Source organism: Myxocyprinus asiaticus, chromosome 25 (assembly GCF_019703515.2).
Source record: "Myxocyprinus asiaticus isolate MX2 ecotype Aquarium Trade chromosome 25, UBuf_Myxa_2, whole genome shotgun sequence".
Taxonomy (NCBI): domain Eukaryota; kingdom Metazoa; phylum Chordata; class Actinopteri; order Cypriniformes; family Catostomidae; genus Myxocyprinus; species Myxocyprinus asiaticus.
Window position 1 is genome coordinate 12684520 of NC_059368.1, and position 121896 is coordinate 12806415.

General features: G+C 39.0%; 2 protein-coding genes across 2 annotated transcripts; one reads left to right on the top strand and one right to left on the bottom strand.

The window, feature by feature from the left end:
• The first annotated feature begins 50654 nt into the window (after positions 1-50654).
• Positions 50655-81505, top strand: LOC127416289 (patched domain-containing protein 1). Its single transcript, XM_051655550.1, has 3 exons — positions 50655-51086; positions 53039-53519; positions 79842-81505. Exons 1-3 carry the CDS (start codon positions 50655-50657, stop codon positions 81503-81505), a joined length of 2577 nt encoding a protein of 858 aa, XP_051511510.1.
• A 12873-nt stretch (positions 81506-94378) lies between these two features.
• LOC127416145 (opsin-5-like) lies at positions 94379-121433 on the bottom strand. The gene is made up of 7 exons (XM_051655312.1): positions 121150-121433; positions 115669-115823; positions 108415-108534; positions 101785-101955; positions 101213-101547; positions 100474-100718; positions 94379-97253 (listed from the first exon to the last, which is right to left on the bottom strand). Exons 2-7 carry the CDS (start codon positions 115790-115792, stop codon positions 97190-97192), a joined length of 1059 nt encoding a protein of 352 aa, XP_051511272.1. The 5' UTR covers positions 115793-115823; positions 121150-121433; the 3' UTR covers positions 94379-97189.
• Between the last annotated feature and the right edge of the window lie 463 nt (positions 121434-121896).

The following is a 121896-nucleotide window of genomic DNA, read 5'->3' on the forward strand; positions in this document are numbered from 1 at the left end:
TAATTAAATGCATAAATTCTCTTTTCTGAAAGTGTGAAAAAACTGTTATTAAGGAAATTTTGGTAAATGTTTAAAATAAAAATAAAAAATTGACTGAAAACTTGGCCCATCCATTTTTATTAATGCCCTCCCTAAAGTAATTTCCTGGCTATGCCCTTGCTCTAAATGTGAGGAAATTTATGAAACATGTCTTTGTAAGCCCTGTGTCTCTGTAAGCCAGATGGTTATATGACTTGACAGGTGCCTTGAAAAAAAATGTTATGGCTAAGATTCAGATGTACTGCAATTTTCTTCCAATTTAGACCCATTTCTTTCATTTGTATACTTTTTTTTCTTCAAGTGAGCAAGCCAAAGGTGACTGCGGCACAGAACACAAAACTCCATAGGATGTAGATAATGGAGAAAAATAACCCTAGTTCCCCTCTGGCTAAACAGCATGAACATAACACCAATATTAGTAATCTATGTGTAATACAACTCTTGTTTTAAGTAGGTAAACTGAGTTGATGTTGGTGGCCAATGTTTCAACTAAAAGAATTTTGTATGAACTATAAGATTAATGATTAAGTGTCTCCAACCCAATTTGTTTGCAGAAGTGCACATACTGTAGAATGTGTCCATTTTTTAAAGTAAACCTTTCACCCAAATGGTTATGCTAATAAGAGATTTCATAATTTTTAATACAAAATAAAGCATTTTCACCAGTGGTCTCAGACTTTTGGACCCCACTGTATGTAAACATTTCAATATGCACACACTGTATCCATATGACAAAAAGGAGCTTTTTTTTATTTTATTTTTTATTCTTTTATTATTATTATTATTATTATTATTAGGTGAACAGTCAGTAACAAATTATCCAAAGAATCCCCCACAGAAAAGAGCAAATGTAAGGTTTTTGATAAACTACATCAAAACTTGAAATGTACTGTAACTACATCACATTTCAATATAAAGTCCCATTGCAAGTAGTGTGCAGCCTGACTATCTTCCTTGAACATAATGTGAAATTATAGGTGTTTGGTTATGATGTCAGTCAAGATTCGTGTTCTTCTCAGGGTTTGAGTGTCTTGACATCGAAAGTCAGGCAGATTTTATAAAAAGCCCTCACTTGACAATTGTTAAAAATCTTATCTTTTATATTGTTTTTGTGATTAACATTTCTTATTGATTCAACCATTAAATATAAATAGCAGAACACACATATACAGAATCAATATCCAACGTTTACGTTTTTTAGAATCCCAGCCCACTCTCCCTCCTCCAATACCAAATTTAGATCTTTCTCCCATAATCTCTTAAGAGAAGTTGAAGTTCCGTCCCCCAGACTCTGAATTAGTAGGGAGTAATACACCGATGCCTCATGACCTTTTCCAAAAGCAGTAATCACCACTCCCAGAGTATCTGCCGCTTTATGGGGGTGTAAACCACTCCCAAAAACAGTACAGAGCAGGTGGCGCAGCTGTAAATACTTATAGAATTGAGATCTAGGAATCCCAAATAGTTTAACCAAATTTTGAAAGGATCTCAACACTCCATTCTCATATAGGTCACTGAGTGTAGTAACCCCCCACCCAATCCACTCAGACCAGCAAAAAGAGGACTTGCTGATGCATAATTTGGGGTTCAGCCATATGCTCGAGGCATTTAAAAAAATGTCTGAATTAAACAGTCTGGACACTTTTGTCCATACCGAGTTCAAGTGCGAGATAACAGGATGTAACTTAGATTCTCTGATTAATTTGATAGAAAGGCTCTGCAGTGGCGAAATAGGGGCAAGAAATTCCTGTTCTATACAGAACCAGGGAGGGGCTCTCTCAGGTGGAAGCGACCAATGAGCCAAATGTCTGAGACCGAATGCACAATAATAAAATAAAATCTTGGGTAGGCCTAGTCCACCTTTGTCAATCGGCCTATGTAACTGTTGAAATGTAATTTAGGACGCTTACCATTCCAAATGAAGGACTTCGCTATGTTATCAATTTGCTTGAAATAAGAGAGGGGACATCTACAGGGAGAGACTGCAGCAAGTAATTGAATTTTGGAATACAATTCATTTTAATAACATTAACCTTCCCAATCATAGATAAATGTAATGAAGCCCACCTGCCCACATCGCTCAAAAAACGTTTTATTAAGGGGTCAAAATTAACTCTAACTAAATCACACAAATTTGCTGGAAATAAAATACCCAAATACTTAATGCCCTGTTAGGGCCACTGGAAAGCGCCTGGCTGGAAAGCCGTTTCTGGGCAGTATGCTGTAATATCTTTATTTCAAATGAGTGAATTCTCTGAGGCCATCAGATGACATTCGCCGCTTCAGCTTTGCCTTGGCACTTTTAATATTCTCTTCCAATTCCACGAGTTCTCGTGCTTTGGATTTTTTTGGTGAATGAGGCATACTGTATGATCCGACCCTTAAGAACAGCCTTAAGTGCCTCCCAAGCCACGCCCACAGAGGATACTGAGGACCAGTTGGTCTCCATATAAACATTGATTTCAGTCTTTAACATTTGTTAAAATCAGAATTTTGCAAAAGGGATACATTAAAGCGGCAACTATATGATGTGGCAAAATCTCTAAACTCACCAGGGCGTGATCTGAGACTAAGATATTTCCAATTGAGCAATCAACAACAGATGAAATGAGGGACTTAGATATATAAAAAAAAAAAATCTATTCTAGAATAAATATTATGAACTGATGAAAAAAATGTATAGTCCCTACCAGATGGGCTCAAAAGTCGCCAGATATCTGCAAGTCCAAGATTTTTACACATCCTGTGAAGTGTCACTGTTGCTCTAGGGGGCTCACACCCTTTTGCTTCACTATGATCAAGGACTGAGTCCATCAAAAGATTAAAGTCTCCTCCCAAAATTATATCATGAGGGATGCCAGCGGCATGCAACATCCCTTCAAGATCTATAAAAAAGCCCTGATCATCAGCGTTAGGTGCGTAAATATTAGCCAAAATCAACCTTTGCCCCTGAATTTCAGCTAAAACAATAATGACTCTCCCTAATTTATCTTTAGTCTGTTTGAGACATTTGAATTGTAGATGTTTATTAATCAATATAATGACTCCCTTGCTCTTACTTGAGCCAGCACTAGAGAAAACATGTCCACCCCATATCTTCCCAAATTTTTCAGCTTCCTGCGGGGAGAGATGTGTTTCTTGAAGAAACACTATATCATATATCTTACGTTTAAGAAAAGTAATAACCTTCCTTCTTTTTATGGGGTGCCCCAACCCATTTACATTCCATGTGGAAAGAGACAATCCACTCATATTAACATTTTACATTTTGATATAGTAGAAAAATAAATTGTGTGTCAAAAACAAAATTATACAGACCACATTGCCCATTAGTGCAACATTCAAACCCCGAAGATCCCCCGAACAAAACAAACAGAAAAAAGAAAAATGTGCGCATTAACCCCATGCACGAAAGCACCAACCGGCGACAATCCCTCTAAACTCAAAAGGTCCATGAACGCCCACGAGCCCCCACGACAACTTTGCCATCGGATTGCTCAATTTTGCCTCACAAATTTGTTAGCAAAATTACATAACAGAAAATACTTTGTAAAATAAACCCCAGCCAATAGGAAGAATGAACACAAAGAACATGTAGGTTCATTCACAAAACCATCTCAAAGGTGTGATCTCCACAAAACAAATTCCAGCTGATATAAAACCGTTCAGATTCCTCAGACAGACAAACGAATGTTCAGTGAGCCAGCTGATATGAGTTCAGCGGATGACGTAATCATTCCAATGTCCCGTAAAAATACTCAACAAAACAAACTCCAGCCAGCAGGAGGAATAAGCACGAAGAACGAACAGATTAATCCACAGCTGTTCCAAAGGAGTGTTATTCAACAGAACAAGCTCCAGCCGCTAGGCGGAACCAATACAAAAAGAAACAAAACCGGCATCCCGGTTCCCCGGATGGTCCAGTCAAATCACTCGGTGGCCGCATAAAAGTATATACCATGACTTATTCAAACCGTCAACTTTATGAAAGATATCCTTTGTGTGAGCATGTAGATATTTTGCAGTCATCCGTAGTGTCCACTCTCAACTGGCCAGGAACTTCAATGCAAATGTAATCTTCTGTCAATGCAAAAAGTTTCTTTAAGGAAAAGTGTTATTCACAAAACAAACTCCAGCCGCTCGGCGGAGCCAACGCAAAAAGCAAAAAGAAACCAAAATGACGCCAGCTTCCTCAAAAGCCAGAGTAAGTACAGCGAGTCGACCCACTCATACGAGAAACACCCAATGGTTTACTCACCCATTGATTCTGTAAAAGACATTGCCTGATTGGGACATGTAAATACTTTGCGACTGTCCTTCGTTTCTATTCTCAGTTTGGTCAGATACATCAGAGCAAAAGTGATCTTTCGCTGATATAAGAGTTTCTTACATTCCATGAACCGATCGCGTTTCTCTCTTGTCAAACTCGCAAAGTCCGGGAACAATAAAATATGATGGTTCTTCCAAGAAAGCTTCCCTTTGCTCTTCGCCTGGCGCAACACAAGATATTTATTGGATGATCTCAGAAATTTGGCCAGGATTGATCGAGGCCTTTCTCCCTCAGCAAATCTGTGAGCTGGGACTCTGTGAGCTCGCTCGATTTCCAGTTTATGGCCTGTTATGTCGAGTAGACTCGGGAAAAGCTCGTCTAGGAATTTCACCATATCTCTGCCCTCCTCATGCTCAGGAATTCCAACAATTCGAACATTATTCCTGCAGCTTCTATTCTCAAGATCTACAAGCTTTTCAAGGAGATGTTCCAAATCAACTTTGGTCGCGGGCGGATTAGCAGTTAATTCCCTCTCCGAAGACTCCAGACAATCAATTCGTCTCTCAACATCAGTCACTCTTGTAACTAACTCCTCCGAGTCAGCAAGAACCTTCGTCAGCATCACCGACATGTTGGACAACTGACGCTGGATCTCCTCTCCTGCCGCGCCATCCAAATCGAGTCTCTGGTCTGTAGGCCTGTCAGGGCTTTCATCCTGAACACGTAAGTGTCTTTTAATGTCTCCAGAGCCCGAAGATTTTGACTTCTATGCCATGTTTTGCCACAAAGAGCAAATGTGTAACTGGGTGTATCAGATTTCACCAGATTATAACATGAAAATAATAAAAAATTTAGCAAAGTGCGCAGAGCTCGTCGCTCACACATCTGCTTCTTGCATGGCGTCACATGACCTCCCTCCAATCTTACTGCATTTTGATATTCTCTGCAGGGAGCTATTGGGAGCATGCCCAAGATCACTCCAAAAGGTCATTTGCATAAGAGAGTCATTTAGGCTCTTAGCAGCAGTCTTGCTTTTTATGGTATTGATTTAGTAACTAACATGCAACCGGGTCAGTGGTTTTGGCCTGTAAAGCTGAATGGCTGATTTTATTGCACCCACGAATGTTCTACAAAACAGAGTATGAATACTGACATATTGTGGCACAGCTCAGAGAAGCAGCTGTGGAACATTTAGTCATACTCTTAATTGTGGAATTTCGTTCAGCTGGCATAAAGAATTTATAATGGTTGCATAAATTATAATTGACAACTGCATAAGGCAAATATTTGAAGTAGAGAACCTGTGCCATCATGCACATAAAGCCGTTTGAGTTTAGAGCTTAGAAGTGCAGAATTTTAAAAGTTTATGAAATTTTCTTCAGCTCATAATGCAGGCAAGCCTGTCGAAAGCAATAACTAACTCCCTGACCTAGAAAGAGGGATGCAACTGCGTCTCACTGTGGATGACATAGTTTCATATTTCAGTCAGTTGAGCTTTTATATTTAGAAGCAAAGATGCATTGCAATAAAACGTGGGAGTTGTTTTTTTATTTTTTTTTTTTTCATATCTACCACTTGCCCTTGTTAATACAATTAGAAGTAGCGTCATAGACCTCTCTGGGTAATTTGACTTACAGCTTCCATGCTGCTAAAATGCAAATTATATCACTGCTGTGTAGCATAAATTAAAGCCTTTCACAACAATATTAGCCCCAAAAGAATGCACCAATGTAACATTTTTGCTTTATAAAGGGTTATAGATGCACTGAAGAAAGTGAAAATGTGTGATTATTACCTTAGCAACACAGCAACAATTTCCACCTGATCTGACCCTTAAAAAGAATTCATTTGGTGTTACCTAATGTAGTGCGATTGATTCAGTCATATTAAATTTTTTTTTTAACTTTATGCCACATGAAGTACATTTCTTAGGTTTGTAAAAAGTGTGTTGCGTAACCTTAAATTTTTTTTTGTTTATTTAAATCTAATATATTATTTAACAAGACTCAATCAACCTGACTACGTTGAACTACAACAATGAAAAGACTGATCTCATTTGACCTATTATTATTATTTTTTTTTTTTTGTATGTCAAATTTAAATTTTCCAAATTGCCCCCACTGGCCGAAGCTGGAACTACAGTTGAATGCCTGCGCACAAAACATAATCACACAGGAATTCGGCATGTTGTTTCCGAGAGTTCCTGTACCCTAGGATCGACCACATTGTGCTGAACCACTGACAAGCCTCATCTCCTATCAGACATTTTTGCATCGGCTCCCATGTGTTTACCTTCCTTTGTGGGGTGACCGGAAGCATGTTGTGCCAGCAGAGTGGGAGACCCGGGTTTGGATCTTATGTTGAATCCAAGATGTAATCACATTTGCATAATTAGTGACGAGCATGATTCGGAGGTTGCATTTTTCACCTCTAACATTAAATCTTTACTCCACTGATGGTTCTGTTTAGGTTTGGACTGGAGTTTGGGTGGGGGGTTACAGTTTATAAAATATGTATTCCTCTTCACTGTATTAGGCCTACATTCTGTACACTGAAAAGAACCGTTTTCACTATGAGATCAGTCTGGCACACACCTTTGTGTAAAACTGAATGCAAACTGAATGAAAACATTTGAGTAGTATTTACATCAGCACTCCTATCACAAACCCTAAACCTAAACCTAACAGTACTGAGACTAAAACAGGGTTATTTCACTTCTTTGCAAATGTCATATCTCGTTAGCCAGAGATCAAAAGGAATGTGATGTCAAAGGCACAGCACGGCTGATTTTCAGGCCATGAACATTTGCAGCAGTGTGGTGTTTGTCTAGAATTCGGCACGTCAGGTCTGAATTTTGGTGGAAAATTTTTTGGAACAACACATCAATAACCTGAAAGATCATGTTGTAATAAACATACTTTTTAAGGTAACAAACTGTACATAAACAGTGTACAAAGTGTATATTTTGCAGGGTTTGAAAAACAAGATGTTTAGCATAGGTGAATTTACTATGATTTAATAAAGGGAATTTGTAAAACCTGGTATGCCATTCATATGCCTGTATTAGCAGCAGGATGTAATATCCCTTCACCTGGGGCTGATATTATTTCCTGCTTTTCCAGAACATTTTGTTTTGGTTCCTTCTTCACTGCTTGGGAGCAGTCAGTTGCCCTCCACAGTGCTTTGGTGCTCACGGGTATATCCTTGCACTTGCCAAATGTCATTTAATTAAAAAAAATAATGAGGGGACTCTGAATGGAAATGAAGAGTCTATGCTGTGTTAGGGGATTGGATGCTACAAGTCCCTCAAGGAAAGGTGCATTGTTTTAAAATCATCAGTGAGTGAACTGGGAAATGCATATTAGATCACGTACATGTGGATTAAGATTAGCTTTAATCATGGCCTCTGTGATTATTATTATTTTTTTCAATTACTTATGACAGTTTTAGAGTTGGCAGTTTCAATCACCCCACTGAGGAGTGAGGACTGTAGAAATAATAACAATCTTTCTCTCTCTCTCTCTCTCTCTCTCTCTCTCTCTCTCTCTCTCTCTCTCTCTCTCTCTCTCTCTCTGCTTTGCATGTTGGGAGTTTGGGGTTTGGAAGCAGCAAACGGGTGAGGAACAATCTGGGCTTAGTTTTTTTTCTTTTTCAACTATCCTAATTTTTCCTGTTTTTTTCTTTTTTCATTAACTTTATTTATTGCTTTTTGTATATTAATTAAGTTAGATGGGTATAGCGTGCTAAATTGCCTAACTTTTTTTTTTTTTTTTGATTTACCAACTTCGTGGCGGAGGCCCGAAATGGAGGTCCACCTGAGCGGGGGTGTTTCCTCTCTCTCCTTCCACCATGGAGCCAGGTGTGTGCCTGATGCCGGTTCCAATGTGGAGGATGTTCTTGTTGCTATTGGCGAGCAAACTGGATATGAAAACATAGTGTCTGCATCAAGGATGAACAAAGCCGTGGTATTTTTTCTCAGACAGCAAAGTTTGGTGAAAAAGCTGATTGAGAGCGGCGTTTGGGTGAGTGGAATGTATACTGTTATTTCACCGCTAGTATCACAGTCTGTTAGAGCCACGATCTCCAATGTGCCTCCTTTCATACCCAACAGTGATGTTAAAAAAGAATTATTGAGATATGAGAAAATGGACAGCGGAGTAAAAGCGGTTCCGTTGAGGTGTAAGAATGAAGCATTAAAACATGTGTTGTCGTTCAGATGTCAGGTTTTTATGTTTCTAGATCAACCATCATTAGACATCTCTTTCCAAATCCAACATGAAAGCAAGTCGTACATGGTATGTGCAAGCACTGGTAACTTGAACTGTTTTGAGTGCGGAGATATTGGGCATAATAGACTGCATGCCCGCACAATAAAACGCACGCGGAAGATAATGGAACGGCGCTGAAGGGATTTCTGGTGTATCTGCAGAGAAAAGTACAGAGATTAGTGGGGAGTCAAATCAGATTAATGAGGATGAAAATGAGAATGAGAATAACAAAGGTGATCATGTAAGTAAAGAAATGAGAAACCAAGAGCAAATAACTCTTTTGAAAATGCTGTTGGATCTTGTGCTGAAAATGAAAAATCGTGAAGATGAGGCCAATGCAAGTACTTTAGCGAGAGCTAAAAGTAGTGATGATGAACATTTTTGGTCAGATTTCTCTGTCACATTTAACTGATACAACTGATGGACAGGATGAGTTGGGTGATGATGACACTTTCTCTGAAATGTCAGACATTCCTTCTCAAAATGTTGAAGACCCTTTATACACTGTAAGTGAGATTAATGATTTCTTGAATTCGACGATTGGCAGAACGGTTGTAGTCAAAGACTTTTTCCCTGATGCTAAGAAGTTTTTGCTGTCAGTGGTTAAATTGCAACAGACAGTGAGTTTTGATGAATTAAGTAGAAGAAAAAGATTTAGACTGAAAAAAAATCATAACAAATTTGAGAAAAGAAATGACGCTTGAAAAAAGCTTAACTAAACACTAATGTTGAAATCACTTAATGTGTGTTCTCTGTCATGCTCTTTGCTGTCCTTTTTCTTTTTCCTCCTTGGTCTTTCCTTTTTTCTTACGTGGAGCCTTAAAATAGGAACTATAAACTATAAATATTAATGGAGGAAGGGACTGCAGAAAAAGAGCAGTGTTGATGGATTATATTCATAACAAAGACATTGATATAATTTTTTTAAAAGAGATACATAGTGATACTAATGAGATGGAAATGTGGTGGGAAGTCATGGCTCTAATATTAGCAGTGGTGTTGCTATTTTATTTTATTTTGCTCTTGTATCTATTAATGAAATAGAGAAAGGGCATATATTGGCTGTTCAGGTAAAAATTGTGTTCTCTTTTTGTTTTTGTCAATGTTTATGCACCTACTAACGGTGCAGAAAGAATAAGGGTGTTTAAAAAATTACACAATGGTTTAGGAAACTATGATAAGAATGCCTGTCTATTGTTAGGAGGTGACTGGAATTGTACATTAGATTTTTATATTAGACAGAAATGGAGAAGAACCCTGTCCTCCTTCTGCTAATTGTTTAAACAATGTTATCAGACAACATGATTTGTGTGATGTGTGGAGATTACAACATCCTACTGATAAACAGTATACATGGGTTAAGGCTTCCAATGATCGTATCAGTTCTGCCAGGATAGATAGGTTTTATATTAATAGAGACTGGTCTAACAGAATTTTGAATGTCAATATTTACCCAAATGGCTTTTCAGATCATCATCTATGTATGGTTGGGATTTGGTTAAAGAAGTTACAATGCCATAGTTATTATGGCATTTCAATGTTAAATAATTTTATTAAAAAAATAATAGTAATTTATTTTGGGTTAAGTGGAGAGAACATAAAACCAATTATGATGATATTGTGCACTGGTGGGATGTAGGAAAGGCACACATTAGAATTTTTTGTCAGAATTATACTTCACATGCAAACAGTGTAAAAAAAGAACCTGTTATGGAGCTGGAGAATGAAATCAAACAAATTGAAAAAGGTCTGATTGACAGAAATGGTGAAAATGTAGAAAGACTGAATGAAAAAAGGAAAGCTTTGGCCTCACTTTTCCATGAGCAGGCAAAGGAAGCCTTAATAAGAGCTCGGTTCTCTACCTTAAGAGAAATGGATGCACCAAGTTCTTTCTTCTTCAATCTTGAATGGAAGGAAGGGGAGCGGAAGTCGATGCAACTCTTAAAAAAGCCAGATGGAAAAGTGACAACAAATTCTAAAGAAATTAGAAAAATGGCTTTTGACTTTTATACGGAGTTGTTTGCAGAAGGACAATGTGATGTTGGTTGAATGGAAGACCTCCTGAAAGTTTTTCCAAAGTTGACATAAACAGAAGAAACAACTAGACTGATATTTTTTTAGAGGAAATTACTGAAACAGTTAAGCAGCTTGCCACATGCAAAGCACCAGGAATCGATGGACATCTCGCGGAATTCTATAAACAGTTCTGGGACTTACTAAAAGAAGATTTACTCAAAGTGTATAACTCTTCTTATAAAAAACATGAACTACCAACAAGCTGTAAAAGAGCTGTTTTATCTCTCTTACCAAAAATGGAGCATCTTAGTCATCAAAAGAATTGGAGACCTGTCACGATTTATGCACAGACTATAAAATTCTGGCAAAATGCTTTTCAAATAGAGTGAAATTGTTTTTAGAATATATTGTTAAGAACGTCCAATTTATGTCTAGAGTTAAATTTCATGAAATTTCTCCACTTGGCTACATTCTCCCCTGTTAAATGTCATTGTCCCCGATGACTTAATACATATTTTTCACTTCTACCCAGGCTTAACACCTGTGAGAAGACTTCAGGACTGAGTGAAACAGTATTGTATGCTAATTTTGGCTCATTAAATGGGGTTGAGTGTATGCCAGCATTTGTTCTTAAAGTACTTCTTGGTGCTGGTGCTGGTGCTGGTTCAGGCTTTTTCATCTCTGGTTCTGACACCTTAGGAGCCGTGCCAGTGTCAGGCTCATACCTCTCTGGACCAGACACTCTAGGAGCTGCATCATTGCTAGACTCAACTTTCTCTGGTACCAAACCTTGTTGTTCAGTTTCACTGAAATCAGTACAGGTTCACCTATAAGGGCTTCAGCGGCTGACACAGGGTTTTCAGGGTTCACATTCTCTGTCTCTTGCAGACAAGGATATGTGACCTCTTCTAAGACAACAAAATCAGGATCAGAATGCACAACCTCAATCTGCTCAGAAACAGATTCTCCCCTAGATTGTGGTGTTATGGGAGAACAGATTTCAGTCACCTCTGGCTCAGGAACAGAGTTAACACAAGGGTGCAAGTCAACTCTATGGGCTCTATTTATAGGACCACCCTCAAGGGGCTCAATAGTATGTGTGTTACCCTGCACATCTATTACCCTGTATACAGTAGGACCCCATGAATCCTGTATTTTGTTCCTACCCAAAGGTCTACCTGCTGACCTGCTGACCCACATCAATCACAGGGCAATATACCTTGTTGTTCAAAGGGGCAAGTCTCTCAGCAGCCTTGTGTTTAGCATATTCCCTGGCTTTTTCTTGAACTTCTTTCAATCTGTCTTGGTGAATCACTAACCAATCATGTTTTCTGTCTACAGTTTGCTCTTGACCTAGCAGTGCATGTACTGGAAGATGCGGGTTGACTCCAAACAGCAAGAAATGTGGTGAGTATCCAGTGGTTGCATGTGGTGTTACATTATAAGCATAAGTCAACTCAGGAAGGTGTTCTGGCCAACGCTTTTTCCTTTAGGGGGAAGTGTACGTAATAGATCATGAAGCGTTCTGTTATAGCACTCACACTGAGCATTACCCAGAGGCTGATAGGGTGTGGTGAGGGTTTTCTTTACACCATATATTTTACACAGCTCAGCAATCACATTGCTTTCAAAATTTCTGCCCTGATCAGAATGTAATCGTTCAGGCAAACCATACTTCATGAAGCACTCTTTTAGAAGGATCTTGGCAGTGGAATCAGCCCTCTGATCCTTGGTTGGAAACGCCTGTGTGAAATTTGTGAAAACATCAGTCACAATTGACACATTCTCACAGCCATCAGAGGTATGTTCAAACACAGTAAAATCTACTGCCACAACTTCAAGGGGCCTTGAAAACAGAAATGGCTTCATAGGAGGATGTATCCTTGGCTGTGGCATCTTGGTTAAGATGCACCTTTGACACTTTTCGATCCACCGCTCCACATCATTATATATGCCACCCCAGAAGCATTGTTGCCTCAACAGGTTTAGCTTGCGCTCAATGCCCAGATGTCATGAATACTTTCAAGGACCTGTTCTTTTAGACATGAGGGTAAGAGCAGCTATTGACATTCATCACGATGTTGGTCATTCACAATTTCAAAATTTTTCCTTTTGTTTATTATATTGCAGATTGCAATACAGTCATCATATTCTGCATCCTCAGGAGTGGCAGGTTCCCCTGCTGATGGCTGCCTAGAGAGGGCATTATGCCGTCCTGGGTGGTATTTCACCTCAAAATCAAAGACGTTGACAGCTGTAATCTTCAGCCAACCTGCTGTGGACAGCACATCTTCATCCTCCCCAGACAGGTGTTCTTTGAAGAAACTCTCAGAAATAGTACTGACTTGGCTTCCTATATCAAGTAAACAAGAGGCCATTACCCCACTAATCTTTAGATTAGCAACAGGACATTTTCCCACAGCACACTTGAGTAGGTCGGTCACGACAAGTATCGATATTGGCTGAGCCTATGGACTGCCCTCACACTGCCTGGCTCACAGCAAGCAAGGGTGCAATTTTCCCTGCTGCTCTGACAATTAAGCATTCTCTGTGACAATCTGTTTGTTTTTCTTCACACACCTCTTAGCTATGTGTCCTACACCATTAAACCGAAAACATATTGGCTGGTCATCATCTGTAAACCTTGGCTGCATCTCAGGTTTACTATGAGCCATAAGTTCTGACGTAGTGCACTGCAAAGTGAGTTTCTCGACAGATTGTGTTAGCTCTCCTATAGCTTTTCCTTGTCCTGCTACAATTTTTTAAACTTCTTCAAGTGTAGCAGGGTTTTTCTCAGGTATACAAACAGCAGCACACTGAGCCTCTGCTGTCTCAGACACAGCACGTCTGTTGCTGATTAATTTTGTGACACGAGATTTAGCATCTTCTAGAGACCACATAAGGGCTTCATCTCGCACTTCAATCAGTGTTAACTTTGGCTTGTCTCTCACAAGCTTATGAAGCTCCCATCTGACAGCTGTGTAAAAAAAAAAAAAAAACTGTGGTCGAATTAAAAAACATAATTCCTAAGCATTTCAGGTCCTTTTTCATACCCTATTCATGGAAAATGCCATTTTATATATTATCACTGTTCTGACAGACAGGATTTAAAAGCTATTTTCTGAGTCTGTGCATATACAGTATGGTGTTCTGTTAGACACCGCTTATCCAACTCTCAAAAGACTCTAAGCTCTCAACAGCTCAACAGCATTTGTGGCATAATGTTAATTACCATAAAAAAAAAAATAATAATAATAATAATAAAAAAAAATAATAATAATAAAAAAAAAAAATATATATATATATATATATATATATATATATATATATATATATATATATATATATATATATATATATATATACACACATACACACACACACACACACACACACACACACACACACTACCGGTCAAAACTTTTGAAACTCTTGACTGAAATGTTTCTCATGATCTTAAAAATCTTTTGATCTGAAGGCGTATGCTTAAATGTTTGAAATTAGTTTTGTAGACGAAAATATAATTGTGTCACCATATTAATTTATTTCATTATAAAACTAAAATTTAATAATAAAAAAAAAAGTTTTTGAAATTGATGACTTGGACCAAATAATAAAGAAAAGCAGCCACTCCTTCAATACTGTTTAAAAAGCATCCCAGGGTGATACCTCAAGAAGTTGGTTGAGAAAATGTCAAGAGTACATGTCTGCAAATTCTAGGCAAAGGGTGACTACTTTGAAGATGCTAAAATATAACACAGTTTTGATTTATTTTGGATTTTGTTTAGTCACAACATAATTCCCATAGCTCCATTTATGTTATTCTATAGTTTTGATGACTTTACTATTATTCTATGTGAAAAAAAGAAGAAAAAAAAAAAAAGGAAAAAATTATGAGTAAGTGTTTCAAAACTTTTGACCGGTAGTGTGTGTGTGTGTGTGTATATATATATATATATATATATATATATATATATATATATATACACTACCAGTCAAAAGTTTTGAAACATTCAAAACACTCTCATTCTTTTTTTTTTTTTCACATTGTAGAATAATAGTAAAGTCATCAAAACTATGGAATAACATTTATTTTTTTGTCTACAAAACTTGAAAAAAATTTCAAACATTTAAGCATATGCCTTCAGATCAAAAGATTTTTAAGATCATGAGAAACATTTCAGTCGTGTTTCAAAAATTTTGATGGTACAATGAAATACGGAAGAGGCCAGTTATCGCATGTGCACAAAACAAAACTCTACACATGCAATCTATATGCATCCCAAGAATTCTCAACAAATGAACAAAATGTCATTTTAGGCATGCACTAGCATATAGATATCCTCAAAACTAACAGACATGGACAAAAAGGAAACTTTAATTTTGATTCCATGGGAATCCATTTAATGATTCCATTTAATTTTGATTCCTTTTAGGTCTGAGTCTGACCCATTTGCCCTTTAGTAATATTATCTTAATGTGGCTTTTTGGGGCAGTGATTTTGCTTTTGCATTTACTCCCTGAAATGAACATTAGTGACCTATGCATGCAGAATGGCTTGAACACTTAGTCCTGAAATTGACCTTTTGTTATTGTTATTTCAGTCTGTCTGCAAAAGCCCTATAAAATAGTATTAACCTAAATATACCTTCAATATATTCAACTGGCCAGGGCTGCGTTTCCCAAAAGCATCGTAAGCCTAAGTAGACTGTGGAAACCATTGGCTCCAGTGGTCTCTACACTCAACTTAAGCTTGCGATGCTTTTGGGAAATGCAGTCCAGGTGAATCCAATAAAGCCATGCCACCTATGATCCAAAGCATGCCCTTTTAGTTCAAGGAAGTCAGCAGGTTTAAAAGTGCTCATTAGCAATTAAGTACTGTCTAAGCCCTGTTTAAGCCCTATCAACGCCAGTATGACATTAAACCCCAGCTTTGGAAATGGGAGTGCAGGAGTCTGTACTGAATAAGAACAGGTCTATATTTGGTTGGGTCATTTAGAACTTTTTAGAGGTTATGAATTGATATGATACAGTCATTTGAGAAATCTAGAAGAGGGACAGTTCCCATTATTGCACAATTATAATAAATTAGAAAATGATTGTCTCAATGCAACTTTTTTTAAACTGGCTTTTACTTACAATGCTGCAGAACAGGAATTGATATAGGAGTTCCTTATTGAAACAGTTAAAGTTTTGTCTGCAAGGGAAATTGTGGTTCTTGTGAGAAAAAACACCTATGAAATATGTGATAAATCTCGCTTTAAAGAGTTAGATCACACACAAATGAAAATGTTGTCATTTACTCAACCTCATGTTTTTCCAAACCCCCATGCCTTACTTTCATCTGCAGAACACAAAAAGAGATATGCAGAATGCCTCAGAAAACATCATTCATTTGAAAGTCTGTCAGTTCCTACCATTCTGCCTTTTGTGTTCTAAGGAAGAAAGAAAGAGTTTGGAATGAGATAAACAGTAAATAAATGATGACAAAATTTTCATTTTTAGGTGAATCTCTTTAAAGTTTTTGAACAGACATGTTAGGCTTAGTTCTTCAGAAATGACAAACACAAAACAACCAAAACCAAGGCCAAAAAAAAAAAAAAAAGGCAGTGGTGTTGAATGGCAAATATTTGAGACAAAGCAAGATATCAAGTCAACATTGAAGAAGAGCTTTCATTTTTTCTGTAATCATTTGATTTGAGTGGCAGGACAAATCCAGCCTTTTTTCTTTCTTTTCTTTGTGTTTAGCTAAAAATATCCTTTTTTATGCACACGATTGCTCTCAAAGGACTTTGAAAGGGTATTTTTTTGTTGTTGCTATTTTTGGTCAGAGTACAGAAATATTCCTGTACTGAAAATGGTCCCGTTTGTTCCATCACTTTCAATGAAACAACAGCAAAACAACTCACAACTCACTGACATTTTATTTATTTGTCATTTATAAGCACAGTCACTTATATGTCAGTTGCCTCAATTTGCTTCTTACCAGGCATTTTCAGAGCGTGAATGTAAGCATAATGTTTTAGCATATGCTGGCTTGACCATGTGGCCAAAACTATTAATATGACAGTTATTAAAGAGTTAGTGATGGAAATATTTACATTGTAACTGCCCCTATACAGTATATGTTAAAAGGTGAAGTGTAAATTGTTTGGATGTTAAAATACTTTCTTCTATCCCAGTTTAATATGCAGAGACAACTGTAAGTAAACCATTCATAGGCTGATTTACTTAAAATTGGAAACACAGTGGGTGTGGTTATGGAGACCAGTCTTGCCAAGCTACTTTGAAAGAACAAACTCAGAAGGACGTAGAACGCACAAGCTGTCACACTTTTGCGAGCTTACAGCAGAAAGCTCTTGAGGGAAAACACAATGATAAATGTCCTTGTCTGCCACCACCATAGTACCACTATGACCTCTAGGATTTCAAATGGGTTCTTGCCCACAAGTCACCACCCAATGCATCCTTGATATTTGGCTTGATCAAGAACTAATCCAGGTATAAGCATTCTTTGTACTTGCATTCTTGAGTATAGGAATTGAACTTCAGCAGTGGATGATGACATCAAAAAAGTTCACGAGAACATAAGAACACATATGAACACACATTAAAAACGTCCAGTGACTCTGTAACGCTGTCAAAACATTGCTCTATTTATTCATAGCATCCTGACACAGAAACATTTGCTCAACTATTAGTGCAAGAGCAGAGCTACCTGTTTGTTTGACCAATGGCATTTCGGGGGTGTACAGTAAACCTGTTTGAAAATAGTTTTTGATATAGTGTTGCAGAAATTACACAAAATTCAGCATTTAAGTGCAAACAACAGCAAAAATGGATCTTCACACAAGTGAAATGGTAATCACTCTTTTTATATTTAATATTTCAGAATATCAACCTGTTCTGCCTCTGTGAAATGCTTTAAAATGACCTTTCATTGTCATTCTGATACTAATCAACTTTGATATGCCTTTGTCCCAAGTGACCTCCAATGAGATCCAGTTTATTTAACTGTTCACAAACCATGAAATTGGTTTAATTTCCAACCATGAAGCATGGTATGATTTACACCGTGGAGCCGATAAATCATTCCATCCCTTGTCCTGTTTTGTGGAGTGGATGTTCTCTCTTGTCCTATGGCTCTCTATTTTTAGATGGATGAAGCCCTGACTTACAAATGTCAGCTTATTGGCCAGTTCTACCTTTCCAGATCCGAAGAGGCCATCAATATATTTGCCATTTTACAAGCTACATTACCCTAACTAATCTGCTCCCTCCCAGCATGTGCCTTTTTTTAGGCAAGTGCCAGATCAAACCAAGTATTACCCAAAGGCATTTAAAAGAATGTACTTAGTAAAAACTCTGTATTTATTTTTATTTTATTGTAAAACTAAACCATGTCCTCTAAACTACAGCATCTAAACTAAGTTTATTGACTCTCTTTTCAATACCACCTGCCAAAGGCAGGAGAAAATTGCAAACACATGATGAGCACATTTAATGTTTTTACCTGTTGTTTTTTGGAATAATGATTCGACAACTTTTTAATCACTTAATGTGATTTCTTCTCTTTTAAGTTGGTCTTCCATCCATATTTCTTGAATTATATTAACTCTATGAAACTGAGCTGAACTCATGACCCTCTATTTTGGAGTTCAGATGTGCAACAAATAATGCACAAGTACTCCAAGTTACATGTAAATTTGTAAAATACATGTGAATATTTCTACTATTACTGTCCTTATAGTGCATTTAGTCAGTATATGCTTTTGTTGCTACAGTATTCAACAGTAACAAAAAAAAGCATTCGTTTTTTTTTTTTTTTTGTATTATTTATGCACATGTACTTAAATAGTTATGTATACAGTTATTAATAATGTAAATAGTTATGCACACTAATTAAGTATCGGTCCAGACTTCTTTAAGGAATGTGCTTATTGTGATTACTACTAAAAGAATAATTTCTTGTCCCTAGTTTATTTAAAGCAACAAACAAAAAAACAATTGCTGTTGTAAGGCATTAATAACAGACCATAAATCTTAAAATACAAACTTTTTCGAAAGCATAGCCACAACGTAAACATTGCACATGTTAAAATTATTTTTGTGTGATAAAAATCACTTACTAACTATCTGTGTAAGTTATATCCAATATTACCACTTTGTTGTCACGTCAACATAATTCCATTAAACCCTTGAGACAGGTCTCTAGCTTTCTTTCTCATGGAGGAGGCGGGGACCGGATAAACATCCAGCGAAACTTTTAATGACAACACTTTTCAGTCTAACATCATACAGATTTGCTTTTCAGCTTTACTACACATACACCCTGTTGGCTTTTCAGCTCAACACTACACACAGTCAGCTCCATTTGTCTCACTCTCCCCGTCTGCCGCTATCTCCTCTACTTAAATACTCCTACTGCTCACTGGCGCGTGAGACCGGTGTGGTGCACACGTAGACTTCGCTCACCATTTATCTCCCTGGCCTTGCTCTGCCCATATGCAGCTTGGCCATGCCCTGCTCGCCACATACCCTCATCTCCAAACTCAGGCCGGGGAATCATCCAGCCAGCGACTTACTGGCTTCTGGGAATAAGAACAGGACAAGGGGAAGGAGGGGTGAGGGATGAGAGGGAGAAATTGAGTGGAGAGAGGGGAGAGAGAGGAGAGAGAGACGGGCTCGCTGGCCCCCAAACACGCTGCCAAATGGTCCTCAGCCAGCTGCACTGCCATCCCTTTCGGTCGCCAGCTGACGTACTGCTCCAGCACCACCGGATCGGGATTCTCTTCGGCACCGTGATCTTCAGCCAGCGGCAAGGACTCCATGACAGCGCCTTCCTCCACCAGATCCTGGGTTTCAGCACCACTGTGACAGGTCTCTAGCTTTCTTTCTCATGGAGGAGGCGGGGACCGGAAACATCCAACAAAACTTTTAATGACAACTCTTTTCAGTCTAACATCATACAGATTTGCTTTTCAGCTTCACTACACATACACTCTGTTGGCTTTTTAGCTCAACACTACGCATACACCCTGTTGGCTTTTCAGTTCAACACTACACACAGTCAGCTCCGTTCGTCTCTCTCTCCCTGTCTGCCGCTGTCTCCTCTCCTTAAATACTCCCGCTGTTCCTCACTGGAACGCGAGACCAGTGTGGCACACAGGTGGACCTCGTTCACCACTTATCTCTCTGGCCTCACTCTGCCCAGACGTCGCTCGGCCACGTCCTGCTCACCACATGCCCCCATCGCCAAACTCAGGGCGGGGCACCATCCGGACTAGCTTACTCCCCCCCCCACCTCTGGAGGGGAGACACTGCCCTTCCGGCCGTTCCGCCACCCGATGGTCCTCCTTGCCTCCTGAGAATCTGAGAGAGATGAGGGGAGGGGGAGGGGAGAGGGAAAGAAAGAGCGGGAGAGCCTGAGAGAGAGAGTGAAAGAGAAAGAGAAAGAGAAAGAGAAAGAGGAGAGAGAGAGAGAAAAGAAAAAGAAAAGCGGATGGCACCAGGCTTCTCCACCCCCAGGCGAATGGCAGCGGGCTTGTTCTCCCAGACAGCATGCTCTTCCTCTCTTCCTGTGTTTCAGCACCAATGTAAAGCATCTCTGCTCATCTGGGAAAGGAGGAAGCGGGAACATTCAACAAGACTTTAATTAACACAAATGCTGAACTGAAAGCATAACATCACAACATAAACACACATTGAACACTGCTGCGTCTCTCTCTCTCTCTCTCTCTCTCTCTCTCTCTCTCTCTCTCTCTCTCTCTCTCTGGCATCCCCGGCTCCTCCTTTATCTCTCTCCCACTGATTGGGCAACTCAGTGCTGGGCATGCATCCTCATGGCCTGGCCACGCCTTCCTCCTTTTCACAACCCTGTAATCTGGTAAATGCTGTAACATCATTAAATCCCTAAAAACATCATGTTAACATATATAATGTTTACGTCTTGTTGCTATATGTTTGAAACGGTGTATATTTTAAAGGGATAGTTCACAGTTTCACATCTGAAAGTGAATGTAAAAGTGAAGATTTTCAGTAAAAAAGCACTTAAAGGTATAGTTCACCCAAAAGTGAAAATTTTCTCATCATTTACTCACCCTCATGCCATCCCAGATGTGTATGACTTTCTTTCTTTAGCAGAACACAAACGGAAATGTTTAGAAGAATATTTCAGCTCTGTAGGTCCATACAATACAAGTGAATGGTGATCAGACCTTTGTAGCTCCAAAAATTACATAAAGTAAACATAGAAGTAATCCATAAGACTCCAGTTGTTAATCCATGTCTTCAGAAGCGATATACAGTAATCGGTGTGGGTGAGAAACAGATCAAAATTTAAGTCCTTTTTTTACTCTAAATCTCCACTTTCACTTTCAAATCTGAAAGTCACATATGGTGCCTGTTTAGTTTCCTTTCACATCTGAAAGTGAAAGTTAAAGTGGAGATTTAGGGTAAAAAAGGACTTAAATATTGTTCTGTTTTTCACCCACACCAATTATATTGCTTCTGAAGATATGGATATAAACACTGGTGTCTTATAGATTACTTTTATGTTTTCTTATGTGATTTTTGGAGCTACAAAAGTCTAATTACCATTCACTTGCATTGTATGGACCTACAGAGCTGAGATATTTTTCTAAAAGGTATAGTTCTCCCAGATCCTATGCGGACTGGGAGATGTTCTGGTCCGCCTCTGATGACGACATCGAGATTTACGCTGATAGCGTAACGTGTTTCATCAGAAAGTGCGTAGAGGATGTTGTTCTGACCAAAACAATACGGATCTACCTAACCAGAAGCCATGGACAAATAGCAATGTTCGCGTGGCACTTGATGTGAGGACCTCTGCTTTTAATTCTGGGAATGCGGAGGAGAATAAACAAGCCAGTTATGCACTCCGCAAAACTATCAAATCAAATCAAATCAAATCAAATCAAATCAAATCAAATCACTTTATTGTCACACAGCCATATACACAAGTGCAATGGTGTGTGAAATTCTTGGGTGCAGTTCCGATCAACATAGCAGTCGTGACAGTGATGAGACATATACCAATTTACAATAACATCAAATTAACACAACACAATTTAAACATCTGTTATACATAATTACACTCAACTTAAAACATCACATTAACACAACACAATTTAAGCATCTGTTATACACATAATTACACTCAACTTAAAACATCAAATTAACACAACACAATTTAAACATCTGTTATACATAATTACACAACTTAAAACATCAAATTAACACAACACAATTTAAACATTTGTTATACACATAATTACACTCAACAATATACAAATAATAACATACACTGTACAGTATACAATATGCTGTTTTTGTTTTTTTTTTGTTTTTTACTATATAGATACTATATAGATACACATTATTCAATAAAAATTAAAAAATAAAAATATATAAAAAAGTTTATATATATATATATATATATATATATATATATATATATATATATATATATATATATATATATAGAATGTACAGTATTGTACTGTATTGACATTCAGGCTGTCGGTTGATAGTCAGTTGTTAAGAGAGACATAATATAATAACAGTAATATAATTTATGACAGTCCGGTGTGAGATAAAAGAGTAATAAAGTGCAGGGCTGATGTATTTTGATCGTGGGAGATCAAGAGTTCAGAAGTCTGATTGCTTGGGGGAAGAAGCTGTCATGGAGTCGGCTGGTGCGGGTCCTGATGCTGCGATACCGCCTACCTGATGGTAGCAGTGAGAACAGCCCATGGCTCGGGTGGCTGGAGTCTCTGATGATCCTCCGAGCTTTTTTCACACACCGCCTTGTATATATTTCCTGGAGGGAGGGAAGCTCACCTCCGATGATGTGTTTGGCAGTTCGCACCACCCTTTGCAGTGCTTTGCGGTTGTGGGCGGTGCTATTGCCATACCAGGCGGAGATACAGCCAGTCTGGATGCTCTCCACAGTGCAGGTGTAGAACCGTGTGAGGATGTGGCGGTTCATTCCAAACTTCCTCAGCCGTCTCAGGAAGAAGAGGCGCTGATGAGCCTTCTTCACAACGACTTCAGTGTGGATGGACCATGTGAGTTCCTCAGTGATGTGGACACCCAGGAACTTGAAGCTGCTGACTCTCTCCACTGGTGCTCCATTGATGGTGATTGGACTGTGTTCTCTGTCTTTTCTTCTGAAGTCCACCACAAGCTCCTTTGTCTTACTGACGTTGAGGGAGAGGTTGTGCTCCTGACACCAGTGTGTCAGAGTGTGCACCTCCTCTCTGTAGGCTGTTTCATCATTGTCAGTGATCAGACCTACCACCGTCGTGTCATCAGCAAACTTAATGATGGCATTGGAGTTATGTGTTGCCACACAGTCATGTGTGTACAGGGAATACAGTAGTGGGCTGAGAACACAGCCCTGCGGGGCTCCAGTGTTGAGGGTCAGTGATGAGGAGATGTTGCTGCCTATTCTAACCACCTGGCGTCTGCTTGACAGGAAGTCCAGGATCCAGCTGCACAGCGAGCTGTTTAAGCCCAGAGCCCGGAGTTTCTCATCTAGCTTGGAGGGCACTATGGTGTTGAATGCTGAGCTGTAGTCTACAAACAACATTCTCACATAAGTGTTCTTTTTTTCCAGGTGGGAGAGAGCAGTGTGTATTGTAGATGCAATGGCATCATCAGTGGAGCGGTTGTTGTGGTATGCAAACTGCAGCGGGTCAAGAGAGAGTGGTAATACAGAGCAGATGTAATCTCTGATTAGTCTCTCAAAACATTTGCTGATGATGGGGGTCAGAGCAACAGGACGCCAGTCATTTAAGCAAGTTGTTTTTGATTGCTTTGGAACAGGCACAATGGTGGATGTTTTAAAGCATGTGGGGACTACAGACAAAGAGAGGGAAAGGTTGAAAATGTCCGTAAAAACACCAGCCAGCTGGTTCGCGCACGCTCTGATGACGCGGCCCGGAATGCCGTCTGGACCCGCGGCTTTGCGGATATTCACCCGTCGGAAGGATCGTGTTACATCCGCTACAGAGACGGAGAGTGAACTAACCTCTGTAGCTTCAGCCGCGAGAGCTCTCTCCGCGAGGGCGGTGTTATTTCCCTCGAAACGAGCATAAAAAGTATTTAGCTCATCCGGTAGAGAGGCAGCGGTGTTCATGGCGGAGTTTTTATTCCCTTTAAAGTCCGTGATGATGTTAATTCCCTGCCACATGCTTCTAGAGTTGGTGGTGTTAAACTGTCCTTCAATCTTGCTCCTGTACTGACGTTTTGCTGTTTTGATAGTTTTTCGGAGGGCATAACTGGCTTGTTTATGCTCCTCCGCGTTCCCGGAATTAAAAGCGGAGGTCCGCACATTAAGTGTCGCGCGAACATCGCTATTGATCCACGGCTTCTGATTCGGATAGATTCGCACAGTTCTGGTTGGAATCACTTCCTCTACACACGTTCTGATGAAACACATTACGCTATCAGCGTAAAGCTCGATGTCGTCATCAGAGGCGGACCGGAACATCTCCCAGTCCGTGCGATCAAAACAGTCTTGTAGCGTAGAGTCTGATTGGTCCGACCAGCACTGGATCGTTCTGAGTGTGGGTGCTTCCTGTTTCAATTTCTGCCTGTAAGCGGGCAGAAGCAGAATGGAAGAGTGGTCCGATTTGCCAAATGGTGGGCGGGGGAGGGATTTGTAGCCATCCTGGAATGGAGAGAAGCAATGGTCCAAAACCCGGTCCCCTCGTGTGTTGAAACTAATGTGCTGGTGATATTTTGGTGCGACTGATTTTAAACTGGCTTTATTAAAGTCCCCGGTCACAATGAACACGGCCTCAGGGCTCACTTATACTCCCATACAGTTCCTTGAGTGCCCGGTCTGTGTCGGCTTGTGGGGGAATGTACACAGCAGTGATAATGACCGCTGTGAATTCCCTCGGTAGCCAGAATGGTCGACACAGAAGCATAAGAAATTCCAGATCAGGAGAACAGAAAGACTTGATGGAATGTACGTTCCTCTGATCACACCAGGATTTGTTGATCATAAAACATACACCACCTCCTCTAGTTTTACCTGAGATGTCTTTCGCTCTGTCCGCTCGGAGCATGGAGAACCCCGCGGGTTCAATGGCTGTGTCTGGAATCTCCGCAGACATCCAAGTTTCCGTAAGGCAGATAATGCAGCAGTCCCTCGTCTCTCGTTGGAAAGAGATCCGCGCTTTCAGCTCGCAGAGCTTGTTATCCAGAGACTGAACATTTGCCAGTAGAATAGTGGGTAGCGGGGGTCTATTTGCGCGGCGTCTTACTCTGATGAGAACGCCGGCTCTGTTTCCCCTTTTCCTCCTGCGTTTCCGCGGCCGTGCTGCCCAGACAAAGGGCTCCGCTTGCGTGTTTGTAAACAGCGGGTCGGCATTGAGGAATGTGAAGTCCGGTTTTCGGTGTGAGATCGCTGAACCAATGTCCAAAAGTGTTTGTCTGTCGTAGACAATAAGGCAGACAACATCCAAGACAAAAAACATAAGAATTGTAAACAAAACAAACAAACCATTGCTATGTTGTGTCGGAGCTCGCAACGCAGCAGCCATACTCGGCGCCATCTTGAGTCCGTAATGAGCAGCCAAACGCCAGTACAGGGACAAGATTGAAGGACAGTTTAACACCACCAACTCTAGAAGCATGTGGCAGGGAATTAATATCATCACGGACTTTAAAGCGAATAAAAACTCAGCCGTGAACACCGCTGCCTCTCTTCCGGATGAGCTTAATACATTTTATGCTCGTTTCGAGGGAAATAACACCGCCCTCGTGGAGAGAGCTCTAGCGGCCGAAGCTACAGAGGTTAGTTCACTCTCCATCTCTGTAGCAGATGAATATCCGTAAAGCCGTGGGTCCAGACGGCATTCCGGGCTGCGTCATCAGAGCGTGTGCAAACCAACTGGCTAGTGTTTTTATGGACATTTTCAACCTTTCCCTCTCCTTGTCTGTGGTCCCCACATGCTTTAAAACGTCCACCATTGTGTCTGTTCCAAAGCAATCCAAAATCACTTGCTTAAATTATTGGCATCCTGTTGCTCTGACCCCCATCATCAGCAAATGCTTTGAGAGACTAATCAGAGATTACATCTGCTCTGTGCTGCCTCCCTCACTGGACCCATTGCAGTTTGCTTCACAACTGCTCCACTTATGATGCCATTGCATCTACACTACACACTACTCCCTCCCACCTGGAAAAAAGGAACACTTATGTGAGAATGCTGTTTGTAGACTACAGCTCAGCATTCAACACCATAGTGCCCTCCAAGCTTGATGTGAAACTCCGGGCTCTGGGCTTAAACAGCTCGCTGTGCAGCTGGATCCTGGACTTCCTGTCAAGCAGATGCCAGGTGGTAAGAATGGGCAGCAACATCTCCTCATCACTGACCCTCAACACTGGAGCCCCACAAGGCTGTGTTCTCAGCCCACTCCTGTATTCCCTGTACACACATGACTGTGTGGCAACACATAGCTCCAATGCCATCATTAAGTTTGCTGATGATACGACGGTGGTAGGTCTGATCTCTGACAATTATGAAACAGCCTACAGAGAGGAGGTGCACACTCTGACACGTTGGTGTCAGGAGCACAACCTCTCCCTCAACATCAGCAAGACAAAGGAGCTTGTGGTGGACTTCAGGAGAAAAGACAGAGAACACAGTCCCATCACCATCAATGGAGCACCAGTTGGAGAGAGTCAGCAGTTTCAAGTTCCTCGGTGTCCACATCACTGAGGAACTCACATGGTCCGTCCACACTAAGGCCGTTGTGAAGAAGGCTCATCAGCGCCTCTTCTTCCTGAGACGGCTGAGGAATTTTGGAATGAACCGCCACATCCTCACACGGTTCTACACCAGCACTGTAGAGAGCATCCTGACTGGCTGCATCACTGCCTGGTATGGCAATAGCACCGCCCACAACCGCAAAGCCCTGCAAAGGGTGGTGCGAACTGCCAGACACATCATCGGAGGTGAGCTTCCCTCCCTCCAGGACATATATACCAGGCGGTGTGTGAAAAAAGATTGGAGGATCATCAGAGACTCCAGCCACCCAAGCCATGGGCTGCTCTCACTGCTACCATCAGGCAGGCGGTATCGCAGCATCAGGACACACAACAGCCAACTCCATGACAGCATCTTCTCCCAAGCAATCAGACTTATGAACTCTTGATCTCTCAAGATCAATATACACTGCACTTTATTAATCTTATTATCTCACACTGGACTGTCATAAATTATATTCTCTCTTAACAACACACTGGCAACTGACTATCAACCGACAGCCTGAATGTCAATACAGTACAATACAACCTACTGTATATTTTATATATACTATATATACTATTTTTATTGTATAATGTGTATTCTATATTGTGTGTATTGTATACTGTACATTGTATATTATTATTCGTATATAGTGTTGTGTGTAATTATGTGTATATTAGATATGTAAATTGTGTTGTGTAAATCTGATATTTATTGTAAATTGGTATATGTCTCATCACTTACATGACTGCTCTGTTGCTCAGAACTGCACCCAAGACTTTCACCCACTATTGCACTTGTGTATATGGTTGTGTGACATTAAAAGTGATTTGATTGACTTGATTTGAAAAATCTTTTGTAATATATATATATATATATATATATATATATATATATATATATATATATATATATATATATATATATATATATATATATATCTTTTTTTTTTTTTTTTTTTTTTTTTTTGGGGGGGGGTAATTAACATTATGCTACAAATGCTGTTGAGCTGTTGAGAGCTTAGAGTCTTTTGAGAGTTGGATAAGTGGTGTCTAACAGAACACCATACTGTATATGCACAGACTCAGAAAATAGCTTTTAAATCCTGTCTGTCAGAACAGTGATAATATATAAAATGGCATTTTCCATGAATAGGGTATGAAAAAGGACCTGAAATGCTTAGGAATTATGCTTTTTAATTTTTTTAGTTTAAATATTATTATTATTATTATTATTATTATTATATATATATATTTTTTTTTTTTTTTTTAATCAGTCAATGGTCAGTGAATAGAGGTGCCCAAACAAAAAAATGTTGATTGTCAATTTCAGTAGATCAAACTATATATTATATGAGATGTATTATTTTCTATTAATTTTGTATAATGTTTTTAACCCTGATACCAAAATTTGAGACATAAACACTGTTAAAACCCTGATTTATGGGAATTAGTTATTTTCTAGTGATAAACATTAAATTAACATATGAATGAAATAGACTAGTGATGTCCCAATAATGTCACTTCTTTTAGGAATGTAAAATTTTTTGGTATTGGTGGAAAATCATTCAGTAACAGAGTTATGCAAATCACGTGGGACACAGCTAAATATTATGTTTTTGGTTAATAAAATAAAATGTATTATCAAATTTAAACCCACAGTTTTCGTCTTGGGCACAATTTTGTAAGTCTGTTTACACCAACAACCACCACCTCGCTGATGATGTGAGCCACGGATTGATGGCTGGACCCAGCCCGGCCACCCCTGTGAATAACTCCTGGCTCCGCCCCTGCTTGAAAGGACACATTAATTCATACATCCTTCTACATGTGACTGAATATCTTTGTCTTTTTGGAGAAAACAGTGATTTTTGATTTTGCCTTAACTGATACAGTAGGTCATTGCTTTATTAAATCTCTTTTTAAAGTGTCTTTTGTTAGTACTATGAGTTTTAGATGTGTACTGTAGTAAGCATGTATGCATGTCTTTGTTAAGCAAGACCTGCTTGCCATCTTCTTTCATTCTTGCCATGGCTATGAAATGATCTGTGTCTTCTGACTGAGAGACATAAGATCCTCCCGTGCCCCATCATATCGCAGAATCAGTCCGTTAAAGAATTATAAAAATGCCCTGTAATGAAATACATTCCTTATCTCAAGGGCAAAAGATCAATTTGATGGGGCCCAACATCCTTATCAGAAGGAGATTACATGGAAAACGCTGTTTTCTATTGGAGTCTTCCCTCAGACAAGCCACTATCTACCACCTAATTAAAAATCACAAGAAAGGGCGAGCTCAATATGGCTTACACATTGAATTAAAGCCCAGCATGGACTAAACAGTGCATAAATCTATATGATTAAGTTCTATATCTGCCAAATTAATGGTGAGTTACTGAATGACTCCATTCATCCATGTAATACATGGTATCTGTGTATGAAAGAAAATTAATTAATTATTCAACATGCTTTAGTGATTATGACACATCATTTCATTTACAAAGAATGTGTAAATGGAATGTGCATGGAGATTTTAGTCAGGCCAGCACATTTTAAACACCTCATTCATAACTATGAGATATTTGAGATATATTCTGGCGACAAGGTAAAGCTGTGTATTTAGACTTATTGGACAGTTCGATCCAGAGGGAATAGAGTAAGAGGCTCAGATCTCCTTTATGATAGCCAGCATGAATTGCAGCATGTTGACTCATCCTTATCAATATTGTAAAAAGGGATAATTTTCTATCCGTTCCGGAGTGGAACTTCAATAAATTGCCTCTTTGAAGGTCTCTGCGTTGTTCTGTCTTTTCTGAGCGCTGAAGTAAAGCAATTATTGTTAATTTACACTTTACAGATTGATTCTGTTATTCATTTTATCTGACTCCAATTTTATATTAATCTGACTCCAATTTTAAGTTGACCTTTAATTTATATTTAAGCTCTAATTAATTTCTGATCATTCTTTTAATTTAACATTTTTAGGTTATTGATTACTCTAAATCCTCTTCTATCCATTGTCCTTTCGATCTTTGGAGACTTACACCGGCCGTTATTAAATTACGTAAACCTACCGAAAATGGATAGCCAGTTCCGTTCTTAGTCAGCGGTTGTAGGGTTAATTAATATCGTCTGGTTTGGCTTGTCTCCTAACCAGACGATATTGCCGCTTAGTCACGTACATACAACTTACGAAGACGGGCGGTGAGCAGTGACTGAGAGTCTTTAAATGGCTTTCTCCTACCCAGTTGTCCTAGGTGGTTGTCCTACCTAGTTGTCCTGAGTGGTTTCTCTTATATTAAAGCTCCAGTATGGTCTACCCTGGTCTAATGAAATTCAAATCCTACCCGGTTGTCCTAGGTGGTTGTCCTACATGGTTGTGCTGAGTGGTTTAAATTCAAACTGAGAGTCTTTAAATGGCTTCCTCCTATATTAAAGCTCCAGTAATGATATAAATGATTTCAGAGGAATTCAGAATAAATCAAATAATAACAATTTATTTGTCAGGTAGGATATAAAACATTGTTGCAGAAATTCAAATCAAAGCCAATTTCACTTGATCAGAATAAACAAGCATTACTAAAAATAAAAGACAAGTCAAAGAAACATACCTGACAAAACTACATGCAGAGGTACAGCATGGGAGATCTGCTTACAGATTCCCCGAGCTTCATGCCAACTTTCCTTAAATACCTAGACAGAATAAACACTGTGTACCAAATGGTATTATCCTTTGAACAATGAGAATTTGGGGGTGAATGTGTTCTTGACTTCCTGGGATTTAACCTTGTTAACATACAGGAGATCATTTAAATTGTAGGTCAAGGAGGGGGATAGACCTCCAGAATTATGCAATATTTGGCAAAGACCTTATAACTTTGTTACCATTAGTTTTATCAACATGGGAGAGAGACCATTATACCAGTCGCACAGAGACCTCTTAAATGATATCAAACACATACAGTTGCATTCTTTGTTTTCATGGCATTTGTTATATTTTTACATATAAATCTTGTGTCTTTGTGTTGGTCCAGAGCTGTTGAAGGGGAGAAGGGGGAGAGAGAATAGAGGGCAGCAAGGTGATTTGCAATTTTCACACTGTGGTGATATTCAGGTGAAGATTTCAGCTTTGTAAAACAATGCAAAGGTGATTTGCAATTTATCACATGTGGTGATATTCAGGTGTAGATTTCAGGTTTTGTGAGAGAGTTCTATGACGTTGATTCTCGCAGAGTTCTTTGACTTTTACCGGAAATGGCGCCTTTTGGTTGTAGACATCTTGGTGCCAGCCTTACAATATGCATGACATCGTTTTTGGCCTTGTAAGTGTGCTGATTAAGGTGGGTTAAATCCTCTGTTGACATTGTCATAATTCTGTATTTAAAACAATAAAATATACACTATACAGTACAAAGTACCATAAAGACAAAGTACACTATAAAGTACAAAATACAATACCAAAAACAGTACATAAATTGCTGTATAGTGAAGACAGATTGTAAATATAAATTATAGCTCTGAAAATACAGCACATTTACATGGATGTAAGTATTTGATGAGTATTTGGTAAAAATTTTTTTTTTTTTTTTTGTAAATTAAACAATTAACGTGAAAGGTTGGCTCTTTGCAGTGTCATATAATACTACAAAAAGCCCCATGTAAATGGGTTTAATGAGCATTTGAGGCTCAAGCACTTTTTTGTGCCTCTTTTAATGGTCAGGCTCCCTTCCACCTGCTATTGAGATTCACCTGCAATTGTGCTGCTACTTTAATGTACAACAAAGTGCTTGTGCCCTTCTTAAACATTAAAAATGTAATTAATTCCAGCAGTCGCCAGCTCAGTTTTCAACATTCAGTGCTATGCCATGCTGATTAAACTTTGTAAATTACTGGATACTAAAATTAATCGCCATGGTAGAGAGTGTTATGATGAAAAAAATAATTGGCATGAGGCATACGAAAATGCAAAACCTGTCCAGTACCATACTTTACAGTCACTTTCAGTTAACCAGGAAAGAAAACAAATTATCCTAGACATAAATATAACGTTCACTTTGCAGGATAAATTGAGGAGACAAGAAACATGATCCATCATATAACTGAACAGTTAACTCACACACTGATTCCATCGGGAGCCCTGTGCAAATGTGTGCTTATCAGTGGTATGAATATAGGTGGTGCTGCAGTTGAAAAGTGAATTATGGAAACAAACAAATAATTTATGCTGTGTTTTAAATGTGCTGCAAGGCCTGATTTTGTAAAAGAAATATCATTATATCTTAATTCCCCGCATTCATCTGGTTGCTAATAAAATGTGTTTTCCACAGCACCTTGCTCTTGATTTTGAACATCTAAAGAAGCTAGAATGATTAACTGTTGGGTGGTGCTGAATTTTGAAGAAGGCACTTTCCATGAATAATGTACAAACTAATTTTAATGAGCAAAAACGTGATATTTAGCTGTGTCCCACTTTGTGCATCATCCTGTTACCACACAATTTCCCCACCCTTACAAAAATAGCAAGAAAGACAAGTATATCATCAGATTAAATCTTATTTATCAGTTTTAACACAAATTGTAGTGTCAACGCCATTCAGCAAGCTCTATTATTCCACCCTGTTATCCAATTTATTGTGAGAAAAAAAAAAGATCAAAGGTTTTTAAGTACTTTTGGAGGAAAAAAAATTATCAGCAAAGAAATCAACAAACAAACTTGTTGTAGCTTTTATTTTGTGGCAACGGGGTTGTAAAAATTGCAAACGTTATAGACAATGACTAGAAAATAAAACAGCTCGTGTAATATTAAGTCATGAGGATGACGACCGACATTTTCTGAAATTTAAGCACCTTTTTTTCACTAACCATTTAAAAAAAAAAATAAATAAATAAATAAATAAAAACATTTTTACTTTTGTTTTTTAAGAGTTGCAGGACCTATTTTGTACCCTATTCATGGGACGTGCCAGAAAAAAAAAAAATTCAGTTGGGAAACATAAGCTTTTCTGCAAGCATGACAAATCAACAAGAAGACAAGCCAAAAAACTTTCTTTTTTGCATGCACAAGAAGAAAGTCAAAGAAAAGCACACAGAACTCTTAATGTCCTGTAAAAATAGGTCAGGCATCAAAGCCGCATATAGGAAAAACTGAAAACAGTGATGCTCAGTTGCAACCTTGAAATGAATTTTTGTGATCAGCAAAACTACCATTTATACATTTTTGAAAGAGAACACAATGATCAAATAATACCTGTGTCCTCACTGAAAGTACATTATTTTGTGTAACTAAGCAGTGAGTAGTGCACACGCACACACTCACATAGCACATGGTGTTTCAGAAAAAAAACTGAGAGAGACCTTGCAGTATCTGCCGTGCCATATCATCAGTGGCGGTTCTGGCTTGTATGGTGCCCTTCAGCTTGTCATCAGCTTTTTTTATAAAGGTGTAGTTCACCCAAAAATTAAAATTGTCTCATTTACTCACCCTCATGCCATCCCAGGTGTGTATGACTTTTTTTCTGCAGAACACAAACAAAGATTTTTATTAGAATATCTCAACTCTGTTGGTCTTCACAATGCAAGTGAATGGTGACCAGAACTCAGAAGGTCCAAAAAGCACATAAAGGCAACGCCTAAAAGTAATCCATAAGACTCCAGTGGTTAAACCCATGTCTTCTAAAGCAATATGATAGGTCTGGGTGATAAGTAGATCAATATTTAAGTCCTTTTTGTTATAAATCTCCACCTTTGACCAGCTCCAACTAGTAGGTGGTTGAATGTGAAAGTGAAAGTCACTTCCACACTAGAATGTTGAAGTGAAAGTGAAAGTGAAGATTTACACTATAAAAGGATTTAAACATTGATCTGTTTCACACCCACACCTATCATATCTCTTCAGAAGACCTGGATTTAACCACTGGAGTTGTATGGATTATTTTTATGCTGACTTTATGTGCTTTTTGGACCTTCTGAGTTTTGGTCACTATTCACTTGCATTGTGAGGACCTACAGAGCTGAGATATTCTTCTAAAAATCATTGTTTATGTTCTGCAGAAGAAAAAAAGTCATACACATCTGGGATGGCATGAGGGTGAGTAAATGATAAGAGAATTTTATTTTTTGGTGAACTATCCCTTTCACTGATCATTCGTCCATCCTGTCATGGTCCTGTCACTCTGTCAGTCTGGGTTTTTGTCTGACAGGACTGTGGTATTATCGTCCCATGTCTGTCTTGTGTTTCGTTGTCTGTCTTTGTGTGATCGCATGGTTTCGGTTGTATTCCGTACCGTGCGCTCTTCGGTCTGTCTTGTTTCATGTCGGGAGCATGGTGTCTGGATCCTGACTTTCTGTCTGGTTCGGTTTCAGTCTGTGTCTGGATCCGGACATTCGTGCTCCATGTCTGTCTGTTATTGACGTGGGTGCATCTCGCTTATGTCATCTTGGCAGCATGCACTCATATCAATAGTTTGTCTCTTGAGAACACGGGTGCGCCTCGTGTCACGCTTGCGTTTCGTTGTGCACCCAGGTCGCGAGCTGTTTTCATGTTGTGCTGAGGTTCGGTCTTTTTGGTCGAAGGTGTCGGGTGTGTGTGTGTGTGGTCAAACTCTCGCACAGGTGTCCTGTCTTGTTTTTTCGCCTATTGCGTGCATTGCATGGTGTTTGCCTCGCAATGTACACGCAATGTTGCAACACATTCTCTCATCTTGGTTGTCAGTTAGCATGGGCGTATATTGCCTCATTGTCTTGGCGATGTATGATCATGCCATTCGGGTGTTTTGTTGTCTTGTGAGAGCACGTGGCTTTGTTTTGTTTCTTTATTGCCGAGTGTCTCTCTGTCTTACTTCATACCTCTCCTCCTTGTTTGCCCATTATTAGTTTATTAGTTACACCTGCCCTGTCTTGTTAACCTGTTGATTTCTCTCCATATTTTAGTCTCCTCTTGTTTGCTGTCCAGTGCCAGTTATCTTGTTTCCAGTCTGTTTGTTCCGCTCATGTCGGTCCTGTCAGTCGGTCTGTTTCCTCCTACCCTGGTTCCCATAGCCCAGTCTGGTCGGTCCTGTTCCCTGTTTCCCCTCCCTGGATTATTTACTTTGTGTTTTTCGGGATAGTTTATGTTTGTTTTTCCCCCTTGTGTGAGTTTTAGTTTGTTTTTGCTCTTTTTGTTGCATTTAATAAATCCCTGTTTTTGAACTCTGTGACTGGGTCCTGTCTCTCTGCTATCTGTGACACATCCATCTACTATCAACATTAAATGATATTTGTTAAAGAGGCCCTGTACTTTTTCTCAAGACTTTGCCATCAGTATTCTTGGGTTACTGCAGATAGAAAAATGATGCCCTATTTAGAACCCCAAGTGAAGAAGCCTCATTACAGAGATCAAATGTAATTCATTCCTCATTCCATATGTGGACTAAATTCAGATATTTCTATAGGAGGACTCTACAATACACAGCATTTTTAAGTATTGCTCCCAATGTAGTCAGAAACCCTTCGGCATTCAGAGTTTTCCAATGTTTTGTCAGTGCTTATGTATCACAGACAATGGCCGCTATAAACAAATGAAATAGTATTTACATTTGAAAGCCTTTCTTGTTCTTATAATTAGATTTGGTCTACATGTTTGTTTTTTTTTGTTCCCTATCTGTCACTCACTCGACATTGTGTCGATGTAGTGACACTAGGGGTCACTCTTGGGAGCCCCAAACACCTCTGCTTTTTTGAAAAAAGGCCAATGAGAATTGGCGAGTGGAATTTGCATGCAACTCCCCCGGACATACGGGTATAAAAGGAGCTGGTATGCAACCACTCATTCAGATTTTCTCTTCGGAGCCGAGCGGTTCTATTCATTGAAGCTGAATTCATCCGCAAATTTCATTCACCTCATCTGCTGGATTCTACGGTGCATTTCAGTGGCTCTCCCCCACTGCACCCGTGGAGTGCAGAGAACGCCCCTGGGCGCTTCGGCAGAAACAACTAAAAGAGTATATTCTAAAAAGAGTATATTTTCTTTCTAAAAGAGTGGCACACATGGAACGTCTTTTTAAAGATGGCTTTCCGTTTGTGTGTTATTCCTGGTTGTGGTCGTTATCTCTCCGCTTCTGACGGCCACGATCACTGTCTTACGTGTCTGGGCGCTGCCCACGCGGAGACATCGTTCGTGGATGGGTCTTGTCCTCATTGCGAGAATATGACCATGGCAACGTTGCGGTCGCGGCTTGCATTCGTAAGAAAGCAAGCCACCCCAGCGGCTCCCCGCCTCGGTCCTTCTACCTATGGGTATGAGGCCGTGCCGGTTAGCACTGGGGACGATTTGGGGAGCTCAATGGGACCACCTCTCGGGCAGGCGATGTCCACTCTGGTGGTCCAGGAGCGCCACCTTTGGCTCAACTTGGTTGAGATGCGAGAGGCTGACAAGGCACGGTTTCTTGATGCCCCCATCTCCCAGGTTGGCCTATTCGGTGACACCATCGAGGACTTTGCCCAGCAGTTCTCGGCGGTGAAGCAGCAGACGGAGGCCATACAGCACATCCTGCCCCGGCACAGCTCAAGACCCCGCACCCTGTCTGCTCGTCGCCAAGGGCGTCCTCGTGCAACTACAACACCGGCTCTACCGCAGGCCGCCCCCGTGGCCCGGCCCCGGCGTGGAGCCCAGCGCAGGAAGCAGGTGCCACCTGTCTCACGGTCGTTCACCAAGAACCTGAGGAAGGCTTCGAAGTGCCCCTGAGATGGGCGACCTAGGGGCAAGGAGACCCACTTCACTGGAGCTGGTGAGCAGACCACTCCATCCCCCAGTGGAGGGCCGGGAGGAGAATCTTTTGTTTCATTTTCATTTAATTTCGCCGCATGTCCAAGAGGCTGCGGTACCCAAAAATTCAACAAAAGAGCAGTTTTCTTGTTCCCTGGGTCACATGTCCGGTGCGCACGGCCGTTGTCACGACCACCGTCCACCGTTCCATCTTTGCAGGTATGGTGCTCCAGCGGCAGTCCCCCCACCCCTGTGCACCCAGCTGTGGCACAAACACGCCCACACGGGATTGGGTCCAGTGGACTACGGGGACGAGACTCCTCCTCCCCCCTCCTTGGCCAATCTTATGGTGGGCGACAGGAGCCAGGTAAGTTCTTCGATGTCTCTGGACTCAGCATGGCCACGGGGCTCGAATCACCTTGACGTGGCACCTCGAGCTCCGCCCCACCACGAGGCCCCACCCGCTGGTATGTCCGATGTGATCATTCCCTTGGTCCCCCTCGCCCGGAGTTTGAGCACTTGGCTCGTGCTTTCCAACCCATCGCGATGGCTGACCCGGACCATCCGACTCGGCTATGTGATTCAGTTCACCAGGCACCCGCCCAGGTTCTGCGGCATCCGCAGATCGCTATCCTTCTGCGCAAGGGCGTGATAGAACCTGTCCCTCCAGCTGAGATGAAGAAAGGTTCTACAGCCCTTACTTCATCGTACCAAAGAAAGGCGCTGGGTTGCGACCAATCTTGGACCTGCGAGTACTGAACCGGGCTTTGCACAAACTCCCTTTCAAGATGCTGACGCAAAAACGTATTCTAACGAGCGTCCGTCATCAAGATTGGTTCGCAGCAGTAGACCTGAAGGATGCATACTTCCACGTCTCGATTTTACCTCGACACAGACCCTTCATGCGGTTTGCCTTCGAAGGCCAGTCATACCAGTACAAGGTCCTCCAGCCTGTCCTTGTCCCCTCGCGTCTTCATGAAGGTCGCAGAGGTAGCCCTTGCCCCGCTAAGGGAAGTGGGCATCTGCATCCTCAACTATCTCGACAACTGGCTAATCCTAGCTCACTCTCGAGAGTTGCTGTGCGCACACAGGGACCTCGTGCTCCGGCACTTCAGCTGACTGGGGCTTCGGGTCAACTGGGAAAAGAGCAAACTCTCCCCGGTTCAGAGCATCTCTTTTCTCAGTTTGGAGTTGGACTCAGTCTCGATGACAGCGCGCCTCACAAACGAGCACGCACAGTCGGTGCTGAACTGTCTGAAGGCATTCAGATGGAGAACAGCGGTTCCACTGAAACTTTTTCAGAGGCTCCTGGGGCATATGGCATCCTCAGCGGCGGCCACACCGCTCGGGTTGATGCATATGAGACCACTTCAGCACTGGTTTCAGACTCGAGTCCCGAGATGGGCATGGCACCGTGGGACACATCGCGTGGCCATCACACCGATCTGTCGCCACCTCTTCAGTCCTTGGACCGACCTTGCATTTCTACAGGCTGGGGTTCCCCTAGAGCAGGTCTCCAGGTGCATCGTGGTTACAACAGATGCCTCCAAGACAGGCTGGGGCACCGTATGCAACGGGCACACAGCCGCCGGCTCCTGGACTGGCCTGCGTCTGCATTGGCACATCAACTGCCTAGAGTTGTTGGCAGTTCTGCTCGCCCTGCGGAGGTTTCGGATGTTGATCCAGGGTAAGCACGTGTTGGTCCAGATGGACAACACAGCGACAGTAGCGTACATCAACCGCCAAGGCGGTCTACGATCCCATTGCATGTCACAACTCGCCTGCCGTCTCCTCCTCTGGAGTCAGCAGCGCCTCAAGTCACTACGAGCCTCTCACATCCTGGGCGACCTCAACACCGCAGTGGTCATGTCAGGTTACCCTCAGGGGAGAGTGGAGACTCCACTCACAGGTGGTCCAGCTGATTTGGAGTCGATTTGGTGGTGAACCTGCAAGCGCTGCCCCAGGAGGAGGCGGACCCAGCCTTGGCGTTGCTGTGTCCGGTGCGAGCTTTATGCATCTATTTGAATTGCACGCAGAGCCTTAGAAGCTCCGAGCAGCTCTTTGTTTGCTTTGGTGGACAGCAGAAAGAAGCGCTGTCTCCAAACAGAGGATCGCCCACTGGGTCATTGACGCCATCGCGATGACATATCAGGCTCAGGACGTGCCACCCCCTGCGGGGTTACGAGCCCACTCCACCAGGAGTGTGGCGGCCTCCTGGGCCCTGGCCAGTGGCGCCTCTTTGGCAGACATCTGCAGAGCAGTGGGCTGGGCAACACCCAACACCTTTGCGAGGTTCTACAATCTCCGGGTTGAGCCGGTCTAATCCCATGTATTGGCAGGCATGAGCAGGTAAGTTCTGGGACAAACTGGCCGGGTGTACCGCTTGCGCATAGCGCCTTTCCCCTCCCTTGAGGTGAAAACATGTGCTCTTGACTCCCAGTCGTGTTCACAGACTGTGATCCCTGGATGACTTTCCTCCTTAGACCTCTGGCAGTAAAGTTTGCGGAGAAACTCGCTGACTGGCCCAGAACATGCGCTAATGAGCCCCTGTACTGAGGTAGGACGGCCTGGTGCACTGGCTACGAGGCACACAGCAGTCTGCCTGTCACACACCGCCAGTTCACGTAATACAGTTCAGCTAGTTGTGGCGTTTTGTATAGGGACCCCTAGTGTCACTACATCTACACAACGTCGAGTGAGTGACAGATAGGGAACGTCCTGGTTACTTTCGTAACCTCTGTTCCCTGATGGAGGGAACGAGACATTGTGTCCCTCTTGCCACAACGCTGAACTACCCGCTGAAATGGCCGGGACCTGGTCTCGGCTCCTCAGCACAAAACCTGAATGAGTGGTTGCATACCAGCTCCTTTTATACCCGTATGTCCGGGGAGTGGCCGGCTGGCATGCAAATTCCACTCGCCAATTCTCATTGGCCTTTTTTAAAAAAAGCAGAGGTGTTTGGGGCTCCCAAAAGTGACCCCTAGTGTCACTACATCAACACAACATCTCGTTCCCTCCATCAGGGAACGGAGGTTACGAAAGTAACCAGGACATTTTTTATTATTCTCTAAGTGAGCAGTGGTTTGTCCTGACCTTAGAGTCCCTATTCTCACAACAGAAGAAGACAATTAGTGTTGGGACACAAAAAGACAAAAAATATAGTCACTGATTGGTGCAGTTGCAGTAGTTTTTGTTGGGAGTCTTAAACAATGTAACACTCCTGTGCTGAATGTATCTGGTTTAATACCTTTAAACTAATAATGAGACATACAAATGTTACTGTTCTGTCCCCCCAAAAAATAAAAAATAAATGATATGGTAAGATTTAACAGTTTTAATTGATCAAATCTGTTAGGACTGGTTATTCAATATATTTTAAGATGTGAGTGGAATATACTGTACAGTATATACACTGTAAATTTTTCAGATGAGTTTGTTTGACCTGACTTTTTTGGGGTCGAAACGTTGTCAATAAATCGGAACGGTCAGCAGTGTGCCAGCATGGATGGCATGGATAACAATAGTTAAACTAATTTGATGTGAACTATTTTTGAGTGGGCATGTATAATCTTCTGGGATTTTTTAGTTGCTAAACTGTCATCATTATTTACTTCTATGTTTTTCTTAATGATCTCATGAAATTGCTTGGTGAAAAGTTTTCTTTGCTGTGATGTATGTATTTCCTACTAAAACAGGAAGTTGGGACAGGACATACAGGCCTTTTTTTTTGCTTCACAAACTTCAGCTTTGTCTCTCTATCACATTTTTGCTAACACAGCCCATTTTTCCACAAGAGTAACACATTCCAATTTTCACACAACTTTATCGCCACCAGATTTTCCCCTTGAGTTCAGAAGCCAATCTGTCACACTGATGTGCGAAGATCTTCTGCTGTGGAGACTTTCAGATCGTTAAAGGCTGGAACACATGCCCTTAAGGCTTTGTGTGACCTTCATCTAAAATGATTGTTTCAGCAGTATTACAAAAGATGGCCAGTCAGATGAGTCACCATCGAAGAGGAGAGCTCACTTATGGGGATGGGCCAAGTGCACCAACCTTTAACAGGTGGTGCTCGCTAACGTTAGTTACGGGGAAATAAAATATGAAACCCTTGCCAATGAATTCTATTCAGCCTCACATGAGGAAGTGTGGCGAGGCGGGGAGGAGCTGTGGGTGAAGTCTCTTGGCTGGAGGTAATATATTCCCAGAAAAGCAATATCAGCATGGTGGCAAACACACTACAACAAGTGAAATGATTAATGAGCTTTGAAAGACTGCTGCAGATATTTAACGAGGGGTAATATTTTTGTTGAGGGTGCTTTGGCATGAATTTACTTAATAGTAAAAAATAAAAAGTGATTGCATTTTCAAATTCACACCAGAATGCACTTAAAGTTCTGTTGATTCATGTGACTAGTGACTTCAAATCCAAATACAAAAAATTGTAGAAAATCATAAAAAATAATTAGAAAACAGGCAGTTCCTGTTCTGGGTGCTGATTGGTCAATACAGCATTCCAGCCTTGCACAAATACACGTTATAGTAACAGATATGATGCGAAACACCTGTTTATTTACAGTAGCTACTATTTATATAACTGTGCATCACCCATAGAATAACATTCTGTTATAATTTACATATCAGTGAACAAATTTGATTAATAAAATAGCATTTAAATGAAAATGTATTTACTTAATATTTTTATTATAAAAGTGTTTTGAGCACTCTACGCTGCACTGAAACTAACTTTGAAAAGAAACACGTCAATAAGGAGGAGAAGGATGAAGAAGATGACGATAGTGCAGCGTATCAGAAAAAACCCCATCAGGTTTGTTTATATTTATATATATACTGTATATGTTTGTGTTTCTGCCATCTGTATCACAGTCATTCTTCTTATTTCATCAAGGCTTTTTTATATTGTTTTTTGAATAACCTCAAATTCTCTGACTGAACTAAAAAAAAAGAAGCATCCAGTCAAATTAACAAGTTGGCAAGTTGTAAATGTGTATGTAAATGTAAGTTAAAGGCAGTAAATGTCATAATCATGTAAATAGCATGTTTTAAACCATGTATTTTTTTTCAAAGGCAATAAATGGCCAGTAAGATTGAAGAGGATTTGTTTTTGTACTGGTAAGTATTACGGCCTGGTGCCTGCAGCCGAATCACAGCAGTGCTGATTTAGGGCCATATAGCACGATTGCGAGTGTGATATTGCTTATATACAACAGTTCAAAGAACAAGTAAATTTTAAAAAATTAGGAAAAACTGAGTACGGTCATAAAAAACACATTTGTGCAGGGAACTACTTTCTTACGTGACGGATCAGAATCTGCCGTTGCTGGTTCAGACCAAATGATGCGTCTAAGCCTTCGTTAGTAGTTCAAAATATGTCACTTCAGAAATAGTATCACAGCTTGTGCTGTTTCTAACAAGTTATTGGATAAACAAGGATGTGTGTGTGTGTGTGTGTGTGTGTGAGAGAGAGAGAGAGAGAGAGAGACAGAGAGATGGAGCGTGTGCCATCACCTGTTGCCACACCCAAGCAGATATGCTGTCATCTTTCTGAAGATCAGCTTTCTCAGTGGAAAAATAGCCATCCAAGCGGGGGTATTTCTCCCTATTTCGCGGTAGCCGGTGCACAAGAGTCATTCACTATAGAAACCACAATCTTCTCCACCATTTTGAACAGTACTTTCTCTCCAATGTGGAAACTCCAGTAAGAGGTAAGCTCCTTGAGTTCTGTAATTAATCAGTCTGTTGTGTCTCTCAGCTGTGATGAGCCGTAATGGTGAAGTTGTTCGTTTAAAGCCATTTAAAGCTATTTCCTAGCTTTAGTAGTGTAGTAGTAATACAAGTGAACACGGAGTGCTGTTGTATGTAAACACTGGCTGATGCGGATTCATCTCACATCACTTAACTGGCTCATATTACCCACAACAATGTTCTTTTGCCACCACCTGATGGCTAACATATGTAATGTAAAAAATAAAAAAAAAATAAATAAATAAAAAAAAGAGACACATATAGTAGCTCTTAACACATATGCATTGCTCTTACACTTTAGTTTAGAACAGCAGGAACACAAGCGGAGTGATACAAACAGTGAAACGTCTGAGTGCTGATGGTGTGAGACCATCAGTGCTCATGGAACGTCTCTCGTCCAAACAGATTTGAGGACCGGAACTAACTGTTGTGTGTATATATATATATATATAAAACCTCAGATTTAACTTATTTAAAAGCTTTTTTCAGTAGTTCCAGTATATTCTTATCAAAAATAATGACAATCAAATTAGTATGTATCAGTACATGACTGATCCTCTACAATAGCTCTGATCTGCTTACAAGTGTGACAGATTCGCCTAAAACACTATCAGTATCACATTTAGTCACTTTATTCTGTTGCTTTTCACTCTACATGTAGAGACATAAATTACTGCTACTATTTCTGTTAACATGCTTCAAAATGATAAACACAACAGGCTCATGTCATGGCTGATGTTGTGTGTTCGTTTACAAAAGTCAAGAAGTCATCGCTGAAGACCCTGAAGAAATGGCAGATGTTAATCTTCGGATTTTCTCCAGACCCTGAAGAAATAAGATTGAACTTCATCCTCAGTCTACTTTTACTGAACTAGTAAGTTGTGGACTTGTATGTAAATGTAACTTAAAGGTAGTAAATGACCGCATGATTTTACCATTTTAATGCCATTTTGTTTACCATGTTTTTGTTTCAGGAAGTATAATATGGAATAATGGGAGGAATCTCAACAGAGGCAGCTGTGAAGCGGATCATGGGGAGGATTTTGCAGCTCCTTGGCTAAAGATGAACTGGTCTGAAGGATTTTTGCACTCCGTAAGTTAATGCATTATACATTTACATGTTTGTTTAGTATATGAGACAGCAGTTAGTGTAACGCTAGTTTACTTACATTTTACGTTTACATCCAAAGCGACTTACAAATGAGGAATACAGCAACAGCAATTCATCCTAAGGCAATAACATGAGCTGCAATACAAAGTTTCAAATTGCTCAGAGAAGTACAAGTAGGGAAGAAGGTGAAAGACAGTAGTGAAAGAATGGACTATGAATGGATGGAATAATGTTTACTTGGATATAGGTTGAAAGTGTATTTTTGCTGCTAACACAAGCCTTGTTTTACTGTTTCAGTAACACTGTACAATAAGGTTCCATTTGTTAACATTAGTTAACAACATTAACAATTAATAATATATTTTTTACAGCATTTATTCATCTTTATTAATGTTAGTTAATACAAATTCAATTGTTTATAGTTAGTTCATGTTATTTCATAGTAAATTAATGCTCACAAATGTATTAGTATATGTTTTATTTTACAGTAACTAAGATGAATAAATGCTGTAAAAGTATTGTTCATTGATAGTTCATGTTAACTAATGTTGTTAACTAATGTTAACAAATGGAACCTTATTGTAAAGTGTTACCACTGTTAAACTGTTGTTGTTCTGAACCATGATGATCATGGGGAAAAGTGTATATATTAGTTTTACTTGATGTTACACACATTTCAATATTACTTATGCTTAGTACAGCCACTTACTGTTAAATCATTGTACTTTGAATTGTGAATAGTCAATCAAACAACATTGAGGTGTTGGCAACACATGGAAAATGGGCATGCCTTTAAATATATTTGATTTCATTAAGTCTGCATTCAGTTAGGCCATGTTGCTTTTATTAATAATTTCTTGTACTTTATTATTTACTGTTTACAGGTACAGTAAAGAGAAACTCCCAAACCAAGAATTCATGGGATGAAGATGTGGAAAGTCATGTTGCATAATGACCATGAAAAGCTCCCGATAGAGGTGGTGGAAAAAGAAAATGAGCCAAAGCACAGTAATTTACATTAAAAAAGTATTCCTCATCAGTTTAATTCAAACAACCAAACTGTATTTTTTTTTTAGACCTACTAAATTTTTTAAGTTCATACTCCTCATTAAAGTTTAATTAGATACTTATATTCTGTCATAATATGTACTTTATAAGATTACTCAATTCAGTTAATTGATTTAATTATTACTCAAATTAGAGATTATTAAATTAAAACAATGTGAGTTGAAAAATTGTCCCTCATGCAAATGTATATGGGCATAATTGATGTTTGTAACATTTTTTTATTTTTCATGCACATGTAAAAACCCTTATATGTTTGTAAAATGTTGTCAATAAATGTTCTTCATGCATTCAAGTGAGTTCTTGTACATTTATTATAATGAGACGGTTATATAGATTTGTAAAAAATGATTATTTATGTATTATAAACTATAATTAAAATGCAAGAGAACTTTTAGGCTGAATATCAATTTTAAAATGTAAAACTGATTAACCATACTTAATTACATATCTCGGGCCAGCTCTGGTGCGCTGTCACTTATAGCTTCGGGCCGATTCCATCTTAACTCTGGCAGCGTCAGCGTGTCATCGGCTGCCACATCTGGGCCGATTTACTCGGGCCGGAATCGGGGAGAGAGTAAACAGGCATCTGGCCTGAGTACAGGAGACAGAGGCGGGCCAAAGGGATAGGCTCCAGCAGGTGAGATTCTAAACGGAACTAGCCCGAGTGTATTTTGCTACCTGGGTAGTATGGCATGGAATGGTATAGTATAGCAAAGCATAGCACAGTATAGTACTGTGTAGTATAGGATGGCATATAGAATAGCATAGTATAGCAGAGCAGAGCAAAGTACAGTAAAGGTATGGTGTGGTATGGTATGGTATGGTATGGCAGGACGTGGTATGGCATGGCATAGCATAGTGTAGCATAGTATAGTATAGTACAGTAGAGTGAAGTGCAAGATACTCTCTTCATCCCACAAGTTCTTTTCACCTCACTCTTTAAATAGCCCTACTTTGTTATACAGTGTGTGAGATTTTAATTTAATGGTATTCCTGTAGATAACAAAGAGCAGCAATGACACAAAGGATGCCCATACTGTCTTTCACTATTAGAGCCAGTTACCGCCTCTCCTCCTCAATGAAGTCTTACTCAGGGAAATTAACATCAGATTTTAACAGAAGGTGGTGCTTCCTGTTTTCCTGAGTGGGAGCCAAAGCGATTCATGACTCAAGGTTGCACGGACTATGCTGGGCACGAGGCGCATTCTGCAGCAGGACCATATGAGGGCCATTCATAATACTGACAACAATAGCAAAGCACACTGTCACCTCAGAGAGAAGCCCTGTTTCTTTCAGCAATCATTCAAAATTTGATTCATTTATCAGAGCACACAACTTGAACCACAGGACCAGGAAGGGACTTCACATTCTATGATGTCAGCTGCAGCATGATACTGATCTGATAAGAGATACTCTATCTGAATGCAGGTGGTCTGTTCATCAAATCTGTGTTTTCACAGGATATGAGGGAAACCTTTAGCAAAGGACATGAATTTGATTCTTTTAGCAACTAATATTGTAGATGTAAACATGATGGCAGACACAGTTGTGACTTGTTTATCACTGAGTAACATATGAAAGCTTTGTTGAGTGTGAAAAAAATGAAATGGCAGCTGTTCTCCCAGCCTGGTCTGGTTTGCTGGTTTTAAGGGGGGTTGGGGTACTTGTAAGTTGGTCAGGCTGGGAGATTAACTAAGACCAGAAATCAGTTTATGCTGGTGTGGCGAGCATGGCATGGCCAAGCGATAAGGATGGGCGGCTGGGGGAGAATAATCGCAATCAGAATCAGATAAAGAGGAGCCAGAGTCGTAGTTTGATACCGAGAGGGAGACGCACGAAACCGTCTGTGTGTGTGTGTGTGTGTGTCTATGTTGAGGGGGTGCTGAAAAGCACACCGTTATGTGTGTTAATAAATGTCTTACGTTTGGATGTTTACCCAGCTCCCGATTCCTCTTCATAAGAAAGGAAGAGGTCTGTCACAGCTGGGTTAGGATGCCTTTTTCAGCAGGGTAAGCATTTTATCCAAAAGCACCTTACAGTGCATCCAAGGTGTTCATTTTATCAAAATGTGTGTTCCCTGGGAATCATACCCTTGACTTTGGCATTACTAGCACCATGCTCTACTAATTGAGAAAGGCCCTCGGGGCTTCTTTAAAACTACACTGAGCCAGTCAGCTATTTATAATGCATGGGATTACTTATTCTCATGAAATGGATGTATTGACAGTAGCCAGAAACATGAGGGCTCCTCTTTCTAATGCAAGGAAGAAGCAGTCTAAATTAAGCCGGCTCTTTTATTTTCTTTTGGACGCTAGACTGAGCCCTGTGTCAACTTATATACATTAGTGGCTGCTCTGGTCAATGGTCAGAGCTTTGCAGAGAGAATGTTTGTGAATGAAAAAAAATCAGTGAGCCAAAAACAGAGGAACAGTAATGAGCTTATTTTATCAGCTCTGTTTTGCTGGTCATAACCCTTGGAAGAAACACAGGTGTCAAATGGAAATGAGTCTGTGCGCCTCAATAAGAATCACAATTTCATGTTAAACTTGTAGTAATAGAAGATGAGTTCAAAAGGCTGAATTAAGCTAAATATGTCACAGAGTAAACAAAAAGATTAGCCTAAAAGTGGTGACCGATCTACCTGCTGAATGAAAATGTTAAAATTAAGCCCATGGTGCAAGATAAATGATCTAAGGATCAAAACAATAGGGTGATGTATTGTTCAGATCTCTGTTTAGGTTTGAAAGAATGGGCCTAAATCTATGACATTAACTCATGAGGCATGTTATTCACAATCTGTTACCTGTTTCAACCGCACTTCTGACTTAACGTGGCAGTATCACACTATTCATTGCGTTTATAATGTGCCATCTAGCATTATCCAAAACATGTGAGCTACATATAAAATATAGGGCTTATTTTTGACAAATAATTGCATCTTGTATCTGACTTCACTGGCAATCCAGACTGTAATTCATCAAACATGCGAGATGATGCGACACAAAGTGTGTCTTCAATATGGTAATTTTTCACACCATTTCTTATTTCAGCTGTTTCTGGCCATATGGCAAAGAGGAGTACTTCAGAAATCTTTTGTTGCCATATTTTTAGTGCTTGCCTGTGAATTAAATTAAAATCCAGTGTCAGTTTTTCACTTGTGTATTTTTTGTGGCAAATTCAGAACGGATTCTCTGCAGCTGTGCATTGAGATTGTGTGTGTGTGTGTGTGTGTGTGTGTGTATACTACTCTTTCTGGAACCCACCACATGGCAACAGCGGCTGGCAGGAAGTGCACATTAAGCTTTGACTGCAGGCCCACATTCACTGAGACTGCAAAAATTCCTCACAACACCCTGTCCCACTTTCTTCCAGTTTCTTCTCCAACTCTAGCTCTCTCTCTTATCATCTCCGTAGCCTTTACATTCTCCTTATTCTGTATTAGCAGAGCCTAAATTCATGTTCTTCAGTGCTAAAATGGAATAGAAGTGTAAAGAAGAACTTACATATCCCATAAACGTAAATGCAACTGTTACTCATACACTACATGGCCAAAAGTATGTGGACACCCCCTTCTGAAAAGCAGGTTTATCTAGGGCCAGTGAAGGCAAATCTAAATGCTGTGCATTCAATGCCATTCTAGAGAATTTAGTTCTTCCAACTTTTTGTCATCAGTTTGGGGAATGCCCTTTTCCATTCCAGTATGATTTTGCCTATTGGCACAAAGCAAGGTCCATAATCAAGCAGTGATTCACTGAGTCTAGTGGATAAGAACTTGAATGGCCTGCACAAAGCCTCATGTTCCAATACCTAGTAGAAAATCTTCCCAGATGGATGGAAGCTCTTAGGGAGGACCAATTATTAGAGGAATATTCTGGGTTCAATACAAGTTAAGCTCAATCAAAAGTATTTTTGGCATGGTGTTGGTTAGCAACAAAAAAATATTTCGACTTGTCTCTCCTTATCTTTTTTTTAAAAAAAAAAGCAAAAATCTGGGTTGCAGTAAGGCAATTACAATGGAAGTAAATGGGGCCAATCAGTAAGCGTTAATATACTCACTGTTTCAAAAGTATAGCCACATAATGTAAACATTGTACATGGTTTTAGTATGAAAAAAAATTACTTACTATACTTTTCTATGTAAAGTTAGATCCAATTTTACAACTTTATTACCATGACGACATGACGCTGTGAAACGACGATTTAAATGACTTTACAGCTTAAATAATACATGTTTAAATGTAAGTGCTTTTACAAAACTATAAGCATTGATGTCTGCCTTTAAACTATTGCTTAACTGAAAGAAAAGGAGGGGCTAAAAATGCTGTCAACTGAGTTTAACTGGTCTTGACCTGGACATTTAATGACCATGATTTTGTAATTAAATGCTCTACAAAAAAGAACATATGGGTGTCCACATACTTTTGGCCATATAGTGTACAGTGCTACTGTAAGCACTAATTTCTGAGTGCAAAGATATGATAACTGCAGTGCTTAGATACTATCTCAAGTGTTAGAAAAGGAAATTGTGCTGATAGTGAATTAATGACTCTCAATTTAGGTTAAATAGTTTTACTAAGAAAAGGAGAGAGCTCATTTGGTAATGGTCTGGGGAATAAACTAGGACAAGTCATATTAATCAGTCACGGTACTCTCATTATGGGGCAGCATGCTGTTTTCTGCCATGTCACCTTTACATAGGGATTGAGCAGGGAGGTAGGTGTGGTCTGCACCATTCATATTTCTAAAAGTGTTCCATCAATGAGTGTACCATCACGTAGTAATCCACTCAAAATGCAGCATTTATAATATATACATTTCATATTCTTGTAAAAATGAACATTTTCAGCAAATCTGTTATGTTACAGTTATGCTCAAAGGGACAGTCCTTGCTATTCTTAAGGCATCAAAAAAGCTACAAGAGAGTCATTTTGTTGTGTGTTGATGTCAGAGTCCATTCAATGGTTGTAAACACACCATCATCCTTACATAAGTAATGAAGAAGGCTGTAACCGAACAGGATTATAGGTCATCACTGCAGTTTCACATGATCAGCGGTGCAGAAATTTTTTTATGAGGGGCTTCTGAAGTAATGCACAAAGTATGCTACCTAATAGCAATGTGTAGAGAGTAAGTATTATGGCCTTGTGTTAGGTTATTTAAACTATATTGGTAGCCTTGTAGCTCTATGGATTCCTTGAACTCATAAGTTATCAATTAAATTTAAACAATGGGATTGATTCTGCTCTGAATTCACTGTGAATTTATTTTCCAATATTTTCAAGGTCAAATATTTTGGTTAAATACATTTTTGGCCTCATGCATCCTTTTGACAAAGAAACTAAAAACTTTATCACATTGTGCTATTTATTTAAAGGGTATGAATTCATATAAATGAGTTATGGGCTGCTCCAGGTTTGTTACAGGTTGTATTTCACGCTTGACTCTGGAAATTATATTCTAAATTAATATTTAGAATAAATATTTTATAATCTTCAGGCTGATATTGTGTTCCATTTTATGCAGTGCAGAAGCTCAGAGTTGAAGGCTACATTATGAGAGAATGTTTTTTTTTTTTTTTTTTAATTATAGCAGATTTAGATTATATTAGGAAGCTTTTTAAGAGCTGTCTTTCTCTTTGAATCATTATAAAATAAAGAACAGGACAGAATTTAATCGTAACAATTGCAGGCATGTGCGGGTCTAATGGGTGGCAGGCTGGGGGCATTACCATTACCCCCCCCCCCCCCCCCATCAGTATTGTGTAAATCATTATTCCTGAATGGCCATGAAAGTAAACTTTCCTTGTTGTAGCCTAATTATAGATTTTTTTGTTCTACTTAAAATTAACATATTTTGGGACATGTTAGGACGTAAGGTCACTGAGAAGATTAGGCAAACATGCAAGGTGATCAGCGGGGGACAGGTGCAGCACTGTGTTACAACTGTACCCGTGCCATAAGAAACCTGGTTTCCAATTATCCTTCTAGAGTTTTGTTAGCTCTTATTCAGTCAAAAAGCTTAAATAAGTAAGCAAGGCAAATACTGCTCATGAGTTGGTAGAAATTGGTAGAAAGCCAGACAGACAGATATACTGTATATTATATACATCGATGTCCGTCAAGCGCATGTTTACATAGAAAAACTATTGAAAAACTGTGCACGGACGGACACAAAAAACGCCTTCGGTGTGAACGGCCCCTAAGGGTTCAGAAGCGCACAGTCGCGCGTGTTCTTAAAATGAGCCCCCACCCACCCAGCATTTCCTCGTCGTGCCTCCTTCCATCCACACAGCAGCACATGGTTACAATGAAGCCCATAAATCAGGCGCCTCCGATCGAATAGTCAGAATTAAGCACACATGCACATTAGACCGGGGCCGGCTGCTGTTGCAGCAGAAGAAGACGCGAGCGAAACAGTCACCGATCAGTGCTTTAAAATGGGGGAGGGATGGACGGCTCGAGATGAAACCGAAAAGGCTGTATAGTGATCAATATCTGACTGTCTTGTTGCAAATCGCTGCAGTGCTTCACACAGGTGGTAGACTCGACTGTTCTCATACGGATTGACTTAACGGGAGCCACATGCACATGTGCTTCGTGGGAAGAAACGGGGCATCATCTGCTGCAAGCTGGATCTGGAGGAGGATGCTGCGGCAAGTGATACACAGAGGGCTGAAAGGTTCTTTCTACTGGCTGGGTTTGTTCGTGAGCAGGCATCCGGTTTTCTTCCTCACCGTCCCCGCGGTCCTCACCATCATTTTTGGATCCACGGTGGTGAACAGGTTTAAGCCCGAAACGGACCTGGAGATCCTGGTCGCGCCGACGCACAGCCTCGCGAAGATCGAGCGGAGTCTCGCCAATAGCCTCTTCCCCATCGACCAGTCCAAACACAAGCTGTACTCGGACCTGCACACCCCCGGCAGATATGGCAGACTCGTTCTGCTGGCTAAATCCGGGGGAAACATCCTGGAACTGGCCGAGCAGGTGCTGCAGGTGCACAAGAAGGTCCTGGACATGCGTGTCAATTATAAAGGCTTCAATTACACTTTCGCGCATCTCTGTGTCCTGAGCCACCGGGACAAGAGATGCCTTCTGGATGATATCATCACAATATTTGAAGATATTCGGTTAGCTATTCTCTCTAACAGCACTTTTTCCAAGGTCCCTGTCAGCTATCCGAATACAACATTAAAGGTAAGAGGCATTTATGCATATTTATTACCTTTATTTATACAGTGGCTGCTGCTGTTGGAGTACAGCGGCTATTTCCAATCTAGTGAGCTGCCTAACAAGACAGCATTTTGGATCGAGCTTTTGAGACAAACTGGGTGGTGGAACTTTAGAGTGAACGTTGCAACTACAATAGGATCTAAGCATATTGCGACAGTTCCCCGTCAATAGTTGTGACGTTCTCGTCGCGGCATACATCGCCCGTCCATACCGGGTAAGCCCTCATAATTATGAATAGACACCAGCGCTGCTGTATTCTTAGCCGGTCTGTGCAGGTTTTGAATCAGCTGCATATCAATCACTGCACTCTAAGGATACAGGAGATGCAATGTAAACCTTTTCAATAGAAGACACCTACAGAATCTGTGAGACTGCCACAATCTCTTATAAATGACTCAGATGTATTTTTATTCTTTTATTTATTAAAGGACACTGTACCTTGTGTGTGGTTCATTGCATAATTGTCGAACTTCAAGTTTCTGCCACACAAAAAGCACTGATATTCTCTGCATAGCCTGTATCTTGTTGTATGAGACCTATAACACAGTCTTTATGAAAATGCTGCAATTCTCAGACAGAAAAGACTAAATATAACACAGCTGTAAACCAAGCCTATGTCTGTCAATAAGTAGGAAGATGTGTGTGAATGAGGCACTTTTTGTGGCCTCTGAAAAATGAAGCCAGAGCTCATTCATATTGTGCCAGTCCCTTTTCAGAACATCTTGAGGCTGTATTGTTGCATTACAGCCAGTCCAGCTCGTTAGATGCCCCTGCAATACTGAACCTATTGGGACACTTCCATTTATGGGGGTGGGAAAAACACCCAATCTGTATTCTCTGGATTTTATTCATTCTGCCATTGTTTTGGTGCAAAACCAATGTCATTTGACTGTGGAGCTTGTCCTAACACATTTACCAAGCTTCATGATATCAGCTTGTGTTTGCTACTTTTGTGTTTTGCTTGTCTGACATTTAGCTTAATGACACTAAGTACTGAAGTGCCAATACTTCAATACTTGCTGCATTCTTATCTGGCATGCTTAAATTTAGCCTACCTGGCTAAGAAGCCTTTTTTGTTGTTGTTATGAATGACCATTTTAATGCACTGTTGATGTGTGTTAAATACATTCAAATACTAGAACAAATCCAAAATAAACAAAGCTGCTCATTTACTCATTTGCTCATTTGCTCATTTGCTCATTTGCTGACTCTCCAAGTCACACATTATAATAATTTGGTATTAATATTAAAATGTGGTCAGGAATCCACAACAGGATCATTGTATTAGTCTCCAACTAACAAGTCTCTGAATGGTGCATTTTACAAATGTATAGGGTAGAAATATACAGTAGGCCTGTATTGAAGCCTGTACATTTGAGTAGCCTATTAAATGAACAAAGACTTGATTTTATAAGATTGTTGATTTTATAGCTAAAATAGGACAGAAGTTTGAGCTATTTGTTTTACATTTTTGAGTGGTGCATGGCTTTTGTAGGCAGACATCTATTTCAACTGCTAGTCATATTTTTGCCAGCAGCTTGTAACACAATTTTTGTTAATCAACCAGCATTTTTCAGGTGTTCCAAATGTATCAATTATTAAACATATTTTTAGATGACAGTTGATTTTCCCTAATTGCAAAATACACTTGTCAGATTACATTCACGTTGAATACAATTTCACTCATAACAGTCTGCGCTTATCAATAGAGCAAGTTAATAACTGATTTGTTTTGCCTCTAGGATGGTCGTGTGTCTTTTATTGGCCATCAGCTGGGTGGCGTGGCCTTGTCGGCAAATAGCCGCGATCAACATGTCAAATTTGCCCGCGCCATCCAAATCACCTACTACCTTCGTAACCTTGGCCCAGTGGTGCAGGACATCATTGCTGAGAAGTGGGAGAGTGAATTCTGTAAGCTGGTGCACCAGCTGGCCACAGACAGCCAGGAGCTGCTCATCCAATCGCTTACATCCTTCAGCTTATGGCAGGACTTCCACAAAACTGGTGTGCTGGCCAAGAGCGAGGTGCTGGTCAGCTTGGTGCTGGTGCTCCTGGCAGCCATCATCTCTAGCTCCATGCGGGACTGCTTGCGAGGAAAGCCCTTCCTGGGCCTGTTGGGCGTCCTTACCATCTGCATCGCCAACGTGACGGCAGCTGGGATTTTTTTCATCTCAGATGGGAAGTTTAACTCGACGTTGCTGGGGATCCCCTTTTTCGCCATGGGTAAGTGCAGCTTTGTTCGCAGAGAGACTGCGGGTGATTGTATGCAGGATTATGATAATTGCTGTGTGACTCCTCAAAGGGGTGGGGGGTGTAATTGTTTTTCGCGGCAGTCATCAGGGTCAGTGCTTGTGCGACAATGGGCTTTGTCATTACAAAAGATGAATCTGGGACACTACAAATAGAAATGGAAGATAATTAAAGGCAAACATTTTTGTAATACAATGGAAAAATCTCTGAATGTTTGCCTGGAGATTCCATGATGACGTTGAGAAATGTCAGATTAATATGACTATAAATTGCTGCTGCATTAATATAATAAGTTACAGTGGGGCACTTGGATGTGGGCCACTTTTTGGAGGGCTTAGTTGACTGGAATCTCTGTTCTCTTTCTCAATCTTGATCTAGAACACGTATGTAAATCCAAGGAGTGACTTAAAATAGCAAACATCTGCCATTGCACTGATATTTATAGTGTAAAGCTGAAATACAGTGTGATGGAACATTTCAGTCTATTAATTTTGTCTTTTTATCAGAACTAGTTCTCTTTCTTTCTATTGTTCATGCATTTTGGGCGAATAATGAGGGACAGTCATTAATTTCCGACAGTGCTGTGTTCTTTCTAGCTTGTTATTTTTGTGGACTCCTGGGTATACAGAATCTTGCAAGCTAAAACAAGCTCTGAAATTTAACGAACTCCGATTTAGCATATCTCACAGGTGTGAAAAACACCCATAGATTTTACACCTGTCTAGGTTGCATTAGATGCCCTTAGGTGACGAGTGTCACAACCTTCAACTGAGTGGAACTAATTAGCTTCGAATTTAAAGTGCGTAAATTTGTGTGCTCCTGTGGAGGTAGATTCATGATTTTCTCAAAACAAGGATATACCGGGTGCAAAAACACAATCAAAACCTGCAGAGAATAACTGCACAAAGTAGTCTTATTCTCAGTCTGTCATTGCAATGTTCCTAAGATGGCAATAATACAAGAAGTGCTGTTGTATAAAGTTTCAAGTTTCTCAGAGAAGTGAGACAGTGGTGAAAGGATGGATAAGAGTTTTTTTTTTTTTTTTTTTTTACATTAATAAAAGAAGAAAGAAGACAGTGCTCACGGAAGAGATGTGTCTTTAGATGTTTCTTGAAACATCTAAACATACAAACTAAATGTAAATGTGTAAAATAATAATAATACTAAAAAAAATAAATAAAAAAAATGGGTAACAAGTTGCAAATTTAGCCTAAATCTCTTAGTAGGGTTTAGTATTTGGGACTAAATGTTGGTTTGCTATTTTTGATAAAAACAGAAAAATTTGTTTGATTATTTTTTCGTACAAAAATTTGGATAACAGGGTTGAATGGTTAAGCTTACCAAATACTGTGTCAACACAAAATTTGTGTAAAAATTAAGAAAACGGAATGAAATAATTTACTTGTCTTTCCACCATGCTGTGGAAAGGGTTCAAATTATGTTACTCCTTGGCTGTCACAATTTTAAGGAATGTAATTTTTTTTATAATGGGGAAAAATTGTTCGTTAACAGGGTTGCACACAAAATGTATAAATATTATGTTTTGAATATTACATTTGTTAATTAAAATGTGTCACAAATACTGTAGTTTTTACAACAATTAATTTAATATAAATTCAAAAGATTTTTAAAATTATGTTGTTCTTGTATCATTTTAGTTGTTGTATACAGTTACAGAAGGTCTTGACCTCTGAGGTAGGTCTGGCCAACATTTAATGTGTTGAAAACTAGATAATTTTCATGCTAGGTTTATTTCCTGGTAGATAATTGAACATATCAACTAGTTGTCACAACATTAAACATGGGATTTGGGCAGCTAATGGTTTTTAAAAAAAAAAAATAGTAATATGGTCATTAATGAGAATAAAGTAATGTAACTGTTTGATTTAATGGTCATGAATGTTCTTGTGTGGCGTGTGGATCAAAGATAATAATGCTTGGCTTGGTACAGTCACTTCTTAAGCTTCAGCCAGCCATTTATGGTGCCTCTGATGGTGTAGACCCCACAGATGCTCAGTCTTATTGCACAGCTAGCCCAGTGTGGAAGATGAATTGCTCTTTGACCAGTGGATTTTTAGCCCTTAGCAGAATACCAGAGGACATGTGATTTACTGTGCTTTGCATGTGGACTGCACAGGAAGGACAATCTGGAGAAATAGATTTTGTCCCGCCAGCGAAGATGAATGGTGACACTCTACACTGCATATCACAATGAGCTGAGGTGCCACTGGGGACACAGGGTGGTTTTGTTGGAATGGCAAATTGACATGGGACTCTGCAAAAGTTTTTTTTTTTTTTTTTTTGTTTTGTAAAAGTGAACATGGATTGATAGAATTAGAATAAACACTAGTAAGAGATTGAAGTTATTGAACCAACACTAAATATGTTAATGTTCAGTGGCCCCAAAAAGTATTTGGACACCTAAACCAAACTTATAATGGACTGTATGAATTCCATTGCGTTAGATAACAAAATATTAAACCAAGTGGCATTTAATTTTCGAGAAAGACAGTACACTTTTCAAGCAAAGAATTTCATGGAAAGAAGTTTATTAGGATTGAAATTATGTTTGAATTATTTTTACTGTTCAAAATGAAGACAAAAAGTATTTGAACATTTTCCGGTTGTCACACTTAGTGGAACATAGTTAATTTGATGAACTACACTTGTGGTTTCTCTGCTAGGGCACCTGTGTGAACTTGAGAGGAACTGATTCACACATAGACTGTGCGAATATCAAGTACTGTAGAGTTCTGCAGAAAACAATGACTGATCCTGGCCCTGTCAACAAACTTGGCAGAAGATGGATGCCCTGCAGAAAACAATGTGGGACACTTGTCTGAGACAATGAATGGAGAGCATGCTATAACTTCAATTCAAGTTCTAAGGTTATTTTTTTTAGACACATACAGCACATGGCCTATTTATAGAAAGACTTGATTCCTGCAGCATACATGAGCAGCATAATGGCGAATGATTTGTACTTCTGGGACAAATAACTGGAAATGAAATCAATGTCAGATTGCCCACTCACATCTTGATCCCAGAGTACATCAGGCTGTTTTGGTCACTATTTACTTATAATGAGCCCTGATCATTGAAATCATGGCAATTATAAGGCTAGTGACTTTGTTTTAAATTTATTTACTTATAATGAGCCCTGATCATTGAAATCATGGCAATTATAAGGCTAGTGCCCTTTTTTTTTTTTTTTCTTTTTTTTTTGTGGAACATAAAAGTAGAAACTTTGAAAAATCTTCTTACTGAACATCTCTTTTCCATATAACAACAGTTCATAGTTTGTCAAGACCATGTCTGTCAAACTCTTAAAAGGACAAGACAAACCACACCAAAAAAGTATCCAACCTGGTCTCAGATAGTCACGTTACTAAACCAACATTTTTGCAAAATGGTTTTTACTTGGCTCTTTGTACGTATCATGGCAGTTTTGTAGTGAAGTGAACACTAGAGGTGCTAAAACATGAATTACTTTTATTCCCTTTCACACAAATCATGAGTAAAATGGCTGATTATCAGTTTATGAGCATTTACTTGCCCTGTCCCTTACACGATGCTATGTTATGACATCTAAACACTTTTACTATACTGCATGACTGTAAGACAATACGGGCCCTATTTTAAGAGAGAAGTTATCCAAAATGTGATAAGTCATACGCACACTCTGTTGACGCAAGTCAATGGGCATGACCATGAAGTTTTGGAATTTTCATGGAAGCATTTGCTAAATCTATGCGCAAGTGGGTTTGGCAAAACTGTGCGCACAAAGCACTAATAGGCTGGGTCAAGTGCAATTTAATTCTTAGGTTCTTCTCTGGTTATTACACCGTCAGCGTCCTATTATACAGTCCGTTTCCTATCAAGCACCAGCAATATAAACAAGGACAGCACATTCATAAGAAATTGGTAGAGTAAATGGGCTGTATGCAATGAATTAGAAGAATAGAAATATGGATTTATGCTCTTTTATGCATTAACTGTGTCCTTGTTAAATGTCAGTCATATTTATATGACAAATGTGGTTCTCGACAGAATTGGATGTGGACTCCATTAAACTATAGAGAATTTAGGGATTATTAATCATATTGATCAAGTGACACACAATTCATGGCTAGTATTAACAGTGATTGTATCGGCCTTTCAGGTTAGGCTGTGGATTTCTGCACTCACTTCACTTCTACCGGTCGATTTTGCTTTAAAAATTTCATTAATTTATTGAAAAACATAGATTATATATACTGTATATATACTGTATTTCTACATTGAAATTACACTTCAAACAAAACAAAAACATAATCAAAATAACAAAGGGGTCAAAAAATCCTACATAACCAACCACTGTAAAATCCATTCCAAACATTTTACCCTCTCCAACTTCTTTCACCGTACTCTTTTGCAGTTACGTAAAAATTACTCTATGCCAACAGGTGTAAAAAATATGAATACCAGTTAGATAAAAAAAATACAATTGTAAATATAAACATAATAATAATAATTGAAAAATAAACCATGACTTCTAGAAGGTTTTACATGAATCTCATAAAGTTTCATTAATGGCTACAACAGTGATTGTCAGGGATATAATTTTGTTTCACTATATTTTCAGAGTTAAGACATGAACATTGTGCTTGTGAAATCTCCAAACTGCTAATGCAGGAACTGATTTTAGACTTATTCTGCAATGAGAATAGAGGTGCTTCTCAAACGTCTTAGCGCAAAATAGGTCATGAAAATAGAGCCCTACATTGTATTATATAACTACTACATTATAACTACATTGTACTACATTTACAAGTCTGTTTACATGTGGTTAAATTGCATGGTATCTCAACTAATAGAGCTTTGCACTTGCTAAGCAATGGACCTGAAGAGCATGCGAGTCGACACTTAAGTTGAAAGTTTTCATCAGGTTTTCATCTTGCATTTGCTTTTTAGCACACTATTGGTTAGGTTTAGGTTTGAGGTTTAGGTTTGGGAGGTAGGTTTTGTTGATTTAAAACTCAGTAGAGCATTAAAAAACGTCATCTGTTTGGGAGAGAATGTAAACTCGCTTTCAGCACCACACAGTGGACATTCCAGATTGAAACTGATTCAGATTGAATCCCTTAGATGTTTCGCTATTGGAGGGAGAAAAACCTTGAGAGGAACTAGACTGAGCTCGGGGAGCCCATCCTCCTTTGGTAAGGAACAATAATTGTACATATGCCAGATATTAAATAGTTACAATATGAGTATAATTTTACCCATATGTTTATTGAAATTATTTATTTATATAATAATATGTTCGAATAGCAAGACAATGTCTAAAATGTAAAGATTATGGTTTTATTACAAGAAACCACTTGAGCTAGTAAATTTCTTTGTATCACATTATACATAGTGCATGCACTGATATCTGTTGTGAGCCATAGTATAAGTGTATGTGTGTGTGTGCAGTGGCGCAGTCACTCCCCAGCACGTCAGTCCTATTGATCGTGCTCATTTAGGGCCACAGACTGTGGAACAGCATGTGCTTTGGGATGCAGCTTGCAATTCTCTCCATGCAGGCATGATTGTGCCTGGTCATGGCTAACACACTCACAGTGCCTGGGAACCCAGATCCCATCTCAATCACCATTCCACAAGCGAACACATAGACCACTAGCATTTACAGTAGACCCAACAACTTAAAATATAGTGGATGGGGTGATTGCAGATTGAAAACTAGGCATGTTGAATGTCATTGATTTCCCTCTGTGCTAGAAGGCAAATGCAAGTCCTGGGGAAGAGATTAGGGGTCTTACCAATTAACTACTTATCACAAATGTCTTCAAGCGTCACATATTACATGCTGTTAAGCCCATGGCTGGACAATTTGCTATTGTCAGGAGGAAGAATCATGAAGAGAAAGGTTTCAAGAGGTGTGTTAATTTGCATAGATTGGTCAGGCATGATAAGTGACCACTGAAACGGTGCCTGAACGGAAAGAAATAGCAACGGACATACAGCCATTCTTCACTTCACTTAGTTATTAATATTCCAGTCCTTATTTCAGTTTCGTGATTTATGTTTCACATGGTTTTCTGATTGAAAATCATGCAAGGTTGGAAATTAGGGGAACAGACTTTATCATTTAATGGTTTACTTTTTGCATCTTGGATTGAAGCTGTTTGAACTTTACTATAATTTCTATGTGAATAAAAATGCTTCTAGACCACAAAAAGGAAAAGTGCCATTTTTTAGTGTTTCAGCAGTACAATTGTTAGGAGAAATAGATCTTCCAGTGAAGGCCTTGAAGTCAGTCGTATGCTGACAGTGGCATGTTTTACACTTGAATGAAATACTGTCATAGGTTGTAAGGTACATTCTCCCATATGTTTATGTGAATGAAGCCACAGCATATAGGCTAGAAAGTGAGTGACAGCAAGGGAGATCAAGAGCTATTCAACTATTTTCAAGGAAACTGACATGCTGCTTTCCATTTTAGACTGATATATTGTTCAAAAACATTGATATTACATGAAAAATTTAATTGAATTAGGATTACCTTATATGATTATTGTTATCTTTTTTATTTCAAAATAGCCTCTTTACTCTGCAGCGAAACTTATAATAAACAGTCAAATTGTCCTCCAAGTGGGTTTGAGGTCAGGAGAGCTTGATAGTCCAGAGTGTTGTTTACAGACTTAAGCATGTGGCCCACAGTGAATGCAGGACATTTTGTTCAGCCCATTTTTAATGGAAAAGAAGGCCAAAAGAAGGATCTGAATGTTTTAACTATTCATTCGAGACAGACTGAAAGCCTAGACTCTTTTATTAGTCTAAGTTTATGGACTGCCTTTTTCATTTGTGAATAGTTTGTACTTCCTCTTGACTATTTTTAGTTTTGTTCTTTATGTTGAATCAACTTTAAAAATACAAGGATAAGAGATGAGCTTAATACATTTAAGACTAGTTCTTTTGATTATGTCCTATTTATCATTTGGTGAAAAGAATGAAATATAATAATAGTTTTCCTCATGGCATTATTAATGTAAAGTTCATAATGGAACACGTTAATTGCCACTGTTTTATATGCATTCGAATATTCTAACATTAACTTGAATTTGATAATCTTCTGATTATATAAACAAACATGTTAACCTAATTGCCATTATTAAGACTCTTGAAATTTAAATAAGACAGCTGGCTTAAATGTAAAATCCCCTTTTAATTAACAGAATGTGTTAATTTTTCACTGTTTGAGTTTACATGTATAAGAATATTCCTATATTAATCTGAATTTGGTCATCTTCTGATTATGTGTGTTTCATAAAAACACATTAAACTGATTGCCATAATTAAGTTTCCTAAAATTTTAAAAGGACAGCTGGCATAAATGTAAATTTCCCTTATAATTAACAGAATATGTTAATGATTCACTCTCTGTGTTTACATGCATAACAGTTTTCCTATGTTAATCGGAATTTGGTCATCTTTTGACTGTCATATAAATACATTAAAGGGACAATTCACCCAATAATGAAAATTCTCTCATCATTTACTCACCCTCATGCCATCCAGAACACAAATTATGATTTTTAGAAGAATATTTGAGCTCTGTAGGTCTATACAATGCAAGTGAATGGTGACCAGAACTTAGAATGTCCAAATGCACATAAAGGCACCATTAAAGTAATCCATATGACTCCAGTGGTTAAATCCATATCTTCAGAAGCGATATGATAGGTAAGGGTGAGAAACAGATCAATATTTAAGTCCTTTTTTACTATAAATCTCAACCTTTGACCAGCCCAGACCAGTAAGTGGCTGAATATGAAAGTGAAAGTCACTTTCACACTAGAATGTAAAAAAAGAACTTAAATTTTGATCTGTTTCTCACCCACACCTATCATATCACTTCAGAAGTTATTGGTTTAACCACTGTAGTCATATGGATTACTTTAATGTGCATTTTGGACCTTATGAGTTCTGGTCACCATTCACTTGCATTGTATGGCCCTACAGAGCTGGAATATTCTTCTAAATATCTTCGTTTGTGTTCTGCAGAAGAAATAAAGTCATAAATATCTGGGATGGCATGAGGGTGAGTAAATGATGGGACAATTGTCATTTTTGGGTGAAGTATCCCTTTAACCTGATTGCCATAATTGTGTTTCCTGAAATTTGAATAAGATAGCTCATTATAGTTAAGAGAATATGTCCTTTTTTCCACCATCTGTCTTTAAATGCATAAGAATATTTTTATTTTTTCTCCCCAATTTGGAATGCCCAATTCCCAATGCGCTCTAAGTCCTCATGGTGGCGTAGTGAGTCGCCTCAATCTGGGTGGCGGAGGACGAATCTCAGTTGCCTCCGCGTCTGAGACCATCAATTCACGCATCTTATCACGTGGCTTGTTGAGCGCGTTACCGCAGAGACATAGCACATGTGGAGGCCCACGCTATTCTCCACGGCATCCATGCACAACTCACCACGCGCCCCACCGAGAGCGAGAACCACACATTATAGTGACCACAAGGAGGTTACCCCATGTGACCCTACCCTCCCTAGCAACCGGGCCAGTTTGGTTGCTTAGGAGACCTGGCTGGAGTCACTCAGCATGCCCTGGATTCGAACTCGCGGCTCCAGGGGTGGTAGTCAGCATCAATACTCCCTGAGCTACCCAGGTCCCCGCATAAAAATATTCTTATATTAATCTGAATTTTGTCATCTTCTGATTATGTGTCATATAAACATGTTAACTGATAATTAAGTTTCTTGACATTTGAAAAGACAGCTGACAAATGGCTCTAATAATCTAACTTCTTTGTCAAGATAACAATATAATATAATAAATATAAATAAATATTTATTCAGAATATGTATTTGTTTATTATAATGGAATATTTGTTTATATTTGCGCATGTCCACAAAGTAATTCTGGGTGCTATTTGGTACAGGCAGTTGAAGAAAAAAAAATCAAGCAATAGAAGAAAAACATTTTGTGAGCGAAGAGGGAGACAGATTTTTCACAGACACTAAAAAATGAACATAAATCAATGTACAGACAGATGAAATCACTGTTACATTTTCATGGCCTACATTTAGCTATTTGTTGCACTCTACTCTAGTGAGCACTGTTGTCAATAGCATAAAGGGGAATCATCAAGTTGATTAAATTACTGTGCAGCATTATTAAAAATGCAGCATAATAAATGGCCAGAGCGAGAATCTTTAATATCTCCAGTTGAGAATAGCAGGAAATAGCATGTGTCTTGTTTATTTAGATTACACTGTGAAAAAGTGGTAACCTGCAATTCTTTAAAATTTGTTTTGGTGTAACCTAATGTATTCAGTTTGATTCAGTGATGTCAAATAATATTTTTTACTTGAATCAAACCAGTTATTTTATGTTACCCCACAAAGCATTTTTTTCAAAATACAGGCTTAACCAGAATATAGACCTTAATTAGAAAATTATCATGATCCTGTAAAAATGCTATGCTGTTGTTGCAATCAAATGTGATCACTCTCTATAAACGGGTTGAAAACTTAGATTTTACAACAAACACCTCTCAACAATTGCTGTAGAGTCACCAGCTGAATTAATGGGGTCCACTCCAATGAAATTACACACGAGTAACTCAAGCCCTTTACTGAGATGAGATTTACATATGGTGCTTTTGCAGGAGCTTTTTCATTAGCACTTGCAGATGCAGCAGATGTGTGGTGCTACATGAAGCAGCAGCCATTCAATTCGACGATTCTCACTATGCCAGAAGTGTCACTCCAATCTCCATCTTCTGACACCCATAATTTGACTGGCTCTGCAAAGCACTCAGTTTTCTACATATGCACAGTTTTATGCACATTGCACACCTTATCCTTTGCAATGGGATTAACGGTGTGTTGTGATGTGTGCCGTGTTAAGATAAGGCATGTTCACTGTAAAAGGAGATGCTAGTTTTGGGTACTTTTGTAACACGGTGTTTTTATGCTTATACTATCATGCAACAAAATAAGGGGTTAAAACTCTTTATTCTGAAAGGTGTGTTTTCTTTTTCTTTAAAAGATTATGTATAAATACAAAATTAAAATATTCTGAAGTAAATTGTCATGACATTTGCAAAAAGGAAAACAGTTATTTTATGCATGCAAAGTCTCGATCATTATTGCCATCATTCAAAAGAACGGTGGTGGTACCACTTAACATCGATGGTATCACATTAAAATACCATGTGATGGTTCTAAAAGATTAGTGTATTCATGTACTATAGTATGTGTCTTCAACCTTTTTCAAGTGAAGTACCCCTTGGTGGAGAGAGAGACAGAGCAGAGACCCTCTTTTACATATTGTATAAAAATTGCGGTGAAAGAGTGTTGTGTTTTAAATCTGGGCTTTAAAAACATGCACATGCATATTGGCATACTTTGCCATTAAAATATGCAAGATTTACATAATTAATGTGGTCATATACTTGAACATTAGATTATTATTTTACTCAATACATATACAATAATATATAGGAGGAGGGATAATGGAACATTTTGCTAAAATGAGGTAAGCTTTGGTTGAAGTAACTTATTGCATTTTTAATGCATAATTTTTTTTTTTATATATATATAATAATCATCATCATTTATTTTTACTATATGAAATTACAATAATAATGATATTTTTTTTCCTACACAAATTTGTAAAAGATCAAACTATAATGGACAGACCCCCTGCAATATCACCACAGACACCCTACGAAAAACCCTGTACCATGGTGTTAATATATTTCAAAGGATACCATTGTATTATCATAGTACATGATATTGCTATGCAATATTTTTATGATCTTCTGTTACAACTGGACGTGCTTCATGAGAGTTGTACAAAGGGTCCGTCCACAGGGTGTTTTCTTGCAGGTGATGGATGTGTTTGCAGCTGCACATTACTGAAGTTTTAAAGCAGTAATTTTGTTTAATGACTCACTGCACTGCAGAGAGAGAGGTGATGCAGCGCTCAATATTGAAACTACGGCCTCACAGTAGCTTTCCTCTAGCCGGTGCCGGCTGGAACTGTCCACGGGAGGCCTGTGACAAACTGTCCTCTTAAGCTATGTGGAGTGTTGTACCTGTCCAGCAGCACCTAGAGACATGAAGTACTGCCCTTTATTTGCCGCCTTAGCCCTTGTGAGACTTGCAGTGAACATTGCTGTTCAGCTCCCTGAGAGTTCCTTGAAAAGCTACGTGCACACAGCAGAAAAAAATGATGTTCAGCCCTGTTTTAGAGTGCTACACTGCATCATTTTCTTAATTAGTATTTTTGTTTTATTTTTCAGTAAACATTCTTAAAACAAGACTCATTTACTTTCAGGAATAGTTCACCCAAAATGTATAATTCTCTCTTTATTTACTCACCCCCATGCTGTCTTAAATTCGTATTATTTTCTTTCTTCTGCAGAACTCAAATGACGATACTTTCAATGACGTATTATGTTTGTTACATACAATGTAAGCCAGTGGGGTCCAAAACTTTAAAATGCCAATGAGGACATAAAGGAAGCATAATACGATTTGAGTGGTTTAATCCATGTCTCCTGAAGTGATATAACCGCTTTAGGTGAAAAACAGACCAAAGTTAAGTGACAAAATCCTTCAAAAGGATTACTTTTATGCTCATTTATGTATTTTTCAGAGCATAAAAGCTTTAGACCCCATTGACTTACATTACATGGACAGAAACACATCAAACATCCTTCAAAACACATCACATCATTATAGATAGTGTGAGTAAATTTGAGAGAATTATCCTTTTGTGGGTGAATTATACCTTTAAGAAGAGAAACTAAAATTTTGAGAGGTTTATGCTTAAAAAAAAAAAATTGCCTATGGGGTAAGAAAAATATTAAAAATGAAAACAACTTTTACTCTAGAGCTGCTCCCATCAGTTTTGTGGTCTGGACCTGACCCAAATGATACACTCTATGCTAATCTAAAAATGTTTAAAAAGGCAATTAAAGCTACTGTCGGTTAATTAAGATTTGATGAATGAGTTTGCATCTTGAGTGGACTTGTTTATTGAATAATATTGTGTCAGATGCAACTCTCTGGTATTATGGAAGGTGGCATTTTTGATAAAGTATTTACTTTGTTTTTCTTTTATTTCTTTCATCTCTTTTAATGTTGTTATTTGTGGCTATCACAGGAATAGAAAAGGGGCTTGACTTTGGTTATTTGTTCATACAGACCTCGTTTAAGCCACTTCAGTTAGCTGTTGTGTGAACTGGACAATTTAAGATTCATATATTTTAGTAAATACAGTTGTCAAACACTGATTGTGTTCAAGTAACCAAAGAAGCTTCAGAAACATACTCGAGATGTTCTTGCTGTTATAATGCATTCAGTTAATGTTTGCATTTGACGGTGCAAAGTGGTTCCCCCAGTGCAGTAAATGTGTACACTGTGTGTTTGTCCTCCTCCTTACTTGGAGTGTCATTGGTCAGCCATGGGTCACCCCCCCTCTGTGTGTTCAGGGGCATTCAGGGTCCCTGTGGCCCTTTAGACAAGCATCTGGTCCAGTAAAATGATCTTAGATGTTGTTGAAGGGGTTTTATTTTAAATGCTCAATAATCACTGTCCTAGCCTGTGATTTATAACCAGTAGGAGGAGGCCTCCCTAGTGCCAGCTCACAGCTTTGTGCTTTCAGTTTAAATGCACTCAGTTTGTTGCTGCACTCCTTAACATGTCAATCTTGTTTCAAGATGTCAGTTTTCCAGTTTTCTTGCATTAATAAAAACACGCACTCCTCCAGTGGTCCTGATTTAATTTACACCCTTGAATGGATGGAACCCTTTGACAGAGCTTGTTTGAAACAAAATCATACAGTAGAATATATGACATTTTGAGAGAAAGCTTTCTTAAGGATTTGCATACTTTCACCAGATAGACAAAAATTACTTTTGGGGAACAAAAATGGGGAATTAAACAACCTAGTCTCATAGAATGAACATTACTATAATGACATTTAGCATTTAACTCACTTTTACGTGCTGAATTCTGCGTTTCGTTGCAGTTTCCTTGTGAAATTAACACTAGAGCGCTACAACAAGCTGTGCGTTTTATTCACTTTTACACAAATCACGACTACAACGGCTGATGATTATGACTTTATAACCACTTAATTTTCACACTATTACTCACACACTGCTACTGTCTGTTATGATATCGTCTCGGTTACTGTTGTAACCTCCGTTCCCTGATGAAGGAAATGAGATGTTGTGTCGATGTAGTGACACTAGGGCCCAATGAGAATTGGCGAGTGGAATTTGTATGCCACTCCCCCGGACATACGGGTATAAAAGGAGCTGGCTCGCAACCACTCATTCAGGTTTTGTACTGAGGAGCTGAGACAAGGTCCCGGCCATTTCAGCGGATAGTACCGTGTTGTGGCAAGAGGGACACAATGTCTCGTTCCCTCCATCAGGGAACGGAGGATACAGCAGTAACCGAGACATTCGCCTTCTGTCACTCACTCGACGTTGTGTCAATGTAGTGACACTAGGGGTCCCTATAGAAAAACGGCACAACAGCTGGACCATGTTACGTGAACTGCCGATGCAGGTGCAAGCAAGCTGCTGCGTGCGTAATAGCAGGTGCATCAGTCCACACGTAACCTCCCCCAACACCCCACAAGACATCATGTAGTTCCCCTTATCCCAGAGGGGGGGAAGCGACATAACTAGCATGGGAGCAGGCCACACCAGCCGCGGCCTTTTCTCTCTATGTTTTCTCTCCACAGATGTATTAGATTCGGCTGGGGCCATCAAACACTATTACACGCACCAGGGAAGGTGTTCTCTTCCTTTCCTATTCTTTCAGGGGGAAAAGACCCCGCAGAGACCACATCCTGCCCGGAGGGGAGGTAACGTGGCAATACGTAACGTGGGCTCACTAGCCGAACATGGAAGAGGCACGGTGGTAGGTCCTGCCTGGAAGGGGAGGAGCTCTACAAATACAGCGGCTGGGGGCAGAGAGGGAAAATACATCACAGGGGGTTACCGGAGTAACCAGCACCTGTGGAGCACCTATCCCAGTACAGGGCATATTAGTACCCATAGTGGGTCCGGCTGTGAATTCCTCCACCGAATTCATGAGCCACAGGGCTAGGAGGAAGGACATCCAGTGTTCACGGTTCGTGAACTCGCATGGGAGAAGAAGCACACGTCTTTGCCTCACGGAGGGGAAAGGCGCTATACGCAAGTGATACACCTGGCCAGCGTTTCCGTATTACCAAACTTACCTGTTCGTACCTGACAAAACACGGGAAGAAACCAGCTCAACCCGGAGATTGTAAGATCTCGCAAAGGTATTGGGTGTCGCCCAACCCGCTGCTCAGCAGATGTCTGCTAGAGAGGCGCCATTGGCCAGTGCCCACAAGGATGCCAGACTCCTTGTAGAGTGTGCTCGTATTGCCAAAAGGGTGGGCACGGCCTGGGTTTGGTATGCCAGACCGATGGCATCCACGATCCAGTGGGCAAGCCTCTGTTTGGAGACAGCTCAGATGCGCAAAGCACGAACCGGACACAGCAACGACAGGGCTGGGTCTGCCTCCTCCCGGGGCAGTGCTTGCAGGCTCACCACCTGATCCCTGAAGGGGGTCATGGGGACCTTGGGCACATAGCCCGGCCGGGGTCTCAGGACCATGTGAGAGTCTACCGGACCGAACTCCAGGCAGATATTGCTGGCAGAGAATGCCTGCAGGTCCCCAACCCTCTTGATGGTGGTGAGCGCAATCTGGAGGGCCGTCTTCAAAGAGAGGGCTTTCAGCTCGACTGACTCTAGCAGCTCAAACGGGACTCTCCGAAGGCCCAGGAGGACCACGGAGAGATCCCATGAGGGAAAGAGGCTTGGCCTAGGAGGATTCAGCCTCCGGGCACCTCTCAGGAACCTGATGATAAGGTCGAGCTTCCCTAAGCACTTACCATCCACTGCATCGTGGTGTGCCGCTATGGCGGCCACATACACCTTCAGAGTGGAGGGGGACATCTGCCCCTCCAGCCTCTCCTGCAGGAAGGAAAGCACTGACCCGACTGCGCATCTCTGGGGGTCTTCACCTTGGGAAGAACATCAACTCGCGAACAAATGCCACTTCAGGGCATAAAGCTGCCTCGTAGAGGGAGCCCTGGCCTGAGTGATCGTGTCTACCACTGCTGGTGGTAGGCCACTTATGTCTTCCACGTCCCGTCCAAGGGCCAGACGTGGAGGTTCCAGAGGTCTGGGCGTGGGTGCCAGATGGTGCCCCGTCCCTGAGAGAGGAGGTCCTTCCTCAGGGGAATCTGTCAGGGAGGGGCTGTCACGAGAAGCGTGAGATCCAAGAACCAAGTCTGAGTGGGCCAGTACGGTGCCACGAGAGTGACCTGTTCCTCGCCCTCCCTGACCTTGCACAGGGTCTGTGCAAGTAGGCTCAGTGGGGGGAATGTGTATTTGTGCAGCCCCTGGGGCCAGCTGTGTGCCAGTGCATCTGTCCCGAGGGGAGCTCTCGTCAGGGAATACCAGAGCGGGCAGTGTGAGGATTCCCGGGAAGCGAACAGGTCTACCTGTGCTTTGCTGAATCAACTCCAAATCAGCTGGACCACCTGGGGGTGAGCGTCACCTGCCACGACAGCACGTCCACTGTAGCGTTGAGGCTGCCTGGGATATGAGTAGCCCACAGTGACCTCAGCCACTGCTGACTCCAGAGGAGGAGATGGCAGGCAAGTTGCGACATACAACGAGAGCGTAGGCCGCCTTGGTGATTTATATTTGCTACTGTCACTGTGTTGTCCGACTGGATCAACACATGCTTGCCCCGGATCAATGGCAATAGCCTCCGCAGGGCGAGCAGTACAGCCAGCAACTCGAGGCAGTTGATGTGCCAACACAGCCATGGTCCTGTCCAGGAGCCAGCGGCTATGTGCCCATTGCACATGGCACCCCAGCCCAACGCATCTGGACACTTGCTGTAGGAGGACTCCTGCCTGCAGAAATGCAGGGTCTGTCCAAGGGCTGAATAAGTGGTGGCAGAGTGGCATGATAGCCACGCGATGTGTGCCGTGGCGCCATGCAAATCTTGGGACACGAGTCTAAAGCCAGTGCTGAAGTGGTCTCATATGCATCAACCTGAGCAGCGTGTCCGCCGCCAAGGATGCCATATGCCCCAGGAGCCTCTGAAAGTGTTTCAGTGGAACCACTGTCATCCGCCTGAATGACTTCAGGCTGTTCAGCACCGACTGCGCGCGCTCGCTTGTGAGGCGCGCTATCATTTTCTCCATGCCGAGAAAAGAGATGCTCTGAACCGGGGAAAGCTTGCTCTTTTCCCAGTTGACCCGAAGCCCTAGACAGCTGAGGTGCCTGAGCACCAGTTCCCTATGTGCGCACAGCAACTCTCGAGAGTGTGCTAGAATCAGCCAGTCATCGAGGTAATTGAGTATGCAGATGCCCACTTCCCTTAACAGGGCAAGAGCTGCCTCTGTGACCTTCGTGAAGACTTGAGGGGACAGGAACAGACCGAAGGGGAGGACCTTGTACTCATACGCCCGGCCGTCGGAAGCAAACCGTAGGAAGGGTCTGTGACGAGGTAAAACTGAGACGTGAAAGTATACATCCTTCAGGTCAACTGCCGTGAACCAATCTTGATGCCGGACACATGCCAAAATGTGCTTCTGCCTCAGCATCTTGAACAGGAGTCTGTGTAAGGCCTGGTTCAAAACTCGCAGGTCAAAGATTGGCCGCAACCCACCGCCTTTCTTTGGTATGATGAAGTAAGGGCTGTAGAACCCGTTCCTCATCTCAACTGGAGGGACAGGCTCTATCATGCCCTTGCGCAGAAGGGTTGCGATCTCCGCACGCAGGGTGGAGGCGTTCTCGCCCTTCACCGAGGTGATGCCGCTGAAGCGGGGCGGGCACCTGGCGAACTGAATCGTATAGCCGAGTCGGATGGTCCTGGCCAGCCACCGCGATGGGTTGGAAAGTGCTAACCATGCGTCCAAGCTCCGGACGAGGGGCAATAAGGGGACAATCATGTCTAACGTACCTGTGGGTGGGGCCTCATGGCGGGGGGAGCAGGGGATGCCACGTTGGGGGGCCCTCGAAGTACTTACCTTGCTCCATGTACCTGGCGTCGGGGGGGGTCAGCAACAGGGGGAGGAGGGACTTTTTGCCCGTCCTCGTAACTCATCACAACCGCCTGTCCGTGGTGCGGTCAGGCGCGCGAAGATGGGGGGCCCGCATTCGTGACGTCCAAGTCACAGGTGCTCAGTGTCCGGTCGCCGTGATAACGGCGGTTGTAAACACCGACCATGTGACCCAAGGAGTGAGGAAACCGCTCTTTTTTTTGAAAATGTGGAACACAAAACAAAAGGGAACACAAGATTTAGGGGGCCCTCGAAGCACTTACCTTGCTCCATGTACCTGGCGTCAGGGGGCATCAGCTTCCTGCGTGGGGCTCTGCGCTGGGGCCGAGAACTGGGCACGGGCTGTGGCGGAGCCGCCTGAGCTTTCGGCACCACAGGAGGACACCCTCGGTGAGCAGACGGGGTACGGGATCTTGAGCCCTGCCAGGGCAAGATGTGCTATATCACCACAGTCTGCTACTTCACCGCCGAGAACTGCTGGGCAAAGTCCTCGACGGTGTCGCCGAATAGGCCGACCTGGGAGATGGGAGTGTTGAGAAAGTGAGCCTTGTCCCCGTCCCTCATCTTGAACAGATTCAGCCACAGGTGGCTCTCCTTGACCACCAAGGGGGACATCGCCTGCCTGAGTGCTCGCGCCGTGACCTTTGTTGCCCGGAGGGTGAGGTCAGTCGCTGAGTGCAGCTCCTGCATCACATCGGGATCAGGACTACCCACGTGCAACTCTTTCAGTGCCTTGGCCTGGTGTACTTGCAGCATGGCATGCAGGGCAGAGGTGGCCTGTCCAGTGGCACTGTAGGCTTTAGTCGCCAGAGACGATGTAGTCCTACAGGCCCTGGAGGGGCGTGCCAGATGATCCCACCAGGTGGTGGCGTTTTGTGGGCAGAGGTGCAACGCAACTGCCTTATCCACCTGAGGGATCTCCGCGTACCCGTTGGCCACCCCGCCATTGAGGGTAGTGAGAGCAGATGAGCTGGGAAGTTGAGTTCAGGCAGAAAAAGGTGCCCTCCAGGACCTCGTCAACTCGTCGTGCACTTCCGGGAAAAAGGGGTCCGGGGGGGGGGAACCAGTCATCTAGCCATGAGGGCTCAGGGGAGGTTGGAGAATTCCAGTCTAACCCAACACTCGCGGCAGCCCAGGCAAGCATGGACCCGAAGGTGGCAGCCCTGTCGAGTCCTCGGCATCCGACATCGCCAATGCGCTCTCCAATGCAGCGATCAAGGACTCATCCTGCTCACAAGCCCCGAGAGAGATGTTAGGCTGGCCGTGAGGTGAGCTGGTCTCATCTTGGAACTCAACGGAGGCAAACGAGCGTGCTGGGGAACGGGAGGTCCGCGGGGAATTACCCGGCAAGACCACGGCCATTGAAATCCCCAAATCACCTCCAGCACCAGCCGGGCCGGCCTCGTACCCATAGGTAGAAGGCGCAGCATGGGGGGCGGCTGGAATAGCTTTCCCTCGGAGGAAGGAAAGCCGCAACCACAACGTTGCCATGGTCATGTTCTCGCAATGAGAACACGAACCATCCACAAACGTAGCCTCAGTGTGAGCATGGCCCAGACACGAGGCAGTGCCTGTGGCTGTCGGAGGCGGAGAGATAACGACCGCATCCAGGAATTACACAAAGACGGAACGGCGTCTTTAAAAAGACGTTCATGTCAATGTGCTGCTCTAATAGAGGAAAATATACTCTTTGCAGAGATATATACTCTCTTAGAAGCGCTGTCGAAGCACCCAGGGGCATAGTCTGCACTAAGCATGCAAAAGGAGAGAAAGCCGCTGGAATGTGCCGTATATCCAACAGCATACGCTTCTATCTGTGGTGAATGGACCGGCAGTGGAATTCAGCTCGCTGACACACAACCGCTCGGCTCCGAAGAAAAATCTGAATGAGTGGTTGCGAGCCAGCTCCTTTTATACCCGTATGTTCGGGGGAGTGGCATGCAAATTCCACTCAGCAATTCTCATTGGCCTTTTCTAAAAGATTAGAGGTGTTTGGGGCTCCCAAGGGCGACCCCTAGTGTCACTACATCGACACAACGTCGAGTGAGTGACAGAAGGGGAACCAAACACTTTTACTATAACACATCATTTGAAAAACTACCCATTTTGACACATGTATTATAGACTCACCAGTATTAACACTTACTCTAAATCCTATGTGTGATTAGCTTTTACAGTAGCTCGCCTTATAAAGTGTTGCACTTTGGACTCAGGAGTCTACAGTTCGAAACCAGTCAAGTTTGAAAACTGACACGTGAGACAGGAGTGTCATAGAAGTGACACAAGATGACATGGTTGCTTCAGAAAATTTGCTTTTCATTTCGCATTTTGTTTTTGGACACTGTCGGTTAGGTTTAGGCTTTGGTTAAGGGTAAGGATGTCTGTTTTGTGTCTACCTCTCATTTGATTGTAGATCACATTTGTTTAGGTTTAGGTTGAAGTTTTAAGTTAGGGAGGTACGTTTTACTCATTAAAACCTCTATCTAATATTCACCTTTAAAACCTTGTCTGATTACAACACCATTTCACTCACTTTTGGCACCCCCGCTGGACATTTTGCTGGGAAACTGCAGCGAAACCTGTAATGAAGCACCTAATTTTGTATTGCAAAAAATTTTGCTAGTCACGTAATGTTCATGAGACCAGGCCGAACGAAACAGAATGGAAATAGAGCTAAAGTTTGCTACTGCTCTGTAAGGGATTGAGAGTTAGCTAACATGAGGGATTAACATGACAAATTAATTTAATCTTTTAAAAGTTCACCCAAAAATTATAATTTTCTCATGATTTACTCAATCAGCCATCTTAAACTCATATGACTTTCATAATTCTGTGGAACACAAATGAAGACATTTTCATAGTTTGATGTTTATATCCACACAATGCAAGTCAATGGAGTCCAAAACTTTCAAGCTCCAAAAAGGACATAAAGTCAGCATAAAGATAATCCTTATGACTCATGTGGTTTAATCCATGTCTTCTTAAGTGCTATGATCAGTTTTGGGTGATAAACAGAAAAAATTAAACAAAGTAATCAGAATTCATAAAATCCATTGCTAACACCTACTGATGTTTTCCCACCCAAAAAATATGCCACTTTTTGGAGGATGATGTCATTAAGGAACAGGCTTTTGGAATGACCCAATGGTGTGTATTTGGCAAATCATACCAGCAAGTCTAGCCAGTCATGCAGTAGTTTTGTCATGTGTCCAATCTCAGCCCTGTTTCATTAGAGACCTTTAGAACTGAGCACAATTTCTTGTGCCCTTGACCAGCACTCTGACGTGTTATGTAGCATTTCCAGCCCACACTGAAGAAATCAGCATGTCATTCTAAGAAAGATGTGAGTAGATATTCATTTCAAAAGCACCATTCCAGTATCTCTCCTCTCTCAAAAACAAGGAAATCCCTCTTCCATCCTAGCTTAATGAATGCTATGTTAAAGAAGGAGTGTGTCATTTTTGTTTCATTAAAATAATGAACGTTACATTAATAAAGCACATTCTGACACCTTATACACTCAAAGTGCTTCACAAAGTGAACAGGGGGTTCTCCTCAACCACCACCAGTGGGCAGCATCCACCTGGATGATGCAACAGCAGCCATAGTGTGCTAGTATACTAACCATACACCAGCTGTTGGTGGAGAGGAGAGTAGAATGATACAGCCAATTTAAGTATGGGGATTATTAGGAGGCAATGATTGATAAGGGCCAATGGGGGGAATTTGGCCAGGACAACAGGGTTACACCCCTGCTCTTTACAAGAGTGGGATTTTTTTAATGACCACACAGAGTCAGGACCTTGGTTTAACATCTCATCCAAAGGACAGTGCCTTTTCACAGTATAGTGTCCCCATCACTATACAGGGGTATTAAGACCCACACAGTCCACAGGGTGAGCACCCCCTACTGGCCTCACTAACACCACTTCCAGCAGCAACCATAGTTTTCCCCAGGGGGTCTCCCATCCTGGTACTGACCAGGCTTAACCCTGCTTAGCTTTATTGGGTTACTATTCTTGAGCTGCATGGTGATATGGCTGCTGGCAATAATATAGACTACAACATGGAGCCAATGTCAGGCTGGTCAGGAGGATGCTCGTGTTTTGATAGCAGCCTGATCTCATGAAATTTACATGACCATGACAACATTTTTGCAAATCAAAATTTACTTACTGTATTACATGTTTGGCTGCAGTTTTCCAGTGAAATGTCCAGCTGGGGGCACCAAAAGCAATTTAAATTATGATGTAATCAGACGAAGTTTTGAGGTGAATTTTAGATGGATGTTTTATTAATTAAAACGTACCACCCTAACCTAAAACTAATGCCCTCTTAAAGGTACAGATCCGTGCCATCATGAACCCCGTGTTGTTTACCAAGGAGTGGATGATGAATGATCCAAAAATAAGATTACTATAAAAATAATAGGCGAACAGATGAAAAATGTTGCTGTTTTCTTGTAGGTATTGTTTTTGAGGCTATGAAAAAATTATAATTACTATATAAAACAATTCATACACTTGATGAGTCTTTGATTGAAAAGGTATTTCATATGCATTTCTGTACAGAAATCTGATATATGGCAAGTTACATATATAATGTAATTTTTTTGGGCTTATATAGTATGTACATAGCCTATACAAATTTTATGATGATAAAAAACTGATTTAAAGAAAATACTGTATATGTTACATATGGAACAACAGCCAGTTTTAGTATTTTGTTATTATGTTGTTGCATTTATAAGCAAAACATGTGACTTTTTATATTGTATATTTTTATGCAGGCCTACTTTTTCATATCATATGTTGTCATAAATCAGATTTCAATTTTGTATGGGTTTAACCTGTAAGCTATTTAAATGTCAACTGGAACTGAAATTGGAATTTATATTGCCTCATCATTTCAAAAGTCAACCACACGCCACTGCAGTACACCTATTTATTAATGTGATTATATAATCAGTCAATCGTGTGGCAGCAGTGCAGTGCATAAAATCATGCAGACATGTGTCAGGAGCTTCAGTTAATGTTCACATCAACCATCAGATGGGGAAAATAATTCGATCTCAGAGATTTCGACCGTGGCATGATTCTTGGTGCCAGACAGGCTGGTTTGAGTATTTCTGTAACTGCTCATCTCCTGGGATTTTCACACACAAATGTCTCTAGAGTTTACTCAGAATGGTGCCAAAAACAAAAAACATACAGTGAGTGGCAGTTCTGCGACTGGAAATGCCTTGTTGAAGAGATATGTCAACAGAGAATGACCAGACTGGTTTGAGCTACTGTAAGGTAATTGTAATGTGCAGAATAGCATCTCAGAATGCACAACACGTCGAACTTTGCGGTGGGTGAGCTACAACAGTAGAAGACCATGTTGGGTTCCACTTCTGTCAGCCAAGAACAGAAAGCTGAGGCTATAGTGGGCACAAGCTCACCAAAACTGGACAGTTGAAGACTGGAAATACATAGCCTGGTCTGATGAATCTCGATTTCTGCTGAGGCACACAGATGGTAGGATCAGAATTTGGCAGCAACAGCATGAATCCAAGGACCCAACCTGCCTTGTCTACAGTCCGGGCTGGTGGCGGTGATGTAATGGTGTGAGGAATGTTTTCTTAGCACACTTTGGGCCCATTAATACCAATCAATCTTCAAATATTTACCAAATTATTAAGTTGCGGGTACTTTATAACGAAGAAAAATATGAACAAGCCTTAGAGGATAAAATTACAGTCTTGGCTGGGTGTGGTAATTTATCCATTCATTGCACTAGGTGATGTGCACAAGCTTTCAATAGATATGTTTTTTAAACTGAGCCCAAAAGGACTTTGAGGCATTAGCTGCACCTCTCGACAGTCTGATGCTGAATTACTGTAGATGAATTGGCTTCTGTCAGCTGAGTGAATATTGCCTGGAGAGAATCGATTCCATGTGATTCCATGTCCATTTAGCCAATGCAGATTAAATAAAATGAAACTTTGTGTTAACCATGCAGAAGAATTCTGTGCAGATTGGGCAAATAATAAATGGACTCACATCATGGATTTAATTAATCTTCTTAATTGGAGAATGCAGAAGAATTGCTCAAGCAGTGATAGTGTTATTTGTGAGATTGCAGGGTCAGTTACTAATCACAATTTAAATAGTTTATTAAATTGATGGGTTGATCTGTAATTTTGAAAGTAGTGACCCATGTATGCATTTATATGCCTGAAAGTTTTGTTTGTACCAAATTTTGTACTGTATATAGTAGTTTAGGATTTAATTGCAATTTAGTTGCTGATTTTTATTCAGGGTAGCTCAATGAAATTGCAGGAACACCCCTTTGAGAGCAACCTGGGACTAAGTGCCTAGCTTAAGTGTACTTGATAAAAACGCAATATTGTGATGTTGGTACCTCTCCACTTAGTATTTGGGATTGAGCATGCAATCTTTGTATTAGCAGCTCAGACATTTAGTCACTGGGCTACCACTGGCCCACCAAGTACCATCCTCATCTTGCAGATTAATTCACACAGGCTAATGGACTTGTTCTGCCTCTTAATATAGCTAAAAGCAGGGAAAGCCAGTCCATCTAACTCATTACATTGGTGTAATCCTTTATGGTTAATTAGGTTTTTCTCCGTCTCTGTCAGGTCAATGGAAATTTATGATTTAGCAGAAAAAGGTAAGGGAGTAGCTTTTGTGACATATTCGTGAGACAGCGGGAGAGAGTGTGTAGAGATGAGCCATGTTGATGTCCTTGATACCAAGTGAAATATTTAGTGGATGGATAAAAGTCAAATGTATTAATATGTTCAAAGGCAAAAGTGTGCACACAGACTAGATCTGATGTATCAGCTTGAGTGAACAGAATACATTTAGGTGGATGGTAGAAGAGGAAGCTGAATTGCAGCTCAGTTTATAACTTTTAACTAATGTTTAGAGGTCGACTGAGTAAGTTTTATCAAAATTTACTGAAAAATGTTGGATTCAAAAAATATTGTCTACTGACACTTGGCTGTTGTTTGGAATTGGCAGAAGGGGAACTACAGTACCACTGCTTTTAAAGGAACAGTTTACCCTAACATTCAGTCATTTACTCACCCTCATGTTGTTTCAAACCTGTATGACTTTATTGTTTTACATGGAACACAAATGGAGATGTGTTCCATGTAAATATGTTTAATATTAAACATATTGTTTACGTGTTGTGGCTATACTTCTGAAACAGTGAGAATTTTAACATAAAAAATTGGCTAACTTTTTATTTTTTAATTCTCACTGTTTCAGAAGTATAGCATGATATAGAAGTATAGAACATGATTTTAACGCAATAAAATCACTTAACCTTTTCTGTGAAAAGTTATAGCCAATTTTACATCTTCATTGCCATGACAATGTAATGTCAATAAAACCTAAAATCCTAAAACGACTGTAAAAATTATGATTTAAACAACTTTAATTCATTAATAAATAATGTAAGTGCTTTTATACAATTACAAGCTTCACATTTCTGTTTTTAAGCCCTCCAAAAATTGGCCCCCACTCCCATTGTAAGTGCTTCACTCTAACCTCGATTTTTGCAGTCGATAAAGCTTAACTTGTGTTGAACCCGGAACATTACTTTAAAGACATTTGATATGCATTAGCAGGTTAATATGTTGGAATGTATGTATGTGTTATTATTATTATTATTATTATTATTATTATTATCCCATTTAATCCCAGCTAAATGAAGACATGTATTCAGCTTCTTGGATAGCCCAAAGAAACAAACTGAATACATTTTCTAATATTTATATATACAGTATACAGTACTGTGCAAAAGTTTTAGGCACATAAGATGTTTTACAAAAACATTTGTCTTAAGATGGTTATTTATTTCTTCAATTTTAGTGTGTCAACAGGAAATATACATTTTAGACTCCCAAACATTACTTTTGCTAATTGAATAGAATAGAAAAACAGGGAGCCCTGCAACAGATAGCATTGCCCCCACTGAGCCCCCCACTGAACATGGAGTCAGTCTGGGATTACATGAAGAGACAGAAGCAATTGAGACAGCCTAAATAGATAGAAGAACTGTGGCAAATTCTCCAAGAAGCTTGGTACATCCTATCTGCCAACAACCAATAAAAACTGTGTCCAGGTCATCACACCAAATCTTGACTTAGCTTTTTTGTTTACTGGACTTTGTATGATGTTAACTGATAAATGAAAACTATTTATGGCATTATTTGTGAAGACATTCTCACTATGCAATATTTTTCACAAGTGCCTAAAATTTTTGCTCTGTACTGTATATATTTTATATTTTAAGACCCAATAGAAAATTGCAAACAATAAAGTTACATAATTTAATATTGTTTTACTAAGTTGCAGTTGTGTAGGAAAAGAAAATGATAAACCAAGAATAATTGCATTTTCTTTTTTCTTTGTTTCATTTATTGTAACAATAATTTGAAATCTCAAATTTTATAATGGGAGTCAATCAGTCACCTTTTCAAATATGAGACTCTTATGTTTCCCACTGGTCACAGTTGTTACATATTTTTCCTGCCTAACAATTCTTCAAGATTTATTTGTCCTATGAGCATAAAATGTATTAATGTCAAGTTTTACTTACTTCCTTTTATGAAGTCTTTACACACAGATGTATCTTTCAGAGGAGCTTCACGTGAAATCAAGACTGTTAGCACTTTAATTAATAGTTGACAACTCTGTGTAAAATTCAACAATAACTGTTTGTAGACCCTTCAAATTACATAAATTTTGTTCACAAATGTAACCGGTGTGATTAAATTGGCCTGGCCAATATATTGGTCTACCACTACTCAGGTTTTATGTACACAAAAATGTTTTGTCAGTTAACCCAAATAAGCGCTTCATGTGGTAACATCTACATTAAATAATTTAAGTCAAGTATTATTTAATATGACCAAATATACCTGACTACATTAGTTTACCCCTACAGAACATATGTTTAAGAGTCAGATCAGTTAGAAATATAATAGCTCCCTAAGGTAACAATTGCACATTTTGACTTTTTACCATGTATTATTCTAGATTGCATTCATGCTGACATTGTTCATGCTGGAATCTATATGTGAATTTTTCATGCAACTGTTCAGCATCAAACAGTATATTCCCTCTTTTGTTTTCAGGACATGGAACAAAGGGTGTGTTTGAGCTCCTGGCAGGCTGGAGAAGAACCAGAGAGAGTTTGCCCTTCAAAGAGCGAGTAGCAGATGCATTTGCCGATGTGATGGTATGCTACACCATGACCAGCTCCCTCTATATCATCACCTTCGGCATGGGTGCCAGCCCCTTCACCAACATCGAATCAGTGAAGGTCTTTTGCCAGAGCATGTGTGTAGCAATCTTGGTGAACTATTTCTATGTGTTTTCATTCTACGGCTCCTGTCTGGTGTTTGCTGGGCAATTGGAGCAAAACCGCTATCACAGCGTCTTCTGCTGCAAAATACCCTCGGTGGAGTATCTCGACCGCCAGCCCACTTGGTTTAAGACCATGATGAGTGACGGCCACGACCTATCCACGCACCACGATAGCGTTCCATACCAGAACCACTTCATTCAGCACTTTCTGCGGGAGCATTACACCGAATGGATTACCAACACCTACGTCAAGCCTTTTGTGGTCATCCTCTACCTGATTTATGCCTCCTTTTCTTTCATGGGATGCTTACAAATTAGCGACGGCTCCAATATAATTAATCTGCTAGCAAGTAATTCACCCAGCGTGTCGTTCGCCCTGACCCAACAGAAGTACTTCAGCAACTACAGTCCAGTGATTGGGTTTTACATCTACGAACCCATCGAATATTGGAACTCAACAGTTCAGGAGCACCTCAAGACGTTAGGGCAGGGCTTTAATAAGATTTCGTGGATCGATAATTACTTCCACTATTTGAGGGTCGTCAATGTCAGCGCATCAACCAAAAGTGACTTTATTAACATTCTCAAGACTACTTTTCTTAGGAGCCCAGAGTACCAACAATTTGTTGATGACATCATTTTCTCCAAAAATGGAGATGAGTATGACATTATCGCATCCAAGATGTACTTGGTAGCCAGAACAACTGAGAAGACCAGGGAGGAGGTTGTAGAGCTGCTAGAAAGACTTCGACCCCTCTCCCTCATCAACAGTATCAAGTTCATTGTTTTCAACCCAACCTTTGTTTTCATGGATCGCTACAGTTCCTCTATCATCTCCCCTATTCTGACATCAGGATTTAGCGTGCTCACCATTCTCATCCTCACCTTTTTCCTGGTCATTAACCCACTGGGGAACTTCTGGTTGATTTTGACCATCACCTCTGTGGAGCTGGGCGTCCTGGGTCTCATGACGCTCTGGAATGTAGACATGGACAGCATCTCTATCCTGTGCCTTATTTATACTCTCAACTTTGCCATGGATCACTGTGCCCCCCACCTCTACACTTTCGTTCTGGCCACTGAGCACACGCGGACTCAGTGCATCAAGATCTCACTGGAGGAGCATGGGGCTGCCATTCTGCAGAACACCTCATGTTTTGTAATTGGGATAATGCCCCTTCTCTTTGTGCCTTCAAACTTGACCTATACACTGTTCAAGTGCTCCCTTCTCACGGCCGGCTGCACAGTACTACACTGTTTCGTCATCCTACCAGTGTTTTTGACTTTCTTCCCACCTTCTAAAAAGCGGCACAAGAAAAAGAAACGAGCCAAGCGGAAAGAGCGGGAAAGGGAGAGGGAACGGGAGAGGGAGAGAGAGGAAATCGAGTGCATCGAAGTCAGGGAAAACCCTGACCACGTGACCAGTGTTTGAAAGGCATGTGTTTGCGTGTAGGTAGTAAAAAAGCAGGTCCTGTCCACTAGGGGGCAGTGTCACACGGCACTTCACCGGCCCAGAGGTGTCCATGATCAGGCACACTCTCCGCCGGGACGACACTCACAGCCCCAGTAATCAACAGCAGTGCGGTCCAGAGTAACAAACCTTCTCACTTGTCTCTTGTGCACCCTTCATCCAGAACAGTGTATAACATCTGCAGCTGCTAGCTTAACATGAACGTTTTTTTTACATATTGAACTAATTCAAAAGTCCTAAAGTGAAGGCCTATGTTTAAATGTTTCACTCCAACAAGCATGAATCTAAGTAGGTTGTTTCCCACACGAATGAAGAAATCTTCTAGATCTAGACAGTGTTTTTGATATGCAAGTGTGGTGCATTTCTCTAGCGGTATTCCCAAGGGTATTCATACTATACATTTTGTTTAAAACAGAGCAGAATATCACAATCAGAAGTATATTTGCTCACATTTAGCACCAACATGATTCCTTTTGTTCAGTCAATGTTTTTTATAAGTGTTATGCACCTCACGTTCCCCAACCACTGTGCTTATATAATTAATCAAGACCAATTCTGTTTAAAAATAACTGTGGGAAGAATAGTAGCAAATGGAAGTAGCAATTGTCAGTGTCCATCAAATTATGCAACACTCTCCAAAAAATAACAGTTGGGAAGCATTGATCACAAATGTCCTGTATCAAATATGATATCATGATATCTGCAACTACAGAGAAATAGATTAACTGAATACAAATTAAATCATCCACACCTTGTACGTGGAAAATCTTCAACAAGAAAGTCATTAATGGAGTTATTACGAATTGGAAAGGGAGATTTTCTCCTTTAAATGTTTAGTGAGAGTGCATTTATCAAATTTGATATTTTGCTGATATTCAGACTGTAATTTTTATTTTCTCTTCAGGATAAACAAGCAGTGCTGAGCTGAAAAGAGATGTTTTTTGTGTAGAGACCTCTGATATGAACATAACGAAGATGTTTTATCTTCAATATTAAACTTGATATACTTTTTAAAAGATTTTTAAAATACCCAAGCTTGTCATTCATGATAAAAGAGACTTGGAGTATGTGTTAATGCTGCATTTGTATGGTTTCTTAGTTTGTTCATTCACTTGCTTGTTTCTTACAAAATCAAACCTGATCGTGTAGTTAGGGGGAAAACAAAAAAATTACAAAAAGATTAAAGTGTTACTTTTCGTATGATTGTTTTGTTATTTTGCACAGTAGACATACATAAAGATTCACTGAAGGCTGTCATCTAAAAATATTTGTATCAAATCACATGGGAAGGTATTGTTTTTTAATGTAGCATGTGTTTCGTCTATATTTGAGTGTATTTGCAGGGTTAAGCAGTGCAGATGATATACACTGTGTTCACGCTGAAGAAATATCTTGCACAAATCAATATAAAGGTGTTACTGTCAAGGTACAAGCTAGTGAAAAGAGTCTGTCTGTTATAAAATGTTAGAAGTGTTCTCTTGCATAATAGTCCACCTTTACACCTTGCATTAATATATATGTTTTCAGTGATTGGATCGCATAGCTAAAGAATATGCAGATACTATCTAAAGATGAAGAGCATTTTAATGGCAGGTGTCAAGACATCACATTACGCAATGTTGTGTATTAGCATAATAGCCAATCCACACAGTGTTTATATATGGGTTATTTTATGCCATGAAAAGTAGCTCTGTTAATGCAGCAATTGGACATACTGCATCACTCAAAACAAGCTCTCTCAAGAAACAGAACTCAGTGTTGAAAATGTATTGAATGAACTTGCACAGTTAAATGAGTTTAAAAGTGAAATAAAAACAGAAGTTTAATTTTTGGGTGAACTGTCCCTCTGAAGGAATGTTCCAGGTTCAATACAAGTTAAAGTGAGAGTTCACCCAAAAATGAAAATTCTCTCATCATTTACTCACCCTCATGCCATCCCAGATGTGTATGACTTTATTTCTTCTGCAGAACAGATTTTTAGATGAATATCTCAGCTCCTTAGGTCCTCACAATCAGAGTAAATGATGACCAAAACTTTGAAGCTCCAAAGCACATAAAGGCAGCATAGAAGTAATACATAAGACTTCAGTGGTTAAATCTATATCTTCAGAGTGAATGTGATAGGTGTGGGTGAGAAACAGCCTTAAATATTTAAGTCCTTTTTTATTATAAATTCTCCTCCCTGCCCAGTAGGTGGCAATATGCTTGAAGAATGCAAATCGCCTAAAACAAAAGAAAAAGAATGTGAAATTGGAGATTGATAGTAAAAAAAAAAAAAAGAAAATTGATCTGTTTCTCACCCACACGTATAATATCGCGTATTATATATATGGAGCTTCAAAGTTTTGGTCACCATTTATTTGCATTGTGTGTCTTTGTGTTCTGCAAAAGAAAAAAAGTCACACCTGGGATTGCATGAGGGTGAATATATGATGAGGGAATTTTCATTTTTGGGTGAACTATCCCTTTAAGCTCAGTGAACAGCATTTATGACTCCTTTATTATATATATAAAAAAAAAAAAAAAATTACAATGGAAGTGAATGGGCCAATGCATAAACGCTAAAATGCACATTGTTTCAAAAGTATAGCCACAAGGCATAAATGTTATACATGCTAAACATGAATTTGGTGTGATAAAATCACTTATTAACCTTATCTGAATAAAGTTAGATCCAGTATTACAACTTTATCATCATGACAGTTGAGGTTAGTAATCGAGTTAGTTATCACACTAAAATCATCTCAACATGTATAATGTTTACATCTTTTGCCTATACTTTTGAAACGGTTTGTATTTTGGCATATATGGACTGGCCCATTCACTTCTATTGTAAGTGTCTTTAACCGCAATTGTTGCTTTTGTTAATATATATAGCCTATAAACAAAGGGCGAGTCGTAATTATTTTTGTGGTAGGTAATCAACATTATGCCACAAATGCTGTCGATCGAGCTTAACTTGTATTGAACCTGGGACATTTCTTTACATTTTTACCAATCTAGTTCCCCACACTCCCTGCAAGCCTCTAGTTTAATATTCTGATAATCACAGATTAAAAATATTTAATATAAATATTTGATCAAACTCTTGTTTGTCCTAATGAACACATAAAAATCAGCAGTGTAAAGATGTAATCAAAATAATTAGATCCTTACCTCGTGCCATATCAAACATGTAGCACAACTGTTCTTGTGCTTGCCGTGTTTTCATAAGTTCAGACAGAGTGTTTTCCCTGTATTTACAGTCAGTCTATTCCAATATGATTCTAGGTCAGTCAATGCAGTGTATGCCTCTACATAGATTGCCTGCCAAAAAACACACGGAATTCTAGACCCAAAAATCAATTATTTTTAACATAATGTTGAAATAATGCTGGCTTTTGTCCTGTTGTGTACATTGTTCACATTCCATAATCATTGGACTGTGCAGAACTCTTGTTTGCGATTAGTGTGACGCATGTGGTAGCCAGAGCCTTATTGATCCAGTAAAATAACTGGGCATTGTAGAGTCATTCCAAAGGCAGAGGGCCTTTCAGTGTGGAAGGTTACACTTAGTTTATTCTAGAGGTTGAGATAAATGGACCAAAAGTTTGCCGCAGACTTGAAGACCAGAATAGCTTGGGGGTAATTACAGACTCCATTACATACCACAAACTAACTGCAAAACGGTTCATAAACAGTTGGTGAGACTATGTACACTGATAATGTAATGGTTTATAGACTGAAGTGAATGGCCACCTAGTTAGATACAACATTCCAAACTCAGCAAGTTTCATAAATATTATCCAATGAAAAGTTTGTGTAATTAGTGTCTAACACCGATGGCACCCCCATGCCATCGGTGTGTAAGAGCCACATGATATTTGTGTTGAAAGAGGCATGAAAATTAGATGTGTAATGAAAATGATGAAAATCATACCCAAAATGACTGTGTATGCATGTATTGAATGTATGCATGTATTTTGTTAGTGTGTAATATGTTGTTTTTATTTATTTTCTGTCTTTTTGAGAGCTGTATTTGCTAGAGTGGACTCTGTTTTAATGCATATGTGATACCATCTTCAGTAATTTGTTTTACTAAATTTAATTTATTCTGAGCTTTAAACCAGTAGGAAAAATAATAAATTGTAAAATAAATGTAAAGTATTTTTTTTTAAATTAAAGAAACGAAAACATTTTTTTTTTTAAGATAAAGGTCATATTATTAAAAAAGCTATAAAAACCAAATAAATTAATAAATAATTAAATTCTAAACTCATTAGGCCAGTAATAACATATGAGAATGTTATTTGCATCAACAAACCAGTTTTTTTCTCACTACAGTGCTGCAATATATTAGATGTTTCTCAGCTTTTTTTATTATATATATATATATATATATACACAGTATTTAGGACTAGCAGCCTATATGAAAACCATGATAATGTAATTTTGCGGGAGACAACATATCTCCCTAATGTGCAGCTTTCCCACATTTAAAATCCATTTCTTCATAGGTAGCCCACACTTAATCTTAATTAGAAATCTTAATTGTAATGCAATGTAATCATAGGTAAAGAATGTTTGTAAGAACTTTGCTAAATGTACTGATAAAGCTCTTAAAATGGCAAATAACAATGTTGACAATTCAGGACACTTTAAGTTAGAATTATGTAACCCAACAGTGTATATCACATCCACTAAACAGCTGGTCATATTTTTAGAGTTAAGCCTTTATAGATGAAAATCTGCATACTGCTCTTCTTAGTTATGATGCATGTTTTTGGATCAGGCCATAAATTACTTAGTCAACATCTATATTATCTGCTTTATTTACTTTAAAGTGGCTCACAAATCAAAGTCAACACAAAGTCACCACCGTTTTCAGTGAAACAGACTTAAGGCATGCAGCTACTCATTCTGAGGGCCATAAATCAAATATGCACTTTTGGGCTCAAATCATTTAACACAACAGGACAGTTTTCATGAGACTGCAAATCACTACCAAACTTAAAGTGACTGAATATACAAATAATTATTAATCATTTTCATTTTTTTCTTTTACATGCGATGTCATCAGACAAACGGATACTTTAACACGTCTACACAGATACGTTTTCGTTTAAAAATGCATTGTTTTTGCTATGTTTACACCTCTTGTCCACACTGGAACAGCATTTTCCTCAATCGAAAAATGGAGCAATTCCAAAAGTGCTCTCGATTATACTGGAAAATGATGACGTTAGGAAACTGAAAACGGATTTGTGTGGTTGTGGTGTTATATGGCTCTGTGGGCCCTGAATTAAGGATTGCATGGAAATAGCCCAATTTGGATATCAAAACCTTCTGTGTATAATGTTTTCCCAGGAGTCTCAGATGTCTTTTTCTGGCACAATATTTCTAACATTGTATTTAAAAGCTCATTTGAAACTTAAACTTTCAGATCAACTTGTGATTATTTGATCAGGAGATATACAATATGAAGTCAAAGGGGTAGAAAGCATCATTTTAACAACAGATAAACACTAATAACATCATACTTTGGCACACACTATATAGCAAATCAAAGAATAAACATTCAGAGTGGTAAACATCTGAAAGTTGGGCAAATTATATAGACCATAAAACATATTGATGGACATATTGAATAACTGGCATTTCTTCAGAATTCTGTCATTGAGCACTGAGTCGAGTATTAATGCAGAAACCAGTGAATATACCAGTGTAATTGGTATTGTATTTCGTTTGAACAATTTGTCAAGTAAATGTAACAGCTGTATTTTTAACCAACTGCATTGCCAAGGACAAAGTCACTGCAATACACTGAGGGACATTTTTAATACAGAACATTTGATGGATGATATTCTGAATTCAAGGTTGATGTGATAAAATACTAACTGGATATGAATCTGCTTTTGAACACACACCAGCATGTACAGGTATTCTTTTCCATAATCAGGTCACCTATACTGAGCAATAATGTCAATACAAAGCAAAGCGCGAAACTGTGTATTGCTTCCCCGCTTTTGGCGTACCTCAAATGCAAGGGTTTTTGCAACTCTTTTCAGCTAAAACCTTTCAGCCATGACAATGATATTCATGATTTTCACATCTCTGCATTTCAAGCCAGGTTCTTTAAGTGAAAATTAAACAAAACACCTAAAACCACTGAGCTAAGTATAATTCGGTTGCCAACTTTAACATCAGGGGCCATATTATAGAAACTTCCTGTTTTAAGTCTTAAGCTAACAACTGACTAGTTCCGTAACTTTGTTTCTAAACAGATAAGATTGAATTCTAGAATTAGGATGTTTCTGTTGTACACCTCAGTTGTATCTTGTTCAGTTACATGAGCAGATGTCCCATGTATAACGAGCTCTTCAGTAAAACCATAATAATAATCAGTGGGAGGGCAAGTAATGAATTATTTTTTTTTTTAAAGCTGAAAAACAGAAAGTTGTGGCTAATTAAGATTGGCTTATTTTTGGTGATCCGATTTGTTGTTTAGCCAATGATACTTGACAATGCAGACAGTGTTTTAAAGGGATAGTTCACACAAAAATGAAAATTCTCTCATCATTTACCCACCCATCCCAGAAGTTTATGACTTTTTCTTCTGCAGAACACAAATTATGATTTTTAGAAAAATATTTCAGCTCTGTAGGTCCTCACAATGCAAGTGAATGGGTGCCAAAATTGATGCTCCAAAAAGCAAAAGGCAACAAAAAAGTAATCCATATGACTCCAGTGTTTTAATCCATATCTTCAGAAGTGATATGATGGTGTGGGTGATAAATATTTAAGTCCTTTTTTGCTAGAAATTCTTTCCCCTGCCCAGCAGGGGGCAGTATGCATGAAGAATGTGATCTGTTTCTCACCCACACCGATCATATCACTTCTGAAGACATTGATTTAAGGAGTCTTATGGATTACTTTTATGCTGATTTATGTGATTTTTGTAGCTTCTAAATTTTCGCACCCATTGATTTGCATTGTATGGACCAAAAGAGCTGAGAAATTGTTCTACAAATCTTCATTTGAGTTCAGCAGATGAAAGAAAGTCATACACATATTGGATGGCATAATGGTGAGGGAATTTTCATTTTTGGGTGAACTACACCTTTAAGTGAGTGACGTTTAAAGATAATGTTCAGGTTTTTTAAGTTTGGTGGCATTAATTTGTTTTCCATTTAAGCTAATGGTAATTGTCTTGGTAAATGTTATGCAAGTTCTTGTCAGTTTTGTTAAAACAGAAAGAATTAGACAAGAAACAGATTGCCATGGATAGTATGTCTTATCAAAGCTTTTAAAAATGTTACAATCAGAGACCCACAGGACCATAAAATATGAAAGTTATGCATCCAAAGCATTTTAATGTGTCCATTTACACTTATTTTTCTAAGCAGCTTACAGAACAGAAAATGACACAGTACAAACTAACAGTAAATTACACTGATACAACATGAGACCTAATATTTAATAATTTAAGACAGGTCAACTTTTAGACATAGTAATCTAGGAAACTTAGTCTAGTGGTCAACACAAATTGTTCTGTGTAAAGAAATTTTAAAATGTTGTAGTCTTCAAATAAAACAGAGAACCTTTAGGCCAGATCTATAGACATAATTAGCACATAAGAGTAAGTGCTTTTATTCAAATCCATTGTTGAAAATGGCCCAAATATGTGCAGCACTATAGGAATGTTTAATGGTAGGGATATATTAATCTTAAATGTTTATTAATAGTGAACACTATATTGCATTTTACAATTCCTTAGGGTCTTTACAAATAGAACAAAGTCAAATCAATAGCAAGATAGAAAAATGTTGCAGTGTAGCGTGAAATATTTAAAAATGGCACTGAAAAAAAAACAAACTGATTTATCTCTTTTGCCACCATGGGTAATTATGGTAAAGATATTAGTATGTATGCAAAGATGCTCTCTTTTGTGTTTTTTGATTAACACATTAGTTCCGAAGCATGAAAGTTTAGTTCCTATGCTTATGCAGAACACTGTGATGCTCATATTAAGTTTACTTTTTTGGACATGCTTGCAGCAGACAGGGAGTGAAGCCATCAGAGTAAAATGTAAATGGGCAAGTTTGATTTTGAACCCAATGTTAGGGGTAAACCCATTTATGAATTAAAAAGTTAAAATGAAACTGTGATGCTTACAACGGCTTAGAGCTAGACAATGACATGGTTTTGTGGCCTAAAACAACCTTGTTATGTAATTCTTAGTCTGTGTTAACTTGTGTGAATCTGAATTTGTGTTCATATACCCCATTGCCTCATTTCTTATTTCCCACTGCTTGCACTCAGCAGCTCCAGTGCTTAATTCAATGAACTGCCGCAAATAGGTTACATAACCTCTCTGCAGCGATTCTGTATTCTTACCTGATTACTTCTGTACTTTGTTCAGAGTCAATAGCCCTGTAAACAGGCCCTCATGCAAGTTTCTCAAGCAGAGAAAGGAACAAAGAAAGAATAAATAGATGAGTGAAATAAGGGTAATTGAACAGCAAAATGTATGTGACATAATGATTTAAGTCTGTTTGTGCAGTTGTACACTTGTATTGAAGTTTTTTGTTTTTTTTTTGTTTTTTGTTTTTTGTTTTGCTTTCACTGTGAAGTGGATATGTCAGACTTAAAAACATCAAGTTTTTAGATTCCATTCTGATTAAATTATTTTAAAATTTTACAGAGCACACAACACAGCATAAAGACCACAGCATTAAATGACTATGTCTTCCATTAATATGGTGTTGAGATTTTAACATGCAGCAGATTACCAAAACACTGTTTAATTTCAGTTTAATGACTATCATGTATGGACAGTATAGAATTCAGTGCTTCTCCACAAGGTAGTGAGAAACATGAACTGAACTGATTAGCCAAAAATAGAAATCATTAGTAAACCGATCATTTAAAGGAATGTCTTTAAGTCTGAATTTATAAGAGGTATGCATTTGAATGCTCTGAATATTTTCATTGTAAACTATTTTTTACTGCCTGCTATGTTGAAGCTATAAATATTATGCTGATGTAAATTTTTATATGGAAACGTGAAAAAAAAAAAAAAAAAGATTTTTCATTAAAGCCTTTGTCAATGAAACTTCATGGAATTATGACTGGGAACCTTCTGTGTATAATGTTTTCCCAGGAGTCTCAGATGTCTTTCTCTGGCACAATATTGCAATCTTTCTTCTCTGATGAGACAAAATGATGAATGAGAGTCTTGGTGTTTACCATCAGTGTGATTCAAACTAATTTTGTTATGTCTCGTTATGTTTCGTTAGTGTCATCCCTAATGTAACGGTTAGCTTGCTTTGTCTTTATAGATTCCATTAGCTCGACATGTTCTCTAATTTAAGATTTATATTAATAGAGAGCGAAACCATCCAATCCTTTTTGCTTGAATAAGAGCTATTTTACTCACAACCACTGTCTGAAATTAATATCTACAAGAAAACTGCTAATGTGTACCTTGAATGCACTGCAAGGGGACGTTCACACTTGGGGGATTTGTCATGTAATAGGTAATGTATTTCAACTTCCACAAGGAATCTCACAGCGCCAATGTTTGATGTTTAATAAACACGAAGATTTGGGGGATTTTGGTTCAATTTTTTATTTATTTATTTGTATGTGGGCGGGGCTACTGGACACAATGCAGCAGAAATAGAAACAATAGAAAATATACATTTACTCTTGTTTCTCTTTATTTACTTCAGCCTATTTATTTTCTGCATTGTCTGTTTTAACTCTTTAAGCACAATGTATGCTTGGCAATATTGTCAATCAAGCATTCAGGTGTCACATCTGATTAGTACACAGTTTATATTGCTTTGGAATAAAAGTGTCTGCCAAATGCAAAAACATACATTTTGAAATGAATTTCACCATTCCAATATGTTACAATTCGACTTTATGGATGGTGTTCACATTGTCTGTTGATGTTCTACATTTCTACCAACGATATTGCACGTGACAGATGCTGAGAAGGATAAGATTCAAGAGAGCATATTTACGTGGGTCCCTACAGAGAGGTCTATTCTGTAACTCCCCTTTATGAAATTAGTTTGATTGAAATGGTGAATTCTAGATTAAGGTTGTTCTTCCTTCTCCATCTCTGAGAGACTTGTCCACAGAAACATGTCTTCAAGCCTTTCCATTTTGTTCGAATAAGCTTCAGCTAAGGGTGGCATATTTAGCGTTTATATCTGAATTGGGATTTGGAAAGTTAAAAGTAATCTTTTTATGTAACGTTTCCTTTTTTATCGAAAACAAGCATTAAATCGCCTGTACAGCTGAAAGGAACTAGTTTCACAACTAACTTTTGGCAACCTCTCCTAGACATAAATGGAGCTCACACGTGCCTATAAGCCCTACAACACTTACTGCATTGGCCAATGGAGGCAGTGTTTTAAATTTCGGTCAGCATATACGGTACTGATTTTTGCTAAAGAAAAGTCGACCTACTCTTTCCGATTTCACTGTGAGATCAGGCTGACAAATATATAAGCAGTTTAAGTCTGTATGGAGACTGACTTGGGGCAGTCACTGCTGGGCTCTTTCACGGTTTGTGCGACTCTTCAGGATAAGAAAGTTGGTAGCAATTTATTTTACAGTACTGTTCTACATTTACGAACTATATAATAACAACAACAACTAAAGTAATTACTAGGTACTAACCCTAAACCTAAACCCATACATAACCTTAACCCATATTAAGTACATGCAGGGTTGGGAAGTAACGGAATAGATGTAACAGGATTATGTATTTAAAATACAAAATATAAGTAACTGTATTCCACTACAGTTACAATTTAAATAATTGGTAATTAAAATACAGTTACATTCAAAAAGTATTTTGATTACTGAAGAGATTACTTTGCATTTTATTGTCATTTGTTTCATTTAATATTTAGTCCTTTCAGATGGAAAACATTTATACATATAAATGATGCAATCTAAATTTGAACAGCGGTGAAACACTCTTATGATGCGTTACATTCTTACAAGCAGACAGAGAAGTAAGTCTGAAGTAAGTTTGGAGCAGAAGAAATAGAAATAAACCTTGTGTAAATTGCTATTTCTAGCCATTTTACATGCACATTACCAGGCATGATCATGTTTTTTTATCAAGAAAATTCAGGTTGGATCATAATTTATTTTTTTCTAGTAAGATCTTTGATATTAGGGCAGAAATCGTATTCTTGATAATAATTTTTTTTATTGTTTTCCTGTAAAAATATCTGAAAATCCTTAAAACAAGAACAATTTGATTCATCTTATTTAGAAACAACACTGCATAAGATATTTAGGTTTTTCAGAGAATGTATTTTTAACATGTGTATTTTGTCTTACTGTACTGGCAGAGTTTTATAGTCAAAACAAGTGAAAGAATCTACCAGTGCTGAAGTAGTAATCCAAAGTATTTAGAATATGTTACTGACCTTGAGTAATCTAACAGAATACGTTAGAAATTACATTTTACAGCATGTATTCTGTAATGGAATACATTTCAAAAGTAACCCTCCCAACCCTGAGTACATGTATATTACTAAGTGCTTTCTTGGGTAAGTACACTATAAAAGGTACACTTAAAGTGCAACCAAAAAGTTATACAGGTTTGGAACAACATGAGGGTGAGTATGTGATTGCAGAATTAGCATTTTTGGACAAACAATTGCTTTAATGGCAAATGTTTATGTCCCAAAAATGTGTTTTTTATATAAACTATCAATTTTATTTCATAGACCTTAGATATCATTGAGGTGTTCACAGGGGCGGATCTAGGGTCAGCTGATATACTGGACTTAACCTAGACCTCTCTGGATATGTATGGGGCCATCCTTTGATTTAATATCGGAATATAATACACTTTATAATACAATTTTAAATATTACATCTTTTGGGTGTCATTTATATAGTTAATCTTAAAATATTACTGAAACTGAGGCTAAATGTCTCACTAACATTTGGCTCAGCCTCAGATATGCTCAAATTAAAAGCTGATTGCTTATAACACTATGTACTGTAAAACGGGATTTAAAAAAACACTTTTTTCTTTCTTTTTTTTTTTTTTTTTTTTTTTGGCTTTCCAGTTGACAGTTTAATAACCTATTATTGATTTGTCGGCTTGAAACAACCACACCATCTTTTTCCAGAGCAGTCTGTATTTCTCCCGAGGTTACCCGTGGGTTTTTCCTTGTATCCCGAACAATTCTTCTGGCAGTTGTGGCTGAAATCTTTCTTGGTCTACCTAACCTTGGCTTGGTATCAAGAGATCCCCGAATTTTCCACTTTTAATAAGTGAATGAACAGTACTGACTGGCATTTTCAGTGCTTTGGATATCTTTTTATATCCTTTTCCATCTTTATAAAGATCCATTACCTTGTTACGCAGGTCTTTTGACAGTTCTTTTCTGCTCCCCATGGCTCAGTATCTAGCCTGCTCAGTGCATCCATGTGAGCGCTAACAAACTCATTGACTATTTATACACAGACACTAATTGCAATTAAAAAGCCACAGGTGCGGAAAATTAACCTTTAATTGCCGTTTAAACCTGTGTGTGTCGCCTTGTGTGTCTGTAACAAGGCCAAACATTCAAGGGTATGTAAACTTTTGATCAGGGCCATTTGGGTGATTTTCTGTTATCATTAAGATTTAAAAAGGAGCCAAACAACTATGTAATAAGAAATGGCTTCATATGTTTTTTTGCATGATCAGTCATATTTTCAAAATCAATGCCAAAATTTCACAATTTCTGCCAGGGTGTGCAAACTTTTGAGCACAACTGTACATACATTTTATGCAACAATTATCATGCCAATACTTAAGGTGTTGTACTATGGTTTATTCAGAAAACACACACAGTGAGCTTTCATACATTCATCATGTAAAACATGTTTCTTTGAGCATGTAGCTACTTTAATTTGGTAACACTGAATCCTCTAGGTGACATTCTTTGTAGGTTAACATTTTGAAATCAACATTTCTTTAATTATATTTTATTGAATTGTCATCAAGGTACTGTATGCTCTTTAACATATGCAACAAAATTTTTAATAATATTTGTGGTAAAAATGTGGATTTCCTCATAGCCTTAATCACTGTATTATATCAGTTGATAATGTCATGACATTTGGAAGCTGGACACATATTAAAAGATAAGTTATGTTGTTGTTAGTTATGGTTATAGCCTTTATTGCAATAATTAAATCATAAAACAGTATGTTAAATAATATTGCATATTGGAAAAATGCATGTCCCAACTGAAATATGCAAATCTTTGGTAAGTATCCTTCAGTCTGTCTGTATAAGCCTCTCACATCACCAATTAGATTTACTTAAGCACACTCAAGACATACTAAATTTTGCATCAATTCCCATGGAAAGGCATATTAAGCGCTTTGTGACCATATCTGAAAAACCTTTCCTTAGGTATGACCATAACGCAATGTTTTATGTAGAATGAGTAGCAAATGTCCATTATTAATGATGGATTTAAGAATTGGAGCCTTAAAGCGAAGCATCTAGTACATTCACCTCTTCCTGCAACTTGAGGATGCTGATTTACAAGGGACGTAACCTTTTGGTCAAACTGCTGATTTAACTGAATAAACTACTGAGGGAGAACTAAGACCATCAGGATCAGCTACCAACCGCAGCAACAGACTGGAGAAGCCGATGGATTTTAAAGGAATATTTCACCCAAAAATAAAAATCTGGTCATCATTTACTTCATTTATCAATGTTGTTCCGATCCAATATTATTTCCTTTCATCCATGAAACACAAAATGAGATTGCAACTTGTGCAATATGTTCCAAGTCTGAGGATCAGATGTGTGAGGATCAGACCCAATTTTAAGTCATTATGCACTGATTATCTTCCCCTTCACCATTGCGCTAAAATACAGTTCACGCTTGTTCAAAGAAAAAATTACACCTTAAGCCACAATGCTCCATGTTTGAAATCATTGAAATTGAACACCTTTATTCTCGCATGTCACATGACCGATCATGGAAAACTCTATTTAAGAGCAACAGCAGAGAGGAAGATTATCAGTGAATAATGTCTTTAATTTGGGTGTTTCTCAGACAAAGCTGTCATATGTGTTCAGAAGACATATATAGCACTTAAATAGATATATAGCTATATAGATATTAGTAAGGCCAGCAGTGGATGCTCACCTTGCGGTCTGTGTGGGTCCCAATGCCATAGTATTGTGACGGAGCACCGTAAAAAGGCACTGTCTTTCGGATGAGACGTTAAACCGGACGTTTATAAAAAAAATAAATAAATAAAAAAAGAAAAGAAAAAAAAGAGTAGGTGAGTAACGCCATTGTCCTGGACAATGTAGACCATTGGCCTCTTTCCATCATGGCTTCCTAATAATCCCCTATATAAATGTAAGGAATAATCATTATTATTATCTATAAAAGTCTATAGACTGCTTTTAGAATACTTGAATCCACTTTGGAAAAGAGCTGCTCAGACATTCTTCCTATATAATTTCCTTTAGTGTTTCTGGGTTGATACAGTATTATGTTCACTATAACCGTATGGTAAGAAAATTTGCTGAATGGGTCTCTTAGTTATATAAAAGGAAACTTCTATCATTCTAGACATCTGAGTCGCTTAAGTATTAGATTAAGAAATTACTGAAACTTATAATTGTTGCCTTGTGCAAAAAAAAAAACAACAAAAAAAAAACAGTATCTCAAATCCTAGGGATATTTCTGGGAAACTTTCAATCACTGCAGAACTTATAATGAAAAAACCTTTGATAGTACAGGGACTGCCTGCTTTTATGTGGATTGATATCATCCAAAAGGCTATTATGTATGGAACAGAAAGTTTAAATGTTACCTAAATGTTGCAGTTTTTAATTTTTTGAAAATGAGCTTAATATTTAAAATGTAATATACTTAAAATTTTATTTTATTTTTTTCAAAACTAAAGCTTGAAAATTGGGACACACTTTTCAATGTAAAAACTGCAAAAATATCTATAATCATTGCACATGACCCAAAACTACCATGCTACGTCTGTGTTATACTATGTAAACGGAATACAATATCAAGTCTAAATCAGTGCATCAGTGTTTATACAATTAGACTGAAAATAACAGCAAGGTACTTTCCACTTATGTTGTGTTTATATCTATCTATATTTTGTTGTTTATCTGTAACCATGCAAATTGCCCCTATTACGTAGATTTGCGTGATTTCTGTGTTTCAACTCACTCAAATAAATGAGAAACAACATACTGGACACAGACTAGTTTTTGTTAAAAAGTGACATCACTTTAGCTATCAAAAAACGTGGTACTGTGCTGGGAATATGAATAGTGCTTTAGGGACAATACAGATGTGCATAGTTTAGATCACAGATGCAGGATTATAAAACAAACAAATAACCATAAAAAATATAAAAATACATATCTTTACCACTTAATTCTTCTATACACACACTGGTTAAATTAAAAGGAGATGGTTTCATAGAGTTTGTGATGTTAACAGCATTACAAAACACCAGCAAAATTAGGCAAGGGCATTCATATCCTAACAGGAGTTGTTGATATCTAAATTGCACAATAATAAGAAAAGTGCCAAGTGTCCAATCACAGGCCAACTGTGAGTTCCTGTCATTTGCTCATATCTCAATTTGAACTTCATTGGCTGGTCTCTCTTTCATGGAGGCAGCGATGGAGTAGAACCTGGGAAAAACAAGATGGCTGAATTCAATCTTCAGTCAATCAATTGTTGTTTGTTATGTTCAGTCTTATCAAGTCATGCTGGGTTTTGTGTTTCAATAATAATTTCAAAAACAAAAATAAACTGACACAGGATGATAATAAATATGTAATATATGGAGAGAGCATACCATTCCATATATTATAACTATCCCATAAGAACAGACATAATGCATTTGATGTGTTTGATCCATAATATGATGATTTAGTGCAGAGGAACTTAAAGGCCATAGATATATGAACATTTATTGTCTCTTTCAGGGAAAAAATGGTTAAAGGCTAAATGTGCCATTTTTCCAAAGTCAAAATACTTACTCCAATCCCAACTTAGTATACAGAGACAACTACAAATAATTTGTAGGTTGAATTCCCTGAAAAGTGTAAACATAGGCTCTATTGCCTTGTTGTCTGCCTTATTGTCCCACCAATGGCAGACTGTGGGGAGTGTTCAGCAGGAATGACATAAAATATTAATACATCAATTACAGCAACACTCAGACAGCTTTGTCATGCCAAAGAGGATGCTTACAGAAGTGGGGACAAAATATTGTACAACCAGGCCAGAAACACACTGACCAAGGAAATTAGAGTAGCTAAAAGAAGCTACTCTGAAAAACAGTTTTCAGCCAACGATCCTGCATCTGTGTGGAAAGGCCTAAAAAGCATTAACAAGTATATGACACCTCCCCCTCGCTCTGTAGAGAATCAACAAATGGCTGCTGAACTAAATGTGTTTTACTGCAGGTTTGAAAAGCCCAGTCTCACACCCATTCCCTGCTCTGATCTTCACCAACACCTCCTGGAACCCCCCTCCTCCCCCCTCCTGCTACTCAACCTTCACTTATGGTCTGTGAGGAGGATGTGTGCCAGGTCTTCCGGAAACAAAAGTCTAGGAAAGCTTCAGGCCCAGACGGTGTCTCACCTGCCTGTCTGAAAATCTGCGCTGACCAACTGGCCCCCATCTTCACACAGATCTTTAATATATCACTGAAGCAGTGTGAAGATCCTTGCTGCTTCAAAACACTCATTCATCATTAATAATGGACAATCATTTCAGTCCCCCAAAAAAACCCCAAATCACAGGACTTAATGACTACAGACCTGTCACTCTCACGTCTGTTGTCATGAAGTTATTTGAGAGACTGGTTTTGGCCTACCTGAAGGACATAACTGGACCCCTGCTAGACCCCCTTCAGTTTGCTTACCGAGCAAACAGGTCTGTGGATGACGCTGTCAACATGGGTCTGCATTATATCCTGCAACATCTCGACAGACCTGAGACTTAATAAGGATCCTATTTGTGGACTTCAGTTCAGCCTTCAATACCATCATGCCTGATCTCTAAACCAAACTGACACAGCTATCCGTGCCAACCACAATCTGCCGGTGGATCAATAGCTTTCTGACAGATAGGCAGCATCTAGTGAGACTGGGGAAAATCACATCCGGGACCCTCACTATAAGCACTGGTGTTTCTCAGGGATGCATTCTTTCCACTGCTCTTCTCCCTGTACATGAATGACTGCATTGCAAAGGACCCCTCTGTCAAGCTCCTGAAATTCGCAGACAACACCATGGTCACTGGCCTAATCCACGACAGTGATGAGTCTGCATACAGATGGGAGGTTGAACAGCTGGCTGTCTGGTGCAGTCACAACAACCTTGAGCTGAACATGCTCAAAACAGTGGAGATGATAGTGGGCTTCAGGAGAAAATCCCCCCGTACTAGGGGAAACATGCAGGTAGAATAACTCTGGACCCCACACACCCTGCCCACTCCCTTTTTGAACTGTTGCCCTCTGGCCGGTGCTACAGAGCACTCAGCACCAGGACATCCAGGCAGAACAGTTTTTACCCTCAAGCCATTTTCCACATGAACAATTAAACTGCCTTCAGGACTCCCATAGTGCAATAATGTATAAATATGTCATGTGCTTATGTAAATTCACTCATTTAATTCAATAACTGTAAATACCCCTACCTTGCACATATATTACAACCTGCACATGTACACACACCATTCTCTGTCTTTTTTTTTTTTTTTTTTGTACTCTTACCTTGTTTTATATTCTGTGTTTCACTGTAATGTTCTGTGTGAAAAAAATTCCTTGTGTACGTGAGCACACTTGGCAATAAAGCTAATTCTGATTATTGATCGGCGCATTATTTTCTCGATACTTTTGAGACCTCAACATATTAACTTTAGCTGATATTTAAATTAGAAGCCTAGTTTGTGTGCTTTCCAATTCACAGTCAGTTGGCCTTTAATTTAATGTAGTCTGGCGTAATAGCTTTGGGAGACCACAAGGGGGTGATGACATTTACTGTACCTAATACTAAGTTTTCGTCACCCCTACATTTGTGCAGTGAGTGTTTCGCATGACGTTTCATTGTGGGTAATGTTCTGGCAGATATACAAATGAGAGTTTTGGGGAAACCGTAAAAGAAGCAAAGTTTGGAAAGTCATTTCGGATTCCGAGATGATGGAGCTGGCCAACACCTGTATAAATCAATAACAGTGTGTAAAAAGGGCAAGGCAGAATTGACAAACTCCAGGAACACAACCAATCTAATATCCCATGAACAGATAGTCAGAGATATGCAGGCGCTTAACGTAGAGGAGTGTCCCTTTTTCCTAAACATGTAAGAGGAAATGAAACTGGATTTTCAGTTACCCTGCTGCTCACACTTTACTAACACTGTGTTGAGAAATATGTATGGGATCGCTCTTACTGCTGACTCCTAGACCGACTGGAACTGGTAAATACTGAAATACTGGTAAGCCTTTGCTATAGATTTAAGGGCTCCATTTAGCAGCGAGTAGCCCTATTTATATAGCAAAAAATGCTGATATAGATCGATTATCATCAGAAACATTTTCTGATTATCGATGCCTGAAAAAGGAATCTGTCCCAAGCCTAGTGTTTAGGAAACCTGTTTTTAGAACAGTAATTATTTTTGCAATTTTGTTTGATACGGTAGATGCACAGAAATTCCGCACTTCATCTTTAATATAACAATGTCTCCAAGTAGTTCAGAATATTGCTAATATTTAAAGTTTCCAAGATTATATGCTAGAAACATTCTGTTATGCACTGTATGCACTTGTTTCAAAAAGAATGTGGAGATTTGATTGAAAGCCAGTTTATTCCTATTCCAGCTGAATTTGAAGAGGTACACATACCTTGATGTTTTGTAATGTTTCCTTTTAACCCATGTTTGAAAGCAGAGCGATTTTGCACAGTTCTTCTTACAGTCAATGACTTGATATATGATTGGATTGTACATGGCAGAGGACTTGGCCAGCAAAGTCGGTATAACAGAGATTGAAATAGGCACTGAATCAGGCTCGCCAAAAGCAGACACCACTGAGACCACAGCATAAGGGATCCACGCTATTAAAAACCCTGCACAGATCAACATCGCCACCTGGAGGATGAAAGCACAACAACATTACTGCCAATTGTATTTTGTATTGTATTTCCAAAATATGAATAAATGGTTTCATGAACTTTGTTTGAATAATAAAATTACACTTTCAGAGGGTCAACTCTTTCAGAGAAATCAGTATTTTTTAAAGTTGCAATCTATTGAGGTTTATATTGAATTAAAGCACTAACTCTGTCATAATTTCCTCAAAATCATTGTATTCCTACCCCATTTGATTTTCTTTAATTTAACACAAAAGTAGATGTTAGGCAGTATGTTAGGGACTGACAGCCTCAGTCAATCACCATTCACTATCATAAAATCTTTTTCCCATATAATGGATGACTTAAGGATGATTTAATTTCAATTTTAGATTTAAATTTAAGGGTGAACTATCCCTTTAATTAGGGGGGCTCAAAGCCCAGATTATAATTCACACCTTAGTCATAAACAAAAATGGCACAAGAAATGACTGAATATGTTAACATACCAACCTTAGTCAACTTCATCTCCAGGTTGTGGCTGTTCTTATTCCGCGTGTCGAAATGAGAGACTTCTTTGGCTGAAGACTTCACCTTGAAGATAATCATGACATAGGAGAAGACGATAATGCCAGTGGGGAGGACAAGGCAGAAGAAAAGTATGGACATAACAAAGCTCTGACCAGCTACTGAGGCCTGGGCCAGCCACCAGTCCAGTGTGCAGGAGGTGCCAAATGGCTCAGGGGCGTAGCTACCCCAGCCCACCAGTGGCATAGTGGCCCAAAAAGCAGCATAGAACCAAATGAAAACCACAAAGAGAAGAGCATGGTGCCGTTTGAACCATGTACCTGATGGGAAAGAAAATTCATGTTAGTCAAGCTAGCTAGATAGATACAATGGTGTCCACAAATTTGAGACCACATTCAAAGTCTTATTTAAACTGGTATAAAGAACATACAAAGAGGAATTATGGCAAAAAAATTAATTAGAAATATTTACAATTCTGCACTATTTAGGTCACTAATCTAATAAATAGATGATGGATGGACGGATGGACAGACAGACAGACAGACAAGATCTCTTACCATATCTTAAGTGGCAGATTTTCAAGTAGCGGTCTAAGCTGACAATTGTCATAGTAATAAGGCTGCCACATCCAAAGAAAAAGCCAGCCCAGCCATAGAAGCGGCAGCCCTCCCAGCCAAAGAGCCAGCGATGGGCAAAACTAGACACCACAAAGAATGGCTTTCCAGTAACTGAGGAAAAACAAACAAAAGGGGGGAAATTCATATCACAAAAGCCATACGAAGTACCACTGCCAGAATTATAGCACATTGCAAAACCAATAGAAAAGAAGAACAAACACAGATCTATAGTCTGCTCTCAGAGGATAATTTCATATGAAACAACCAGGAGTGCCTGAGAAATCTGCAGTATACATACTTTTGAGCAATATGATCTTAACTAAACTGTGCATATTAATACTAGCAGAGAGTCAGCAAATTGACAGATTTTCTGGAGATTCATGAGAGACTAGCAGCTATTTGCATATGAGAGAACAGCAGCACAGTATTTTTGCATGCTCTGTGGGATGAATATATTAACTCTTGTGTTGCTGTGCAAAGCTCTTAATTAAAGGGTGTTGATTATGCCATGACATTTCAGGTAAAAGAAACTTAAACCAGTTTAAATTAAAATTCTGGATTACAAATACAACAAAAAATCCTTCACCACAGAAAATAATTTTGACTTATCCCACAGTATGTAAAGCCAAAGAAAATATGTGTGTGCTGTAATGCACTTACAGTGGAAGTCTTTTGGAAAATTGGAACAGAGCATTGTGAAAGCAGGTCATTTCTATATTAAAACCTATTATCCCATCTTAAAGGAATAGTTCCGCAAAAAATTACTCACCCTCATGTCATCCCAGTTGTGTATGACTTTCTTCTGCAGAACACAAAGATTTTAGAAGAATATCTCAGCTCTGTAGGTCCATACAATTAAAGTGAATGGTGACCAAAAATGATGGAGCTCCAAAAAGCACATAAAGGCAGCAGAAAAGTAATCCGTGTGACTCCATTAGTTTAATCCATGTCTTCGGAGGTGATCCAATCAGTACTGGGTAATAACAGACCAAAATATAACTCCTTTTCACTATAAATCTTGACTTCAGCAGTCTCTTTGATGAACATGATTTCAAGCTTGGCAAGATATGCAGAGAAAAAGGAGTTACATTTTGGTCTATTCTCACCCAAAACCAATTAAATAGCTTAAGAAGACATGGATTAAACCACTGGTGTCATATAGATTAATCTCATGCAGACTTTGTGCTTTTTGGAGCTTTAAATTTTGGTCACTATTCACTTTAATTGCATGGACCTACAGAGCTGGGATATTCTTCTAAATATATTTGTGTTCTGCATAAGTAATTAATTCACATCTGGGATGGCATGAGGGTGAGTAAATGATGAGAGATTTTTATTTTTGTATGAACTATTCCTATAATATGCAGAGACAACTCTTGGTAAGACACTCTTAATTCCACTAAAAAGCGTAACGTGTAATTTTGTAAAGCAAAATTTTGGGGTTAAAAAGTTTATATATATATATATATATATATATATATATAACCCAAAATATTCCTTTAAAAATCAGTATTATTGTTCCGCACACAATTAGCATATCCTGTTTGGACATATCCCCAGTAATGCATTTGACAAAATAATGTATTTGCACATCCCTCAAAAAGTGTCACAATTCTGTCCAATACCTTTCCCAGTAGTATGTCAATATTTATGCAGATTCCTATTAAATTTTATAGGCCTTCTGTACTGTACAGTATTGACCTGTTTCATGGGACATCACTGTATGACCGTGCCGTCATGTTTGTGACCAATATTCCATATACTTTCATTGTGCTGCGCTGTGAGATGCGACAAAAAACCTTTTTCAGGAGTTAAAAGAAGCTCTTACATTCATACAGATGGGACCACCACAGAAGTTTTTAATATAGTGACTAAATTAGACCAGAAAACAACACAAAAACATTTGTAACTTCTGAATGAGAGAAGTTTACAGTGATGTGCCGGTGGGCGTGTGTACTCGCTGGTCACACACCAGACTCGCCTGCATCCGTGGATGAATCTTGGATAAAATATCTTTAAATGTCTGCGAAAGTTCAATTTGGCCACTATCTGTGCTGTCTTCAGACCTGTATGAACTTTTCCTGGGACTTGGCATGGATCAAAAGCAATTTTTGATGTTTTTCTTGATATCGTTTTTTTTTGGGTGTTTTTCCATTCACCACCATTGTTTCCTCCCGCTGATGATCACAAACATGGCGGCTGCGGGTAAAAGTGACGTCACTAAAACAGGTCAATGTGTGACCTATATATCTGTTTAACAGAAAAACACATGGGAAGGGTAGCCAGAGGTGGAAAGGATACAGTAACCCCAAGTCTGCGCAAATCTGACGCACTAAAGCAGTCTGCCACGTACAGTACATGACTCTCAGGAAAACAAAAGCCCCATTATTCTGAAATATTGTAATGCCATACTGCTAACAGGCGACAAGTTAGAAAGGCCAACTCATTCTAGGCTGTTTTGGGAGGAACAAAATCCATTAGTTTTCCAACTCTGGAACAACTCCCAATGTTTACTCCGACACTGAAAACAAAACTTAATTTATACCCAAATTGCAATGGATCCTAATGCTGAATTTCAACAGCCTGACTGTCAAGGACAATTCATAAGCATTTAAAATGATAAATCATATCTGATCTAGTTTCCTGTCCTCACTGTGTCTGTGTGTTTAAGTCTCGCTTTTTAAGACTTTCTTTTATTACTATGTGAATGTGTTGTGTTTTACTGCGATGCTTTTAATACTGTGTGAATATGTTGGGTTTTACTGTGTGTGTAATTGATTTTATGTTTTGTGATGCACTTTGTGCTTAAATCGCTAAAAGGTGCTATATTAATAAAATTATTATTATTATCTTCATGCTGTACCAAGCAATTAAAGCCATGCTTATAGGTAAAGTGTTATTTTTTTCTGTAAAAATACTTTTTTTTCCCCCAGTTTAATATGCAGAGACAGCTATGAGTAAGCCTAAGGCTCTAGCGCTATAAAAACATTCCGATCAATCCGATCAGCCCGACAAAGCAACAGTGGCTCAACCAGCTGCGTGAGTTTGGGGCTGTGGCTATCTGATGTCCAAACAATGAAAGATTCAGGGAGTGTTTGGGAAACCTGTTTGAAAACAGTAATTCTTTTTGCAGTTCTGTTTGGTGATACTACTAATGCAGAAATTATTTAAGGTGTGTAACTTTTTCCCATGGTTACATACTAGAGGTCTGCATGCATGGGCCTTAAAATGAAACAGGAACCCGACCCGTACCTGAGACGGCGTGGCCTGACCCTAACCGGCCTGAATGGTACCGTCAGATTTTAAGCCCAAACCGAACCTGAAGTCGCTCACTCTCTTTATTATTTCTTCTCCTAGCAAGTATTGTTACAGTAGTCTGTTTTTTTATGTAAGCATCACAGGCAACATTCGTAACAGTATTGCGACAGTAAACATACACAGTTTTAAAGTACATCGACCCTTCAGCACACCAGAGCAGAAGAAAAAAAAACATTGGCTTAACGTTTATCAAACGTGGAAACAAAGTACTTTATGCAGACAGAACTTGTTCAGATCGTTGAATCTTTGTGACACCTGTGCTAAAAACAAGTTAGACGCAGCGAGGAGAAAAAAAAAAAAAGAGAGATGTCTCGACATGCATTTTTGAAACTAGAAGTTCTTTATAACTTGACACGGTGTCTAAAAAATATGTCGATCCTGCACGAGACTGGAGAAACAACACGCAGTGGACATACCTCCAGAATGTGTTTACATAGGAAAACAATGGGAAATACAGAGCAGAAGCACACAAAAACCACGTTCAATGTGAATGGCCCCTAACTCGTCTGAGTGAGAGCGTGTGTGCGAAATGAGTCAGGTAGGCCCGTTTATATTTTCATTAATTACTAACCAGAACCAGACCCGAACCCGAAGTCATTCTTTTAAAAACTGGCCCAATCCCGACTGGTTTCTCAGGTCCTGTTGGGACTGGGTCGGGTTGCACACCTCTATTACATACTTTCTCCCATCACAGATTAATACACAACTAGTAGACAACTATAAGTAAGCTGATCATAGGTTAATTCCCTCGAAAACTGTAAACAGGGTCTCTGTGGCACTATAAAATTTCTCTGTTTTAAGCAACCCATCCAGCCCGACACAACAACACTGAATCAAACAATGGTGTGAGTTTGGGGTGGAAGTATCTGTTTGTTTGATTAAAAGGCATCAGGACAGTGGGCATATTCAGATTTTTGCAATTCCGTTCAGTGGTGCTAGTGGCGCAGAAATTACACACTTCAGCTTTAACTAAAATTAACTTAATGAGGAAAGGGCAAGGGCAGTTTAAATGTAATACTGCAAAAAAAAAAATTTAGTTTACAACAAGCAAGCATTTCATAAGGACAAATGTTTTTACTATCTCTCTGATAAGTCACACGGCAGTAACGTTTCTTTAACTACACCAGTAAAGAAGGTAATTTGTTCTGTAAATCTTAGAAAGCAAGTTCTTTCAGAGTGTTGTATAAGACGATGACAATTTAACAGACCATAAAACGATCCAATTATAATTGAGGGCAGTAAGCATTAGGTAATAAGAAATGCTGATTTTATTACAACACACAGACCCTGCTTTAAAAAAAAAAACAAGCCATTTTGAAGGGAGAACAATCATGATATTTCAGCGCCCTGGACGGAAGCTCCAATTTAAAGTGAATAACATTTTAATTATCAACTTGTTTCTTACATAAACCTATCAATTCGTTTCAGAAGACATTCACTGATTGACTGGAATCATGTGGGTTACTGTTATGCTGCCTAAATGTGACTTTTGGACCGTCAAAGTGCTGGCACCCGTTTACTTGTTTTATAAGGACCTGACAGAGCTCTATCGTCTTCTAAAAATCTTCATTTGTGTTCTGCTGAAGAAAGATAGTCATACACATCTGGGATGGCATCAGGGTAAGTGAACAATGACAGAATTGTAATTTTGGGGTGAACTGTTCCTTTAAAAAGTGAGTTCCGAATGACAGCTTATTTTTGAGCCCAACACCTTTTAGCCCTCCAAAACTGTCACAGTGGATGGTAAAGTCCTTGAAGGGAACAGGACATGGGGATGATCACTTCTGAATGGAACTCACATCAGCCAACTATCACTGCTCCTCTAAGGCTGTGAAACTACACAGGTATCCACTAGGTGGGGCAAAAGTGCAAGAATGAATAAAAAACTGGTAGAGAGGAAATCTACACACACTCAAAAGTTTGGATACAGCAACTCATTCTTTTTTATTACTGTTTACACCATTTCAGAATAATAGTAATGTCTTCAAAACTGTGAAATAACATGTATGGAAATTATGTAGTGACCAAACATTTTAAACAAATCAAAACTCTTATATTTTAGCTTCCTTGAAGAACTTCAAACCTTCAAAACCCTCATGAGGTGGATCCTGGGATGCTTTTTAAACAGTATTGAAGGAGTTTCCATGTATGCTGGGCACTTGATGGACAAGTCACAGCAAAACCAATTTCAATCATTTAAGCCTTTTGATCACAAGATTTTTAAGATCAGGAGAAAGAAATTGTCAAGTCTGTCTACATAAACTACAAAAATCCTTTATTTTTGCCTCTCCTTTAAAGCACTTTTCTATATAATCAGATATATCAGCGTGTACACAGGAGACTGTGTTCATAACGGAGTACTGAACAGTTGTCAGGTGAACAAAAGGAGGACCAGAGGAACCTGAAAAAAGATGGTCTTTACAGGTTTCATGTGTAATTAAAAGCACAATGTCAACCATAAAAGGAATTTGATATATTAATTCATCTTTGAAACCTTGTCGTAAATATAAAGCAGGTAATGTATAACTAATACAAGTGTATTTTAATAACAGCAAATGAATCAGAGAGAGGGATGACAAGACCAGAGTCATAAAAGAGGCAGAGCCGAGTAACCTTGGTTGATTTACAGCAACACTGTCCATTCAAAACCTAATGCCCAAGGCTCAAGGGGCCACTACAACACAGACTGAAAGCTGTATATCTTCAATAAAAATCCAAAAGGTGCTTTCAATGAAATACCACACACATATACACACACACACACACACACACACACATCAGAAGAGTCATTTCAGTGTATCTCCTGTAATGAACTGCATACAGTTGCAGTGGAAAAGTATGAAAACCCTTCATATTTACCTGGATTTCTCATTTGTGAGTGTTTCATAAAGCAGGATGGCACTGACATTTTCCAATCTTATCTGACTGAACTCGAGGTAACTGACTCCGGATCCAGATCACCCAGCATTGTGAATGTTTGAACTTTTCATTGTTTGTGTTAAGCAGAATGTGTTTATGTAACTTAGTTGAATTTGATAATTTATATGACCAGTTTTATGACTAATTTCTCCTGAAATCCAGGTTTATTCAAAAGTTTTACATACGTTTTCCCGGTCACTGTACCTAATCTCACCCATATTCTGGGTATAACATTTTAGAAATATGAATTAATTTTAATAGAACTTGAACAAGCACAAATGAAAGATGCTTCAGTGGTATGCTTATCTCATGAAGTATTTCTCATGAGCTCACCTGATATGCCAAAGTCGAATATAGCTAGATTCAGTGTCATGAATTCTGGCGGCTTCAACTTGCTCTTCCGTTTGGCGGTCATGTATATGACATAGCCATTTCCAGTGGCTGACATGATACCTGTTAAAGGAGAGCAAAAAGTTAAGTCAAATTGTAATAATGCACATTTTCTAAAAACATAACTATTTACAGTATATGCTTTAAACATTCTGACATTGTATTTTACCTATGTGCCTTAAGGAAAAGACATTTAATGTCAGTGTTGGGTATATTACTTCTGAAAGGTAATTTTAAAAGGTAAATTTTATTTCAAATGTATTTATAAAAATTAATTCTTTGAATTAAAAATTAATTAATTTTTTGTCTTTTTTCTGCTCTAACTTCTGTACTACTCCAGCTATGAATAAAATTTAGCAGTGCAATCCAATGGATAATGCTTATGTTCCTCATTTTGGAAGTCACTTTAAATAAAAGTGTCTGCTGAATGACTAAATGCAAATGTTTAAAGTACCAATTTACACTCTACAAGTACTTGATTTTTGTTTACAAAGTACTGATTGTGTAATTCAGATTACATGTAGTCCATTACTAGAAGATGGTCCATTACATCTGAAGATGGTCTTCATGCTATTGAGACTTCATATTAAAGGGATAAATTACCCAAAAATGAGAATTCTGTCATCATTTCTCATCATCATGTTGTTTCAAACCCGTTACTTTCTTTCAACCATGGAACACAAACGGAGTTTGACAGAATAGCCCCGTTTCCACCTGGTATTAAGACGTGTTTTTGGTGGTCCGATCACAAGGGTCCAGCGCTAAATACAGATTGTGATTTGATCACTGAAACCACATACGGAGGTTGTCAAAACGCATGTGACCACATCGCATTTGACGTGTGAAATGCAATCTGCCCTGAATGAATCCCGGACAGCAAGCGAAGCACCACCCTTCACCCGCTACGCTAAAACAACAGTTTAAACTTTGCCGGTTACAAGCGCTTTAAAAGAAAATAACCATCCGATCAGAAAATTTGAAAAAGCGGATACATACATAAGCACGAGAACTTCATGGATTTTCTTCAGTGCGTCTGAAATCAACATGCAGTAACATAGTTGACAAGAAAACACAACTGAAGCTCAGGTTAATAATCTACAAAAATAATGTAGAATTTAGCTTGAAGTGTTGCATTTGTGCTTAGATAAAATTTCAGCTGCATCTTGGTGAAACAGTGCGCAGTTATTTGCGCTTTGTCTTTTATGACTTTTTTGCAGTTTAAAATCATGCAGTAGCACAATGGCATAGTGATTTATGCCATTAAATCAGAGACTCTCCTCTCAAAATCCTAATATAAGTGATCACAGAAGACACATTTGAAACACATGGAAATACCAGCTGAAAACAGGAATGCGTTTCAGCTTATCACAAGTGATTAGATCACCGTAAACACATCTTAATTCCAGATGGAAACGGCCAATGTTTTGTCTCAGTCACCATTCACTTTCATTGTATTGAAAAAAGATTAAATGAAAGTGAATGGTGACTGAGGCTATCAGTCTCAAACATTCTGCCCATCATCTCCTTTCATGTTCCATGGAATAAAGTGAATTTAGAACAGTCAAACAAACACATTGTTTCCCCATTGATGTTATACTTTTCTCCACTTTTGGTGGCCTAGTTTATACACTGCAAGTAAACTCAGCAAAAAAAGAAATGTCCCTTTTTCAGGACACTGTATTTTAAAGATTTTGTAAAAATCCAAATAACTTTACAGATCTTTATTGTAAAGGGTTTAAACAAAGTTTTCCATGCTTGTTCAGTGAACCATAAACAATTAATGAACATGCACCCGTGGAACAGTTGTTAAGACACTAACAGCTTACAGACGGTAGGCAATTATGGTCACAGTTATAAAAACTTAGGACACTAAAGAGACCTTTCTATTGACTCTGGAAAAACACCAAAAGAAAGATGCCCAGGGTGATGCCCTGCTCATCTGCATGAACGTGCCTTAGGCATGTGGCCAGGGCAATAAATTGCAATGTCCGTACTGTGAGACGCCTAAGACAGCGCTACAGGGAGAAAGGAAGGACACATGGCAGTCCACGTGTAACACCACCTGCACAGGATCGGTACATCCGAATATCACACCTGCGGGACAGGTACATGATGGCAACAACTACTGCCCGAGTTACACCAGGAACGTACAATCCCTCCATCAGTGCTCAAACTGTCCACAATATGCTGAGAGAGGCTGGACTGAGGCCTTGTAAGCCTGTTGTAAGGCAGGTCCTTACCAGACATCACCGGCAACAACGTCACCTATGGGCACAAACCCACCTTCGCTGGACCAGACAGGACTGGCAAAAAGTGCCCTTCACTGACGAGTCGCGGTTTTGTCTCACCAGGGTGATGTCGGACTCGCATTTATCGAAGGAATGAGTGTTACACCGAGGCCTGTACTCTGGAGCGGGATCGATTTGGAAGTGGAGGGTCCATCATGGTCTGGGGCGGTGTCACAGCATCATCAGACTGAGCTTGTTGTCATTGCAGGCAATCTCAACACTGTGCATTACAGGGAAGACATCCTCCTCCCTCATGTGGTACCCTTCCTGCAGGCTCATCCCGACATGACCCTCCAGCATGACAATGCCACCAGCCATACTGCTCGTTCTGTGCGTGATTTCCTGCAAGACAGGAATGTCAGTGTTCTGCCATGGCCAGCGAAGAGCCCAGATCTCAATCCCATTGAGCATAGGACCTGTTGGATCGGAGGGTGAAGGCTAGGGCTGTTCCCCCCAGAAATGTCAGGGAACTTGCAAGTGCCTTGGTGGAAGAGTGGGGTAACATCTCACAGCAAGAACTGGCAAATCTGGTGCAGTCCATGAGGAGGAGATGCACTGCAGTACTTAATGCAGCTGTGTGGCCACAGCAGATACTGAATGTTACTTTTGATTTTGCCCCACCCTTTGTTCAGGGACACATTATTCCATTTCTGTTAGTCACATGTCTGTGAAACTTGTTCAGTTTATGTCTTAGTTGTTGAATCTTTGTTCATACAAATATTTACACGTTAAGTTTGCTGAAAATAAAAGCAGTTGAAAGTGAGAGGACATTTCTTTTTTTTGCTGAGTTTATAATGGCAGGAATATGTATTAAAGCTAGAAAGGGCTTTGAAAGTGTCAAAGGGTTTCAGAGGGACTTCAGTTCAAACCTGTGAACAGACAATCAAACCTTTACTCAGAAAACACTTAAGTGTTATCCATAATCTCCAAGGACATATTTTCTGATCTTGGGAGACATTATTTTAGATTTTCTATGTGGAGGTCATAATGCTCTCCATAATTCCACATCATTTCATATCTTGGCCTGTTGTGTCAGCTGACTGATGCATAATAGCACTGATAGATAAAAGATAAAATCAATGAACTCTTCCACTGTAGTCTACTGTGCTCATATGATTATGAATCGATGTGCATTGATCACGCACAATCAATTTACCAACTGATACATTGTTAGTTCTTAAAGGGATAGTTTGCCCAAAAACAAACATTCTGACATATACTCACCCTCATGTTGTTTTTGTATAACTTCATGCAATTCATTCACTTTAATTAAATTGTTTTTTCCATACAATGCAAGTAAATGGTGACTGAAACTGAACATTCAGCCAAACATCTCCTTTGTGTTCCATGGACAAAGAAAGTCATGCAGGTCTGGAAGGATAAAAGAGTAAATTATTTTTGGGTCAACTATCCCTTTAAGGTTTTAAGCCTTGTAATTAAATGAAGCATTGAAAAGCAATATTTTGAGAATTTTAAGCACTGTTAAGTTAATGGCCATCTGAGTTGAAATGTACAAATTGTTCAGGTCAAATGATAATTACACTGCAACCTTGGCAACATGTGAGAAAACAGCTTAAGCGACAGATAGGCGGCATAAACAGTTGCCCCATAAAAGAGAAATAGAAAATCCTTCGGAGCATTTTCTTGACACCGTGGTTACTGTTGGATGACTGAAGAATAAATAATGCTGTGGAGAATGGCCAAGAATTATGGAATTGTGTTTTTTCAAAACCTTATTACACAAGAGACAAACATGCATTGGCAAAACATCTGAATTATTTCTACCTTTGTAACACTGCGCAAAGAGTGGGCATAGCAGTCAATCTTTTGGCAAGGGGAGTGATTGCTTCTTTAGTCAGGTTGTGTTATAACCTATTAAAACTGGCAAAAATGTTAAATATGTTTATCCATTAAAGAAGGAAAAAACTGCATAATGTATTTGCAATTCAAAAGGGATCATCACCTAAATGCATCAGAGCATGTTGTGTGTTCATTCTAAAATTCACTGGATGACACGTTTCAAGATAATATCTGTTAGAAAAAAGGACGACACATTTTAAGGACAGTGTGAGGTGACTGAAAATTTCTTGTAGAGGTAATGTTTGATGACATGGCAATATGGTATCTGTCAGTTTTGGGAACATTCAGGGTAGAGCAGGTGTAATTGTTACACTTTTTGACTTTAGCTTATTTATTCAAAAAATGCTTTGCCTGAAGAGTTGCATATGATTGTGCATTTCAAGTGCACAGGTCTAAATTGTGTATTAAGTTAATTATCAATGTTACTTGTATTGAGTGTTGCATTTATACTGGTTCTATCCTATAAGAATTGTGTTAGAAGGCAAAGCTGAACTATTAAATTTTAAATAATATTATAATATATATATATTACATTACATACACACACACACACACACACACACACACACACTAATAAAAAAATAATAATAATAGCTTTTGGAGTCTTTTATAACAGGTTTAGATTGTGCAGTAGATGGCAAAACGTAAGCAACAAGCTTAGAAAATGTAATTGAGCAGTATGTTTTGGTTTATTCACTTGATTCATTCAGGCTTTAAGAGTGTTTATTGTTCACAACATATTGTTTACAGTTTACCTGTTATATCATGTTATACTTTGTATTATATCATGTTATGCTTTTATGGCAACACTTTCTTCCTTTAAATCTTTCTTTGTCGTGGCTTACTGTCATGCCATGTATGACGAATTAATCCTTTGTGAATGGATTTTAGGGAAAAACATGACATGCAGTATTTGTTTATAAAATGTCTAAACCTTGATGTATCCACTAGCCTATTATAAGTCTGGACATTCTGATGGTATTCTATACGCACAATGTGTCAACTGATTTTGCAACACCATTTATAAAAGATTATAAAGGGCTATCAGTGGCAGGGCTGCTTTAGGTTAATTACACGTGAGAGCGCCAAAGAAACATGGACTAATGTGAAAATTGTCAAAATGAGGAAAATCTTATGGACAAGTAACGCGAAATGGAATAAGCAACGTCACAGCTTGCCACATTAATACAGAGTTAAACTGATGTGCAGTAACAGATGTGTGTTTATTGGCTATGAATGAATATGGCTTAGAATGTAGCTCATTCATTTAGAATCTCTTTTATAATAATATTTTTACTCTGAGCATTTTTAACTCGTGTTACGTTAAGCTGTTTTTGTGCATACGCCTACAGTCATTTAACATTTAGGCCTATTTGTTATGAAGAATATTAACTTTTGGTTTGTGTCCATCAAGTTTAAAATAAAATGAGAAAATAAGATGAATTACATTTGATTTTAGTATTAATCATGTAACTCTGCAAAAAATAGGCAGGAATCATTTTTTATTATTATTATTATTACTACATTACCAGCAAAATTAACTAAATTGTGATATATACCGTTAACATGATATAAGATTTCTCACACTGTGATGTGATATTTTGGCCATACCACCCACCATTAGTCAATCAATACTTCAACCACTGTCAAAATAAACAGATCAGGCAGGCTAGACTGACAGATTCTGATTTAGAAATATACTTTTTTGATACTCATTTGATAAGTTAACACCATGACAACATGAAGGTTGAATATCCATCATGTATCCTTTTTATACCACACTTATCCTATAGGATCTCAGAGAAAGCTGTATATGGCATAAAATATATCACATAAAGGCAACAAGCATTATGAAATGAATATTTGATACTATCTCACAGGGTTCTCATTGAAATTAATCAATAATGACAAACAATTCTCTGAGAATAATCAAATAAAATCCATGAATCCATAAAGAAAATGTTTTTCTCTTGTCCTTGAAAACATGGTACTGGTGCATACGTGATGACGTTATAAAAACAGGCCCATTTAATCTGTGTTCAATTATATTACAGTCTTTTGATTACAGTTATTCACAATCAACCATCAGGGTTTGGACCTACTGCTTTAAAGATTATTGAAAAAAAATGGTACCGCCTGGAAGTTCCATTTAACTACTTGCAAGACTGTTCATTTGCAAGGTGTATGTGCTTTACTGACCAACAAGACATTAAAACCAAGTAGCTCTTATGCAAGACTTTTCATACACAGGCCATCATCATTGCAAGAAACAAAAAAGGTAGCTATTAGATATGTACACTCACCGAGCACTTTATTAGGAACATTATGGTCCTAATAAAGTGCCCAACGTGGTCTTCCGCTGTTGTAGCCCATCCGCCTCAAGGTTCAACGTGTTGCGCATTCGGAGATGCTATTATGCTCACTACAATTGTACAGAGTGGTTATCCGAGTTAGCGCAGCCTTTCTGTCAGCTCGAACCAGTCTGGCCATTCACCGTTAACCTCTCTCTTCAACAAGGAGTTTCTGCCTGCAGAACTGCCGCTCACAGGATGTTTTTTTATTTTTGTCACCATACTGAGTAAACTCTAGAAACAACTGACTGGTCGATTAGAGAGGTCGACTAGTGTTATATTTTTTCTTATGTATTTATTATTTTTAGCTGTGATGCTTAAATTTACATGCTGATAGTGTGCTGTACTTTAGCTGTTAGACAGTTTGCACTTTAAAACCCTCTCTGCAAAGTTGCATTTTTGATTTCTTCCCACCATACACATACTGTACAGATGGACATCTTTGGCTGTTGTGTCATGTCTCACCACATGAGTGTTGCGTTTTTAAGATGACTTGTCAAGTTAAAAATAGTTCCACTTTTAAAAACACAACTCAAGACCGCTGTGATCTGTTCCATTCCGTTGCACAGTTTCAGCTGTTTTTTAATGCAAGAACATCTCTGCAATGACTTAACTTATAAAATTCAAAGTCATCGCTGATCGTAGCATGACATTTTACATATAGCTTGCAAAGAAGTTACACATGATCTTCAGCTTACCGATGATGAGGATGTAGAACGCAGCCACTATGTCTGCCTCTTTGGACAGCTTAGATGCAAAGGGATCCCCTCGGAGAAGGTAGTGCGGGATGTAGCCCCCGTGGATTGAGGTCTCATTCTCCATTAGGCCTATACTGAGGAGTGTGATCACTTTCCTGAAGAATTAAAAAAAGATTCTAAAATGAAAGATCTAAAATCTAAAACAGAGAAATGCATTTGCACTCAGTTTTGAGACACCATATCAAACAGATTTATGATCCATCCTCCACAACCCTCCTGCCAACATTCTGCTGCTGTAAATAAATGTCTTCAAACCATTTTTTTATCAGCTAACTGAAGACACTCCCTTCACATAATCAATACATATTGAATCTTTGTTTTCTCACACAAAATAAAAGGATGTGGTAAATGTTCTTGTGTAAGTAAGAAGATACAGCATATAATTCTAAATAATTGGCTTCGAACCAGTTGCATTTTCGAGAAGGTGGTGTAAGGCTGGCACCAGAATGTCTATGCCCAAAAGGCGCTATTTCCGGTAAAAGTCAAAGAACTCTGCGAGAACCAACGTCATAAAACTCACACAGAAGAGCATCTCCACCTGAGACAACACACCCTACTGAGTAAGGACCATAAAATGCAAATCTCACTCACATCTTCCCCCTTTCTTCCATACCTCACCTCAGGTCATTTTAGAATCACCAAAAACTAAGCCTTATCCTGTTCTGTAATGTAAAAGGTTTTCTGATCATACATGTTTGGTATCATTTAAGAGGTCTCAGTGCAACTGGTGAAATGGTCTCATTACCTTTCAGCAAGGTCAAATCACAAGTAAGATTTAAGAACTTAAATCTAAATACTAAAATATTGTATTCTCCCTCTCTCTCCCAGGACTCTCAGATTAGTTGCATTCTTTGTAAACATCAAACAACGTACTCAATCACAAGTTCCAAAGGTCTACTTACAACCCCCTAAATTGTAAACCAAATCCTGAATAACATCAAACACATCTGAAATAACAATTGAATTGTTTGGTATTTAAGGAAGGTTGGCCAAGAGCTCGGGGAGTCTGTAGTCAGATATCCCACACAATTGCTGTGTGTAGTTTTTTCTCTATCAGGTATGCAATTTTTATTGATAAATGTTTAAATTTGACTTATTGTCTAATTGGAATTGAATAATGTATTATTTTACCTGGTAAATAAATTGTTACATTTGAGTTTATTCTAATTTACTCTGAAATTATTGTCTTTAGTAGATTACTATGACCAGGTTAGTAGCGGACTAAAGCTCAGTTCTTAGTGGAGCATGGGGCACACCGACTGAGACTTTAGAGCTCCGACTAACAAACTGGCATTAGTTCAAGTGAACTTAGTGTACAGGCTCGATATGGAATTTCCGTTTAGGACAACATGAAGTTGTCGATCAAGCCTAAATAGTGTGAAGTCTAAACCTCTGGTTACTGTAATATTTTCTAGCTAAGTGTACATAGGAAACTATGGCATGATTATATAAAGCTATATTAACTTGGGTATTGTTGGTCTTTGTAAATTTAGTGGTCATGACCTCTGGGTAGAAAGAATGCTACTCTAAGTGTATACTATCTAAGGGGACTAAACAAAATACTTTTAGATAAAAGGGCAAGCATGAGCAGCCATCGAATTAGTATTTAGTCAATTACTGTTTTAAATGACCAATACTGGCGTATTTGTGACCGTGAGATCCGCATACACGGCCGGTGCGAGACTCTCTAAGCAACAGGAATCTGAATGAACAAGTACAATATAGAGTTAAATACGATGATCAAATGTTAAACCAAATTTAATAATAATAAAGATTGGAACATTAATATATCCTTGGAAACTTTTATAATTGGAGTCAGATAAAATAAACGGGGATCATAAAACGAATAATATAGTTATTCAATTGGAACTAAATAAACTTAATGCGCACGATAAGACAGAACACGCAGGAGACCTTCAGCCACGCCACTGGATACCATCCTTGGGCCACTGGGTGGACCCCACCTTACAGTGGTAAAGAATGGGACACGAGTCAGACCTTTTAGTCATGTAATTTCACTGCATTGCATTTTAACAAGGGTTATTCAAGGTTCTTAAAGAAAAAGTGCAATTTCCAATGGTTAGGGCAGATCCTTTAATAATGTGCAATGTAGTGCCACACTACCTATTGGACACCATTTAACCACCACAGATAAATATTATACATTTTACTGTGTTATTACTAGCCAATATTGTGATTGATGCTAGTCCAAATGGTTACCATTTACGACTTTACGATGGCAAAAGTTTCTCTTTCCATCAGTCCTTTCAAGACATTCAGCTGGTCAAAATTCTGGAATGACCTACAATTTTGTTACTGCTTTGGGTCGCCACTTGTTGTCCAATTTAAAAACTGGATCTAAAAGATTAACAAGTTGAGAACCACAATTTTAGATGATGGTGGTTGACCATAATAGTAATAATTTGAGGTTTTCAGTAATCTTGCCAACTAGCTGTTTGCAGTTAACCCTTAAATGCATACCTCGGTTCTTTAGTGACCTGGGACCTCATTCCATCTCCTTTACCTCATGCAATTTTTTTTTAAAAGTTATGCCCCACCCTCTTAAGATTTTCTTAAAGTTTCACTTATACTGCGTGTATAATAGTGTAACAAAAAAATAACAATAATCTCTATTTTTTTTTCTTCTTCAAATTGCTTAATTACCAAGTGTATGAGTCATTAGGGGCCCAAGATATGTATTAATGTTGCAATACATCTTCACGCTTCCATAAATAATATATTAATGATTATTTTAAAGTTTATTAAAGAGTATAGCTTTTTCTTTATTACATGACAAATGAGAACTATATTCAAACAAATGACTACTTTATCATATAGATTTTCTGTGCAACAATGGCAAATTATCACTATTCCATATGCGTGTGCAAATATATATTACATGCTATAAGGGGGCGATTGACTTGATTTACATTTGACATTGCTGTTTGGCGAAGAAGCAGTGTATCAACACATAAACATTATGAAATGGCTATTGCCATTTAGGTGCACTACTGAAATTCCATAGGTTGTATGTCTATTAAGATTTAAATAGTGCCTGCGATAATATCTTGTGTAGCTCAATAAGTATTTGACAGCCAGTTGCGTCTAATACATTTTTAGTGTGGAAGTATTGAGTCCCATTCTATCATTTGTTGCATCATCTTTTTGATATACAAAAATATATTCTATTCTATTATTTTCTAATTGTACAGAAAATGCTTTGATGCTTAACACTATCTGGGCTTGCAGATCCATTTGTGACAGATATTTGTGCCAGGTCACTAAAGACCCGAGGTATGTAATAATGTTTGGGGAAACACTCACAAATTTAAGGGTTAAAGACATTTATTGAATCATCAGTAAAGCAATTTTTTAAATGCCTACAGCTTGCTTAAGAGCAGTCCTTGATATCTGCATAATAAAATGTCAATTTAGTTTATAAGCAAACCATTTTAGATATTGTTCTTTCATTGATTCTAAACCAAAAGAGATACAATTTTTCTGACTACGAACAAGCAGGAAAATTGCTAACTGGCACGATTTTTCAATTTGTAGACAGTGTTTCTTGTCTTTCCCACCAGGCATATCAAGCCAAGAGCAGAACAGATTATATGTAAATTGTCTCATGTTACTAATACAGAACAATAATTGCTTCCCATGACAATACACTTGATTTTGCTAGCATGTCACATTTTAGTGTTATGGGTTTTTATATATTGCTTTTCAGTTAAAGGCAATGCTTTTACTTGGCAAAACAGCAAACAATAACATACAGTAACTGTCTAAGCCCTCAAAATTAAATGTTTTTAAAGCTGAAACCACCATTCATCTTAGACAATGAAAAGTATTCAGCTTTCTATGAACAAACTGATGGCCTCTTTAAGGCTTCTGGTGGATTTATGGAGAACAGTATGATTAGCTTAATGAGCATTCACTACACTCTCTGGTGACAAGCAGCATTTGAAATCCTCTCCCGGGAGAGGATGCTGCATCATAAATCCTTGTTTTACAACAACCCTGCAACTCCAAACATGTGATATTAGAATATTAGAAAAAGTGTGAAGTTACTAAACCATGACCCACGTGACCCATGTTACATGTCCACAGCTCATGGCATGGTGTTCAAACACATTGTTACACAATACTATTTTCCCATCAGTTTTCAAGTGTTATTCATAAAAAAGAGAGTCCTCTTAAATGGTTACTGAGTGCCAATACAAACCTCTTAGACAAAACAAGAGAAATGTGACTTCTTATTAAAAGCTTTGAAGAATGATTGCTCTTTTGATGGGGGAATCAGAGTGGGTGGCTATGGCAGGGCATAACTGTTGTGATTGCAGATCAGACAGCACATGTCAATTGTCTAATGCTTTTGTCAAACTTCAAAGAGGGAATATTTCTAAAGATTCTACAAACAGAACAGTGAGACACTGCTGTGGAGAGATGTCCATTCATTTTTTGTGTTTTGATCTCTATACGTAACTAAAATGAACAGTATCACACATTATAAATTGATGATCCATTTTTTCCCCCAGCATATTCCTGATGATCCAGCATATTCCAGCAGGTTATATTTCTGAGGATTGTCTGAGTCTACCCATGCATCGCAATGAATCATGTAATGAAGTACTGAACGTCTTTATAACACAGTGTGCGGACACATGAGTGTGTGTGGAGATCACTGCTGTTCCAACAGTGGTTACAAAAGCTGTCATCTAATTTGCTTTCTAGAAGGTTTGTGTAATACACCCCCCTCTTCTTTAATAAAACAAAAAATGCACTGTATGCCAATTTAGCTGAAAATACAACAAAGTCAGCTTGCAATTCTAATATATTAAAGCATGGTATTGAAGAGAAGAATACACTGTAAAAAAATCAAATTTGTATCGCTACCCAAAGGAGCTCTTTCTACCTAATCAAACCCTTAGAACTAGTTTTGTTGGTGTAACCTAATGTATTTAGGTTGATTCAGTGATTTAAAGTGATATCTATGACTTGTAGGCTATCAAGCTGGTTAATTTGGATGTTACCACATGAAGCACATTTCTATGTTATTACCCCAATCTAATACACTAACAAAGATGCGTTAATATGAGGGATGGATATAGAATTCTAATACAGTTAAAAAAAAAAAAAAAAAAAAAAAAAGCAATTTTTGCATAATTAGACTTGAGTTTAATGAAACATGTTTTGGCTCAGTTTTATACTCTATCAAGACTTCATTTGCTACATTTTACCGTTCAGCTTTAATCATATTTAGTTTCATATTCAATCAGCACACATTGGAAACAAACAAGACCAATAACACATGCAACATAAACGCAGCATTAGCACGCAACACAAAAACAACTTAATGGAAAGCTCGCATAAAAATACAGTTAACTGGCAGTGTCAAAATTAATGTTTGTTGTTTATGCTTACCTTGCCTAGACTCTTCAAACATCCCGATGGATTTGAGCACTTTTCTCCCCGTCTTGAAATGATCCTTGGATTCACTTCACGGATTTGGCTTTTCCTCTCTCTGATGACGATGATTGTTTTCAGCGCGACCCTCCAAACTGCTGTTGAGCTAAACTGATGGGGGGGTGGGGGAAGCAATGAGCACTAAATTACAAAATGACTGGAGCTCAGTTCATTATAAAAAGCATTCAGCCCATTTGATAGTCCTGGTGGAAAGAGATTGGTCAATTAAGTGACAGGTTAGAAATCCATTCAGTCCTTTACGGTTTCCTCCACCACAGGCTGTCTGACTGAGTCAACACATGTAACACTGAAAAGTCTATACAGCACGATCCGCCCCCTTTTATGACAGATGTGTCAATTTTGTGGTGACAACGTAAATAAGCAACAGCTACTATATGGACAGTTCCTCTTGTTTGTGACAAAGTTGCAAGGGGGCGCCACCCATCAGCAAAATAACGTAACACTTTGAAGTGTCAATAATATTAATATACCGTGAATAAAATTAATATAATTAATATATTATCTATTATAATTAATACAAATATGTGTGTATAAGCAATAGGCTACAGTGCAGCACCTCAAAACACTTTCATATTAAGTATATGTATGGCATTTACTGTAATGAATATGCAATTATATTGTACATGAACTTCGCAATGCAAAGGGCGACCCAATATAGGCTGAACCTGCCTTAAGAGAGGTAAA

Bases quoted from the DNA above. Each gene is read 5' to 3' on its own strand.
- LOC127416289 (XM_051655550.1), top strand. From the start codon at position 50,655: ATGTGCTTCGTGGGAAGAAACGGGGCATCATCTGCTGCAAGCTGGATC. The intron at 51,087-53,038 runs GTCAATTATAAA...TTTTGCCTCTAG, and splicing joins AGAAGGTCCTGGACATGCGT to GATGGTCGTGTGTCTTTTAT. The intron at 53,520-79,841 runs GTAAGTGCAGCT...TTTTGTTTTCAG, and splicing joins GATCCCCTTTTTCGCCATGG to GACATGGAACAAAGGGTGTG.
- LOC127416145 (XM_051655312.1), bottom strand. From the start codon at position 115,792: ATGGAGAATGAGACCTCAATCCACGGGGGCTACATCCCGCACTACCTT. The intron at 108,535-115,668 runs GTAAGCTGAAGA...CTCCTTTAACAG, and splicing joins GTTCTACATCCTCATCATCG to GTATCATGTCAGCCACTGGA. The intron at 100,719-101,212 runs GTTGGTATGTTA...TTCATCCTCCAG, and splicing joins TGGAGATGAAGTTGACTAAG to GTGGCGATGTTGATCTGTGC.